The 144,179-nt window shown below is 39.0% G+C and overlaps 5 protein-coding genes across 9 annotated transcripts; 2 read left to right on the forward strand and 3 right to left on the reverse strand.

Annotated features, from left to right (window-relative positions):
- Nucleotides 1-5,779: 5,779 nt before the first annotated feature.
- On the reverse strand, nucleotides 5,780-12,877 carry LOC130558509 (endothelin-2). Of its 3 annotated transcripts, none has more exons than XM_057340957.1 (5): nucleotides 9,875-12,877; nucleotides 8,383-9,749; nucleotides 7,897-8,010; nucleotides 7,228-7,386; nucleotides 5,780-7,133 (listed from the first exon to the last, which is right to left on the reverse strand). In XM_057340957.1, the coding sequence occupies exons 2-5, from the start codon at nucleotides 8,622-8,624 to the stop codon at nucleotides 7,043-7,045; spliced, it is 606 nt and encodes a 201-aa protein (XP_057196940.1). In that variant the 5' UTR covers nucleotides 8,625-9,749; nucleotides 9,875-12,877; the 3' UTR covers nucleotides 5,780-7,042. The 3 variants fall into 3 exon arrangements, with proteins under 3 accessions (XP_057196940.1, XP_057196941.1, XP_057196939.1); XM_057340958.1 differs by having other exon boundaries at nucleotides 8,383-8,533; nucleotides 9,119-12,877; XM_057340956.1 differs by having other exon boundaries at nucleotides 8,383-12,877.
- Nucleotides 12,878-13,113: 236 nt separating this feature from the next.
- Nucleotides 13,114-70,966, reverse strand: LOC130558508 (transcription factor HIVEP3). 2 transcript variants are annotated; one of them, XM_057340954.1, is made up of 7 exons: nucleotides 70,694-70,966; nucleotides 20,925-25,490; nucleotides 20,476-20,621; nucleotides 17,821-17,996; nucleotides 17,640-17,729; nucleotides 15,860-16,470; nucleotides 13,114-15,778 (listed from the first exon to the last, which is right to left on the reverse strand). In XM_057340954.1, the coding sequence occupies exons 2-7, from the start codon at nucleotides 25,065-25,067 to the stop codon at nucleotides 15,110-15,112; spliced, it is 5,835 nt and encodes a 1,944-aa protein (XP_057196937.1). In that variant the 5' UTR covers nucleotides 25,068-25,490; nucleotides 70,694-70,966; the 3' UTR covers nucleotides 13,114-15,109. The 2 variants fall into 2 exon arrangements, with proteins under 2 accessions (XP_057196937.1, XP_057196938.1); XM_057340955.1 differs by lacking the exon at nucleotides 70,694-70,966 and adding an exon at nucleotides 35,795-36,218.
- Nucleotides 70,967-79,774: 8,808 nt separating this feature from the next.
- serinc2l (serine incorporator 2, like) lies at nucleotides 79,775-88,803 on the reverse strand. Its single transcript, XM_057340530.1, has 10 exons — nucleotides 88,660-88,803; nucleotides 86,978-87,139; nucleotides 86,714-86,901; nucleotides 86,112-86,191; nucleotides 84,812-84,949; nucleotides 84,530-84,699; nucleotides 83,722-83,812; nucleotides 83,200-83,350; nucleotides 82,722-82,931; nucleotides 79,775-82,178 (listed from the first exon to the last, which is right to left on the reverse strand). The coding sequence occupies exons 1-10, from the start codon at nucleotides 88,696-88,698 to the stop codon at nucleotides 82,040-82,042; spliced, it is 1,368 nt and encodes a 455-aa protein (XP_057196513.1). The 5' UTR covers nucleotides 88,699-88,803; the 3' UTR covers nucleotides 79,775-82,039.
- A 12,800-nt stretch (nucleotides 88,804-101,603) lies between these two features.
- Nucleotides 101,604-105,241, forward strand: stmn1b (stathmin 1b). The gene is made up of 5 exons (XM_057340980.1): nucleotides 101,604-101,691; nucleotides 103,308-103,353; nucleotides 103,447-103,619; nucleotides 103,732-103,923; nucleotides 104,017-105,241. The coding sequence occupies exons 2-5, from the start codon at nucleotides 103,338-103,340 to the stop codon at nucleotides 104,080-104,082; spliced, it is 447 nt and encodes a 148-aa protein (XP_057196963.1). The 5' UTR covers nucleotides 101,604-101,691; nucleotides 103,308-103,337; the 3' UTR covers nucleotides 104,083-105,241.
- Nucleotides 105,242-106,073: 832 nt separating this feature from the next.
- On the forward strand, nucleotides 106,074-111,756 carry paqr7b (progestin and adipoQ receptor family member VII, b). 2 transcript variants are annotated; one of them, XM_057340125.1, is made up of 3 exons: nucleotides 106,074-106,268; nucleotides 108,420-108,625; nucleotides 109,516-111,756. In XM_057340125.1, exon 3 carries the CDS (start codon nucleotides 109,552-109,554, stop codon nucleotides 110,614-110,616), a length of 1,065 nt encoding a protein of 354 aa, XP_057196108.1. In that variant the 5' UTR covers nucleotides 106,074-106,268; nucleotides 108,420-108,625; nucleotides 109,516-109,551; the 3' UTR covers nucleotides 110,617-111,756. The 2 variants fall into 2 exon arrangements, with proteins under 2 accessions (XP_057196108.1, XP_057196107.1); XM_057340124.1 differs by having other exon boundaries at nucleotides 108,518-108,625.
- The last annotated feature ends 32,423 nt before the right edge of the window (nucleotides 111,757-144,179 follow it).

Genomic DNA, 144,179 nt, shown 5'->3' on the forward strand with positions numbered 1-144,179 from the left:
AAAGAGGGTTTCTCCCTCTTTCACTTTGGATTCAATTTTTGGAGTCCAAAAGTGTAATTTAGTAATATTCTGTTTGAATTACCACACACATCTTGTGGATGTGTTATCAAGAACTGCAAGTAGATTGCAGGGGAGCCTCCTCCACCATCAGCTCTAATAATAGCCCAGTAATAAGACAGTGAGAAAGTTCAGCAGACATAATGTGCTGGAATGCTTGTATTTGGACAGCTTCTGAAAAAAACTAAACTCAGCACTGAGACACTTTACGTGGTATATCAGTGTGATATGAGCATAAAAACAAACCTTTAGGATGAAAACCAACATATTTAATGCTATGATGTAAGAATGTTGACAAATTATGTATATAAAATGGTTGAGATCAGTATTTCTGATCTCATTATACATGAACTGAGTGTATTTATAAAATACACTAAGAATGCAACTTTATGAACTTATAACCACAAATTTTCGTTCTTTAGAGGTTAGCATTCATCCTGAAGTCTGAAAATATGCTGTGGAGATAATAATCTCTAGGTTAGTTTCACACTTAAAGTATGACTTGATCCAAATTCCTCACCATGAAATGGATGAAACCAATGCCAGATGCTGTATCCCCCAGCACCTGCTGCCCCTCGTACTGCAAACCACAGGGTCGCTGCTCTAAATACCTCCGAACACACACAACGATGACACTTTAATACGGGGGAGAGGAATTCTTTGCATTCTTAACTTAATATTTTTATTGCCACAAACACTCTCTTCATCCAGTGCACCTCTCACTATCAAAACACTTAAGACAGTAAAGAACAATTATTAACAGCATTGCTTACATAAATGTAGTTTCATACCATAAAGAAATAAAGAGGTATGCATGAACAAAGATGTCAGAGGATACAAATAATGTGGAATAAACAGTTCTGGCTACAGCAGATTAGATTTATTGATAATATACACACCAGGGGGCACTAGTTTAGAATTTGAGTATTTATTCAAGACACTGCTGATCTAACTGTGTAGAAGAACCATAAATATTGGCTAGACTGGTAATAACAGACTGATCTGTGCTTAATTTCCCTTGAGGCTGATTCAGTATGTCTAAACATAATGAAATAAATCACCATTTGCACTGGTAAAATAATTCCAATGATTGCTCAGTGTGATTGTTCTATGCGATTAATAAAATATTGAATGGGAGGTAGATCATAAAAAGATCATTTGGATGAGAGTACATTTTGGTAATGGTATTATTGAAAAAAATTAAACAGCTGCTATAACATTGTTAAATAATTTTGTGTACACTAAAATATTATTTGCACTTATCATCATACCTACAAGCTGTGTTGATAAAACAGATTTCATATAACTGTGTAAAATGTGTATTGTTCGTTAAAAGTCTTCAAATATAGCTATCGACCATTTTGCACTTTTTAATTTGACACAGGTATTGATTTTGCAGATGTTGAGGCAGATTCAGTTCTAAATGTTCAGTTATAAGAATATTAGATTTTTACCATACATTGACAAAAAAATATTTTGATTAATAAGACACAAAATGCTAATGTTTGGTCAGTCCTTCAGGCACTACAGTAATTATTGATGGTCTGGAAAATATTTTATTTACTTTTATTTACTCTATATGTCATGGTCCTGCCTCTTCTTGTCATGATTTTCGAGTCTTGTGGCAGGATCATGACAGACCCACGTGTTTAATGTGGAGAGGAGCATGGCTTTGTTTTGACGTGTCATGCATTCCCTCCGGTGTCTCGTCTCTTGGCCCCGCCCCCTTGTTTCTCCGTTAGCTTTCCATTAGTGTTTCATTCCCCTCACCTGCCCCATGTAATTTTCCCGGTAATCTCCCCATTAGTGTTTCATTCTTGTCACCGTCCTTATGTCATTATCCCTCGTCAGTGTTCCCTTTATAAGTCCCTTGTATTCATTGTCCCGTGTCGGTTCATTGTCTATCCTGCCTTACCCTCCTTCATGTTGGATTACCCTTGTTCCTGTTCGGTGTGACCAGTCAAGTTTGTGGATTTATCATTTATATTTCTCTTGGACCTTGCTTATTTTTGCCCCCTTGTGGGAAGTTTTTAGTTTGAATTCTTGTTTTGTTTGTCGCGTTTTCCCCATGGTTAGTTTTTGTTTAATAAAGTTTTGTTTATCCTCTGTCTGCCTGCACTTGGGTTCTGTCCCAAACGGTGACACTATAGCGAAAGACTAAATCAATTGACCGATACTTCATCTACAGGCAGCAGAAAGAAAACAATGCACAGGTACTTATCAAAAAGGGAATTTAGATAGGAAAAGGTGTTTGTTTGGGTTTAAAAGGAAACCGACACTTCCTGTGGTGGAGACAAATAGAAGTCAGAAAGTGAAAGGGCTTGACTGAGGCCAGTGCCAGTTTTTACACACCGCCATTGCCAAATGTTCCAAATGCTGAAAAAAGCTGGGGAGACTGTTAAACACAGATCCAAGTACAGATATCTACTGCAACATCAGGACAATCAAAAGCTACAAGCAGAGGACTAAATGAACATTTCACCTCACCTGCCAGCTGGAAAATGTGGGTTTAAAAAGATTTTAAAAGATTAGCCTATGATACCTAATGCATACAGTAAGTCAAGCAAACAAATCAAAGCTTATGTCAATGTTACCAAAGTATTTTTATGAGAAAAGAAACCCTAGCAAAGGTCACTGCGTCGCTTGCATCACACACTTGGAAAACCCCCCAAAAATGTTAAGATTTGGTTCCTCATAGTTTCATTATGTTGACGTAACGCCAGGAATGTGTCACCACATGGAATTCTATAATTACATTTTTTTTGTGTGTGCTTCTGATAGTAAAAATATCAACTGCAGTAACAGTTGTTGGAAGACGTGCAACAGAAGGGCCATATGATGTGAGTTTATGCAATATGTGGTTTTTGTTTCAGTATTTTAAGAGGCATTTATCAAAAATATGACGTAAAGCTTTATTTCTCCTTAGGGTAGGTGATCTTGAGATGTGGTACTGAATATGGTTGAAAATATAAGTAGAGACAATATGTTCTGTGTCAACAACAAAGGCAACAGTGGATGAAAGCTGATTTTTAAAGGGGTCATATGAGACGGCTAAAACGAATATTATGGTTTGTTTTAGCTGTTATGCAATGTGTATACACGATTTAAGGTTCAAAAACGCTGTATTTTCCACATACCGTGCATGTTTGTATCTCCTCTTTGCTCCGCCTCTCTGAAACGTGTGGATTTTTTACAAAGCTCATCGCTCTGAAAAGCGAGGTGTGCTATGATTGGCCAGTTAACCAGTGCGTAGTGATTGGTCGAATACTGCAAGCGCGTGACCATATTTGGAACATCAGGTTCCAAAGCAATTGTACTGACAGGTACGCCCAACTTACTTGCGTATACATTTGGGCGGTCTTAGTCAAATCATACTACGAACTGATGTAGATTTGTGGGGGTGTGATTTAACAAACAGAATGTTGGTTGAAGTTGTAATTTTACTTTCTATTAGTGTACCTGCTCTTGATACTGAGCATTTTTTTTTTGGTTATTTAAGGTCTGTATGAAATTTTGCGGCATCTAGTGGTGAGGCTGCAAATTGCAACCAACGCCTCACTTCATCGCTCACCCCTCCCTTTCAAAGCACTACGGCGACTGACACAGGACTAAGATATCTTCATGTTTTCGCTTCTTTGCCGAAGGAGATAAGGTATTTACGAAACGCTCTCTAGAGCAGTTTGTCCGTTTAGGCCGGGCTACTGTAGAAACAACATGGTGAATTCCATGCATGGAGGCCCGCGGTGTATGTAAACAGAAATAGCTCATTCTAAGGTAATAAAATCATAACGCTTCATTATGTAACGTCTTTATACACCTCGACAGACACAGTTATCTATATTATATTGCATTTCTATCAATAGATCCTCCAAAAATTATACACAGCACCTTTAAGTGCACCATTCATCTATTTACAGATGCTTATTTCAATACTGACACACGGAAAACAGCTTGGGCATGTAACTGGGCATTGTTCCCTTGAAACAGTAATTAAATATGATCACCTTTCCGCATATTGTATAATCACGCTTTAACACAAACAACATACTTGATTACTTATCACCCTGTACAATAATTTGATATCAAAGTAGATAAACTATATCTCTATCAGTGATACACTGATACAGTAATACAAAACACAGCTGAAGTTAACTCTTACGGGGCAACCAGGTCAGGACCAAAAGCGTTTCTCACATGCCTTGCATTGAAACAGTTCATTAAGATGGTTGGCCTAATGGTTAGAGAGTCGGACTCGTGACCAGAAGGTTTTCCCAGGGCCGGCGGGTAACAACTGAGGTGCCCTTGAGCAAGGCACCGTACCCCTACTTGCTCCCCGGGCGCCGCAGTGATAGCTGCCCACTGCTCCGGGTGTACGTGTGGTCACCACTTGCTGTGCGTGTGTTCACTACTCTCTGGATGGGTTAAATGCAGAGGTCACATTTCGGGTATGGGTCACCATATCTGACAAATAGGTCACTTTCACTATTCATGCCTGCACCCGTGACTGAAGGGAAAAACGTGCCAGTGTTTTATGCTTTGCATTATCAACCGCCGTCTACTTTATTTCTCTTCCTTTCATTTACCTCTGATGGGCTTTCCTGTCATTCTCTTCACTCTCAATGTAGTGGCAATTGGGATGGAATGTGTACAGGCATCCTGTTTTCGATGTGGGACAAAGAGTTCAGTAGAGTTCAATAAAGATTTGGTGACACCAACAATCACCAAACGCAATGCGAAAATGATGGTTGTCAAATTGTTATTTCCTGTCTGCCATTGATCAACAAACAGAAAGTTGTGCACAAAACGTACATCATTGGTTGAGTTAATGTTGCTGTGTTGGGGTTGAAAGAATTGGCAACGTTAACTTGAAGCCTTAAATACAGACTTGCCTACAAACCCTCACAGCACCTAAAGTTCATTTACCTCAGCTTTATATTTGATCATTACGTAACTGTTTACCCAGAGGCGTGTTGACGTACATATTTTTCCTTGGTATTGTGACCATCAAAGATTTCTATCATATCATCAATCACTGCAATCCTGTCACATTTCATTGAGAAGAAATACTAAGATGGTTTAAGACATTAAAGGTTTTGCTTAATACAAATACCTGGATTTGTGTGACATACAGTAGTTGTGGAAAAAATGCATGCTAAATAAAAAAAAGGCCCTGTTCACATTTGACAAAAATTATCAATTCATTTACGGAAGATGTGGAATTTGGAAACTGGCCTTGTGTGCACTGTTGGCCTTTGTTGTCCGTCTCGACAGGAAAATGGAAAACATCAGGACTGTTGTTGTTCATTGCTATTGTCTACACTTTTTCTTTCCCATGCGACTGCAAGCTTCCTGCATAATTCACCTGCTCTACAAGAGTCACTCTTTCACATCACAACAACATGCCAGCGAGCTCAAAACAAATGACTTTTCAACCACGTACTGTACACACCCACACGATTTAAGTGCCAAGGTGCTTTGTCAATCGAGGAATAGGCAGCAATCCAGGGCATTTCATTTTATTTGCTTATGATATGGGCTTTCTTTGGAATTGTATTATCTTTTTAACCCTGTCTATGCAGGGCACAGACTGTAGGTTGCCCTGTGTTTCCGCTTGGACACAAAGATGTATAAAACGAATTCTATTTACACATTGCACATTATACAAAATATGATCATTATACAGTAAATAAATAAACGACAACAATAATCATTTTAGAATGGATTTATTAGTATATTATGACAGCTATTACAAATGTACTATTGCTTTTAATCTGTGCTCAATAATTCAGAAAGTAATATACAATAAATAGAACAAATATTGATGAAACTATGCTGCTGTCGCATGAAAGAAACAAACAGCATCTCATTTATCTATACAGATAGCAACTAATAACTTTCCCATTCAGATCTCTCATGCAACTCCCTTTGGCCTTTATCCACAGACATCAAATTGATGGTAATTATTAAGACATTTAGATGAGATTAAGAAAAGATTATAATCCGTTACCATTAAAATAATCTTGTGGCCATAACAACAGATTGCAACAACACAACAGCATTTATAAATTTATATAACAACAGTTAAAGGATAGATATTTAATGGACGTAAACAAAAGGGATTATCCTTGTGGGCTATTCCAAACCAAATGCCCATCCTTGTGCTCACACTGGCCACTTGGAAGGCATCACAAATAGTGCTTTGGACACTGGTCCATAGCATCGGATGCCAGTGTGCTGCTGACCCACCAGACTTCTTAACCAGCGTATCCAGCTTCATCTGAAAGACCATGTGTCAAACCAGATTCATCATCTTAGATTTGCCTAGTTATGCCTGCAGTACGGAAATTCATGCTGGTCATTTTTTTGCTCAAGAAGTAAAGAACACCTCCTCTTAAATGATTTGGGAAATGATTCATGATTTATACATTCAGTAAAAATGTTCCAAGATTAAATTCCTTTTGTTTTGACACTAAATGCAAAAATTGGTTTGCCTATTACTAGCACACGTAAATATTGAATTAACGAAAAATGCAGGCCTTTAAATTTGTCTGTCCTGAACATTGACTTTTTTGTCTCGCTTTTATTATCTTCCGTTTTCCATTTGAAATGAAATAATAAACAAATCAACTGACTATACAAGGTTGCCAAAATACTGACAACCATCACTCCTGTAGATGTCGACTCCAACAGTAGCCAGACATTGGATATCTGTGTCCTTTAAACCAACGTGTTTGTGAACAAACTCTAGCACTCAAGCAACTAACCATCTTTGCTCATACCTCCCCTATTTCGTACTGTCCCAACAGACAGAAACAGTTCAACTTGAACCTCCTTGGGCTCTTCAGTAAAAGGCCCTGTTTCCGTTACTAGCGATGTGCTGCTTCCCGCATGCAGCATCTCTTTGTTCTGCTGGCCCATGTTGCACAAGGGTCATTTCTTGTTCAAACGCTCGCTCTCCCGTCTCTCCTGCCGCAGGGTCGGGATTTCATCTGTAGCCAGGTTTACTAGCCCCGGATGCCCACTGTCTAGTGCGGGTGGCCTTTTCCATGGCCCTGACTCTAGCTTGAACCAGGTTCCTGAAACGACAGATGAATTTGCATGAGCAATGGCGCTAATAAGGGCACGATCACAGCTGAGTCAGTGAATTAGGTGTGCACAGTTTGACCTTACCTGAGGAAAGTCATGACGTCTGACCGAGCCCCAGGGGTGGTAGACTCCCCCAAAACCAGAACTCCTGGACTGGCATTTTCTGAGTCATTTTTGGGCTGATCCTCTTTTTCACGCATGGGTTCAGATGGGTTCACAAGCATTATGGCAGGATTCTCAGAACTTGGAAAGACCAAAATAATCAAAATGAGTCATTTGAATAAACACAGTATTGACTGTTCTAAGCAACATGTATCAATAGATTTATTATTCATTAGATCATGACGTCACAGAGATTGAACAACAACTGATTGTTATACCAAATACATACATTCATAACTTATGAATACAGCTGATAAAGCTGATAATAGACACGAATGTCACAGTGACTAAGCAACCCGTCCTGATGACAAAGGGTTTCTCTTTCTCGGAGAAATTGCATTCCTACCAGCCCGAGTTGTTCTTATGCGCTCTCAAACTCTGACTCATCAGATAAAACGCTTTCATCTAAGTATTTAAAACAATAAAAAATCCTCCTGCTTCTCTGGTATTACCTTACACCCTATTGATAACTCTGCAAGCCTTGAGTACGCCCTTCCTACGAACACTGGTATTCAAACGATATTCTGATAATGTCCGATTACTCCCTTAATGAGTAAGTAATGTCTGACGCAGATGAGAGATAATTCTCACCTATAGAGGCAGAAAGCATTGCAGGTCCGATCTGCAGGGTTGGTGCAGAAGCAGCGGCCAGTAGACCTTCGCCGGCGAGACAGTGGACTGCCCAATCCGTATATTGTAGTCTTACTGCACAGAAGACACCCAGGGAGTCATCGATTAACTTATGAGAAAGGGTATAGCATAAAGTATAGCACAACGAGACTTTGTACTGTTTAAAGCTTAAAGGATTACAGCCTGTGCCAAGACATTTCAAGATAAAAAGCAATAAATCTAGCACAAGACTCAATAGCGAGTCCTACTGAACTCAGATCACGAATAAGCACTTTCACTTAAAGACCCCGTTTAAATTTCTCTGCAATGATTTTCTAACTCTTGGAACGTGGACGGCTCTGCCATGATGCCGTTTCAATCTGGCGAGCTATCTGAAGAGTCTTCAGTATTGGCTGAACTTTTGTATTGTTGTTTACTTGCGTACAAATAACTCGGGTTAGCCCTCACCTTGGCGTGTTCACCCAGATAATATCCAGATGGCAGAAATAATGGCATTCTGAGTCCAGCTGGTTGTTGCAGGAGCAGCGTTTGGTCCTGACCCTATGGGCAGCCGGTGGGTCGCTCGGGTCAGTCTGGGGCCCTAGAGGCAACCCCCCTCCTGCAAAGAGAGAGGAGTGGAGATGGAACTCCGTAAACTGTCCCGTAAACAGCGAGGGCCACAAGATTCCAGAGAAAAGTTTATGAGACATGAAAAGCTTTGTGCATCAAATTATTATTATGTTTGTGTTCGCTTCATCCCCTCTTCTCGGTGCAAAATGCGTTATTTTATAATCTTATGTAATCGTGAACACGATCCAAGATGTTTGATCTTAATCTTTGTAGCGGGTGGCTTAGGTTTACAGTCATTTATACAAGCTTCTGTGGGAGCTGGCAATTTGGCGTTATAAAAGTGACACTGAATTGATCGATTATGAGCTCCTGACACGTATTGTTAGGCAGCTGAACTGGTGTTAACAAAATACTTCTAAAAAAACCTGAATTCACACTTACTTTTATGAAACTTGTGCAGACAAGTTTAAAGGATAAAAGAAATAAATGTACATAAAAAAACCACTTGAAAGAATCCTAGAAATCTTGCTTTGAAAATATGGGCCGTTTGAAGGAATCGTTTAAATTTGCCATGGAAAATAATAAAAATAATAGCACACACACACACACACACACACAAATAGAGGTTTTTTACCTTCCTGAGTTGTACACAAGATAAACATGAAGATCAGTGTAGTTCTTGATTCCATTGTTCGGAAGTCTTGATATACACAAGTCCAGATGTTCCCCTAAAGCAACAGTTCTCAGCTGCAGGTGCTCGTCTAATGTTGAAGCGTCCTGTTTGGCCTCACTTATAGCTCTGGAGATATGCACCACCCCCTGCTAGGGTGACTCTCATGGGTGGCACTTACACAACTTCAGCTTGCCTTCGCACCCTGTGACATCCCAAGAATCTCTGCCTTGGCAAAACAGAGGTCAGTGGATTGTTTGTGAGGAAGAGACCCAATACGATAAAGGTATAAAGTTTAGGGAAAACTACAACGTTAACCATAAACATGGATCGACTGGGAATGGAGGTCGTGGGGGTGGACATTTGGCATAAGGGATATCTACAGATTTGTGGTTTTGCATAGATCCCGTCGCAGCCACTTTGCAGGACAATCCAGTGTCCCATGGAAAGAATGATGACCATGGGAAACTTTCGATCTATGAGGGCCAGGTGTGGGTGGACAGTGTGGAAAGGAAGCGAGCGTTTGGGAGCTTCCTGTGCCCTCGGGTCAATATTTGATTCTGAATGCACAAAGTAATCACTGATAAAGAGTCTCCTAAGGGGACAGAAAAATGATCTGGTTTTATATGATTCCCTTGGATATTAGCGGTGGTAAGTGTGTCTTACACAATTTGCGGAAATCAGAAAATTTAATAAAGAAAATATATTTAAAAGCATCACCTCGAATTATTTCTAGAGCATTCCATTGGGTGTACGATGAGAAATGTGATGAGATGTTGACTTAGCTTGTCAAAGAAATCAAAATTTCCGCACTCTGTAAAAAAATGATACCGTCTTACATTTTTAACCACAACCGCAATGTTATAAGTACAGTCCAAATGTTTTTCGCATTCCTTCAGATTATCAAAACAGATATAAGAAAAAGGTACAACTGTTGCAAGTTGCAGCAACTCACCACTGGGCAAAATGTAAGTCGAAACAGTAAACGCCTATTTGTTTGTTCTTACATTTTTTTCAAATGAAAAAAAAAAAGGAACTGAGGACGTTCAGAACTCTTCATAATAAACATTACATTTTCGTAAGGGTTAGCCGTGACCTATGTCAACACGGGGCACAGCCTCGAGGTACCGAATTTGCAAATGCGGCCCCCTAGCGTGGGATGCGCACACAGTGTCCATTGAGCGCACACGTGTTTAGAGGTTCAGCAAGCAGCCATTGTGGGTGATGCAAATGCTATTGCGCTTACATGCAAATGCATGACATGATCTCTCCACATACTTTCATTAACGTGATTTTATCATTTGCGTCATTAAAACAGAGACGAGGTTTGTTGAATCTCTTACCGCTGCTTCGAAAAGTACCTCCGATAAGGAAATATGGGAATATGGAAATATTAGCAATAGTAATCGGACATACAGATGGCATACATCCTCCCACACTTAGATTTTGAATTGCAAAGGGCAGCATGGTCTTAATCACTTTCAGAGTTTAAGCCCCTTAGAATGCTCTTAAAACTTACGGAACTGTTTCGCACATAAATTGCAGCTCATTTGCATCCAGTCGAAATATTTTTGCCTCATAAACTCTATATAACGTCTCGTGCTATTTCTGAGCAAGAAATAAGCTTAGGTAGACGTTTGGCAGCGAGTTTTCTTCTCATTGCTGCCAAATCCTGTCTTCTGCAGATGGATAAAAGAATGTGTGACACGGTGGAGGAAGTCACTGCGGAGTGATGGAACACATTCCTCTGTGCATTCCAGAGACGCAGGAAACGTGTTTATCCCTCCAAAATCCACTCTTTTCCTTTAAACCCTGCTCATCACTGCTGCTCTGAGAAGAAGGAAGACCGTTGTTACATTTCAGATTCTTTGTTAGCCATGAAAACCTGAGCAATGAATGTTTGTTTTTCTTTGCAACTTTAGGCTTTCACTTACATGATGAACACATCCAACTATACCCATGTGGATACATAACGCTGTCGTCTAATGTGCGATATATACTGTATAACCTGTGGCTGCAAACCTTCAAGGAACAGTTCACCCAAAAACGAAAATTCGGTCATCGTTTACTCAAGTTGTTCCAAATCTGTTCAAATGTCTTTGTTCTGTTGAACACAGAGAAAGATATTTGGAAGAATGCTTGTAATCAAACAGTTCTTGGCCATCACTGACTAGTTGGAAAAATTGCTTTATTGATTTCTTTGTTCTGTTAAACACAGAAGAAGATATTTTGAAGAATGTAGGAAAGCAAACAGTTCTGGGGCACTTTTGACTACCATTGTCATTTTTCCAACTATGGGAGTCAATGGTGGCTAAGAACTGTTTGGTTACAAGCATTCTTCCAAATATCTTTCTCTGTGTTCAACAGAACAAAGAAACTTTTACAGATTTAGAACAGTAATGAGTAAGGAGTAAATGATAACAGAATTTTTATTTTTGGGTGAACTGTCCCTTTAAGAGCACTTAAATGGTTGCTTACAGGCTATGGCATTGTTACTATAAAAACAAAGTGGTAAAAATGGTTTATACGAACAAGGACAAAGCACAATCAAATGAATCTGAAGACTGCAGATACTCCCTCATTGTGTGCTCTGACTATAGGGAGGTATAATATTGACACTTAAATGCTGTCGTCCCCACCTCCCATAAAAATTCGACCCGTCCCATTCAGTTGGTGATGGTTCAACAACACGGTCTATTCTCAACCTCCGTCTGTCAAGCTGCACGAAGTCTATTCTAATGTGTCAGAATCTGTCACCTGTGAATCTGTTATCTGTGACAGAATTTGTTTACCCAAACATAAAGACTAACAAATTCTCTCCCTTTTTAGTCACCAATATTTAGGTTGGTAGTCACTGATAATTTTCTGCTCCAATGAGCTGTTAACTTAAACCTGGTAATCACGAAGTGAGTGAGTTCAGAAACAGTGAATAAATGTTCACAAAATTGATTTACTCATAAACCACATCTCATTTTCAGCTCTTAAGGTAACAGCTCACTGGAAAAGATTATCAGTATATAACGTCTTAAAACCCACTGAAGGGTCTTGAAATTTCGAAAGTTTTTGTTTGATGTGTTGACAGTTTCCACTTAAACCGGAAGTTAGGATGAGAAATATCGAGGGGCTCCTCCCCCTTTTAAATTAGCCAATAGCATTTAGTTTACCTTTTACGAGAAGCTGTGGTGCAGAATGACGTCATAAAAATCACCGACCCAATTGGAGGAAGTGCTGTCCCTGCGTCCCGTTTCCATATTATCAGTTTGGTCCCATGACTTCCATAGACGTATACAGCACAAAGTCTTAAGAACTTTGTCATCACATTTAAACATGACAATTCTTCAAAATATATTAAAATAAGTAATAGGCTAATGCTATACTGATTTAAAATCAATAGTACAAAATAACTTTATAGGTAAGAAAAGTATTAATGAAACTTTTGTCTCTTCTCTAGATATGAATGAGCACCATCACCTCATTACAAACGTTTTCCTCCCTGCAGATTCTAGAACGGAACTAAAGGAACATAGTTTTATGGTAGTACGCTTTATATCATCCTTCAAGTCGGCGTCGCGTCAGACACAGCCTGTAAATATAGACAAAATTGTAAAGGGAAGGTTAATATTTAGACCAGACTGAAGTCATGGGAAACGAATAGTGACAAGGCAAAAAGGGTCGGACCATATTTACAGTGGCTTGCAAAAGTGTTCAACCCCCTTCATTTTATTCACATTTTGTTATGCTGCTGCCTTATCTTAAACTACTTTAAATGATTATTTTTTTACATTAATCTACACTCCATGCACAATAATGTACTTATTTTTGTTTTTTATTTTTAATAAATTTGCAAAGCTGTCAAAAATCTGTTTTTTGTTTTGTCATTATTGTGCATGGAGTGTAGATTAATGTAAAAAAATAATCATTTAAAGTAGTTTAAGATAAGGCAGCAGCATAACAAAATGTGAATAAAATGAAGGGGGATGAACACTTTTGCAAGCCACTGAAAATTATATAGTCACTTGACCTATTTAACTTGGGAATTACCATGTATTCATCATTTTGCCATTGAACTTTTAGGGAGGACGAATGACAACTAGAAAACAGAATTTCAAGACTCACAGTGGGCAAGATTTTCATGGTGAGCCACATTTCTTGTCTAGATGCATACAGTACTGGCACCAAAATTTTATTTTAAACCGGTATTTTTAGAAACATTTAGAAAAACAATTTATAAACATGATACAAAGCAAAAATAGAAAACAGACAAGACGCTACCTAATTCATGGTTTTCTAAAGCACACATACAATGGCTTTTTCTTTTTTAGACAATTAATTCTGCCCCTAAACTCTAAATCCATTTCCATGTATAATTTAAATAGAAAAATGCTGGGAACTTCATTATTGTATCTTTCTACACATCAAGAGTTCATTTTGTTTGTGACAAAGGACTAAAAATAATCTTATAAGAGGCTATATAAAAATTTGTCATAATTAGTTTCATGATTTGACACGAAACAAATGATTTTCTTAAGAAGGAATGTGAAATGTTTCAACTTAACGACAAAAACAGATCTTGTAAAGTATTTCTGGTCACACACAGTTATAAAACTCTTAACAAGCTGTTAAAGTACAACAAAACATGTGACATCATTGATTCTCAAGAGAAATGGTCTACAACACTCATGAAATAGCCTTGAATAAACTGACTTTAGGAAGTGAACAGATGTTCTGCCACATCTCAAGCTCAACTGTTTTTCATTTGGGAATATAATGAGAATATAAATTCTTGTGGAAGCCCGGATAATTAAAGCCCAAGCTGTTATCATTTTCTCCAGAACTCATGAAACCTGTTTTGTAAAGACGATGAACGCACTTCCTCACAGCCCACAGAAGTCCACCTACTCAGCCATGGACGGTTGGAGAAAGTGAAAGAAGAGAAAAAGTGAGAGCGACAGACAGAGAGACTGAGAGGTTGTATGAATAAACCAACTGCACCACCTGCTGGTCGAAAAACAACAGACACCAATCAAAAGCGAGTTTAGTAATTTGCGGTGTACCTTTATTGGTTCAGAAATTCAAAATTTCTGTGACAAATTTGGAGGGCATCTGATCCACCCAGAAGCTCGTCTATCGACTCCACTGAAATCCTGTCCAGTTTCTTCATTTCAAGTCTTGAGATAACTAAAAAAACTATTAACAAAAAGTGTAAAGAATAAAAATGACAATAGAAATCCCTTTAAAAACCAAAGTAAACAAATGTTCTTATTTTCACATAACAATAAATATGGACCATAGACTTTCTATCTGTACAGAGACAATTTATCTAATCATTTCACTTGTATTATAAAAAATATGACTTCAGTGCAATTTCCCTGCGAGGCTCATCGTAAAGCCTTCATCTCAATCTTCTCGCCTCATTAACCCTGATGTAGAAAGTAAAAACATCTCCCAATTCTGTGAACACCGGCTCCAAACGCAAAAAAACGTATTTATATATAAAAAAAATTCACAGCCTTTTATCTTTGCCAACACTTCAAGCAGTAAATCTGGACAGAAAAGGCACACATCACTATAATTTGCGCAATACTGGACACGAGAGAAAATTTCGGAATTACTTGTGATTTAAATTTCCATCTTGGTCGTTACGAAAAGTATTCATAGCCATACTTAAGTGTTTTTGTACATAATTATACATATTCAAATAGATATATTAAGATTGCAATAAAGATACAGGAGGGACAGATACTACAATTGATTTACAGAAATATTTTTTACCAAGAAAAAAGTGCATCATATTACAATCGTATATATTGCAGAACAAACATTTACCAAGTTACCAATAGTATTGAAAATTTGTATATAAAAAATAAGCGCATTACAAAACAGAAAAACAATAGTAGTATTAGCAGTAGAAAGCAATTCATCATTGTGCACGGAGGGTTTTAAGTGCTGTCTGGATCACCTTCCCGAACATCCGTCCGAAGGAGAGCCACGTCCCCTAAGTGACGGTGCTACGGGCTTTCCCGTCTGTCTAGTTTCTCGAGATGAAATCCCTTCATGCGAGATCTTATCTTCTCTTTTATCTACTCTTCTAGATTTTTCTGAACCACATGTATGAGTAGCAGAGCTGGAGGCGCCATATTGCTTTCTGACCTTCGCAGTTTGTTGCTCTGCACACTGCTCTAGAGGGGACGGTTTGGGTAACGTCAAGCTTGTGCTAGGACAAGACGGGTCGCACAGGCTAGTTCCATCACCTCGGCTTTGCGCTCTTCGCGGAATCGTTTCCGGATGCGAGATCCATGGGAAATCTCTCCTGACCGGAGAAAATGGGGAGTCCTCTTTGGGAGAGGTGGGTGACGGGGTGGAAGATGACTGTCGTTCCAGTTTGGGTCGAGATCTGGGTCTGAGCTGCACCATTTGTATGCCCCCTATCGGAATCATGTGATAGGGCATGCGGGCTTGATCTTGGGAGTGTAACGGAAGGTGGCTGAACATGCGGTCCACTGTCCTTGGTGTCACAGGGGCGGGAGAGAAAGTCTCGCTTGGAGAGAATCGTAGGGCTGGGGAAAGCAAGCTGGGATCTGGGGGCGTACGCTCCTGCAGAACTGGTTGAGTTCCAGGTTTGTCCTGTAGGGGAAGATATGGTATAGTACCAAACATCTCTCAAAGCATCGGCAAGCATATATTCTTGAACATAATGTAACCTACCTGTTGACCCTCGGTAGCTGGTGTGCTCGTGTCCCAGTGAAGCCCTGCTGGTGAGCTGTGAGGTCGATGCTGGGGCTTAAGGAGTGTTGGAGAGGACAATCCTCTGGCGCTTCGGTACCGGGCAAGTGAAACAGGCCTCAGGGGTGAGAGGGGTCTTAATGGAGAAAGGGGCCTGATGGGTGATAGACCCCTCTCGGGGGAGGGAGAAAGATGTCGACTGGAAGAAGACAAATCAAGCCTGGGAGATAGACTTCTGAGAGGTGAGCCCTCGCTGTTAGGCGAGAAGGTCCTTGGGGACACCTCCCAGGCCTTGCGGGAGAACGACGCTCTCTTGCTGCCCGGAGAAGCAGCTCGTATTCCTGGCCAGGGTCTGCGGGGTGAGGAGTATCCTTCGATGGCTGTAGGGTCAGAAGGCTCCGTCTGGGACGCTTGGCCACTTTCCGATAAGTCTCCTACGGATTGCCGAGTGTCAGTGGAACAGGAGGATGGGTCATCGTGGGAGGAACATTCCTCTTCCTCATCATCGTCATCATCTGCTTCAGATTCTTCAACATCGGAGAACCGGTGCCCCTCGTGGTCTTCTGACTCGCATATGTGCTCCTCGCTGCCACCTGTTGGACAGAAATGGATATGCCGTTGACAATGTAGGAAGGCAAATAAACAAAAAAAGATGCTAATCTAAAATCGACAAACACAATCCTTATAGAATCAAGCATATAGCGTTATATAGCGTTCAAATACAAAGAAAGTGATGTGCTTCATTCATCAGCTACACTTAAAATTTTGTGAATGAAGGAATGAATGGGATGTCCTTGGAGCTTAGTTTGTCTTTCACATTTGTCATCCGTTTTGTGTTTCGGAGTACAAACTGAGAGACAGAGAGAGTGGGCGTGCATCACTGAGACAGCAAGAGAGAGAGACAGAATTTTCTGGCTTTATATAAACACAGTAAATGTAGGAGACTGAAGGTCAGTCTTGTTTCTCTTTACGGCATTCTTTCAACTTCTTTCAAATTTCAAGTCTAGAGCAAAAGCGATGTCTGCCTTGCAGTGTGCTTTCAACACAACACAACACAACACAACACAACACAACACAACACAACACAACACAACACAACACAACACAACACAACTCAACACAACACAACACAACACAACACAACAGGCATTTCGAAATGTCTGCATAAGGCAGAACAAGCATTTTGTCCAAAGAGAAAGGCATTTAAGTAACTTATTATGCACCGCTCCATATCGAAACAGTCCGAAATTTTTGTATGCGTTTTTTCGTATTTGTCTCTGGTTTGTACGGTGTCTCTGAATTGTTAAAAAAAGGCCACTCAAAATGCTTGCTGCGGATGCGAAAAACGCAGAAAATCGAACCCGGTCCGAATTTTCCGAAAACATCAGAGGCATTGTGTAAATGTGATTGACACAACGTGAGGTCGTATTTATTTTTTACCGTGCGGAAACTTCGGACGGAAATTTCGGATTCAATGTGCAATGGGCTTAAGTCTGATTATAGTGTGCGGTACATACAGTTCACGTTACATTTATGACTTGGACTTTCAAAGTATTTATGCAGTCCCTTGCACACAAACCCATGACCTTGGCATTGCAAGTGCCATGATCTATCAGTTTCTATTAGAGCGACTATAAAGAATAAGGACTTTTGCTAACTGGGCCAGGTTGATGAAATAATGACATTGCAAATACATACATATCTATACAATTCATTCCCATTCAAATAATCAATATCAACGAGTCCTCCTTGGCCACCTTACCTGCTTCCTCAGTTTCCAACTCATCCGACACACCCATCTCCAGACATTTCTTACCGTGGGCCTTGGACTTCATGTGCTTGGTAAGGTTCCCTTTGAGAAAGCAGATTTTCATTCTCAAAATGACATCTAGATACTACGCTTAAACGTTTGTGAAGAGACAAAGGAGATGGATGTAACCTACCTTTGGTTTTGAAGGCAAAGTTGCAGTGCTTACACACATAGGGACGGACGTCTGTATGAGTGCGAACGTGCTTTTTTAGCATGCTGGGCTTCTTGCAGCGAATCCCACACTCCCCACACACATATTTCCCTCTCCCTCGACCGCGAACATACACATAGTCCTCATTTGATTTATAACTGCAAAGGTAAGAGAGAGAGATAAAAACAGACAGGGAGGTTCATAAAAATAAATCATATCTCCTTGTTATTCCTTGAAACGTAATAATGTAATTCGATCACTTTCAATCTCTTAGGCAAGATTTCCAAAACCTGCTCTGCCTTCTACATTGTTGATGTTTTCGCTGGCAGGACCATTCCAATTTGAGACGTGGTTGGGAACACCTATTTGACCCAAAAGTGTGCAAATATAAAGAGACCAAAACGGTTTTGGTCTCGTACGCAACACCCAATGGACAGTGTATTTTAGTTAAGAAACAAATGACATCTTTTCAACAGCAAACATGTCTAAAGGGGAATGTCTAAAATGTTCCCTTCACACCAACAAGTGAAGTCACTAGACCACAGTACTAAGAATAGCTCTCCGCCAGAAAGTCATTTACTCAACCTCATGTAAACACGTACGCTGCTATTTTTAACACAAAGCAGACATTTTTGAAGAATGGTTAAGCGGCTCTTGACAGCTTGACGGACGTGACACTGTTCGAACGCTACTGCGAAATGATTTTGTGTTTCATAGAAAGAAACGGCATATGGGTTCAAAACAACGTGAGCGTGGGTAAATAATGACAGAATTGTCATTTCTGGATGAAATGCAGAGTTTCCTTAGTTTCTCCTGTCGAGAAGATCTAGACAGCCGTACATTCCTTTGCCTACATCTTTGTATATAACGGAGCAGTTTGCAATACAACAAACTATGAAAGTGCATAAACCTTCCAAAGGTGAAATTGTCTAGCCGATGATGCGAGCCCTGCAGTTGGAGAGATTACATTAATGTATAATTGCATTATTGACTGCTAGGGTATGAATCCTCATCTGCTTTATATGACATCTAAGCCTGATACCAACAGCATGAGATCTGCTGTTGAAAAATGTAAAAGCGTAAAAATGGCTGGTGTGTTTTCAAAATGTGTTACTAAACATCTGCTTCCAGGCAAAAGATGCCACATTACTTGTTTTGGATGCTATAAAAGTAATATTTCACCCTCCCAAAATTCTGTCACCATTTACTCACCCTCTTGTCATTTCAAACATGTATGACTTTCTTTTTTCTACAGAACACGAAAGCAGATATTTTGAAGAATGTCGTTAACCGGCACCCATTCACTTGCATTGGTTTTGCGTCCATACAATAGAAGTGAATGGGTGTAGGCGATGTTTGGTTACCAACTTTCTTCAAAATATCTATAGTTAGAAAAGATAAGAGAGTGAGTAAATGATGACAGAACGTTCATTTTTGGGTGAACTATCGCTTTAACTGAAATCAGAATTACATATACAAACACACATATTGAAAGGGACCAGACTACACAAAATACTGTGCGTGATGTATGGATAGTACACCTGGAGAGTGAAAAATAGGCGTTGGTGTCTTCTTTCAGGAGCATATTATCTCCAGCGAATAAAAAAGAGAGCAAGCTAGAAAAACAGTTGCGAGATGCAAGAGGAGCAAACACAAAGGGTGTTGATGGATGCGAGAAGTTTTGGAGACAAAATGGAGCGTGCCAGAGAGAAAGATTGATGTGATTAGGGAGCGTGTGGGTGTGCGAGGGAGAAGAACTGTATGAGCGCAATAAAGGCAGCGAGAGACAAAGGAAGCAGGAATAAAAATGCAGGCTGCGGTGAGTTGCTGCCGCAGTTTATGCTCTCAAACACAATAAGCCCGCACAAGCAGATGAATGAATGAGACTCGGCTAATAAATCCAAAGCTTTTGATGTCTACAGGTCAGCTTCTAAATCTCTGCCATTTATTATCCGCCCGTCCATCTGCTGTTTTTCTTTTTTATTTGGTCAATGCACCACAATAAATGCAAAAAAAGTAGCCAAGTAACAGCAATTAGTATATTCCTAAAAAAACAAATATCCTGTCAATCTTTGTTTGCAGCTAAAAGTGTTATTCTTCCGGTTTGTCCGCAGAAGGTGGAAACCTTGTTTCTATGCAAAAACACTTGGCACTAATGAGAAGCACCAGATAGGTATTTTCAGCATCCAAATTCATGCCTTTGAGCGAGGCGTGAAGTCTGCAGAGAACAGAATCAAGCACAAATGAAGTCCCTAATGGCTCATCGCTTCACCTGTACCACCTTGTCTTTGTCACTCACATACTGCAGCAAATAACAGCAAACATCTCAAGCTGAGTGGCTGTACTTAGCACTCAAAAAAGCTTTAGTGACGGAAAACACCAGACATGACCGGCAATGGTGGAAAAAGCTGAAAGTCACAGAGGGAACCTTTTTTATATTAAACCATGAATTCAGAAAATCCCACTACAGTATATTGATGTATGACACTCACATAGTGTTCAGAGGCTATTACATGGATAAAAGATTTTCATTTTGAACTGGCACTCCGTCCGCCCCTAAAATTCACTCCCTGGACTCAGACACTCAGCCTTAATGCAAAACTATAAACGCTAAGAATTTACAGTTTTTCTACTCACCCGCCCTCAAAAATGCCAATACGTGTTGCCTCGCTCTGTGTCGATGTTGTGGGCAGATCATCAGCACTCTTTATGTCTTTTTCCCCTCTTTCGTTTGGCAGTTCCTTCTTCACCTTGACGGGTGTGTTGGGCGGGGAGGCACGTACCTACTCCAGACACAAGTTAATTCACAAACACTGTAGTATCTACATCTACACTCAAATTCAAAATCTAGAAACTTTAAATAATGCGGCAGACAACAATACACGGTATAAATACAATACACTATAAAAAAGTAGTGCTGTCAACTCAATTATGTGCAGTTAATCGATTCCAAAATAAATGTTTGTGTTTATATAATATATGTGTGTCGCGTGTATATTTATATGCACAAAAACGCACGCACATACAGAACTTTTTTTAGTGTTTTTAGTGCTGTGTTAAAAATGGAAAATTCCAGTGATGGTTACCTCTGACTCACTGGTCTTCTTGCTGCCACTTTCTGTATGTTCCGACTTGTCAGTGCTTGGTGATGGAGCTGTAGCCATAGTGTATGTCTCAGCACTATGTTTCTGCTTGGAGTGCAGCAGAGACAGTAACGTTTTAGTGGATAAGCCGGGTAGATTGGGGTTATGCATGCTAATGCTCCATGAGGAATAAACAGAAGTCGAATCTCGGTGTGGAGATGGGTTAGGCTTGGTGTAGTTTAGATAGCACCAGCTGACAGATGTAGTGGTATGCAAAGTGGGATATGAGGGGTCCATGGCTCTTTTTGGACTTGTTACCCTTGAAACATACTTGTGTCCTACATCTTTCCTTTCATCCTTATTTAAAGGTTCTGTTTTGTGCTCGGTTACGTCCTGCTTGCCTATTTTTATAGTTACTCCTGTTTCTTGTCTTGCATCTTCTCCCTTGCCCACAGTCTCCACTGTCAACCTATGCATATTGGTTCCTCGATTCCCTTCCGGAGATTTCTCATCACATTTATTATCATTGTCTTCCTTGTCATCCTCCTCCTTTTCCTCCTCCTCTTTCACTCGCTTTTGTTGCCGCTGTGCCTCTAGACTAAGCTCTAGACTACCTGCAGGCGACAGCATTCGCTTACTTCCTCCAGCACCGAGCTGACCACAGCCGTCATCAGATGAAGTTCCTGCTCCATACTCAAGAGGCAGCGGCAGAGGAATATAGCTCTTCGGGTTAGGCGATGGCAGCCTAAGATAAGATCTTTGAAGCTTGTCTTCTTCCAGCTTACCCATAATGACCATGGCTGTGCAGCAGACTGGATGTTGTGTCGTGGCTAAAATTTGTGAGATGGTTGTATACATGGCACTAGCATAGGTAGGAATGTGAGTCTGTAAACGCACAGGCACTACAAGAGACACCACTGGTGCAAGCTGTTGAAAGCATGGAGCAATAATGGGACGGGGAGTGTGGGGAATGACTAGCTGCTGTTCTGAATGACTTGGACACTGCAAGGATGAAGGTGATGATATAGACTCCCTGAAAAGAGGTCCTGAAGGGACCTGAACAGTTAAACCACCTGGTACAGGAAAGCAAACAGCCGGAGTTACATCACTTGATTGTGTGGGGAATAAAGTGGACACTGACTGTAGGGAAAGGCCAAGGCGTTCTTCTACATACTCAAGGGGTCTTTGATGTATCTGAGGTGGTTTGTAAATAAAGTCTTGCTGAAACATCTGAGTGGAAAGTATCTCAGATATTGCTGTAGTGACAGGGGGATATCGGGTGAGTTGACTATGGGAACAAATGTCAGGGCTTGTCTGCGGGAGGGGAAAAACTGTTGCCGGGAGGGAAAGAGGGGATTGGACAAGCTGCATGGTCTTCCCGACATGCTCTGAGCTAAGCCTAGCGGTCTTGCTTCCCATTCTATACTCTGTGATTGTGAATGGAGGATGACCAAGGAAGGACTGACACACAGCGGGTTTAAAAGTAGAAGATGACTCCTCCTGGTCAGGTTCACCAAGTGTTGCATGCTTCACCAAGAGACATTTCCTCCTTTCCTTCCATGTTGCAGAAGTGCGCTCCACAGAGAGGGAACCATAGTCAAAAGATTTACTCCTTGTTTCTTCTACATGTGCAGGGTGTTGAGGACTCACAGGTGCCTGTTCAGAAGTCGAGCGGCGCATTTCCCTATGTGAATGATGTTGTTGGTGATGACTTGGCGGAACAGTTAGCATGTGAGACCCTTGGGAGCTCCAGGTGCCCGTCGGCATCTCAGAGTCTGGCTTTCCTGTTTCCTCGAAAGATGCAGAACGACTAGATGCGTGGGAAATGTTACTCTCTTGGCTTGGGCTGTGTGGTAGAGAAACTGACTCAAAGCTAGATTCACCCGATGACTGAGCTGCCTCGGCCAAACGAAGACGCTTCTTCTTTGGTGGTAGCTTCTCTGCAGGGAGCTGAGCCAAACTTTGGCTGCGCTGAGGCCATTGGAATTCCTCTACCTTCTCTGGCTCTTTGGAGATCGCTGGAGGTGAGATCATTTCAGCATCTGGCTCTTCTGTGACTAAGATTTCTGGCACTTGAATATTGGGTTGACGTATTAACCTAGATGTTGGTTTTGGCTCCTGTGCTGGCTCATGTTCTAGTTCTGCTTCCTGGTTTGCCATAGAGATACTTTCCTGCTTTTCAAAAGATCTAGTATGTTGGATAACAGAAATCTCTTTCCAGGAACCCCTTCTTTCTAGCTCACTGTGTGTGCCCTGATTATCAATACTGCCTAACACTGATGGGAGGTGGCTGCTGAAAGACACAGCTGCTGGACCTGGACTGGGAGGATCTTCCTCAAGACTCTCTTCTTTCTTTTTCCTTTTGCGCACTGCCATGGCCATGGCTTTAAACTTGTAGCTCATAATTTGCGGATGATCTTCAAAAGAACCGCTTTCTTCATTTCTAGCACCAAGCTGAGACTTGCTCATACACACAAGTCTGTGTGCTGCATAAGCATCTGGCTTTTTTAAATGAGTCCCACACATTTCACACTCGTATAGGTGCAGTTCTTTTTCTTGCTTCCTTCCTGACTCTAATTGTTTTAATCTGGAAGAAGGGCCTGCATCCTCTATAATGAGCTCTGTTCCAACTGGCACCTCAATAGCAGGTTGGCGTCGTAACATTCGTTGGTGTGAGCTAACCCTCACCGTCTGCTGCTCATCAAAAGAATGACTGAGACGAAAGCGACGTGAAGCTGGATCAGAAGCATCTCCAGAGGATGGCACTGACTGACTCCTGTAAAGAACAGCACTGGAGCTTTGACTAGCTAGTGTCTCTGTTTCAGCTAAGTATGAACCTGACAATTCACCTGGAAAACTACCAGGAATAAGTTGAACAGCAGAACCACGAGAACCTGTGATGTCCCCCTTGGGTTCAAAAACAAAGGGTTCTTTTGGTGAAGATAACTTAACAGACTCATTGCTACTTCTCCTGGAGAGTGAGGAACGTCTTGGTTTGACACTATCGATTTCGCTTGTATCTACTACGGCTTCGTTTATAGTAATTAGCTTGGTTATATGCTCGATGACTTGCGTCTTGGGAACACTGAAAGGGATTGATTTTTCATGTTGACCTAAAGAAGATAACTGCAGCTGCTGCTGAGGAAGCCTTTGCTGTTGTCCTAGTCGTCCATACTTTCCTAAAATGATCTCGGCATACGTTTTAGCACTAGCATTTGGTGGGCTCACTTGCGAGAGCTCTGCACTTCCAGACCGAGAAAAATAGCCAGATTCTGTGCTGCCCTTACTGCCTGGACCTAGTGAAGAACGGGTTTCATCTGAAGACGTCCTGGGAGTTCGCTTTCTCTCACTTAGCCTCATTGCTAACCTCTGCTTGACCGCCTGTGAATCCTCAGCTTGGGGACCTTCCTCTATGAATGACAATTCTACCTTGCAACCTTTCTTCAGAGTTGGCCTGCTCTGTGAGGTAGATGGTTGGTGTTGCCCAGTCTCATCTTCTGAACCTGTACTTTCTCCTTCCGTGCCTTCTTGCTCATCTCCCAAGGCTCCACCCTCAGGCCCACTAAAACTGGGCTCCTCACGACTCGAGGCCATTCCTGCTTTAATTCGATGTGCATGGGATTTGCGGTGCTTGTACAGATTGCTTTTGGTCTTGAAGGAGAAGCCGCATGGGACACAAGGGTAGGGTCTCTCTCCCGTGTGGGATCGGATGTGTTTTTGGAGGACGCTGGGCTTTGCACAAGGACGGCCGCAGTATGTGCACACATATTTTCCTGGCTTTTGCGGTTTGCGTTCTCGCCTACTTGGGGTGCCTTCCTGTACTTCCAGACTGGGCAGAGATTGAGTTTGAGAAACATTAGGAATTTGAGAAGATGGATCTCCTGGGACAGAACAGCTGCCTCTTGAAGGACCAGGAACATCTGAAAGCTGCCAAGATGGCCCACTCGCCTGTGACTGTTGCTGCTGTTTCTGCCTTTTGAGCATTTCAGAGCGTTTTGACTGCTTGTGTTGATGGCGGCCATGTGATTCATGTATAGTTCGCGAGGTAGCTTGTTGCTGTAATGGAGGCCGCTGTGCCCCCAACGAAGCCTGCTGCTGACCACTGGACTGCTCCTCATCAGCCGACCTGTACTCCTCTGCCTCCATAGAATGCGGGGAGGAGGCTTCACGGATGCAGGAATGCTTCTGTGAGCACCAAACTGTTGAACGTCATTGCATCAAATACTCCTTTGATAGGAAATAGGCTTTATTCTCACTTTAGATGGGAGGCTAATCATATTATGCCATAAATAATGTAACAGATAACAGATGTCTTAACTGAAAAAGACATAGTTAAACAGTGTCAGTGTGATTCCGCCATATATGCGAGTGCTGGTTGTGCGTTAAATGCCTCCTCTCCTTTTCAAAAACTGCCTTGGCAAAATTCATCATTGTTTCACTTTTGGGCTGATGCCTTGCAAAAAAGATTGACAAAAAATGTCTTCGAGATGCTGTTGAGAAACATTCTCTGTGTAAAGTCCTATTTTGTCTGTCGTCCTCAGCTAGTCACACTTTAGAACTTCACTGATCCTGAAAAGAAACAAAAAACAGTCAAAATGATGTTTATGATCAGTAATGGCCAAAACCACACAAAAAAATGCATGACGAAATGAACTGAAGTCTACATGACAAAAGCAGCCTTGTATAAAATCCAAACATTATGAAATATTAAAATGAGTAAGCTTGAATTATTGTAATACAAACTTTGTAGAAAACAAATAACATCTTGAGGTATAATAAAAACATTATACTTCCAGTTGTTGTGTGTGTGGGCAGGGATGCGTCTTATCGAGAAGAATTAAACAAGACATCATATTATATTAAGTCACATTACCTAACTTTACCCTACTTTAGGGTGCTTAACTGTTGACAGTGTTCATTTATTATAGTATTAAAACCGTACACGGTTAACCAAGAGTAACAAAATATGCAAAAAATTAGGATTGAATAACTTAGCAATTTGGTGAGTCATTCACAATTCAGTGAATGAACTGTCTGTCAGATTCAACTGATGACTCACAATTCAGATTTAGGCCAGATTTAACAATTTAAGATCTTCACTTTTACTACGATTATGCTTGCCATGTTTATGAGCCCAATTGCATTATTTTGATTTAAGTATTGCGTTTAGTTTAACAGCACTTTTGCCTCAATTTAATTGTAATTACATTATAAGGGTGCATGTAAAAATAGTCAACTGCATGTCAACTCATACATGAAGCTGTGGAAATAACCTGACATGTCATATAATGCAGCTTTAATTATATAGAAACATTTGTGACTATTAATCCAAATAACATCCAAAACATTTTGGGGGCTAATTTATTAGAGCATGTACACATTTACTTTGTGAACAGAACATGGTACTGAATAAGCGTTTCAGCAAAGAAAAAGTAAAAACACAAAATGCAAGCTAACAATGAAAAATGCTTTAAATGCTCCGAAATAAATATTTGGCCTGGACATACTGTACAGCCTGAGAATTGAAAAATGATCCAAGCTGGTGTGGATCCATTGGGTTCAAAGTAATCCTCTAACTATAAACAAAAAGAAATTGCCTCATTTCGCTGACTACGGTATTTCTTTTTTAAACTCACAAGCTGTTTTATGCACAGAGTCAGACAATATGCCAGTGGACAGTCTGGACACCTAACCTAAACTTTGTAAAAAGATGCTTTCAGCATAAAAAACAAACAAACAAAAAATAACACAACAAAGGAACACAGCTCAGAAGCTGAGATTTCATTTCATTCAGTACATTATGTCAAAACATGAAAGTGGTGAAAGAAAGGCTGCTCTTAAGTACTTCTAAAGTACACAAAACTGCGGAAACTTAAGCACTCAAGTAAACTTGAGCAAAACATATGCTGCATCCCAATTCGCCTACTTATACTATGCCCTTAAAGTATGTACTGCTTTTGTTATTGAAAAGCATATACATTTTAGTGCGAAGCAAAACTGTATGCGCGCACTAATGCGAAACGGAAGTGGCCGTTGTTGCCTAGACGACACTGCGATCCAACATCACCAACATCAAAATACAGCTCTTCCTTGCATTTATGTATTCATTCATGCATTATTTCGTATGTAATGTTTACTGTTTACTTACATTTATTGATTTAGCAAAGCATCTTTTATTTAATTTTATTAATGCAGTGTAGCGCCACTAAACTCCGCCCTCTCGTGGTGAGTTGTGGGTAATATCAGCCGTTAAGTGTCCGTGGATTCACACTTCGAATTTTCACCGGAAATGGTAGACCATCCGGGTATACTTTGAGAATATTCATTTCAGCATACTATGATTTGGGACATACTAATTCTATTTCGAATACTATTTAGGACGGAGAGTATGCGAATTGGGACGCATATTTCAGTGGTGCCTTAAAACACAAAAATCTGCAAATCCGCAAAAGGGACTTCATTCAACAACCCCCGTCTTCAAGTGTCCTGAGATGACGGTCAAATTCTCAAACTGCTGTTCAGTGAATAATTCAGTGTTCCAGGTGCCCGATTATTTTCTGTCGTGTTTGTCTGGTGGACAGATTGTACGGTAAGACCTCACTGAGATTTTGACTAAAAGCCAAAGGCAGACTGTGTGATGTCAAGCCTGGAACACTGACTGGAAGTCTAAGGTCACAATTCTGACATTTATCTACATGAAAATACGAACACTTAATTTCGCTTTGTGTCATTCATTATTCTGTATTTAATTTGATTCTTTGCCTCGTGTAAATTTAGCATATTATCATATTTTCACCCACCACTACATTTCTGTGTTTTGGTGATGTGACAATAAAGGCGAGATACATTTTTAAAAGTGTCAAATAAACATGTCTCTGAATAAATACGTCTACTTGTTTTAAAAACAGAGCAGTGTTAGCACTTTAAACTAACTTCTCTATTACAGAGACATAAATTGCCATGCTCCTTTTGGTTGTGCATTAGCAGTGTTGGGTGTAACTAGTTACTAAGTAATTAGTTACTGTAATTTAATTACTTTTCCCTTGAAAAAGTAAAATAAGGGATTACTCTTATTTTGTCTGTAATTTAATTACAGTTACTTCTGATGTAATTAAACAAAATACTTTGTTTAATATATGTGTGTGCAATAGTGGAATTAACATCAAAATTCAAAGTCTAACTTTAAAATCTGTGCTTTAATATATAATTCACACATTTGTAATACTTTGGTCAGTTAATAAAAATACTTTATGTAGTTTTATATTAATTATTTGAATGAATTAAAAGAGCCGTTTTATGTCTATCCTTGAATCACTTAACTAATCAAGGTTGATAGGATATAGAAAGTAATTAGTAATAAGTAATTAAATACTTTTTGGAGAGAGTAACTTGTACAGTAATCTAATTACACTAATGAATATGTAATTAGTAACTAGTAATTAATTTTTCAGAGTAACTTACCCAACACTGTGCATTAGATACATACGTTGTACTGTACATGTCTGACAGAGAACCGGATCACCTCAGATGTTCACAATCACTAAGCAATACAAGACTGCCTTGAAAATCCCTGAAAATCATATCTGAACTTCACGAATGGCAAAATCTTGGCAATAAAATACACAGCGCGCCTCAGCGTTAGATTTCATTAAGTGGTGTTCAACAAGGAAACAGTGAGGAGAAAAAAAACTTGAAACTTGAAATAACTTGACAGATTCTTGACCGAGTTTGCTTCCCAAACATCTGCTGCGGGCCGAGTGATGCGCAACAATTTAATGAGCTTTCTCAGAGCAGAGGTAAGCATTGCTTACAGACTGCTTTATTTTTTATCAACAGCAAGCAATTATCTAAGCTATAACAACACTTACAGCTACATCGTTATTCATGACATTGGTATATATTTTCCTTCGTCAAATGACAGAAGCACACATTTATAATAAATCAATTTGATCTGCAGGTTATTACTTTGTAGGGGGTTGTTGGCATTTACATTTGTATTATTATTACAGATATAAACTAGCCGACACAAAGCCATTAATAAAGAGAGAGCGAGAGAGAAATCTAGACAGGAGACAATGTTGTTGTCTCCCTGCAATGGATGTCTGTTCATACGTCCAAGATCAGTACGATGCAGCTTAATGATCTCCGACACGCTATTGATGTGCCTCTTAAACAGGCCGAATAAGAGAGTTCGGATGGGGAGAGCGCAGTGAATTATTCATGACTGTCTATGTGCGATCCGTTGGACTGGGGGACTACCATTACGACATTTATAACCAGACTACAGTAAGTCTTCACACGTTCAAACACACAGTACGCACAGACAAACCCTACCGTTCAAGTTTAACATTCCTTATTAAAAGAATCTACTGTGTAGCATAATAACAGACTAGCAAAACAATAATGCGATGATGAGAATGTTGCGACTAAATCAAAGTTACATTTACATTTATTCATTTGGTAGACGCTTTTATCCAAAGCGACTTGCGAGTAGGAGAGCATATAAACATTTTGTCAACACGCTAAACCGTACCGTTAGTTTACAAGGCCATTCTACTATAGTAGGATTACAGCTGGAGTAAGCAAGGGAGAGAATGAACAACAAGATTTTTCTTTTCTTTTAGACACAAGACATAGACAGTTATTGGTTAGTCAAATAAATGCGGAACAGGTATGTTTTGAGCTGTTTTTTGAAAGTTGTGAAGGATGCTGCAGTTCGTGTGGAGGCTGGCAGTTCATTCAACCATAGGGGAACCGAATGAGTAAAGGTTTTTGCAAGCGATTTGGTGCCTCGCTGTGATGGAACAACCAGGTGTCGCTCATTTTCAGACCGAAGATGACGGGAGGGGATGTAGACCTGGAGCAGTGAGTTAAGGTAAAGGGGCGAAATTTGGGGGCCTTGGCACCGTGGAAAGCCAACCAATCGGATCGGAGCTCAGGGTTTCAGGAAATTGCCTGGCGGGTGTCAAAAGACAGAAGCCCCATCCCTCCCTTTCCCCTCGCGAAGACACTGATGCCAGCCTAAAGCAAGAGAGAGGGTGGGTTACGGAAGGGACGATGTTCTGGGGGACCAAGTTTGGGACATTAAAGCGTTTACACCCATTTCAAAAGGTGAATGAAGTCTGCATCAGTCAGATTTTGGTGGGATCCATCGGAAGAGACAAAGTAAGGATGTGCCTGGTTGCAAATCATAATGCATCGTTAAAAAAAGAGACTTGTAAAACAAATGGAGATTTATTTTCATGGACGTTTGTTTAGAGATGGCTTTGCTGTCAGTGCCATACTGATTACCAAATGATTGGTCACAAGCTGCAAGAGTCTGCAGGACATTTCAAAGGGAGAATCCCAGTCGAGTTGGCGTCACCTTTGACCTTTTTAAAGTTGGCTGGAGTTTTATTCGTACAGGTTATGCTGTAAAATACAGAGTGGACTGGCAGATGCTTTCATTTCGTGAACGAAATGAAAGAGGAGGTCTCTCGTTCAACAAGTACAGAAATGGACACAATGAAAAGACACTTACGAAAATTAACCTTGGTTTTAATATAGTAAAGGTAGTAACCATCTTTTTGGTGTACTTTGTCTTCTTACATTGCCAATACAAATGGCTGTACTGTAAATATCATGCTTAAACGATAGTTACAATTTAAAAACCTAAATGTACTATTTTACAAACATGATGATTTAACAGGGATTTGTAGAAAAAAAGTTGTTTTTCCTAATGAAAGTATAGCATTGTTTGTTATAAGCATGTACTTATATAATCATATTTACAATAATACAAGTGAATGACACATTCATGACACTCAAACATGCTAACGCATGCAAATAGTTTGTTGTTGCTAATACTGCTGTTGTTTACGTGTTGCTTTAATTAAATATGAGAAATCAGTCACGTCAGGCACTTTTAATCTGCACCCGATTCTGGGATCCCTGTCCTTCTGGGAAAGACTGACTGAGCATGAGCCAATAGTCCCTGAGTGCGGGATGTTTAAACGCTATCATTGGTCTGAGCTACTGAACGAATACGCCTCTTCACTGAACTAGTCAGTCATCTGACATACAAATCAGACATCTCGTTGGTGAACGAGGTAATGTGAGTCACTCTCGTTCGCAACAACAACAAAATATGATATATTGTAGCATAATATACATTACAATTATACAAACACGTTATTAAAATTACTTGTACTACATATAAGACACTACTTTTCGCCACCTCCTGGCGTGCGTATGTACAGTATGTAATATATGACGAAATGGTCACTGAACGAATCGGTGAACGAGTCTGAACGAATCATTTTGGTAAAAGAACGAATCACTCAAATTGAATCAAAATTCCCATCACTACAAACAGCTGCTTCTTCTTCGGCGCTTGTCTTGGTTACACAAGCAACACACGCGTGGACACTGACGCCTAGTGGTCATTGCCTGTCGACGCACAAGTATAAAGGAAAACCGGCACGTTGCCTATGGCGTAGAGGTCCTATGGTCCTATGCACGACCTTAACTTGCCCTTTACTGCTACACTTACAGTTTATGTGCATTTTAAATGAGGAAAACAATCCTATAGTGTCTATATAATAGTTTTGATACCATTTGTGCCATAGTACGTCTAAAAAAAATCATATCTGATTTTTTTATTTCATATCCAAAAAAATCTGTAGTGCTCCGTAACAAACTGTGTTACACTGACTACAAATCTAAATGAAGAAAAGCTTGCTCCTACTATTGCTCACACTTGCTGTGGGACGGCTTTGTTCAAATCCCTAACCCTGTTTAGTCATTTAGGTTTGATTTCAAGATTTACTGGCACAGTAATCTGATCTGGATCATGAATCACTACAGTAACTCGGTGACCTACCATTGGATGTTGAATACTTCACAAAACATACATTTGCTTGACTGCATGTAATAACACATTCAAAAACCGTCAAGCATTTCTCCTTTTTCACTGAAGCTTCCAGACAAGGCAAAACAACTTTTTTTCTCTGCTTCCCACTGTCCTGGTTGACAACCCGGCTGATCTGATCACAGAAATGTAGTCGTGTTAATCATACGTTAATTGCAAGATGAACGCGGATGGCTCTTTCTCGAAGTTTCCAGCTGAGCAAACCCTATTGGTGTAGAACGTGGGTTCTACAGAAGTAAATGGAAGGTTGTTGACAGCAGATTCAAGAGGCGACGTGACTGCTTGTTGAGAACGTTGTAAATAAGAAGACCACCTTGAATCAAGGGTCTTATTTTGTCTAACGCTTGCTTGTATAATAATGAACAATACTTGCAAAATGACTGACCACAGGGCTCTTACATAATCGTAATAATCCAAAATTACTGCATATAAAAAACTATTAATTGTCTTTATCACGTAAACTGATGGATCCATTAGAATTGTGCAAATGTTTTATTTTTAGTTGAGCAGAATGATGGATAAACGCTCGGTAAGAACTAGTGCCTCTCGTTCCAGCTCTTACACTTGGCAACCTGGCTCCGGTTCCCATGGAGACAGGCCCACAGCTAGCCGCGGCAGATGGAGGGTGAGCTGGAGGTCTAAATTTGTCCCCCAGCATCCTCTCTGAGTGTAGTGGCACGCCGGCAAGAGGAAGTAGATAAACAGGCTGACCTCCGTCTGCCAGTGGTAGCATCTCGTGACCCCTCATGTTCACTTGCTGGGACCTCAACATGTTCAAACTGAGGAGGCGGTGCCGTCGGCCCACGCCACCAGCAGGCCCCTCCTGAATGTCACGCGGCAGGAGTGAGAGGCGCACCTCACCATCCCACCTGTGCTAGCAAAAACATCAACACTCATTGAAGATCATGGGGGGAAAGATGTCACGACCCCTCTGAACCGTGCTGGTTACCATCCCTGTGCAACATCCTCCTGTTTTGATGGAATAATCACTTGTTCAACATGCATGCAGGCTACAAAATCAACCCCCCGGCGAGCATAAAACAAATTTTCACTTCGACTTGAATACACAGTCAAACTGTAACACTAGCCAAACAAAAAAATTCAAACTATATATAAAAAGCAACATGCATATGCATGACATGATATGAAACTTTCTTCTGTAGAACACAAAAGAAAATATTTTGAAGAATGTTGGTAACCAAACAACGACGGTACCTATTGACTTCTATTGTATAGACACATGCAAGTCAATGGGTACCGCCGTTGTTCAGTTACCAACATTCTTCTTTTGTGTTCTGCGGAAGAAAGAATGTCAAAAAGGTTTGAAATGTCAAGAGGGTGAGTAAATGATCACAGGATTTTCAGTTTTGGGTGAACTTTCTCTTTAAAGTAAAACATCTTGGCTATTTTGTCAAATAATAAATGGGACTGGGGCTACCAAGCTCCAAAACCTATTCATATGCTATATACTGTGCTAAGTCTTCTCAAGTGTTTGCCTGAAGAAAAATTAAACCTAGGCCTAATGGTTAGAGAGTCGGACTCATGACCAGAAGGTTGCCGGTTCGATTCCCAGGGCCGGCGGGTAACGACTGAGGTGCCCTTGAGCAAGGCACCTTACCCCTACTTGCTCCCCGGGCGCTGCAGTGATAGCTGCCCACTGCTCCGGGTGTACGTGTGGTCACCACTTGCTGTGCGTGTGTTCACTACTCTCTGGATGGGTTAAATGCAGAGGTCACATTTCGTTGCCTTGTACTTGTACATGTGCAATGACAATAAATTGAATCTGAATCTGAATAAACACGGTGTTGCAGTTATCTGGGGCTAATCTCAACATGCATGTTTCAAGAAACAGCACCACAAACTTTTTAACTTCACAAACTGTTCGGTTTACCTCAACAACCTTCAGACTACAGTCATGAAGGCACGACGGCTTAAGTCTTATATCTGCAAGCAAGTTTGCTTTAAATAAAGTTCAGCACGGAAAGATGAGGTCAGCAGGTTTTTAGTTTTAGCAGCCCAAGGTGCTAAGCAGGTATGCATGTCACAAAAACTAACAAAATTTTATGGGCGTTTTATTCGTTTAGCATTTTTACAGAAAGGAATACTTGAATGGAGACTATAGTAACAGTATGTGGGTAAGTCTAATCATCACCGAAAACATGAAGCACTGAATAAGACTGATTTTAGGTTTACCTGATCAGATGCCTTCACACAAAATGCCTTCTGTTAAAAACAGCTAGACGGAGCACATTGGAATGGATCACAACGCTGGCGTTTTTAAGCGTTTACCTATGTTTAACTTAATACTCTCCTGAAATCCCAAGCGCTCATGGGACAAGACATGCAAAAAACAAGCAAACTGAAAAAAATCAGCTTTCGAGACATAAATTTAAAGATGCAACTTTTCAACAAAGATTTCACCATGCAAAATGTTGAACAGCTAAAACACACCACACTGTCATTGAGACTGAAACAGCAAATCTCCCAAATCAACTAACTAGTTATTGGACAAATAGTGATTTCCTTAAAGCGAGCTGCTGAATTTCACCACTCAGGACTTCCGTAGTAACCTTACACAAAGAAAGACGAGAGTTTCATTCATTGACATTCACAGAAGAACAAGTGGAACGGCTCCCTCTTCCAAACCACCCACAGCATCGCGCTCACGGGGCCGTCAATCACGTCACCCTCTGGCTCTCAGAGCACAGGGCTGATAGGAAAAATCCGCCCACATCAGGAAGTGAATCGCAGTGCCTCTAACGGCGAGCGACGGTGAATCAAGATGCCCTGCAGAACTCTAATGAGCGTACAGGCCAACCCACACAGCCGTCTCCGAGCGCTCTGATATGATTAGTCATTCTCCAGCAGCATTTCTCAGCTTCCTTAGTTTCTCGTTACTGTCACCTCTGAGGTCTCTCCTGCCTTTAACCTTCTGAAAACAAAGCAGCGTTAATGAGGAAGCATTTTCAATGCTTTTTTCAAGTGCACTTTACCTGCATTTCACATCTTCATTCTGTTGGAAAGATTCTAAGATGTGTATAACAGTATAAGACGACTCAGCAAAGAGGTCTGGCGCATCAGATTGGACACACGGGCATAGGAAGTACAGGTGTTTAAGATCATATAGACGGCTTCATCAGATGCACACGCGTGCCGAAGTTAAAGCAACACTTTGTAGTTTTTTTGACCCTAATATAACGTCTCTAAAATTATTTCAGTGGTAGAACAACACTTAACTGGATGAATTCTACTCCCACTGCTACCTGAGCAGCCTCATAGCAGCTACAAACACACTCTGTAAGTTCTGTGTTCGGGTCGGTACACACAGCCCCGCCAATCCCCTGCCTGCGGAAGAGTGCGAAAACGTTTCTGCATATGACAGTTCCGTCAGCTTAGTAAACAAATTCACGTGTATTGCGCTGCCCACGGGGAAGCTTATACAGCGACATTATTTACGAAAATGGTAACAGACAATTGCGCTTTTCAACCACATAGGGGACCCGTGTGCAAAAGTTCTATAGTGTTGCTTTAACTTCCGTTCTGTGGTTATAATTTAACAATTAATTTTACATTTCATTTATATTCATATCAATTTGTATTAATTTTGAATATTAATTGTATTGAATTAAATTAATACTACTTAACAGTTATTGATTCTTTGCGGAGGTCCAGCGGAAGTTAAGTTTGGGGCACATAACGTCACATAACGTATGTGCCCCAAATTTTGTATTTATAAGCTGTTTTCGCTCATGGGGACCTAAAAAATTTCCCCACAAGGTCAAAATCTCCTGGTATTACTATCTTTGTGGGGACCCCACACAGTGATGAATACCTGTACACACACACAAATATATATATAACAAGAAGGGATGTCCTCCGCACAAAAACACCCACAATCACTCTTGTGTAACATGACTCGGAAGTCACTCACTCAAAATACTGTAAAAATGATTCAAATACTCACTCTACAAGCTGATCTCCTCATTTTCAAATGTCTAGTAATTCCAGTTAGCTCTCGTCCTCCAAACAGAACAGAACAGCACGTACAGTCAGAGGGGGAGGCAGCACCGCGGCCGTTACCTGAGGAGGTCTGTCACCTCACACAGCTAAAGCATGAATGAAAGCCACCGAACGACACGACGGATACCAGTGTTTGCGTTTGAGTGGGTGTACTTCTTTGAAGTGTGTGAGAGGGGAGAGAGAATGGAGGGGGACTGAGAAAGAGTAAGAAATCGAGGGGGCGTGAGAGTGACGTGGAGACACACGGCAGGAATGAGGTGGAGTAAAAGGGAGTGTGAATGAAAACGGTCACAGAGATTGAGTAACAGAGATCTGCTTCATGCAAGACAAGACAACAAGAAGGGGATTTATAGCTGCGATCACCAACTGATGCATCATTAGCAACGTACTACAGCTACAGAGACTGTAACCAACCTATGTGTAAAACAAGAAAAAATATATGTTATGTAATTCAATATATAAAATAATATATAAATGTGTACACTTGCATGTTTAACTTTATGTATATTGAATGTCCCATTTTTGCCGTCTTCTGCTATTCCAAATAAAAGCACAGCTCCATGTTCGGTTGATGACATCATGATGATCTGGGTGTGGCTCTACTAATTAAGCGAGTGAGTAAAGATATATGTGTGTGAATGTATACAAATATCTTCCCCACTATGAAAAAATCAAGACACTGATAAAAAATACTTGGTTCATTGTTGCTGGATAGAGGCAAAAATGAAAGTGAGGAACTTTGGAAAGGGGGGTTGACCATCTGATTTGATGCAAGCTATATATCCCTACTATCAAGTTTCAAGTTTAATTTATTTCTAAAGCACATTTAAAACAACAGCAGCTAGTTTTAAACACAGACAAGGTTGGGGCCATCCTCACGGACACTGGTAATGCATTCCACCGTTTAGGGGCAGCTACAGCAAAGGCACGCTCTACCCTGCGCTTCAGTCTTACTCTAGGGACTGCCAACAACATAAGGTCAGCAGACCTCAGAGACCTGGATGGAACATGGGGTTTTATTAAATCAGATAGATAAAATGGGACTAGGCCGTTTAAGGATTTATAAGCAAGCACTTAAACCTTAAAATCAATTCTAAAATGGACCGGAAGCCATGTAAGGAAGTGTACAAGTTAAAAGTCGAGCTGCAGCATTCTACACTAACTGCACACGTGAGAGAGAGGCCTGGTTGACACCAACATAGAGGGCATTACAGTAATCTAGGCGAGATGAAATAAAAACTTGTATAAGCCTTTCAAAATCATGACAAAAAGTCTTAGTTTTAGATAAAAGCCTTAACTGATAAAAACTTGACTTTACTACCGAGTTTATCTGTTTGTCAATTTTAAAATCCATGTCCAATATTATACCAAGATTTTTAATTGTGGAATTCACATATGGAAGCAAAGGGCCCAGCTCAATGTCAGAGATCTTGTTTGTAAGTTTTGGGCCAAATATCATAATTTCAGTCTTACTCTCATTAAAATGTAAAAAGATACAAGCCATCAAATCTTTGTTGTCTCTGAGGCAATCAAAGAGAAGAACTGGCATTTTCCCATTTAAGTGGCAGATAAATTTGTGTGTCGTCTGCGTAACAATGGAATGAAATATTATATTTCCTGAGAATAGACCCTAACGGGAGCATATACAGAGAAAACAGCATAGGGCCGAGAATAGAGCCTTGAGATATACCCCATGGGAGGGGAGCAGGTGAGGAATGAAAAACGTTAAAGTGGACAGAAAGAGTCCTGTCAGTTAGATAAGACCTGAACCACTCCAAAGGAGTACCCTTAATGCCAACAACATGTTTCAACCGGGAGAGCAGGATATTATGATCAATGGTGTCAAATGCTGATGTCAGATCTAAAAGCATAAGAATGGCTGAATCTCCTAAGTCAGTGGACAATAAAATGGCAAACTGCCATTAATAATTCTTTGAACTATATGCCCAATGGTATCAAAAACCTCCTTTAAAAAAACTAGGAGCAACCACATCTTTGGGACAAAAGTGCTTTAGGTTTGTGAGAGTGATTAAGAATGACATTTGATAAATATTTTGTTTTCAGATTTTGGGTATCTATTCCAGGTCTCCTTTAACATTTCAAGACACCTGCAGCTTGTCTTTCTTCCACTGACGTTCAGCTCTCCTGCACTCGCATCTGACAGCGCGTGATATCATTTAACCAGGGCTCTGTTTTTGGCTTAGGACGCTTTTATAAGGTGCCACAATATCCAAAGCACTTGGACAGGAGGAATTAAACATCTCAATATTAAGATATGATGGAGATATAAAATATGTTTCAGACAAGCTGAAAAGACCTTTAGACAAAGAAATTATATTTTCCCATACATGTATATTTCCCCTTGTATATTAAACTACGTAATATATTTAACAAATTAAAATGACATAATATATTTAACAATATAAGCACTTGGTTCCAATACATGGAAATGATTTAAAGTAACAGTTCACCAAAAAATAGTTTTTGCCATCATTTATTCACCCTAAAGTTGTTTCAAACCTGTGTAAATTTTGTTGTTCTGCTCAATACAAAGAAAGATATTTGGAAGAATGTTTGTAAGCAAACAGTTCTGGGGCCCTATTGACTTAGGAAAGAAAACTACTATGGTAGTCAACATTGCCCCAAAACGGTTTAGTTTCCCACATTCTTCAAGATATCTTCTTTTTTGTTCAACAGAACAAAGAATTTTATACAGTGTTAGAACAACTTGAGGGTGAGTAAATGACAGAATTTTTTGGATGAACTATGCCTTTAATATATAGCATTACATTTTGGAGTATATTCCCATATATTTATGTTTCGTAAGGGCACACCTTTTCTGATCTTATCTTATCTTTTCAACCTGTCTGTTGTTCATTTTCTCCTTGCTTCAGCTTTAGTCCTACACATTTTGTTAGCTCTATGACAAAATGCTCTTTCATTTGTAAGCTGCTTTGGATAAAAGCATCTGCTAACTGAATAAATATAAATGTATACTTTCAAATTAAATCTATATTCTACAAACAAAAACTAATGAACTCCTAGTAGTCTATACAACTTCATGCACACACAGTATATGCTGGAATGCATCACAAGAGCGTCTCTGTATGAATGGAGGTCAGAATTATGGGAAATTTCTCCAGGGCTTCGTCTCACAAACGTTCCTGCTACACAAACAGTAACTGTGATGCTGATGAATAAACACATTCCAAATGGGGCTTTCCCAGTGAACGGAAGACATGGGCACAGAGAATTCTGAGGAACTTGTGCTTCTTGTCTTTTTATTTCCTCATGACGTCACCAGCTTTAAAAAAAACACCCTAGGGGTTTCATCAGTACAATTTTTGGAAAAAGTGAAACATTTTCCAACAAACAGTTTCCAATGACTCTTTCAGCTCCAGTAGAAAGCAAAGTTATTTTCCTAAAAAGAGCTAACTAAAGGCTAAAAACATTCTGAACCAGACTTAGGCTTTTAAAAGTCCAGTGTCCTCCCCTCCCTTTCGATGCACTACGGAGGCTGACGTAGATATAACATTTTCGGTTTCGATTCTTTGTCGAAGGAGAAAATGTATTTACAAAACACGCTCTGTGGAGCAGTTTGTCCTTTTAGGGCTACTGTAGAAACAACATGGCGAATTTCATGTAAGGGGTAGAAATAGCTCATTCTGAGGTAATAAAAGCATAAGGCTTCATTACACGTTAAGGCCAGCAAACAGTTGAAAGAAAAGCTAAAACCCACAGGGCATCTACACACTCTTCAATCCCCTCCTTCCATTCTTACACACTTCCAATGCTTTACAACTATTGAACTTGTAAGTGGTCTCTGGATCTTATTGACTCTCTTCTCTCAGATATACACATTTGGCATACGCTTTAATCTAAACTTACGCTGCATTCAAGGTATACATTACCCACTCCATGCATTTCCTTGGGAATCAAACCCATGACCTTCTTAGTTCTCCTCTGTATCTCTATTTTATCAATCATCCCAAATGATTTTGTGACCTTCAGCATTATGTGTGCCGGCCCTGAGGGTGCGAGCGTATTGTGTCTGGCTGAATGTGATCTTTGTGGTGATGGTCTTCAGGCATTGCCCATACTGTAGCGATCTGTGAGGGGAACTCGCATTTCCGTCATCTCTTTGTCTTCTGTTTTTCCAACAAGACAACAGAAGCTCTGTGAATCTGATCCACGGGCAGAATGCAGAACAAAAACAGCCATGACAGATTGCCGTGTTAGAAAGAAGTCTCAATTGCATCAGCATTTGATGAGAGCACCATCCTTTTATCCGATTAGACCGGACAAATGAACATTAAATACTTAAAAAAGGTATGATTGATTCAGGCTAGACCAATCAAAACTATTTCAAAAAGCTAAATATATTATGATTTTATGTCAATTAATAAGGTCAGTATTCTTTATAAAAGGGATCATTCATCATCAATTGAAAATCCTGTTATCATTTACTCACCCTCTTGTCATTTCAAACCTGTTTGACTCTCTTTCTTCTGCAGAACACAAAAGGAGATATTTTGAAGAATGTTGGTAACCGAACAACTGTGGAACCCATTGACTTGCACTGGTTTTGTGTCTATACAATAGAAGTCAATGGGTACCGCCATTGTTGGGTTACCGCCATTCTTCAAAATATCTTTTGTGTTGTTCTTTTGTGCAAAAGAAAGAGAGTGAGTGAATGATGAGTACATTTTCATGTTTGGGTGAACTAACACTTAAAGTATTGCACTTTGTTTTATGTTATTCTCAATCAGACACTTCTGCATCCAATACTTCATCTTCATGAAACAGCAGCGTAAACAAGTGAGGTCACAGGACACGTCGCATCACCTTGACCCAAACCCTGAGAGACAACAGTGCCACATTTCAAGCAGATGAGATCAGCCTCAGTGTAACCCATTCAAACCTTTTAAATTTCCCACTTCACTTAAAGTGGGTCCTTTACAGGACCTGAATCCTCCTTACATTGGTGTCATTAGACAGTTACTCATTTGAAGAGTTTTTAAAGGGCTGAAAATTCTTGAACTAAAAATGTCAGCGCCATGGCAAAAGTTCTGCTGTAGTGGGAGTGATGAGGGCTTGTTTGTAGAGCCAGAGCGATATACAGTAGAAGGCCTATTTCTCCTCTCCTGTCACCTCCCAGTTTCTCACCAGAGGAGGCATGGTTGAAGGTGGGGGACAGATAGTCAAAAATAGCCCGAACCCAAACGAAATAAAACACCCACACATGGAAAAAATGAACGCCACTCCCTCACACCCATGATGGCAAATAAAAACAAAAATGGTACAGTAGTCTGCTTCATAACAAGCATCCACAGAGGCCCTTGTTGTGCTCATACACTTACTTCTTTTGTCCTTCATAACAGCTTACCTATCAGGGTTACAGACATGAATGTAAAATAAGTTCTTACCAGATGGGCAAGAAACAGTGTATACATAACAAACTTTATGAGGCACATTTATGTTGTTTGGCATAATCCTGGACTGTATTTAAACCAAATTAGCGGTTTCGGACTTTGCAGACAGACAGTGTATTTTTGCATGGCCGCCCACAAAATGAGGACCTATAAAAAGGGCGAAGGTAAAAATGGATATGCTTGTGAAAATATTTGCATAGGGAATTGTCAAACAACAAACAGGGTTTATGAGGATTCCATTTTTAGGGCATGTGCAGATATTTTTCAAGATCATTTAAATGATGAGCCAGACATCACGAAACATGACAAGCTGCCTTTGATTTGGTATGAATTGTTTTTACGATCCACACTTTCTTACCCAACAATGAAAAATCTTACATCATTTACTCACTTTAAAGAACGTTGGTAACCAAAAACCATTGCTACCCATTGACTTCTATTGTATGTACACAAAACCAACGACAAGTCAATGAGTACCAACGTTTTTTGTTACCGACATTCTTCAAACATCTTTTTTTTGTGTTACAAAACTTACATATCGTCGCTGTCGAGCGGAATCCTCGTATCTCCAAAACCATTCTTTTTCAGGAAGTTAAAAAAACTGCATATTTTTTGAGTTATTAAACATTGTATCGTTAAAGTTGGTATTATACCTTATATTGCTATCATATACTGTTGTGTACCAACATTAACACAACATTTCCCCCAAACCATGTTTAATCGGAGATACAAGGTTTATGACTTGGGAGCAGGGAGATACAAGATTACGCTGTCATTGATAAGAATGGTACGGACACAGACGTCGCTGCTGCCAGCAGTGTTCATCAAAGTCTGCGGTCGCTTTGAGCCTTTTGACAAGAGACGAGGCTTTAAGAGCTAATGAAAGCTAACGATTGTGGTTACATACATCTTCCTAAACTCTATTTTAAACAGAGCTATGAGTGATGCAATACCAAAATAAAACGTTAAACAGGCTGTCTAATATAGGCGGAAATTAATCTGCACGCAAATAAAGTCAGCGGTCGCGTTGAGCCTCTTGACAAGAGAAAAGGCTTCAATCGTTAACCAAAGCTAACGACTGTGGTTACATACATCTTCCTAAACTCTATTTTAAAGGTTTAAGAACTATAAGTGATGTAATACAAAAAACGATGAGCTGACTAGGCTGTCTAATAGGCGGAAATTAGCCAAATCTGCTCGCAAACTTATGCACCGAAGCATTACAGCTATCGATTTTTAACAAAACATACCTACTCAAATGTATCTAACCTAACTATTTTCACTCGTTATTGTCTAAAAAAACTTTCAATCAGGAGACGTAATGCCGAGAAGCTCCCGCAAAGTGAAGTGTCCAATGGAGTTAAGAGATTTGCTCTCAAGCTATTTTCAACACTTTAGATTGGTTAATAATTTGTAAAAATAACAGACCCACATGGGGATTGACCAATAGCATCGATTTGTGAAAAAATATGAAATTGACCAAATTTGGACATAGGAGGTTTCCGCCCGACAGCGACGATATGTGTAAATGTAAAATAGTATTAGCAAAGTACATAATCATAAGATATGGGGCCAGTTGCATAAACATACCCGCTAAGTTAAGACTGTGTCAACTACAACTAGTCTCACTGACTGGCAATTGGTTAGGACTGATCAGTCTTACTTTTCAGATTTTAATAAGACCAATCTACCTTTTTATGTAAATGACTTAAAGAAGTTATGACCAGTCTTGAAGAGAAAAAAATGGATGACTAACTTGTAAGACTAGTCTAAGCAGTTTATGCAACTGGCCCCAGGTGTTGCCCATTATAATAGCAGAAGACAGATCTTATTTTTAACCCAGTGGAAGCTAGACCATTTTTTGTTCTTTCCGACTTCATGACCATTTTTTTCAACCTCACTTCCTGCCTCCGTAACCACTTTCTGCTCTTGTTGGTCATGTCTCGGCAAGTTAAAGAGTTGCTGAGGAGTGTAGAACAATGTGTATTGTGGTTTCCAGATGCTCGCTGTCTCGTCACCCACGCAATGACGAGTGAAACTTGTCAGCCTTCAAATGAGTGGGTGGCTTCTAAAAGTGTGACTTCCTCTTTCTAATTTTATCACTTGTATTCTCTTCCCATGACATGTCATGCTCATTGCTTTCAATCTCTTACCCTCTCTCTCGTCACTCGTTTTTATTTTCTGCCAAGAAAATTGAGATTCTGATTGTTGCCATGGCATCTAGACCTTTCAGTCAGAACAGGCCTCTTAACATCAACAGAAACTTTAAGGTTGTTACCGAAATATGACATTGTTCTTTGCATGTTCATTTGGTAAAGACTTCCAGGGAAGCCACACACTGATCAAACTTGCATGTCAAATGCATGATTGATAGTACTTTCAAGTCCTCTGTGCGGATGCCAAATGCAAAAATGTAATGTAAATGATAGGGGCGGATGTACGAGTGCTGCATTACACAAGATAACACACGAGAGGTTTCCTCCTACACGGCATGCTTCTTCTGAGAGGTTCAGACAGTAGCACTGGCCTGTGTCATTTAAACAGCCTGGACTCATTTGTAAAATCTTTAACTTGAAAAATGTAAGCATTTTTCTGTATACACTAGAATGGCCTTTCTTCTAGCGCGTACAGTTAATCAGTTGTACAGTTGTAGCCCATTCACAGAATCAGCACTGCTCTGGTCATACATAATCAGACCACATCCCAAGCCAGAGAGCCGGCTTATTGATCGCTCGTAAAGCAGAAAGGACTAACATGAAGCAGTTCATCAGATTCTCATTCACATCAGGCCAAGAGCGTGGGAGGACGTGTGCTGTACAGTATGAGCGCTCATCGATGCGTCCACAAAACTTCTGTAAGACATTAACGATATCACCCTTGTCCGTGTTTCAAGACGTGATGCGTCACCGGAAAGCAAAACAAAAGCATTTTGCGGGACTGCTTTGGAACCACTTTCTAACTTGGCAGAGGACACATCGAAAAACTTTGGAACACACACACAGCCAAGGACAAGGCATATGCGCTCACTTTTTGACAGCAACACACACACACTTCTGATGACATGTCACCAAGTTCTTTAACCAGGACAAGCAGATGATCAACAAATTATGCCCCATTATATGCAAGCCCTAGAAAAGCAGAGCTTCATCACAAACACGTTGTGTAATGCTGCTATAGCAAGATTACAGGAGCTTAACACAATTGACCGAAGTAGGATATGTTGCCGGATCAATATCCTTGTTGCTCCTGTAATAACATACGCAACTAATCAGATTGTAGGGTTACGTTTTGGTTAATCTTAGAGCTGGAGATAGGAGCTTGAGCAAAAGTCAAGAGTCAAAAGTGCTTCACCAATATGAGTTTTTCAATGGCTAATACATAGGGCTGTCTCAATGTACCGATACGGCCATTAACCATGATTTTAAAAACCATGACTATAGATACCGTGTTTATTCTACGCACATGATAATATCATAAATATTTCAACACCTGTTTAAAGTTTGGCCATAAGAACCATAATGGTAACAAACTGCCGCTCTAATCCGTACACTCGAATGATTTGTTGGCAAAAAAAGAAGAAAATATATTGTGACAGTATCGTCACTGCAGTCTTTTAGCCACGATAATCGTGAAGTGAAAATCTGATGTTGTGACATGCAGCTATATACAGATATATCAAAAGAACAGGGGCCAAATACAATATATGTGTATTCACATATCTAGAGTCAATGATTTAAAGGTGCTGTGTAGTTTTTGTACTCGCTGCTTACGTAAAAGTTTGCCGGATTACAATAAACGATGTTCGTCGGCATTGTGAGACTGTCAGCTGCCCCCGTTTAGTAAAATGGAAAAGCACTTTAAACTATACGCTTAATAACTAGTCTTAAGCACTGTACGGGAAACCACCCCTAGGTGTTTTACACAGCATTGTAGTGGTTATTATAAATGATTTATCCATGCACACCATGTTTTTTTTTAATTCACTTGTAATCTTTAATCAAAAATTTTAAGCTCCTCTCCCCCTCTCAACAGAACAAGCTCTTGCAGAACAAGAGCTAGCTGTGTTTCACGGCTGTTTGTTTTGCATTTAATTTCTTGAAATTTCTTAAATGAACATGACGTCCATCATTGTAATGTCTTTAGCTGTGCAGTTGGATCGTTGAATCAGTTTAAACTGTACACTGTACTGTTCGCCAGTATGAACGCACATTGCGTTCAGAACGACTCGCACACGAATGACTCATTTGAACAGATTCATTTAAACTATTGAACTTTTCAGTCACTAGCGAATATAAGAGATCATTGAATCATTTAAAGTGAACCACAGAAAATGCAAGATGTGAAGTTAAGTAAGACTGGTCAATTCGGTTGGCTATTGTGGGCTGAAAAGTTAGTTGAAAATATTTGATTAAAAACATTTCTGTTTGGTTAAATAAAAGTAATGTTTTATATAACGTAATAATTGTCATTTTCATCTCATTTTATTAGAACTCTTAATATGTCAAAGTCACTTTGGTTAAGCCACTTAAAGGTACGATAGGCCTTCGTGTGTACAAGAATGAAATCTCTGAAGCCTCAAAGCGGGGCACAGCCATGCCTGGAGAAACCACAGCCACATGTGTATTTAAACACTGCAGGTCATGACTAAACTAAAGTTTTGTATTATAGCACTGTGACATGTTTAAGATATAATATTTTACCAATAAGATGAATTTGACTAATCTACTGTATATGTCTCGTAATTTCCCCCAAAAATGACCGCTGGTAAAGCACATTTGCTATGGGTGAATACAACCCGGAAGAGCTTTAGCACTCCGAGATTTAACCGGAACTACTGCGCTCCGTGCATAGAGTCTATTGGAGCGTTATGTTTTTAGCATCTTAGAACGAGCTATTTCTATCTACATACACCGCGGGTCCCCTTGCATTGAATTCATCATGTTGTTTCTAGCCCTAAACGGACAAACTGCTCTACAAAGCACTTTCCTAAAAACGTTATCCCCTTCGGAAAAGACGTGAAAACGTGACGACATCTTAGTTATGTGTAAGCCACCGTAGTGCTTCGAAAGGGAGGCCCATTGGTTGCAATTCGCAACCTCGCCACAGGATACTGCTACAATTTCCACATTGCTCCTATAATAATTTTAAAAGGGGACACATGCAAAATAAGTGAAAATTAGTTTTGCTACTGGTGGTCCTGGTAACCAGTCAAATCTAAAAAACAGTTGTTTCTGATCGAAGCAAATCAAAAGCTTCAACGACCTCATTGCCGTATTAAGGGCTCACTCGTTCATACGGTCTCTTTCATTCATCTAGTAGTGGATATATATGCATGGCCTAAGTATTCAGGATTAGAAACAGAGATTGTTACCATTGTGGCCAAACTTTAAACAGGTGTTTAATCATTTACGAAATGATCATATGTGTAGTAGAATTAACACGATATCAATAATCATGTTTTTTAATACCACATCTTTTTATCAATACCTGTGTATTGTGACACCCCTGTATCAGTTTCTACATTGACCATTGAAAAACTCATACTGGTCAACCACTCCTGACTTTGTTCAAGCCCTTCATCATCTTGCCCGCGCAACTGTTTGTTCACATCGTGAACGGTCTAACCATATTTCCCATAAGGCTGTCATTCCTAGAGGGTCATTTATGTGTTCTTGTTTATCAGGCACACATTAACAGTCTGCAAGATAGCAGCTATCATCTTGTCAAGCCTACCTCATCAGCAGACATCTACTGTTGTGCACCATCTGTTCTCTCTTTAAGTGACGCTCAGGATTCTCATTGGACTCTGAGATAAAGACACTGCAAATCACATACGGTACGGCGATAATATTAGAGACAAAACCCCGCCCCACTTCGTTCCTGCTGCTATGTCCGACAAGCTTTCGGTATCAGCCATGCGCACCCATTGTAAATTTGTGCACTCCCTGGGGAAATAGTGAAGAATTTCTGGTTTGTTTGTCGGACAAAATGGCGGTCAGTCACGGGGGCACATAATATCGGCGTTATGATTTGTCAGATGTCAATCAAACTGCTTGCGAAGGGTCAATTGAATTTAGTTTCATCGATGAAGCCCCACTGCAGGTTGATCACTGCATCCCACCCCATCATTGCAAAAAATGATTTGTAATTTTATTTAAAAGTAAATACACTAAGTTAAAGGAATAGTTCACCCAAAATTTTAATTCTGTCATGAATTACTTACTTTCTAGTTGTTCCAAACCTGTACAAATTTCTTTGTTTTGGTTGAACACAAAGAAAGATATTTGGACGTATACTTGTAACCAAACAGTTCTTGGACCTCATTGAGCACCATAAATTACAATGGTAGTCAAAAGTGCCCCAGAACTGTTTGCCGTCCTACATTCTTCAAAATATCTTCTTTTGTGTTCTACAGAACGAAAATAAATAAAGTAATTTTTCCTACAACGGTAGTCAACGGGGTCCAAAAACTGTTTGGTTATAAGCATTCTTCCAAATACCTTTCTCTGTGTTCATCAGAACATAGACATTTTAACAGATTTGGAACAACTCGAAGGTGAGAAAATGACAGAATTTTTGTTTTGGGGTGAACCCTTGAAGAAATGACTGAAAAACAACTTGCAAGTAAACTGCACATTTATGCCCAAGAATGTAAAAGCACGGAAGAACCACAGACATTAACAAGTTAAATGGAGGGAAAACACTCATTTGCCCATTGGAAACGCTTAATTAGTTTTCAATAAGGGCGCGATGCTCGGGAGTCTGTGACTTGTTGGTAATTTCTCTTATACAAACGGGCTAAATGTAATGGGGCTTAATTCACAGTTAGCCGTTTCTCAGACACATATTAAGCCAGAATGGGTGACTTTGCATTCTGCGGTTTATGTTTCTGTATGCGGGTTGTCCTCAGGACTCTCCCCTGACATTAAGGCTCTATTTCTATCCTCTCTCACTCAGGTCTCCTGGCTCGCTATACGAGCCCTCTGAGGGAGAAACACAGGAGATTCACTGTTCAAGATCTCGGTAGGGAGCATACGGCTGGCACACAAACACATACACCTGCACACGCAAACAAACAAGTTCTATTTTAAAAAGATAAGAGGTCCGGTGGTGTGTGGCTGCGGTACGGAAAAATAAGGTAAGCAGATTCATTTACTAGCAGTAATAGAATCTAATCCTTTATTTTAGAAGAAAAACATGATAAACAGGACATCTCAGTTAGGCCAATCACCTATGGTAGTAAGAGTATGCCATTTTTTCCGTTTTCGTGAAATATAAACCATAATAAAAGGGACGTATCATTTATTCACCCTCATGTCATTCAAAACCTGACTCTTTCTGGAACACGAAAGAAGATAATCGAGAAACGTCTCCAAGGCATTTTAACCCCCCAAATAATATACTTTATATTGATGCATCTGGCTGGCACTTTTCTAAATCTAATAAAATCTCAACAAAATGTCAACCTGATAACACAAACCACTCTCTCGTATTACTTCTGTTTGGGGTCTCAGAAACCCCAGATCTAAAACATAAATAAATGTCGCATGGTAAGACTGCTAATGTGCAAGTACAGTTCTGTCAGTGAGTTGTTTATATAGATGTGTAAAATAGCATTGTTTCTAACTGGGACATTTCTTAAAGTCCCACTGCAATCCATAATTATACCACTTAAAACTCATCTTTAAGCATTAAAATAGTTAAATAGCAGTTTTTTCCTATGATAATTTCTTGCCTTAAAATGACTTGAATGTAACTCCACACCTTTGCTTTATTTAGTATATGCAGATTCATGAATATGCAAATTAGTCCCCGCCTCCATTCAATCGTGTGAACTCGGACCACTGATTATAGGTACATAAATGCCTCAATTGAGGTGGACTTTAAAGTCACCATGAAATTTAGTTGGGGGGGTTTACTATGAATATGTTAGCCTTGAAGATATGTCTTTTTTAAATGTCTGAAATGTAACATTTTTGGAGCACAATAGTTTATATATTAGCAAACAAAACCTTACGTCTGCCAAAACAGATGAAAGATTTTTATGATGTCATTCAGTACTTCAGCTTCTTATTAGATTGAGGGCTGTGAGGTCATGTCCTGCCACAACCTTCTGTTTCAGTGGAAAATATAGTTATTACATAGTTCCACAAAAACAAAGAAAAACCCCAAAAACATAACGAACGTATTGTCAATCAACTGTAATACTATATAAGAAAGAAACAGATTAGATATCATTTCTGAAAAAAGAAAAGGGTCTTAATGGCCAACCAGTGCGAATAAAAGACACTGGTGTGATACATGTGCATGTGGCATTAGAAAGAAACCGGTCCAGTTTACCTCCACCTACAAAGATACATGTCTAGTCGTACAGAGTCAGGTCTAGATGGACTATTGGGATGTGGTCACGCCCAACATTGCCTACCGGTTAAAGAGGGTCTTTGTAGGCAGACTGCTGTGGCTTGTACAAACAGGAGGACGATCCCTCTTACAGTCATTTACGCATGAAATTTATACATCACCCCGCAAGCGTCATCCACTGCACAACCAATGCCTCAGATATGGTCTTTCAAATAATCGCTGACAAAGAAACTCTAGCCTGCATTAGCATACCGTGCCACATGTGTCATAGAGAAGCTGAGGGTTGAGACAGAGGTCACATGACTCCCGTCAAGGGGATTGGCACCACGCCGCCAGCTGTCACCAACTCATAAAAATCTGTTGGGGGGAAATCCGACCTCGTTTCCACCGCGGCCTCCCGCTCCCAGCAGCTCTCAAACAAAACCCCCAGGATCTCATCTTCCCTCTCACTTTAACTTGGAGCTTGTGGAGGGGGCATATATGAGTCTCTCTGGTTGATGGCTCAGAGCGGAGTTGTGTATTGATTTTGTTCTCTCTCGCTCTTTTTTCCTGCGAGTCTATGTGTGTCAACCAATACCAACCAATGCAGGAAGAAGAGACTTGAGTAGATATTCTCAGGTCTGCTCTTGGAGATCTATCTTCTCACAGGGTTGAGTTTTCCAACACAAGTTTACATATTCACATTCGTCTGAACACGTTTCTTATCAGCACCCAGATTACAGCTCTGTTTACATCGTTTCAGGTCGTCAATAAGCGATGTGGACAACATTTCCATGTATTTTAGGCTACTGTTTAACAATCATTTAAGATACACAGCTACAGGACATTACAAGGTTAAAACCAAATGCAAAATGGAATGATTTCTGGGCCAAATGTAAGAATAAACGAATATCAATCAATGGCCCGCTTGAAAGTCAATGCGGGGGACCCCTGATCAGGCTTACATCAACTTTTCAGACACAGACACATCAACCAACACAGGTCTCAACAAAAACACCTGGGAATCGTGATACACCATCTGTGGATGAATGACTAAGCGCCGAGTACAGTCAGACGTGGACTCGTGTGACCCTGGACCACAAAACCAGTCGAGCCACTTTTTAAGTCTAGGTTTCTAGTATGTGCAAGTCTAAATCGAAATACTACAGACCATCTATAGTTTGACCGCTAGCAACAGTATCATCAGAGTGCTAACTAGAAAACAAAATTCATTCCAAGCATGGGCAGATACTTGTGTCCACTGCCAAAACATTTTTAAGTAGTTCTATCCATCCCTCACCTTCGGGCCAATGATGATGTCATGTAAAAAAGGCCTGGAGGAAATTAGATGAAAATACGACGGTAAAAGTAGCACCATTTCCAAACTATATGATGCAATAAAGCAAGTGATGAATAACATCTCCACCGTGGTAATCGGAGTTTGTTGTCCTAGCCAAACACAAATGTCAACAGCGCATCAAGATCTTCTGACGCATACCTGGTTTCTATTTTTGACGCATCTCGGTGGATAATCCCACCCACAGCCAGGTGTCACACCTAGTTAGGAGGAAGAGCTGTCACAATTACAGACAAAAACATCTTGGGCTTTTACACAGCACAAACATCTTGAAGATCACAAGATAATAATTTAGCAAGACACAGATTTACAATGAAGCACCTAAACACAAGTACTATGGTGCTATTATATACAGGATTGTACAAAAATGTATTGACTTTTCATTGTATCGACACAAAACCACAGACATTTCTCAAAATATCTTCTTTTGTGTGCCTAAGAAGAAAGAATCTTTGAAACTTTGTGGGAGGATAAATGATGACAGAATATTTGGCTGCACTATCCCTTTAAGGAACAATGCCTATAAGAACTAGATTGTGTGTGTGTGTGTGTGCGTGTGTGTGTGTGTGTGTGGAGAAAGTGTACTGAGAAACATCTCTGAGCCACTGAGCGCACATCCCTTCTTGATTATTCTCTAAATGTGCTGTACAATGAAATCCTGCTGTTTTAGAGCCAAGAGTGACATAGTCGGAGTATTCTGTCTAAAAGCTGACATAATGCTTCATTAATCTCTCCTGATGGTCTGAGGGCACGCTTAAATGTTTCTTATGGGCTCCACATGAGCACCAACATCAGTTATTTAAAGGTAGAGAAGAGTGGGGTAAGACAGCGGGCAAACTGCGTCGGCCACTGGCAAACGGCAAACAACTGTTCACGACTAAAAAAAATGAAGAGTCCATTTGAATATTATTTATTATTTTTCTGAATTGACTATTTAAAGGCATGGTTCTTTTATTTTGTGGACTACTACAATATTTCTCCCAAATTTCAAATAAAACCTTTGCAGAAAATGAAAACTGAAGAAACAGAAAAGATTCAACAAACCTTGGACTGGACTAAATGACCATTTGGAATGGTTAAGAACAATGAAAGTGAAAGTGACCTATTAGTCAGATATGGTGACCCATACCCGAAATGTGACCTCTGCATTTAACCCATCCAGAGAGTAGTGAACACACGCACAGCAAGTGGTGACCACACGTACACCCGGAGCAGTGGGCAGCTATCACTGCAGCGCCCGGGGAGCAAGTAGGGGTACGGTGCCTTGCTCAAGGGCACCTCAGTCGTTACCCGCCGGCCATGGGAATCGAACCGGCTGCCCCTAAATGTGACCCGAAACTAACAATTTGGTTTGACGCTTTTATCATTCACACTTATAACCCTTTTCATCTCAACCCCAAAACCTTCTTCGAAAACATTTCAAACTTGCCAACGATTGTGTACCTTGAAGAGTTTGGTTACAAAATGAGATAAATGAGATTGATACAAATTTCAAAAGTCATGTTTTTTTATTATGTTATTATTTTGTTTTATTGTGTTAGTTAGCTGTATTTTTTAGTTAAATCAAAACAAACCAACTGCAGTTTGATTGATATTAATTGGAATGCACAATAAAAAACATGATTTTTTTAAAAAACAGAGTTATCTCATTTTGGAACCAAACTCTTCATATACAACCCCTCTTCTCTCTGGTCAGTTTAAATAGCCTGAACATTTTCTGAGAAAAGTGAGAGAACCAATATACGCAATCCAAACCACAATATCTGATATCCCAGGGCCTCTATCTCTGGATCCCACCCAATGACCTCAGCAGCTCCGAGTAAGAACCAATAAAACAAAGAAAAGCCATTCTCTCCCTCTCTCGAGTTCTTCTCGCACTACCACAGAATGGGAACAAGCCAAGGCCTTCAAGCTCCGCGCTGCACTTAGAAATCAATATACGGTGTGTATTGAGTTTGGAGAGCACAAAGTGGAAAAAGATCAGAACTGTTTTATCAAGCGCACTAATCTTGGGCATACGCCAGATTCTTTTTATTCCAAAGAACAACTTAAACTAAAGCTCAGAGAGTTTCAGGCAGCCTAATTTAAAAAGTGCTACACAATGAAAAGCGCAGGGTAAAAAGAAAGGAAAAAATAAATGAGGTGATGAAAGGTAAAAGCTGAATGAGAGTGAATACAGGCCAATGTTTAAGATGTATAGCTCAATTTAAATGACATGCATTGTTTTCAAAACGGCAAACTAAAAATTACATAAAAGACAGAACAAGCATTAAAAAGCTACACTGTAAAACTTTGCTGTAGTTTTGCAGCAGGTTTGCCAGTAACTTACTGTAGATTTAACTACTACTTTTCTATTAGTACTGTTTTCACTTCAAATGAAATCAAAATGAAAAAACGTTGACTTTTAAGATTCAAAATGAGCAAGAAGAGACTGGTCTCGTTACAGACATCAGCACAGCAACACTGCAAAAAAAGACATTCTTCCAAAGCATTTTTGTCTTGTTTTCTAGTAAAACTATTTAAAACGTCTTAAATTGCGATACATTTACATAACAAGAAAAGTGAAGATTTTTAGTCTTATTTTATGAAAGAAAATATAAGAACTAGGTAAGTTTATGTTTAAAACAAAATTGCAAATTACATCTGCAGTACATTACTGGCAAACCTGCTGCAAAACTACAGCAAAGTTTTACAGTGTATACAAAAACCAAGATGATTATGCTAAACTCTAAAATATTTTGTTGGGGAGTAATTGTGAGTGACAAATGTTGTTATGGAGGGTCTTGAAATAAAAAAGACTGAGAAAGCACGTAATCCCCCACTGTGTGCACGAGACACAGAACGCGGTCCTGCACTGTGTCCACCAGGCCCTCATCCAGTTACACATACACAGTCACTCTTGGGAACACACACATACTGTCCTTAATCTTATTTACTGGTAAGCTGACGTGTCCGTTTTGTGCTGTAAAGGGTAGAGGTGGGGAGGTCTCCTCCAGGCAGATTGAGGGGCTGAGTCAGCGCTGTGGTACAGGCTGACATGATGGATAGATCCAGTCACACCCGGCACATCAGGATCATAGAGGCTCCTGGGTCAGGCTGAACCGGTCGACATACCACAGGTCTACATCAAAGCTGCTTTGGGGCTAAATGTCAGCCTGCTTAGAATTTTTGAATACTTAAAAATGATTTAAAGATATTTGGAATTTGGTTGGGACGCATGAAATCCAAATGAAATATTTGTTAGAAACTGTATGTTCTTCTTGGCACTAAAAATGTGGGTATGTAACTAATAATGATTGAGCTGACTGCTCAAATCACAGCTATTTATGTATTTTTGTACGCACGCAAAAAAATGTTTTTGATATAATTTCAATGTTGAATCCAGATTATTCTGCTGTAAATGGAAAATCACATGTGTGGTGTATATGGGAAGTCGACAAATAAACTGTAATATGTGTATGGTGTGACAGAAAAAATATTATTGTATATTATTTATATTTATAATAGAAAATAGCATAAAACAGATTTATATTCTTAGGTTTTTTTTCAAATTTTTGCTATGTCACACCATAGGACACGTGTGGTTTATTTGTCAACTACACATATACAGGTTTATACTGTATATAGATTTTCTGCATCACCTCTATACTGTAAACTGCAGTATCATACGTTTTAGATTGATAAAGCTGACTCACCACCGACCAATCAAATGATCTCTTCGTAAAGAAAAGCCAGCGTGCCCCAGCTGGCATAGAGGGCAGTGCTAGTACTCAACATTCAAAAATATCTTGATTAAAAGGCATAGAAAAACAAAATTCAAGACATTCAAACTTTACAGTGACTAAGCACAGACGTTCCGGTACGGTCTTCCACAGACTACTGGCACAGCCCAGCTGCTCCAAGTTGAGGAAAACGGATGGCGTGAAGGAAAATAATGGATGTACACATCCACCCGGCTCCCTCCTGCTGTTTGCTGAGAGGAGCTGTCACAGCCTGGCAGGCTTTTGGAACTTCAGATGAGAGGAAACTGCATGATGTGTTTGCAGTATATACGCCTGTACATCCTAATGCAAACGCGCAGACAAAGACAGACACTGTCAGACACACACAAAGTGATTGTGATACACCGGGAAATTGCAGCCCAATGGGTAGAGCATGGCACTAGTAACCCCAAGGTCATGGGTTTGATTCCCAGGGAACTGCTAAAATGTATAGCTTAGTTTGAATGCAAACAATTGAATCAAGAGCATTACTTGTCTGTTGATGAATCCATTTACCTTATACAATCCAACCTACAATTGGTTTTCTAGCAAATGCAATAAAGGCTTTTTGAACGTTTCAGGAATACAAGAAATTTGAATACAAGAAATACAAGTATGCAGCAAGAAATTTGCTTAAACAGCTGTTTATGAGCACCGTTTACTCATATTGCACATTTAAAGCAACAACGAGCCGTTTTGGTGTATGGTTACCCCATGTGGTTGATAAGCGAAATTGTCTGATATCATACGTGTGTCGTAAATACTGTCACAAAGTTTCCCCGTTGTCAGCTCAATACACGTGAATTTGTTTACGAAGCTGATGTAACGGCGTACCCAGATACGTCGTTTTGAAACAATGTCCACCGATCAGTTAAAGTAGCCCGCGTTACCATATGTTCTTCAGATATCATTACAAAGTTTTATGTATTGTTACTCCATAATTTGCTACTATACTGACATCAACTCGCGACCAGGCGTTGTGTTTTGTGTAATAACTACACTCAACTCGCTATGAAAACAGCATATAATTATACATAACGATAACATTAGCCTACTCAACGACTGAACTGTTCAACAATTACGTGCATAACTGGTCTGAACTACGGAATCTGCACATTTTTACCACAAAACGTTTATTGGTAGTCTTCGTTTACATGCATTACACAAATTCGTGACGAGAAACAACATGCTAGCTATCGACACCGGGGCAACAAAATATTATCTCTCAGCTACCTTACCTAACAAGTAAGCTCAAAAGTACAGGAGTGTAAGAAAAATGTAACATATAAACATATAACACTTACAAATCCAGTAGCAGGGCCGCTAGGTCTCCATCAGTTTTGCAACCCGTTGCCTCTTTCAGCTCGCGCCACCGAGTGTAAGCCCGTCCGATACCGATTCGTGATCGGGCTAGTGTCCGATCACTCTCTCTCTTTCTTTCCTTCGCTTCCTCCGACAAAACCCTCTTTGGTTTTTTGCAGGCTCTGCCATGGTGATGGTTTGGAGACTTGCGTTGAACTAGATGGTCTCGTCTTATCGTTAGATGTTGGCTAACTTCACCCAGGCTGTGAGTAAAACGTGACGTATGCCGTAAAGCAGGTGATGGGCGGGTCTTGGGATCCTACCCGCAAACCAAAGTTACAAGTGTGATTTCAGCCGATAGAGGGCTGCTTGGGTAGAAGCGGCAGTAAAATTCGTCCAGTTAAGAGTCGTCCTACCACTAAAATAATTTTAGAGAGATTATTTTAAGGTCGAAAAACGGCTCGTTGTTGCTTTAAGCGAAACATGTATTAACTCAAACTATACACTACAGTCACCAGGCTCACGGAATCTCTGACATCAATATTTGAATTAATTATTAAAAATAAATGGCTGACTGGCCATGTGGGATTGCGTTATGAAGATAAAGGATAAGATCACGGTTTTCCGATCGTTTTACAGCATCGCCATGAGCGTATATTAGCATTTTTTGTTGTTTGCCTATAGCATCTTATTGAGCGTTTGGACCTGGAAACAGTATATGACCTTCCATATCTGGTGGTGCGTGACGTCAGGCTTAACAAGCCCATACTGCATCCTGTGAGCTCTGCCGGGCAGGTGTGGGCTGGAAGGACTTAAAGGAACCCGTTCATCTTCATGTAAGGAGGGAATTCCTTCGAAAAACACAATGCTTTTACAAACGGCCTACTAGGGTGATCACCAGGCCAAGAAGGTGAAATGTGTTTGAGTCCCCTGCCCATACCTAAATCTCATTCATTGAATCTCTACTTGATATGGACACATATAAAACATCAGATATGGTCTCTTTGTGTCACAAAGCATCTTAACTTATCGAAACCTATTGCATCACACCTGGTTACGACACAGTGTAACATTACATTGAAAAAAAATCTCAAAAATAAATTCCGGTATTCTTACTTGGAAACTTATAAGAATGCATTTAAAAACGCTTTGACAAAAGCTTAATTTTGGGTTATCTGTGACTTAAAAAATGGTAGCGTTGGGTTTGCAGTAAGAGTCTGAAACGAGTGCTCGGCCAATCCAAAGTCAGCGATCGCTGCCAAAACATTAAACTGGGTACTTTACTGACCTTCCAAAGCAGTGTATTTTTCACAAGTGGGAACAGTTGGGACCCGAGCCAGAGCTATCCGAGACTTTCAGTGTGTTTCCATGGTTACCGGTTTAGCAAGTGTGTCTGGTTTTTCCATTTCATTTTTAGGTTGCTCAGTTTGATATCCGCACAGAAAGGTAAAGATAAAGCCTAGATTAAGCTCGCTTGCTAAAGCATGACATTTGTTTAACACTTCTCTGTGTGATTTCATTTGCACCATATTTAAGTGAGATTATTAAAGCCAAAATGAGCACATAAGAGGTAGAGAAGACATGGTTGCATGTCTCCCGTTTTGTTGCAAAAAGAGAGCGAGAAAAACAGACAATGGTGATTTGGTGGTCTAAACCGTTTTGACGGGATAGGGACACCTGAAAATAAAAAATCCGATTTACTCATCCAAGATGTTCTTTTTGTACAATAAATACATTTTTAGGAAGAGCAATTTACATTTAAATCTACATAAACTTTATTTCCGATCAAATCAAAGTCTCTGTCATGATGACCAAAACACTGGGCAAGTTTTTTAAAAAGTGCTTAATGTCTCAATTTCTTTCATTTTTCATAAAGTGCACTATAAAAGTATTCCAGTCTTCTAAAGTCACATATAAAACATAAAAGTATATTCTGTGAAGTATAGATATTCTGTGATAATCTTTCATTCCACTGCACCTTGAGAGCAGCTCTCCAAAAATGATGGCAAGGTTAGACCTCACGGGACGCTAACTTCTCTCGAGCTGCTGTGGAGGCGAAGATAAAAGCGTATCATAATCTTACTCATTACTTAACATTTGGTCTGCTCCTCGCACAACACTTTTGTGTGGCTTCAGAATCCTTGGAATGCATTACTGCTTGGCTGTTGTTTGCAGCATTTCGGGTTAATATCAAATCCAGCCCTCTTCCTTCTGGCCTGAGGGAATAGCAACACATTTGACGTTAATGGCGGGCGGTTTAGAAGCGAACATCCGTTGCATAAGCTCACGCCATCCAAAGCGATATTACGGCAGTGCTGAAAATAGCTGCTGTTGTAGAAAGACGAACTGTGAGAGAAGCAGAACAGAGACACGAGTAGGCGTTCGTTTGTCAGAATATTTCTCTCCATTGAAACAACACACAGGCATTGCGTAAGTCAGTGCAGGCCATTATTGGATCTTGGATTGAGAGAAACCGTTTTACACAACAGTTCATGCAAATTCTTCTTCGAAGAATGAACGTTAGGTTTTAGGCTTTTAGCCACAGTGCAAGCAAACACATCGTAAGCGACATTATTATAGTTCTACATGTATAATACGGTGAAAGCACAGTCAATAGAATTGTGATCGAGAAAATGGTCAGTCAAGAAATCTGTATCAGCTTTGTTTGGCAGGCGTGTAGAGTTTGGATTCAAGACAGATTATACTTGAAGTCCGGCACATGTGTGTATGTGTGAATGAGCGGGTGAGTTAGCAGGGTATTTTATAACTTGTTCATGCCGTTCCTCTCGCTCTCACGATCTCGCACGATCTCACAAAAAACCTACAGCCGAGAACAGACCGTGCTTTATTAAGAGGCAGGTAGCGCTCACTTAAAGAAGCTCACAGTGCTCATACTGCAGTTTATCTCGACGCATTGCCTGAATTGTGTTTACAGAGGGTTGTTGCACATGGGCAAAACCAACATAACATGAACAAACTGACACTTGATTCTTCAGCACAGTAAAAGCACATGCTAGTGTAACCACCCAGACAAATATATGTCAACATAAGTGATATGTCTGTGGTAGGGCTGTCATGATTATGAAATTTGGCTGACGATTAATTGTCTAATAAATCATTGCGATTATGACGATTAATTGTCTGTTTTACAGCTTTGACTTTTAATTCTCATACATTTTGTATTCAGCTTTGAAACGACCATATTGTTCTGAATATAAAGACTAGTTATTTTTCTTGGAAATGCATAGGAAAAAATTGGGTCATCATACTTGAGGTTTAGGCTTTTACCTGTCAATAATACAACCGCCAAATACTTGTAAATGAAGCAAATTGATCAGGAGTGAATTGAAGCCACCATTGATATGCTATCAGTCATAGAAATGCTTCTAGTCTGTTTTTTTCTCACTTGCGAGACTACAAGAAAAGTTGACTTCTATGTTAATGAGATTTTGGTAGACTGGTTTTCACACTGAAATAATATTAAATTGTACTGCAGGTTATTTTTATGGCATATGCTTTAGTTTTTTTTTAAAGTGATTGTGTTGTGGTGGTACATTTTACAAGTATTACCACGCTTTAGTTACAATATAAACAATAAAATATGCAATATGGAGATGCACTACAGCTCCCCCTAGTGTCTTCTATAGAGATGTGCAATAATTGCGATGATCCAAAACCATCACGATGAGGTCAAACAATCGCGATGAGACGATTATTTAATAATCGTGACAGCCCTAGTCTGTGGTGCCTATATAACCAGGAAATGTTAAATAATGCATATTATGCAAAACGCCATAAATAAAAAGCCACAAATGAAAGAGTTCAAAGCTGGTTACAAGGCTGAATTTGAGTTTGTGACGTTTAGAAAAACAAAACAAAACAAAACAAAAAGAGTACAACTGTCTAATAAGACACCATTGATAGTCTGCAGTAACTGCAGTGCTGGAATGCAATTACAATTATCCAAGTATACAGCTCAGGCTTATGACCGAAATCCTTCTATTTGTAGAATCATTCGCCCTGTTAGTGTTCACTGTGCCAAGTGGATTAAGATGTGTAGAACAAAACCGAACGCAGCTTTAAAAGCTCAGGGCACAGTGGGAGACACGGTACTGCCCTTTTAAAGGAACACTTCACAAAGAAACACCAATTCTGTCATCATTTCCTGCTCATCGTTTACTCAACCCCTTCTCATTTCAAACCTGTACGAATTTCTTTCTTCTGCAGAACACAAAAGGCGATATAGGGAAGAACGTTGTTAGGCGGCAGCCATACACTTGCATTGGTTTTGTGTCCATACAGTAGAAGTGAATGGGTGCCGGCGCTGTTCGGTTTGGGCGAACTATTCCTTCAAGTAAAATCAGCCAACCCCGAGTTACGTTTAAAGGAACATTTATGAGCAGGTAAATGGCAGCTCATACACACCAACTATTTATGAATCAACGACACATTAAAACAAGGCATGAGATTGCACTGAACTGTAAAATCAAGTCTGGCACAGAGTCAGCGGCGAAAGCTCCTTGTGTGATAGTCAGCTTGTCTTGGACTGCGAAGAGGTGCGATCTCTGTGTTTGGCAGCTCTCCGACTGCTGGCAGCTGGGAAGACAGCTGCAGCAACGAGTGACTCGTTGAACGTGCGGTTATGCAACCATCAACATAGGATTCATACATGCAGTTTAACTAGAGCGGCTCTACAATCAGGACTTCTGATCACCGATGTCTGATATATACGCGAACCACACCCAAAGCCATTATATCAATCAAACACTACATGATGAAAACAACAACTCATTTGTCATTTTGCAGGACCAAGCTGGATCACGGCTCGAGCACCCTTGAGTCTTAGACGAGACTCACAATCGCATGTGCGAGAGATCGCATCTAGATCACACTAAGCCACGTCAACGATTTGGGGAATTCAAGCATCTCATGCTAATGACAGCGCTGGTGCCAGGGATGCTTTGCTGGAGCTGAGCCCGGTGCCGTTGATCCCCTCTGCGGCTGGGGATTTACCAGCCAAAGCCCCCTAAACCCCTCTTTCCATCTGAGCAAAGAGAAAAGAGGCAGCTTCAGTCACAAGGACGAGGGCCAGGACCACACAGAACCCCGCACACCCAGAGCTCTGGAAAAACCTCTGCGGATTTCCACGGTTTCCATCGAAACGTCGTTCTAATAGGGATGTAACGACTCACTGATCTCACAACGCGATTTTTTTACAAAAAGAGATTTGAGGCAAATTAGAAATTAACAAGTGCCGTTTTATTATTTCTCTGTAAAATAAAATATATTTTATGTCAAACTAAAACTTTCAAAGCAAATTCCAAATCAAATAAAAAAATGAATAATACAAAAGTCTCTTTAAAGACCCAGTGAAATCAAAACGAAAGTTTTTGTCCTTTTATTAAAAATGAATGCGCTTTAAGGACGTCAATAAACTGATATGCAATTAAGCGCTGACAAAATTCGCATTTAGGAGATATAACCGTTCAAATCTGACAGTCTGGCACGTGCGCTCAAACAAATCTAGAAATTCCATGACATCACGCTACACTTCAGCCTCTCGTCAAAGTTCTTGTCCAATCAAATCCGCTTTAGAATCCGAAGAGTTCCGCCCCCTTAACCAGCAGCGCTACCGAAGTAGCACCTCATATCAGCCACTTGCTCGCACATTTATTATGTCCTATGGTGAATGACGCATAATGCACTAGATGGGAGACGATCCAGACACTGAAGGCGATTCAGTGCGTCTTTAATATAAACAAACTAAGACTTTGTCTGTGCTTCTCCTAACTTGGAATTATCAGCATATCCACGTTTGTTTAATAAATATTCTGGCGAATCCGATTATGATTTCAGTAAGAATATGCAACTGGCATTATGCTACCACCACATATCAAAGTCAAAACCATACATTGGAATATTATGTTTAACATCTTTTGTTTTGCTTACAGTATTCACAGCTTCTAATTTGCATTAAGTTTTCGCAACATTGTAGTGTCGGCGTACGCACCCACATAGAATTTCCAACTCTCATAGACTCTCATTGCAAATGAATGACTTCAGGTCACTTTGTCGCAACACATCACGGTCAGCGAGATAGAATGTGTGTGTGTGGGAGGGAGGGAAAGCAGACAGTCCATGTCTGTATCCGACTGCTGAGACCAGGCGTGTGTCTGGCACACAGACCTCTCTGATATTCAAGGAAGAAGTTGAGCCAGGCCAAGCGTGAAGATGCATGCAGATACACATGTTCTCAGGGAAGAAAGAAAGAAAGAGCGGATGAGAAGTCTGGCATCTGAGGAAAGATTTTCCTTGAGATGGGGAATCTCCTTTCTCGGTGACGTTGGTGGCTTTTAATGGTCGCCGCTCACATTCAGAGAAATTGTATACATTTGACCCTGGGTGGAGCGAGATAAGACAAAAGCATCGACTTGGAATGTGCCGAGTGTTGTCCTACCGCTCAATACGATACCTTTCATGCAGATCAATAATTATGTGAGTTAACCACAAACATACCTGCATTTGCTGCCACGTGTCTACTGTACAAATGTCTTCGTGAACCAACGAATCGCACAGCTGCAGCTAATCTAAATAACTCAGTTATTTTTAAATACTTATACACAACCATAAACCAAATGAGACCTTTTTGAGTAGAACGGGACAGAAATCTCTTTCTTAGTGCGTTAAAGAAAATTGAATGAAAAATCGGAAAAAAAGCTTATTGTAAAAAAAGAAAATTGTATTTTTGTCAATTTTCTGTGGGATCAATTGTACCTTTACTTCATTTTTGGGTGAATTATTCCTTGTACTGCTCAGCTGTGACAAAGGTCTTGGCTGAGGGTTGAAAGTATGTTCAGAGGTCATGTATATTTTATCTGTGAAGGAGATTCTTGCCTTTCATCCAGAAACCCTGAAAACTTCTGAGCTGTTGCTGCAAGTTGCAACAACATGATAACAGACTGTGGTTGGTGATGCACAGAATAAACACACTTCCTCAAACTTACACAACTCAGATCACAGGACAAACACGTTTCATACTTTGTTTGGAATGGAAAGAAGCCAAGAGTTCAATATACACCAGACTTGAACAGCAAAAGGGAACACTTCTCTGTAGACTTTACCACTTAAACTAGACAGCAAGTGTGAAAGAAGCACAAAAGTACAAAGACAAGGCTACGCTGAACTACACTACAACATTAATGAACTGTAATTTTCAATAAAACTTATTTTAAAGGGACAGTTCACCCAAAAATGGAAGAATTTCTTTGTTTGGTTGAATACAAAGAAAGATATTTGGAAGAATGTTAGCAACTGACATCTCTGGGGGACCATTGAGTACCATAGTAGGAAAAATGAAAATGGTGCCCCAGAACTGTTTGCTTTCCTAAATTCCACAAAATACCTTCTTTGGTGATAAACGGAACAAAAAATATTGGCCCTATACAATTATTTTTCCAACTATGGTAGTCAAAGATGCCCAGAACTAGCTAACATTCTTCCAAATATCTTTCTTTTTGTTCAACCGAACAAAGAAATTTGGAACAACTTGAGGGTGGGTATGACAGAATTTTCATTTTTGGGTGAACTATACCTTTAATATCTATATGGCCAGACTTGACCCTGCTGCCTAAGCACCACCACTGAACCTCTCTGAGATATATCCACTATCCATAGACTGATTTCACTCCGCTGCCATGCTGAAATTGGAAACGAGTCAGAGGTGGGAAGAAGACCGGAAGGACAGATAGACTACAATGGTTTGGTCTACCATCGGGTGTCTGTGACATGAATAAACAAATGATGCGTTTAAAAATAATGTTAGATTGGCTGTGTGTGCGCAAATGAAACCCGCCTTATGGCAGTTTTAACAGTCAGTAATGTGTGATGGTACAGCTTAAGTTGTCAAGTATAACAGCTCGTGTGACATGCATCCTATGCTTATATTGTCACATTTAAGAGCATAAATCGTTTTAATAACTCCAGGTTGGTTGTCCAAGCCATTGCAGTCTATCCGTCTTTGCGGTTTTCTTCCCACCTCTGCCTTGCTTTCGATTTCAACATGGCGGCAGCGTGAAATCAGTCTATAGGCCGTGACTCCCACGAGTCGTTTCATTCAGTTTTGAGACAAAATACATAATTCCTCATACTTCTGGCATATAAGGGTGAGCAAATAATGAGTTCCTTTCTTGAGTATAATATAAATATAATTATGAATTAAAATGTTGGCATGTTATCTTATACAGCCGCGGAAAAAATTAAGAGACCATTTCAGAGGCTGTTTTTCTGATTTTAAAATGTCCTATTTATAGGGTAAGTGTTTAGGTAAAAAAAAATTTTTTGTCATTTTGAGAACTATTAACGATATTTCTCCCAAATTTCAAATAAAATTTAAGTTTCTATTTGAATTTATTTGCAGCAGAGCCATTGAGAGAGAGAGAGAGAGAGAGAGAGAGAGAGCGAGAGAGAGAGAGAGAGAGAGAGAGAGAGAGAGTTGCGTCAACTCCGTCATGGAGGCTCTCAATAGTTCCCGGAAGTTACTAGTAACGCATGGAGCTGCGGCTAAACAGACCGATTGTGACGAACTTTTAACCCATTTAAAGATGCAAGTCATTTAAAGAATAAAAAAATGAAAGGAATAAAGCATTTAAAGAGAAAACATAACTTCCTGGAACCATCTAAAGGCTCCATGAATTTGAACTTCCGTTGTCGCGACTCGCTCTCTCAATGGCTCTGATTTGCAGAAAATGAACACTGGAGAAACACGTCAAAATAACAGGAAAGATGCTGTGTATTTTTTCAGACCTCAAATATAGCAAGGAAAACAAGTTCATATTTACTTTTAAGCAATACAACAGTAATATTTTGTACACTTTTTCTGGAAATCAGGAGTATTTTTTCAGGAGTTTTCATGCGTCTTGTCGTGCTGTCAGTCTTTCACGTTGATGTTGGATGACTTACAATACATCTAGAAATACTTATCTGAAAACATATTAACTTCAAAATATAATTTCTTAAGTACTTAGTTCTTAGTTACTACTTAGGGGTGGGATTCGTTTGGTCCCTCACGATTCGATTCAGAATCGATTCTTAGAGTCACGTTTCGAGTAGAATAGATTCTTGATGTACTAGAATCTGTCATCGTGTCACGTTTGCGCTCCGAGTCAGACTAGTGTTGGTACTTTGGCTTCTACTCTTAGAACCAGAGGTCGTGTTAACTGAAAATTCTCCGCCAGAGAGGTAATGCTATACACATCAGCAGCAGTAGCCAACAACCACCAACAAGTCCAAGCCAGACGATGTTCAACACGACTGCACAGCAAATACTCCTGACCCAAATTTTGCACGGTAAAATGAGAAGACTACAAGATACCGCTTGATACAATTTAAAACTAACTTTCAATCAGTGCTGTTAAAGATGTAACAAAAACATATTCAAAACGAATCGAGAAGAAATATTGCACACGCACACAGACATTATCTTAAAAAAATCCTCCTCACCCCTAACGGTGACCCATCTCTCTACAGGCTGCAAGGTCTCAAATGACCAAGCAGGTTTGTTCTCCACAGAAAAGCTGCAGAGGAGAAACTGCTCTTGAGCTCACAGATTAAGATCAAGGCTGGCTTGGAAGGGAGCAATGGCGAGGTAAGACTAAGAAAGTAATCCTCAATTTACATGCGTTACTGCAGCATCACAAAAAGTCATTATTAATAATTATGGCTTTTCAAATGCATAAGAAATGTGCAGCCTCATTGATGACATCACATTTTTATAGAAGTGTTAAGGTGCATCTACAATACAAACTCCAAAACTCACAAAAATGATTTATAATAGTTTTACCAACACCAACAATATGAGCTATATTTACAAAACTCTCATACAAGCTTAATGTCTGGGAACTAGTCCGAGAAGTCTGATCACTGATGAGGTAACTGTACTCAAATCCCATTCTGTTTTGACAAGGAATCCGTTTTCTAGCTGCTACAAACGTTCTGGAGGGGGAAGTGTTTGTAAACTGCAAAAAAGCATATCATGAGCAAGATGAATGATTATCAGTGCATGAATCAAATTCGCTTAAAATGGCAATGATTTCTGTCACCATTTTCCACGCGTCACTAATCTTAATAATATCCCAGTACGTGGGAAAAGACAAATCATATGGAACACAAAAAACGCTCGCAGTTAACTTTTTTTGTTTTGCCTGCAGCATCTCAAAGGAAATGGATCTTTCGCTCCAGCATCTTCACTCCTACTGGCAGCTGCCGCATCGCTTCTGATTTGCATTAAAGTGAAATTTCTCAATTTTTGGCCTTGTAAATGATAAATGTACTGATACACACTAAATACTAAATAGAAGCTTAACACAGGTGCTAAGAAATGAACCAGAAAAAGACCAAATTTGCCAACACACTCTAATGTGACACCTATTGTAAATGCATGTGGTGTGATGCTGTACATCACTGAAGATCAACAAAAGATCTGATTCATTGCGACTCTGTTTGTGTGGCTGGAGTGTGGGTAGTAAACTACTATGTGACCACACACTGGTATGTGGAACTGCTGTTATTTTACAAATGATTAACCCAATACGGCTCATGGCACGGTTCTTATTCACAGCAAACCGTGAAATAATTGTGTGCAAAAGGGATCTTTGGAGATAAGACATTTCTAGACTGGCCAAAAGTGGAACACATCCATAGAGGTAACAGAACCGGCTAAACGTGGAAGCTGGCGAATACTGTATATTGGCTATCCTGAGAGTGACTTAACTAGGGCTGTGCAAAAATATCGATACTTGTAACTATCGCAATAATTGTTTTCCCGATAGTCTATCGCTTGGTGATTACCCTACTATCTATACATTTTTATAAGTCATGTCATGAGCATGGCAAAAAATATAACGCACCGAGCTTTCAGAGCTGACGTGTAGATGTGCTTTGGTTTTAAAAATAAGTCAGGGAGTAATGAGTTGTATAAAACAAATGCAGTTGGTACGCTTCGCAAGTCATGAACCACCAAGTCACTTGGCTATTGCGGTGAATTAGACAAACAGTTTATTTCAAAAAGAAACAATGACATTTATTGTGCTTTCACGGATGTGACACCAGCGAGTTTACAGCATGGATGAACCAGGGGTGTCATACTGCCCACATTCATTGTTTTAAGTGTAATGCACCACAACAGCCAAGCGACTTGCGTGACCCACCTTATTCCCCTGTGCTACCCACTTGAGGGGCGCGACCCACAGTTTAGGAACTCCTGATCTAAAGGTCCATGCATCGCACATCATGGCCACTCTGCAGAGGTAAATGATGTGTTTACACTTATCCTTACAGACATGCACATCATGTTGTATTTCTAGCTCTAATTTTTTATTTAAAGTATTGCAATATATCGCAAATGTATATCGTATTTAAATATATAGCAATGTATTGTATTGTGACCCATCTATCGTGATATGTATCGTATCGTGAGGCACTTGTCAATACACAGCCTTACTTTTAACAGGTTTAAAGTAGCAATAGGGAGCAAAAATGGGTATTTTAAATCAACTTGGGTATAATGGGTTGACTGGTTACCCATTTAAAACCTTTTTCATGAAATACATACATTTCTATTTTAGCACCTGCTGTCCTTTCCAGCCATTTTTCCTTGAGTCACAGATTTCCATACAATGCTGGAGGACCCTTGGTAGGAAGCAACATGGCCGTATAGAGGGTATGCATTGACGTCACTTTCCCACGTGAACATGTCGGGACACGCCCCCCTGGGTGGCAAAACACCCAGCAAAATGGCTGAGGAGAATAGGAGAAACAAAGAAACCGGGACTAAAACACGCAATTATTTGATGAAATTACAAGCAGCTGGACTCGACGGTGATCCTTACGACTTCCCTACGACTTAAAAAAGAATCAGGTGTTCCTGGACACTGCAATATTGCGCGGAATTGCGTTTTCTGATATTGTAAGCAGTCATTTTGCTGAGTGTTTTGCCACCCACGGGGTGTGCTCGCGTGGTGTTCACGTGGTAAAGTGGACACGTCCACCTCTATATATTGAGGAGTGGTGATGGGGTATTTCATTTATTTGCGCGGTTTAGGATAACACTAACTTTTTATCTCCAGGCAACAACATTCCTGACAGGACGATGATGATGTTTCTGTTTTCTACTGTGCTGGCGTTGTGGTTGCAGATATTTGGAACATTTTAATCATATAAACTGTAACAAACCACCCAGCGGTTCAAGTATTTAGTTTATATATTAAACATATAAAGTCCATATTAGGAGCAGATACTTTCCACTTCCTAGTTCCTCCTAGTTTGCTAACCTTCAACTTGTACCTAGAAAAATTACAATGCAAACTACAAACAGCAAATAGAGTTACGTTAGCAGTAAGACAATAACATAAGATCTAGATCGAGCTGAGCACACTACATTCTTATTAGCACCAAAGTATTGTAAAACCCTCCAAAATAATTAATACGAGAACGTGCAAGGGTGGGAGGCCGGGTAGGACTCTTATTATTTAAACATTAGCAGGCCCATCATTCACAGAGTCAACCCCCTAATAGGTTTTTATTGGCTAGGTAATATTGCTCTTTCTGTATTCAAATAACTTTGTAAAAGTGTGGATTGCAAGTACACTTAAGCCCAAATAAGTCTGATCTCTGCTATGAGACAAAAACATCGTTCAAAGCGGAGAACCATGAAGGATTTCATATGATGTCAAACTGGAGTGTGAATATGCTTGAGAATGAGGGGAGATGAAATGAAGAAAAGAGACGTGTTGATGGTAATGGCAGTTTCATAAGGACACAGCACTGGTCACACACTGTGATAATGGGCAGTGAGTTATCCCTCAGCTCTACAACACCACACCTTCAACCACTGATGGTGCCCGTGCTACACGCCGAAACAAAGTCATTAGCACTAGCAGAGAACTTCTTTCCACACTTATTTCAATGGCTCAGAATGGCATTGTTTTACGAGTCCAATCTTTCATGTGCTCCATTTTGCATGCAAAAAGAAACGTAAATGGAGCAGTTAAAAGCAGGCTAAACTTCAAGACAATTTTCTGCCAGCAGCTCATTAGTCTGATGGTTATGGCGCGCCACAGGTGCAGCGGTTTTCTGGCTAACAAGGTAAGCAACGGCCATTAAAGATTCTCTCACACTTACTGGCAGAACACAGCGTTGACCTTGCCAACCTCAGTGAATATCTAAAGAGTTCGAGTAAGAAAGTTACAAGTGTTTTTTTGACCGTGTCATGCTCTTTTCTAATGAAACGAGGAACAGACAAAATCAGACTTCAGTTTCCAACAAAACACTGTTTACTTAAACGTAATCTAAATAATGACAAACAGTTACTCAAATAATACCTTCTTATATGACGGCTAAAAATTGACACGCGCGCTCGCTTCCAAAAAAACGACATAGGCCACATTTTAATTAAAGCATCAAATTTGTTTTCTGGTCATTGTTTGACAACGGCCACCTATAATTTAAATTCCAAATTGCAAACAAATATTCATCATAAAAATGAGGCTAAAAATAAAACATGATACTAATGTACTGAACATAATGCCCTATATAAACAATGCCTAATTATTAGTCCATGAAGACAAGTTTTTTTTCAACATCACACCCTGTCAATTACACAAAAGCTTTGCTTGTAAAGTGCAAACAAGAAAAAGACCAGCATCATTTCTCCTTTCAAATTCTGTTTCATCTTGCCCGGTTCAAGCAACAACAAGTCGCTGATTTCTCCGCTTTGTGCTGATACACTAAAAATAATATCATTAAGGTCTCCCTCCTCACACTGCATTAAAACAAAGTAGCTCTAGCCAACTATGTCTGGGCCAAGCAAACCCCTACGTTCCTCGTGCGATCTGTTATAATGGAATCTCTGAGCGGACTCCTAGCGAAATCAGTCGTATCTGTCTGTCCATATTAAACTACAAAATACCTGTAATAACAAGACGGACACAGAAACCATCCCCTGCATCACGTAATCCATCAAAAAAATGACACACTATTGTTAAGTGGTGATCACTGTAAACAATAAAGGGATGTTTTGTCCTGAAACGCCCTTGATGTGGCACCGTACAGTACACAAAGCAACCTAACGTAATTGTAGGAACGTACCGGCGTAATTGCGCCGCTTATTTTTGCGTGTGATCATTAAGCGCTGTATCATTTCTCTATGGTCAAATCTCCAGTGATTCTCGCAAAGCCCCAACTCGGGGGAATCCGTCTATCATTTCCAAGAATTACGAAACAGCATCAGATTCCTGTGGCGTGCGGTTTACCATGTTACATGTAACAAAGCGTTATTCTTGGCTGACCGTCGGGACAAAACCATGCGCTGAAAACGCAAGCGTCCATCACATTTCTCAACAATGCAGCAACTTGTTTGAACAATCAACACAGCTGATTTGACTCGTCTCGCCGCATCGTTTGCAGGAAGTAGATTATCATATTGCATGTATGTAGTAAGAATTTTACTTCATATACGCATTTTAGCGCCGTGTTTAAGTTTTGCGAAGGTTGTGCCAGCATGCAATAAATATGCTCACTGATGCATCAAAAATCAATCTCCACTATTGACATATGTGGATAAAAATCAAGAAAACATTGTTTCCTCGAGATAGTACCTGACACACACAGCTGTGACGCCGTAGCCATTGACTCTCTATAGCAGCGTGGCGCGCGCTCTGCATCCCATCTCTTGTCAAACGGTACGGTCGCGTACGCCTCTCTCGCCGATATTTGGACGTTTGTGAGGCAAAGGGGCTTCCCCTCCCGCTTGTCAAACTGGAAGCGCGATCATGCGTTCAGCTGATCGGCGCAACAACAACAGACGCTGTCGCGCAACGCATACATTTTACACCGCACCGCCCAGCACGCGACGCCAGGGGGCCCCGCCCCCTTTCATGCTCTCGGCGTGATTAATAATCATAAGGTAGTATCTTTCCGCGACGCCTATTGGTCGAGGAAGTATCTTAATTTTGAGCTTCCTCCTCGCTGTCAGACACTGCGAGGTGACGTCATGGAACATTCCAAAAATTCCACGTCCCGGTATTCTTTATTTCAATGGGACCCTGAAAAATACGTGTTGTGCATGATATCAAATATTCAGCGCTATTGCAAATTCTCTTTATTTTATCCCTAGGTAGGCTACATGTGAATGATCATATCACGTTCGACGTCTTGAACGTTGAAATTTGATTAAATTGACCTTAACAGACATCATAAGCAAAACCATATATTGATGTTAGTATAAACACGCCTTAATACATACAGAGCAAGTGTTTCATGAGAATGCCTGTCTGGGGCAATGCGTAGGTTGCTGATGTCAGCAGAATTCCCAGAATTCCCTGACTCAGTTGTACTCTTTAGCAAGACTAAAGCTTCTGAGTTGCACTAATGGTACAGTAGCATGGCCCACATGGGGACTATTAGTGGGGTTAACCATCAGCACGGACTGTAATTCATTTAACCCTTTCCCATGGGGGGTAAAGGAGGTAGCAGAACATACTGGAAGAACATTACTAAACTTTTAGTTTCTCAGGAATTTTTTTTATGCCAAAATATATCATAAAATAAACTTGAGAGTATTTTGGCCTTTTAGTGCAATTTAGCTGTGATTCTCAACTAGGGTGCGTATTGAATTTATTGAAGTTTGCATTGTTAAATCTGTAAAACGGAAATAGGACTTTTGTTTATTGTTTATTTGAAAGTATGACATGTGTGTCGATACTGTGATTATTGAGATTAATTCATTCAGTTACTATTTAAGGACAGTATAACCAACAGTTATATATACATTGTCTTTAAAGGCATAGTTCGCCCAAACATTTACATTTTGTCATCATTTATCCACCCTCGTGTCACTCGAAATCTGTATGCGACTCTTTCTTCTGTGGAACACAAAAGAAGATATTTTGAGAAATGCCTCAGTCGTTCTCACTCATCAATGTCCATATAATGGAAGTCAATGCGTCCAATTGTTTTGTGTTCTGCAGAAAAAGAAAGAGTTGTACATGTTTGGAATGACATGAGGGTGAGTAAATTATTACAGAATTTTCATTTTTGGGTGAACTATCCCTTTAAAGACTATACTGTATATAATAATGTATATAAAAAGTATGTGTATACATATTATAGTGCCTTAATAATATGTTAAAGTTACAATGGAAAGTTCCCAAAGTATTTAAGAAACCCTGAACATTTATCAAATCAAATCAAATTCTTAGAAAAAAGGAGTCGACTCTGAATCACGCGAACGAGTCGTCTGTCGTTCTTATTTCAGTTATGTGTCGGATTTGCGTCACTCGGTGCAATGCCTGCCTACACTGTACAGCGTGTACGCGATAGACCAATCACAGCAGACGAGACCATCTGACCAATCAGATCAGAGTGGGCTGACAGAAAGGAGGGCATTAGACAGATGAATCGCCAAACGAATCATTTGACAGTCAGTCAAGAACTATGGTAATAATAACTACCTATTATTCGTAAAAGAAAATGTTTTTACACCTTGTATGAACGTAAACTTTTTGTCGGACACTCCACAAACCAAAGTAGGACCTTAACAATCACAAAATATTTACTCTTTAACACAGTCCTTGGGCCTGAATTGCACAAAGAAAACTGAAACAATACAACAAAGTTTGCGTAAAGTATTCTGTTACCTGTTTCTAAAGATACTCACATGTTAGAATCTAAACACAGTCACCCTGACAACCATATGATGAAACGGTTGACAAAAGAAATCCAACGTTTAGTCGATACCCCCTGGACAGTTTAATAACTAGGCATATAAGTAAATATAGCTGCTAGACCTATAACCTATTATTATGCCTTTTTAGATTCATTTCACAGGGGTAGAATTACTTTTAAGGAAGCAAAATACTACAGTAAGGTTAACAAGGTGTGTTTGAGCCATAAGTAAATAAGCAAAAACAAACCACACCTGACGCCTAAGAATTAGAACAACCTTGCGTGATAAAAACTGTGCTTTTCTGCTTGTTTCCCACAAGCCAGAGACCTTGTAATGCCTTATGATGTCACAAAAATTTAGAGAGGGTGTTTTGTCGTTGAATAGGTCAATGGCCTGCAGAATTAGAGAGAAGGTGAGTCTCTCATCATCTCTGTGGGGCCAGCGCTGTATATTTCGAGGTTTAGACGGACTCCCGGAGACTCTTCAGTGTCCAGTAAAGTTCACCTGGCATTCAGGTGATGACTCATAGCCCCCGCGTGCCTGATTCTGTCACTGCCATTCGGACTTCCTGCAGAGAATGAGAGGGCTGCTGGCTCCATCGTCATGACAGCTGCCATAGTCGAACGGGACACCTGACTGAGCGTGTGGCTGTGAAGTGCGTGATGGCTTTGGGGGCGTTGGGGGTCATGCAGAGAGGTGACACAGTGTGTTTTGATTGATTGAGTTTTGTCACTTGCTCACACCTAAACTGATTGTTAATTTTGAAGTGTATGCTCTTTGGACTGCATTTGACCGATCTTCATTCTTTGAAGAAAAAATGAACCAGAAAAAAGACAATGGTGACAGTGCAGCAGCAAGGACGCTTCTTTGTAGATGCTTCACAGTGTGACAATATGATCCAAACAGGCTTATGTAAGAGGGATGCCTGCATGCTCATCTTCCAGCAGACAACGGCTGCACCGAATGTTATATAACTAGATCAGCCTTCCCACAGAGCCGGACTGTGCCTGTACGTGGCACACAGCAGTCTGCTAGAGAGAGCGAGAGAGAGAAACGGTCCTGCGTGCTGCAGGAACAAAGAGTCAAGATAATGCAGAAGTCATGCAAAACATTTTGAAAATGATGCTGTTAAAGGAATGGTTCACCCAAAAATGAAAATTCTGTCAGCATTTACTCACCCTCATGTGGTTTCAAATCTGTATCAATTCCTTTGTTCTGTTGAACACAAAAGAAGATATTTAGAATAATGTAGGAAACCAAACCGCTCTGGGGCACTATTGACTATACCATGGTAGTTTTGTTTTCTCCTATGGAAGTCAATACTGCCCCAGAACTATTTTGTTACATTCATTCTTACAAATATTTTCTTTTGTGTTCAGTGAAACAATTAAGTAAATTGAGTAAGTGAGTAGATTGACAGAATTTTCATTTTTGGGTGAACTATCCCTTTAATGTGCTATATACTATAAACCCCAGTAAGATGCATTAAAAAACAATCCAATCCAAAAAACAAAATAATCATGATGGCATATACCACCTAGCAAGTTTGTGCAACTGTGCAAACAATGTTGATGACCAAACAATTTGGGTCCCACATTGACCTCCATTTTTATGGACACAAAACCATTTCTCAAAATATTCTTTTGTGTATCACAGAAGCGTCAAATACAGGTTTTGAACTACACGAGGGTGAATAAATGATGACAGAATTTTTATTTCTGGGAAAACTATCCCTTTAATGGAAGCTATGAAAAACGGTTGTTAGAAAATCAGATGTTCCTTGATAAATTGCCTAGAAATTATGAAAAATATTGAACTCTAGAATATTTTTTATTCCATGTGGTGAAGTTACTTTTTTAGATTTTTTGAAATCGTTAACATGTTATTATCTTATTATTTTGGTGGCACATGCAATGTAATAGTAAAGAATAAAATCAATAGGGTGTAATACATCTCACTTTGTTGGAAACATTGTTGTAATATCTGATTTTTCATTATCCAGATCTGAGCCTCTTCTTGTTAAATGGGGGACCTATTTCATACAACACTATCAGAACTCGCTAAATGTTGAAGAGGTCCAGAGGTCATAAGTCTGCAGACTTATGTCACATTTTCTGTACTACTGGAAATCTCTTTAAAATGGATTTAAACATGCTAACTACAGTAGATTCAAACAAGTCAAAATACAGAATTAATTAGTAAGCACGAGGGAGGCAATGTCACATGCCAATGCGTTTCATTAATGTTATATTTTTGTACAGTGCAGCAAAAGATCCTTCTGGGTTTCATTGAAGCTTCACTCGCAGAAAGACATGAAAACTCTCTGCTGCCAGGCTCCAGGTCAAGTCTAATGGGGTGGTAATGTTGGGTAAATGTTTCCAACACACATGTGCCAGCAGGGCCGAAACTCAATTTTGTTTGCTCCATGCTGCAGCGTAATCCAATGTGTTTGGGTTTTACACTTACAATGCAATTACACAATCTGACAGCCTCATTCAGTTATTTCAGTGCCGTTCCATCCAAATGATCCTTTTCTCTTGATATAAAAAACAGTTACACACTCTAAAAAATACGCAATGAGTCAAAAAGAGAAAATCCAGCCACTGGGTCCTGTGCTTGGTTGTTTTAACCCATTGTTAGATCAAATATAAACATTTTCTGGATTAATCTAACCCAGTGGCTGGGTTTGTCCATTTTGACCCAACTCTGGGTTGAAAATAACCCAGCATTTTTAGAGTGTATACAATATATAGCATAGACAACCTCAAAGAGTACCTTTTTGCATCGCAAACCCAAAAGATGCTGAAGTGTAGTAGTTTCGTTTTTTTGTTACAATGTAATTCCCATACATGTCAATGGTATAAAAAAATTGGTATCACGACGGGACAAACCCAACCTTTGGGTTAAATTAATTTAAAATGTTCATTTTTGACACAAAAAATGTTTTGGGTTAAAACAACCCAGCATACGTTAATTTAAAACCCAACAGTTGGGTTTGTCCCCTTTTGACCCAACACTGGGTTGAAAATAACCCAGGGTTTTTAAAGTGTACACAGTAAAATCGCCAGTGTTAAAATGTCAAATTAACACTCACAGTGTATATATGATCCACACTCTCAAACTCTCAAAGTGTGGATTATATACACACTGTGAGAGTTCATTTGACCTTTTTTAACACTGGTGATTTTGCTGTGTTAGTTATATTTATGTTACTTCATAGTTTTAGAATGAGAATAGAATGAGCTTTATTGGCCAAGTATGTTTCCACGTACGAGGAATTTGTTATAGTGACAGAAGCACAGTGCAACAGAAAGACAGCAACAGGACAGAACACAGATGATAAAAAAAATAAAAATAATATACAATAATATAGAATGAGTTAATAATAAATTCATAAATGAGTAAAATCAATAATACATTTTAATGAGTTTATTATTATTCTGAAATGTGGAAACAATATAAAGTGTCCCCAAACTTGTACAGTATCTGTATGGCGGAAAATGGTAATATACATACACTGTGAAGAAAATACCAGTACATTTTCCCTTTATTTTACAGACATTTCTGTTAATGCTAAAATGTAATTTAATGCAGTGCAAAATGTAAAATACAAACAGTAAAACCACCAGTGTTAAAAAATGTCAAATTAACACTCACAGTGTATATATAATCCACACTCTCAAAGTGTGGATAATACTGTATATACACTGTGAGTGTTAATTTGACCTTTATTAACACCAGCGATTTTGCTGTGCAGGTAAAACCACTGTAAAAAATGAATACGTTAAATTCCTTCATATTAATACAGTATATTGTGCCCTGTTTTTACAGATTTGTTTTTAAGTGTACAGTCTTTTAAATCAGTGGTCCACATCTAGCGCAGTCTACTTTGCAGTCCTTAGAGCATCTGTTAGCAATCCACCTAAGACACGGAATACAACAACAAATTTTGACATTGTTTCACAAAAAAGCCACAGCACCTTTAGTTATTCAGCCGTAAATTGTCTGAAATCAATAAAATGCTGCTCAGCACAAACAAGTTTCTAGCCTATGAAAACTTGATGACAGTTACTAATGGTTGAAAGATCGGTGTTGAAGTACAGAACACTTGAATCTCCATTTCTGTGATGAATTAAGGGCCCCGATGCAAAAATTGTTCAGCAAAACTGTCACAGTTGCAATGCATGACTGCGCATCACTTCCATCGACAGCGAGCTAAGTATCGCTATTGTGATTTCTTCATCGGGTTAAAGGGTTCCCTGGAGATACACTGACTGTACCAGTGTGGCTTTAGGAACTCGGGGACAAAGCCTGCAGAAACAGAACATTCTGCAGCCCTGCTGAGTCAGTGTGTGTGTGCCGGCGCTGGGAGAGTGAGATCATTTTGTTGATGCACGTCTCTCCCTTGTTCATTGTTAGGCGAGCCTGCCAGGGGAGAGGGAGAGTTTCCAGACAGGAGTAAATAGTTTATATGAATTGATGAGGAGAGTTATTTTTCTTTAATGCTTCTTCCAAAGTGTCTCATACTGCAATAAGAATAATGTGGATGTGAGAGAATAAACCAAGCTTTTAGATGAAGTGTAAGATTGGAAAAGATACATTGAGAACACTTGAGAGAAACTGTTCTCGTAGACTGGACGAGCTGATGTTTAGCTGGATTACCGATCTCCCAAATCTCCTTCTAAAAAGTGCTGAAAAACTCTTGAAAATATTCTTTAAAACAATGCATGCGAAATCCACGAATGAAAATCCAAAAATGAATATTCTGTAATCATTTTACTTACCTTCTTGTCATTTCAAACCTGTATGCGTTTCTTTCTTTTGCAGAACACGAAATAACATATTTTGAAGAATGTTGGTAACCAAACAATGGCGGTACCCATTCACTTCTATTGTACGGATACAAAACCAATGCGTCAATGGTTGTTCGGTTCCCGACATTCTTCAAAATAGCTTTTGTGTTCTGCAGAAGAAAGTCAGTCAGTCAGGTTTAAAATGACAAAAGAATGAGGAAATTATGACAGAATTTTCATTTTTTGGGTACTGTTTAGCGTGTTGACAAAATGTTTATATGCTCTCCTACTTGTAAGTCGCTTTGCATGAAAGCGTCTGCCAAATGAATAAATGTGTGAATGTATGAAATATCCCTTTAAATGTACTGAAATAAACCTAATACCATGTTCTGTTTTCTACAGAAAGAATCTTCCAGCACTGGACAGCTGCAAATCAAATCCCTTTATTGTCACTCAACCATATACACAAGTGCAACAGAAGGTGAAAAACTTGCAAAAGTTTGCAAAACTTGCAAAAAGGCCCGTTTGAAAAGAAAGTCATCTATTGTCCTCTGCCCTCCAGCCTTGCTGTCTTGCGGTTCTGGGTTGGCACTGAGTTCATAGTTTTAGGAACCTCTGTTCCACATAGGCAGAGTCCCAAGATGCCAAACTCTAACAAGAAGAATCCAAAGGTTCCTGGCATCAGCTATGAGACAGACCTGATTAAAAATGAGGACACAGACAAATGTGAAATATTCAACTCTGCGACATGAGCCAGAATCAACAACTGCACCATCCAGTAGCTGAAGACAGAGCTCTGTGCCACAGCAGTTATGTGGATCAAGAGTAATGTCCTGCGGTGCATTCAGTCAATATCTCAACACTAATTGGGAAGCTTTATCTCTGCAAGCACACATTAGCTTTCTGCCTTTATTAATCAGCAATAATTACCGTCTCTCTTCATTAGATGCTAACGTCGTTCAAATACAGCCATTGATAGGTGCTTTTACGAAGACTTTTTAAATTCATGCATCCTCTTTAAATTCAACATGAAGTGGTATTCAGAACGATTTGGACTTCTGTAATGTGAATGAGCGAATTGCACATTTTATTGTTTGCAAAAACCAGACCGAAGTGGAAGTCTACAGTCGATTAGAATTAGCTACATACACACACAGCCTTACTAGAAAGTGCATTAAATATCAATAGGTAACTGTGATTAATGTTTCACAGTACATGATTCTATATTTAAATCATACACCCTCACGTAACATCCCATAGCACGTCTGTCCTCTTTATGCAAACTCATTGGTTTGTAATACACCCGCCTGGCCGTAAACGAAAACCACAAAGGTACATCATGAGAATTGTAGAACCCTTCCCTACAGATACAGACCTCAGCTCTCCTCGAGTAATGTTACACGAGCGTGCAAAAACATATCAACACTATTAGCAAAACACCATTGCATAAGCAAGCATTATAGGCTTAGCCAAGCTGCCAACTGATAAACCGCACATCTGAGGAGAGGGGTTTGATTTGAAGGCCCAAAAGCACTTAATGTGCAATACCTTCCTTGTCAACCGTCCACTCCAAACATCTCCAGCGTTGAGAGGGACTTACAGAACACTTTTAAAGCAACTCTTTCCAAGTCTCTTTTCTTAGTTTGCTCTGGCAAGTGTGATAATTGTTTGTAAGTAGAAGAGGGGTTTGTGGTCAGCGGGGCCAGTTTGGGGAGTGACAACCACAAGTCGCTTTAGATAAAAGCATCCGCTAAATGACTAAATGTAAATGTAAACCACAAGAAAGAATCAAGTTGTGTTGGTGGGGCATAAACAATATCTCAAGAAGTCAGTCAATAAATGAAGTCAGTAATTGATGGCATAGACTTTTTAAACCATGATAACCGCTGATATGAAATTGCATAACTGGGGGTTTTATCAAATACTTAAAGGCTACATAAGCAGTGATGGTCATCAATGCAAAGCAATGAATAGAGATAAAATCAGTAGCTCGTTAGTTCCACCTGCTGGGCGGATGGCAAAATAGTCCAACATCATTCTTTTGTCTCATTATAGTTTAGATTTAATTGACTAAAAATACAAGGTTCAACCTTGAGCAGTAGTTAAGAACATCAAGCAAACAACAATCATTGATCTGACAAATTCCAATAATCACGTGCACAACAGGCTTGTCAGATCAATACAGGTGCTTTGTAAAGACTCAATGCCAAATACCCAAATCTCACTATACAAGTTTATTGAAATATACACAGCATAAGCACAGATCAAACACCAGATCGCTGAAATATTACTTACACATACTGTAGGCAATGTCAATGGTATGAAGAAAATGAATCGTTACAAAACAGCAAAGGCACTTTTTCACAGGTCTGAATAAACCTGGTTACTTTTCATAAGACAAGCTCTCAAAGAAAGGCACATGAAGAATTTTACACAGGATGAACAATCGTGTTGCTTCTAATAATAGATTACAAATGACTTGTCATGCTTGTGTAAAACTGTTACGGTGTGAAAAGTGTGAAAACATCTACAATACCTATATAGTGTCAACTTCATGTTTTCAAAATTGAACAGGTTTTCAGCAATATTCAAAAATGTAAACGTTCAGAAACGTTTCTTTGACACTTTGAAAATCAGGTCCACAAAACTGAACAACATTTCACTCCAGCATGTGCTTACAAGGAAAATAAATTCTGGGTTATAAAACAGAAATAAAAGGAAAAAGAAACTACTGAAAGTCATCACAAATGGAAAGATTAACGCGATTAATTCAGAAAGGACATCTACCAATTAAACACATCAATGATCCACATACTCTCCAGCCCTAAACTATAAATCTATGTGTAATAATTCTATAAAGAACGTTTTTCCAGCCACACGTTTTGTACGCACACATTTCTGCTGAACGACAAGCACAACAGGTAAACATCTGCCTCTGATGGACTGACAGCACCATATTCATTGTATTATTTTGGATACGTGATCAATATTAAAGCACAATCTGTGTGTTCATGGCAGTAAGAGACTCCGTGTGAACCAAAAGTGCTGTGTGGTGAACTCGTTTTCAGTGTGTCGGGTGTGTCGTTTTGGGCTTATCTTCCGCATGCACAAGCTCTATGGGGCTCTACGGAGGGCTCGGAGCAAAAAAAGCCCCCTGCTCAAGCCCCTCACCACCTCTGACACTGCTTCAGAACAAAGTGTGCAATCGCAGTGAAATGTAATAGAACTGTAATCTACGATAGAGTATTATACAGAATATTGAAGAAGACCCTGATGTTGAAATGCTATATAAAGCATTTCCTCTTCAGGTAGTGTAGGTTTCTAGCAGCAGTAACATGCATATTCGTTTTCGTGGCTATGACCACTAAGTTGATGGTCTGTCGGGCAGTTATTAAGTGTACTTGCATTGAAATGTGTGGCTTCGGGTTCGAGAATCTTACCCCTTTTAAACATAAAAGCAGTGACGTCACTTTAAAGTAATCAAAATTAAACAAGCAATATTGACTTTATATATATAAAAGCAAACTCTTAAGAGCCACATGGGGATAAATTAATCTGTATCGACAGCACAGTAGCTACATATTGATCTAACCTATTTCATTCATTTACCCCATTTATGCATGATGTGGAGTCAGCCGGAGTCACACTACATTAAGAGATAGGAAAGAGGACACAGCACGCATGTACAGAGATCAGCGATGTGAACATTATTCATACACAGAAGGGATTGTACTTAAAGAGATAGTTCACCCAAAAATAAAAATTCTGTCATCAATTACTTACCCTCAGGTTGTTTCAAACCTATATAAAGTTCTTTGTTCTGTTAAACACCAAGAAAGATATTTGTAAGAATGTTAGCAATTTTCAGTTCTGTGACATCATCCACTACTATAGTAGAAAAAGAATATTGTATATTTTGTTGTTCTGTTGAGATATTTTGAAGAATTTAGGAACACAAACAGTTCTGGGGCACCTTTGACTACCATTTCATTTTTCCTACTATGGTAGTCAATGATGTCACAGAATTGAAAATGGCTAACATTCTTCCAAATATCTTTCTCTGTGTTCATCAAAACAAAGTAATTTACACAGGTATGAAATGACATGAGGGCGAGTAAATGATGAATTTTTGGGTGAACTACCACTTTACGAACATGCGCAAGAAGGTGTCCGATAATCTAAAGTGTGCAATTTACAGAACAACAGTTCAGGATTTATTTTTGGATTAAAATACTTACCACGGTATATACACTTGTTGTTTTCCATGCAGTTTTAAACCTATTAGCCCTTCAATCTTAATAACCAAGAGTAAAACGAACATCTCATATACGTAAAGGAAATTTTTAAGATTTTATCTTGAGGTTAGTTAAATCACTTTTGATATTGAATTGCTTTCCTTAGTTTAGTTCCGTAGTTTTTGGAGTTTTGTAATATACTCAACACAGACAGTTATGAATGGGTGAGAGAGTGTCAGCCACGCCAGCTTAGCTGAATTCTCGATCAGGGAAGATGAGAGGAGCCACAAGGGTCCACATGTAGACGGCCAGACCTAGCCAGCTGGAGCAGATCTTCACCCACACTGCAGGCATGGTGCTTTGCATGGCCTGAGTGCTGGTGTCAGGTCTGAAGGTGGATGAGAGGAGAGAACAGAAGAAATAAGATTTAGACTTGAGCCAGTGTATAAAGGTAATCTATTAAACCCAGAATGGAAAAATCTTGTTTAAACATTTTGGGGCGGTGTCCCGGAAGGGGGCAGTTTGAAAGCAAATCGCGCCGGAGCGCTGAACTGAAAACATGACGGAAATTATGCGACTGTTTAAATTCCTCCCTGAGATTCAGCAGTCACTGTAAAAACTGATACACAGCGCAACTGGGACAATCGCTCTCGGGCATGGTTGAGAGCAACCGGGCTAAATGTGAATACGCCCTAACATTTATGTTACACACAATATTATTATAGTGCACAAAAACAAAACAAATTTAAGTTAAATACGCCTTCAAAAACCAAAAGGTTTGTGCCTGTCTGAAAAAAGGTTGTCTCTGCATTCTGAAATTAAACCAGCATCATCCAATGCATTTCAATCTACCTTTAAAAAAGGAAAAGCTTCATTTGTCTGAATATTAAACATCACTCCAAAACCCAAAAGCATAAGAATGATCACTTACTTGTACCAGTTAGTGAGCGTCATCATGATGTAGAGAGAGGCCAGGAAAAGGTGGAAGTGGAAAAAGGAGTAGCTGTATGTGACGGCGTCTTCCTCGTTGTCCACGGCACGCCGCACGCCATCCTCACCCACCTCCTCACACCCCTCAGAGCCCTTCCCTTCCTCTGTCTGCATCAGCCTGTTCACCTGAGCGTTGCTGGATGAACGGATGCTAGACAAACAAAAACAGTCATTCAGAACTATATAGGCCTCAGACACACAGATTCCCTTTAGTCTGAAGACTTTGCAAGTATGCAAAATGCAGTACGTCTAAAGAGTAGGATGTCAACATACTAGTAGGCAAATACACAGTGAAAAAAAAAAAATTGTGTAAAATCAGCAGACGAAGAAGCCATCACATATACATGCCTACAAAATGATCAACAGTTGAGAATGATCACATTTAGTGCATACTGTAACTCTAGAATGGCTTCATGTACCTTGCATAAAATGTGCAAAATAGGAAGATGACCAATCCCACAATGCCTTGAGCATCCCACCACTGCACTGTCCCTGGGGAGCTTGTGGGCGTGGCCCCGGCTGTGCTAACATTGGACACCAGGCTGAGTAGACTGGGGTTACATTCTCGATCTACAGGTAGGGTCAGACAAAAAGTTACAGAGTGAAGTGAAGCTTACGAACATGTGTTATGAAATAAAACAGCCCACATATCAGTACATAACGTCACGTCAAAACTACTTATATATATATATTTCTACTAATATCCAACAAATATCTAGTGCTCATCTTATCATATTTTTGGACCATAACAAAGATTTTGGGTAAACCAGATTCTAGTAGCTAGTCTGGTTTTATACAGGAGACGACAAGATTGAGCACTGGGGGTTGCATACCACAAAACTCACCAACAATCACATCAACCTAAATTGGGGCAAAATGAAAGCTCATGAAATGATAAGAGACAGAAGTCAGTAAATATTGTAAGAGATTTTTTTACTTACTAGGATTGTTAGTCATGGCAGACCAGGTGACGTACATAGTGTACAGAGTAATAATAGACGACTGAAGCAGACCAGACTGAGGTGCAGCATCCTGCAAACACACAACAACAAAAAGCGTATACAACATAAACACATTTTTGGAAAAGCACACATCAGATTTAGTTTCTAGTCTAGGAATGCATATAAATCTACTGTATGAGTCTAGTTTTTGAATGGAAAGCACAATGAAAATATCAATATTCAGTTGATATGCAGAAAATATGGACAAAATCTGAAGACTAATGCAGAAAGGAAGAACAGGTGCCCTTCAATACAAGAGTGAGGTTGTTTTATTATGTACATTATAAATTGGCGTTCAAGTCTGTTTTGTCAGTTCCTGTTTGCTGCTTCCTGTGTGAAAGGACATCCTAATGTGATGTTTAAAATCAATACACTTTCAAACCAATTTTTTAGGAAGCGGATCTCCTCTATACTGACAGTAAACGTGAAACAGGAAATTATTGGCGAGAGCGAGATGGTGGGATTCAAGGTGCTAACCGCTAGAGCAAAATCAATATGCTTGCTTGTTTTCCTTTTGAGAGCAAATTATCAGTGCCCAACATGTCCTAATGCATTCACTTCCGATTTAAGGCAAGAAAATAAGTTTGTGAACGACACTTGTAATGGAACATATGTCCCCAAACAGGAAGACATCGGGCAGAACGTCGATTTCTGCAAAAGTGCTCTATATTCATCATGACTGCCTCCATTTCAGTCATCTCTGAGGTTGGCATAACCCTCGATCAGGGCAGTGGTTTACCAGACTTACCTGCACTTTGGGCAGAATAGAAACCACAGATACGATGACGCAGAGAATAAGGTTGAAGCTGATGAAGAACTTGTGTTCGGTGCAGTTGTCGGGTTTCGTGTAGTACAGATAAAACAGCACGATAGCAGTAAACGCCAGGGCGTAATGTAGGATCGTGAAGAACAACAGACCTGTAAGCATAGGTAATAGTCTCGTGATTCTTCCTTTGAAATGGCTGGACTGAGACACACCCCTTTTAAAGGCTATTGCGGTGAACAGGATATGCAACTGCCCTCATCGTACCTGAGAACCAACACTTTGTGTTGCCCTCCTCGGCATTCCTCACCCACACTTCGTTCCAGGAGTGGGCAAAGTCAATCAGGAGGATGAGCTGGATCAGGATGAAAATGAAGGAGCCCACAATACCAAAGTAGAACCAAACTGTAAAGAAAAAGATCAGCATATGATGTGAATGGCACTAGTGAGCAGCAACATTAAATCAAAACGGTTTCATATCATGTCATAGATTTTTATAATTATCCAATCAGAAATGAATACCTTTCTCTGGATCTGGAACAATTTATCATTTTGCGTGAAGTAACCCATAATATTTTAAGCGATTCAAATAATGAATTTTAATGACTTTTAAGTCACTTCTGATAAAAAAAGTGACAAGTAACCAATAAAGATTAAAATGATAAACATTCAAAGCACTGTATGTAACCAAGTTACTTTATGACTCAAATCTGTCAAAAGGTTTTGTAGATTTTTTTTGTAGATCCTATATAAATATAAACATGTATTTAATACCACATTTAGTTTAACCGTTCTTCTCTTAAGAAGAATATTAATACTAAACGAAATATAAAAACATCATGGTCTTGTTTTGTCTAAACACAATGTTCTGCATCTTTAACTCTCATGCCATGAGAATTCCGACAAGGCAGTAACAACAAGTTTTCATTGCTAATGTAATATACTATGAAGAAACAATAAGGTCTTTCCCCATGCATCTCATAACATTCAAAACAGTCATTAAGGTGTAATTGAGTTCTTCCCTGTGCATTTCTTGCATTCCATGAAATTTAGCCCCGAATTTGTATAATGGCTTCTGGAAATAACATCATCATGACTATTGCTACATTTGGAGCTTAATGTCATTGTCATGTTCTCATTGTGCATCTCCTTATGCAAATATACACTATTGTCTATTATGTACCATTGAAAAGAAAGGTTAAAGGGACAGTTCACACTAAAATTATTATTTTATGACTATACTACTCTCATCTCGTTCCAAAACCGTATGACTTAATATTTTTAGTAATAATGAAAACATGTTCAACAAATTGTTCCTGGTTGTTCTTTTCCATACAATCAATAGAAAATACTCATATTTAAAACATAGGCTACAACAAACAATGGCATTTGGCATTAACGACGGCAAACACAACGCATAACACATCTTAGCAAACCACAACAGAATTGAAAGCTAGAAAACTATTGTACGGCGTCATAAAACTGGAAGTGGATCACAGTTAATGTTTTAGTTCAAAACTGCTGTACAAATGTATCCTTAAGTGGTTTTGATCTATATATGATGTACCATTATGAAATGTTCCATCTGGGATGAAAAAGGCTCCAACTGTGATACCAACAAGGATCAGAAACTTGAAGAACCAAAACCTGTTGACAAAAAACCCCTGGTCAATTCATGTTAATTCTGTAGATCTTAAAGTGATACTTGACCCAAAAATGAAAATTCTGTCATCATTTACTCACCTTCGTGTTGGACCAATTGTGCATACATTTCTTTGTTCTGATGAACAAAGAGAAAGATATTTGGATTATAATAATGCTTATAACCAAACAGATCTCGACACCCATTGACTCCCATAGTAGGAAAAAATTACTTTATCATTTTTTTTGTTCTGTTGAACACAAAAGAAGACATTTTGAAGAATGTAGGACAGCAAACAGTTCTGGGGCACTTTTGACTACCATTGTTTTTTTCCTACTATGGTAGTCAATGGGTGTCGAGATCCGGTTGGTTATAAGCATTATTCCAAATTTCTTTCTCTGTCTTCATCCGAACAAAGAAATGTATACACATTTGGAGCAACTCGAAGGCGAGTAAACGATGACAGATGTTTCATTTTTGGGCCAAGTATCCCTTTAAATGTACGTATATATTACTTAATGACTTACCCGTTCTGAACGGCAGCACGAGGGTCTTTGCTGCTCCGTACGCGGATCATAATAGCAGAGAACAGGAAAAAGAAGCAAGCCATAGCAAAGCACATGCGGTAGACTGATTTGTATCCCACAATGACATCGCAGTTAACATGGTTCTCTATTCCTGGTATCGTGGTTCCTCCTTGACAAAAGCCAGGAATCTAAAGGGCGAAAATGTTAAAAATTAAGATCATTCACACATTACAGTATTGAATGATGGTTCAGAGTGGGCCCAACCTTGCTAAGCTGTGTCTCCATGCCAGGTAAGATCATTATTACAGACACCAGTGTTCCCAGCAGGAGGAAGAAAGAGAAGACCAGCCGAGTGACAGTGGAGTTGTTGGAAGAGGGACAGCAGCCACACAGCAGACATGGAGCGGAGCCACACAAACATGAGGCCTGTAAAACAGAAGGAATAAAAAAAGACAGAATAGAGGAATTAAACATTATAAAAACAATCGATGCAGTTGCAGCCTCCAACTGTGTACAAAATATGTTAAACATCCATAAAGTACATGGAATGAAGAGTGAGCTAAGCTTTATCAAAAACATGCAATACCGTAATATAGGCTATTTTTTTATTTTGACCGAACACAGATGATGTGAGAGTAATATGAGTGAAATGCATGGAAAATGCATGCAAGTGTAAAATATTTTATGCAATAACTGAACATTTGACTTACAACCTTGGAGTATATTCTCCATGGCACAGATTTAAATTAAATTCTAGAAAATCACTGCTTAAGACTTTGACTTCCATAAATCTACAGTTAACTGCAGTGCTTATAAATGATTGAAATGTTGTTATTCATTATGGGAGTTGTTGTTCAACTACGCCCACTTTAAAGTGATATTTCACCCAAAAATTCTGTCATCATTTACTCACTTTTGAGTTGTTCCAAATCTGTATACATTTCTTAGTTCTGATAAACACAGAGAAAGATATTTGGAAGAATGCTTATAACCGAACATATCTCGACACCCATTGACTCCCATAGTAGGAAAAATTACTTTATCATTGTTTTTGTTCTGTTGAACACAAAAGAAGACATTTTGAAGAATGTAGAACAGCAAACAGTTCTGGGGCACTTTTGACTACCATTGTTTTTTCCTACTATGGGAGTCAATAGGTGACAGAATTTTCATTTTTGGGTGAAGTATCCCATTAAGAGCATAAAAAGTGTGAGTGTAAAAGACACACAAATCACAACAAAAAGCAGTGTAGGAGGGTGTATCATGTAAGTTACTATGAACTGATGAGGAAAACTAAAATATGGTAGAAATGACAATGGTTCTCCAAAAAAAAAAACATCCAAACACAAGACGCTCACCCTAACCATCATGTGGTACAACAATAACCACAGTTCAAGTCAAACTATTTAGGGAAAAGAATACAGCCTTTTTTATTATTCGTATGATAAATTATTTACGGTCTTTGAAGAAAATAATGGGCGGAGCCACTTCACTAACTTACACGAAACCAAACTCATTTAGTAGTTACGTAAACCCGTATAACCTGACGGATTATGAGGACATCAGTCATTTTATAAAATGATATAAATGAACACGAACTGCTTCATACATCATTCAAATATGTAAAATATATAGCCATAATTGCTGTATCATTTCAATGCGTCAATTGACAAGAACATCGCCTTGTTCCGTTGTAGTAAAACTGTATCCCAATGCTAATATGAACACTTCCGTGTAATTTATATCCGTGAATATCTCGTTGGAATAAACTTCGGTTTATACATTATATGAACGTGAATCATATAACTCTCTGATTCATGTAAAACAATTCAATGTAGTTAATTACGTATGTAACGTTACGCAGTTTTGTATGTTGTCACATTTTCTTTGGCAATTTAGTAAGCTTAAACAATATGTCAATAATTAATATAACTGTTATCACTTACACAGCTCGCAATAGAGCACAACGCCATACAGGCCCCCATCTCCTATAAAAATATAAATGATCCCAAACCGTGAAAATATTGGCCTGATGCGGTGGAAGCTTTCAGTCTTTTTCCGTGACTTCCTCTAACTGCTTCAGACGTTTGAAGCTATCTGCTGTTAAATGCAACTTATGATGTTTCATAATAAAGGTCTGACTTTTATTTTATTATTATACTTCCTAGATCAAAATGAAAGGTTATTGTTGTTTGTATCAAAGTTCCTATGCTTCAATGTATGAAGTTGGTCAGTGCAGTCTGAATGTAATACGACTGCAATCCTTTATTTCAATACATGTATGAACGTAGTAATGCACGAAACGTCACATACCTATATAAATTAAAACAATAAATATTAATTTACTTTACAATATAAATTAAATTAATTAATGTTATAACAGATTTTAACAGATAACAGCTCTAAAAGATATTGCGGAATTAGATCAGTCAGTAAACCATTGATGAACTACGTCAGGTATTGTAAACACAATTAACCTATTTGTGCATTATTGCTGTAGGCATTTCCCGGCAAATTGTATTGACTTTTTTAATAACTGGAGTTTACTGTAGATCGTTTATTATGGCTTTTCTGTTAATGTGAGTGTTGTGTCTGGTGCAGTAAGTCGATTAATTAAATATATTTTATTGCGGTAGAGTGCGTGTCTGCAAGAGGGGCCCAAAACCTCCTCGAAACCTCCTCTTGGACTTGTTGAATCTACATATTACATCTACTTATATTTACCTCAACATTATATCCAATACATTTTTCAAATCGAAATGTAAACGTTGTGTTAACTCAATTCTAACGATTTAGACTATTCTGTCTCCCTTCATTGAGCCCTCTCCCCTACGAATCTTTATTGGTATCGTCCTCTGTGCGCCTGTCAGTTATTCCGCTGAAATCACGGTCGTCAACGGGAGCCGAGATGGTGTCAAGCCTCAGGACTGGGGCAGGTGCTTTCAAAACACACTGCCTCCCGTAAAAAGGTGCAGTAGTTTATCCGTATCGTGATACAATCTGCGTAAATCAGGACCGTGGATATCTCTCTAACCCGCTGGTAAGTTGTCGTTTCTTCCTTGTGCTACAGAGGACTGAACGATGTTAATCTTTCATTCATCATCTGACACGTTGTAACATTCGTGTTAAAGCACTGACAGGTTTTAACGCCTTTTTCTTGAACGAACATTTGAAGTGAAAAACATACGATATAAATATGGGATTGATGTCAGATATAGATTTAAGCAATACAATAAAACAATAACACACAGGCTGCTGGGATTATTCACAGCAAGAATGTGAATTGCGATATATGTTAAGAATAGAGCAGAAATGCAGGGGATGTGTGAGTAAAATAAGCGTTTTTACATGTACACCCGTGGGCTTGTGCTGCTGTCATCGCAACTTGCACACAGCTTTAACATTACACATCATATGCACCAACTTTGCTTTGAGTCACGTGCTTACTTTGTTCAGGTTGAGCTATTTTAAGTGTAGGACCGAATCTAAAATATGAAAATAAAAAAGCTCAGTACCGTTGTATAACATCTGAGAGACAGTTTGAGGCCAAATCCAAACTGTGGCCGTAGTTGTCCAGTCGGAGTGCTTGGCAAATGCGGCCTTGGCTTGTTTATGTAGCCTGTCACACAGAATCTGTCCCATCTCTCAGATCTTATGCAACGCTCTCGTTAGACCTTTCTCGGACCGACACTAACAGTGATGGACAGCTTGATATTTCGTGCACAGTGTGTATATAAGACCATCACAAATCTATATACACATATTGCAATACAAATAAGAAAGATTGTATTATTAATACTGTGGGCACACCATGTTTTAATGAAGCTGTCAATGTGAAGGTTGTTGCTGTGGGCCTCCTGTCATTATGTGACCAATCACGTGAGTCTAATGTCGAAAAACAAGTCAAAGGGCATACCGTAATCTACGCCACATGTATTGTAGAGCAGGCTAGATCTTGTTTTTCAAATGCACATTGTGTCTAAGCCTTTATTTAGCTCCATGTGTGGGAAACAAGACCCAAAGGTACACATGGTATAATTTTGTTTAAGCTAAACCATTATTTTCTTTTCAGGGTTGTGTGCAGTTCCACGATTGAACGCCCTATACAACCAAACTCAGTTTATTAGAGATAAAGTGACTAAACATGAATAAACTGGCCATCAGAGTTGATCATGTTCATGTACATTTGTTCACTTCACATCATGAATTGCTCTAGTTAACTCTTTAATATGACAAAACCAAGTTCACAATGCTTGTCTTGAATAATCTTTAATAATAAAGCTTAAATAGTCTCCTCCAGTTACAGTACAGTCCCATGTTTACAGTACCAACAGATCTTGACAAAGACATTTGCAAGTTGTTTAAATTCAAAGGTGTTGTTCTGTAATCTGCATGGCATACAGAGTCTACTGTATTTAAGGAAAATGTAAGCAAAGTTTGAAGGAGGTTTAAATAAATAATGAAAAATAACAAAGCGTGGCTTGGGGTGCAGCAGATCCACTCCAATGCTGCCAACGCTTCATACAATATGGATTATAAACCTAAAAGAGCTAGACCTAGCCAGACATCTTGTCAGAAGAGAGAATGAGCGAGAATCTTTGGTTTGTGTAGCTGTGCTGTGGTGGTGTGTAGTGTTTATCAGCGATGAGATCACTGGCTGGGAGAGCTTTAAATAACCCTTTTTAATTGCTAAGCTGTACTTATCAAATGATTCCTGCTCCTGCCCATTAAATATAAACTGCAAGTTTAAGGGTGGTAGAGAGGTGCAGAGATATTTTTGTGCAAGCACAAAACTTTTTTTAATAAAAACTCAGCAATGATGCAGACTGTTGTATTCAGAATGGTTGTTAGGGCGTTGCTGGGTGGTTGGTCTATGGCCAAAAAATGCCAATCCCAGGTCCACAGATGTGGCTCAAGTCCCTCTTTCAATGTAAAAGTATTAGATTTTTTTGGTGCTTAATGGTCTACAATGCATTCACATATTCAAATAATAGCACACCCCTCACTGCCTTTCCAAGCATCACTACTGGAATCATACTGCATTTAAAGTGCAATAAAAACTCCAGTCACACCGTCAAAATATAAAATGTGTAATTTATGTCTGTTATCATAAAGTCATTAAAATCATATAAAATATGCTGTCTTATTGCTAGCTACAGTATAACCAAATGTACGGAGGGGGTGAATAAAATGTTCCATTGAATCACTGCAATAAAGACTGCAATTTTGAGCCATTTCAGTTCCTGTTTGCTATGACCTTGGGTGTCAATGATTTATGTACTTTGGTTTTTGGAAGTCGTTTTGACCGTTTGAGAATACAGACCAGATATTGAAAACCATTTGAGCTGGCCTTGATTTTATCATGATGTGATGCTTCCCATAAAGCGATGCTGCAGGGGTCCAATAAGTCACTCATTTGAATGTTTATACTGTATATATTTATGTGCAGACATATGTCATGCTAAGTCTGTTCATGTGCGCAGACATTGTGATTCACACACGGAAACATGAGCATGTGCTTATGCCCACTCAAATTCGCATGCATGTTAATGCTCATACACACACGCAGAGATGGGACTCGTGTCGGGAAAAATAGCTCACTTGTGTTTTGCAACAGCTGTCTAAAAGGAAAACAGAGCAAAAGTGCATCTCAACACTCTTTGTCAGAAAAGATTACCTGTTGCTATGCAATATAGGGATCTCTTGTTGCCACGGCAACCGCTTACTGACCGAGAGAGAGAATGCGGGCCCATTCGGAAGTTTTGGTAGATTGGCCTATTTGTGTTTGTCAAAGACAAGCCTCGGGCCGCAGTGGAACCATGGAGATGGGTCAAGCATAAAAATGCATGCTTATATAATGAGGTGTTTCCTCCTGTGGGCAAGAGGCAATTTCTGGGAAGCCACTTCCACCTAGTGGTCAGAAAAGACATTGAATGTGATCAAATGTTTTGAGCGTTATATTGATACATTGACATCGCTCTCTTTTCTTTAGAGATGACAGAAGTGGAGCCGGTGCTGGATTTCGCCTCATCGGGCCGCTCTGGCCGTCGCAACGCACTGCCTGACATCCTGGGCTCTCCTGTTGGAGTCCCACCAGACCTGCCCCTGAAACTGGCCGAGCTGTCCCTCACAGGTGAAGTAACACTTACTTAAAACATGAAGAAAACTGAAATAATAGGGATTTATTAAAAATGAGTCATATTTATCTGGGACATGAATTTCCGTAGTCTCTCTTAATTTTCTTCTGTCTCTGTCTGCTTTCAGACGGTCCAGGTGATGCTCAGTCCCCAACTGCAGAGGAACCCTCCACTCCTACAGAGAGCCCAGAGGTAAAGGAGGGCTCTTAGGTGCCTGAGCCCAAGCCTGGAACGCAGAGATGGGCCCTCGACTGCCCAGCCTTTCCCCTGGAGCTCAACCTCTACCGACTGTTCCTGATGCCTGTCAGACTGCATTATGGGTAGCAGAAGAGCGCAGCTAAAATGTAAAATGAAGGACAAGGCCTTCAAAGGGTCAGTGCAATGAAATGAAAACAGACAGAATGTCCAAAAAACGGGAAATGAAGAGGAATTTGGAAAGAGGATATCAAAGAGCCATCCTCACTTTTTTTAAACGCAGACAAGCCAAAATACGGGTGGACCTGCTTAGGGACGCTAAATAGAATTTTACGCATTCGTTTGACACAACGCTGGTCTTTTTATGAGCTTTCTAATGACAAATGTTGTGAGTTGTGTATACATCCAGTTGTGATTTGATATCGTGTTGTTAGTAAAGTGTCTTTCAGAATCGCCTCTTTGGCAGTGAGTGATCAAAAAGTGAGGCGTGCAAATATTCAAGCATTATGTAGCGTTGACTTTCAAAACACGGAAAATCAAAAACGTATTGATAAAATATTTATTGTGTGCAATGTAATCATAACTGCCAATCGTGAAAACAGAAAACAAAACTCTAAATCATAAGTCTATTGGATACCATTCTGTTTCAAAGTGGAAGTGAAGCATATTCTTAAATTTAAGAGTATACAAAAAAAAGAGCTGTTTTACAATAATCTGAATGCCCACATGCATCACACTGATTTCTAAACATAGAACAGTAAAAAAATATAATAAAATGAAGGAAAACAATGACATAATCTTGTCTCGGTGTGCAGGGTGTTTTCTGAAAATATGTCCACTTTGTATTCTCTATGAACTTTTTTTACTGTATACGATATACAGTACATTTCCAGGTGTCAGTTGAAAACACTTCACAATGAGAGACAAACTTGTTTGAGCTAAAAATCCAAAATATACAGAATACATTTTCTCTCTAATCCTGTGGTGCGGAGGTGTTTAAGAGCCATAGCCTTGTTAAGGTCATTCTAACCTAATGCAAATTCAAGTAAGGGATATATGACTGTAATGTTCGACAAGTCTGGAGAGATGTTTTTTTTATATCGTCTGTGTCATCAAATGTGTGCAACTTTAGTGACATTACAGTATTAAGTGTGGGAGATATTTGGGATGTCATCCATTCTCGTCCATTTTAAAACTCTCTATTTATTTTACAGTACTGTCAATAATGCTCTACACTGATAACTGCTAGTGTATTAGTGTAAATCGTAATTGCCAAACTGGGATAAAATTGCCTTTGTTTGTTTTTACGCTGCTGTGCTGTTTAAAAACACATCGAGAAAGTCACACAATGTGTGTATTGTACACTATCTAATATTACAAAGACAGTCAGTGATTCTGTGGTACTCTTTATGTTTATATACAAACATGAAATATGTATGGTACTAAATGAAAATCGCAAACCTGCTGTACCTCAAAACCCAATAAATTGTGTGCAGTCTGTTCACCAGCAGGTGGAGACACTTTTCACACGTTGACATTGCCAAAGCAGCCATTTGTTGTCAAAACAGTAAATAGTAAATGGGTGGCAATGTGTTTCTCTGCAATAAAAGTCTAATGTCGTGCAAACATATATTTAGCTCTTCACAGGAAATCTACTCTAAAGCACATGTTAACTATGGACTACCTTAGCAGTGAATGCTGTCAAAAGAAATGTGCTGGATAATACATTTAAAGTGGATCTAAACGTAGCAATTCAGAATACGATTTTATGTGATGCTGAGACACTCTGGCAGTGACTCTGAGTGTTGTGTGAGCACTGGCAGTCAAAGTTAATATCCTAGATTTGTAGTAACAAGTCATGACGGCGCAGCGTCTGAGAATCATCTTGTAGCGAATAGGTCATTTCAATCTTTACTAAAACCTGCATACTGTGTGATCCTTGAGGATATTTTGCAACTCAAAGAGAGAAAGCTTTTTATTATTTACTGCACAAAAATTTTAGTTTTGTGCATAATTTTGATTTATGTAATGCATACTACAGTACACACACATATTGGGTTTACGTGTTCTATGGAGACTCTACAGAGGAATATACAGTATATTCTCTCCACTAACCCTTGCATAAAACTTCCGCTTAAAAAACATTACTTAGTGTGATTTATAAGCTAGGTTTGTTTAAAATTTAAAAAAATAACTGACTTTAAAAATCTAGTTGCATGCTATATAACTTGAAAAAAATCTAGTTTAGTCAATTTCAACTTCATTTTAGGTAAGTTGAATCAAACGTACATTCCATGTGATTTCATTTTAACACTTAAAGTGATAGTTCACCCAAAAAAGAAAATTCTCTCATCATCGCTTACTCACCCTCTTGTCATTTCAAACCTTTACGACGTTCTTTCTTCTGCAGAACACAGAAGAAGATATTTTGAAGAACGTTCAAGAGGGTGAGTAAATGATGACAGAATTTGTATTTTTGGGCGAACTATCACTTTAAGGCAGCTTTAAACTGCCTAGAATACACATACTGATGAAAATGTATAGCTTGAATGCACTGTACAGTACATAAGCATGTCAAATGCGTAAATGTAAATATATCCCCTACTGACTTCCTAGTACAGAGTGTGTCCCAACAAAACAGTGTGAAGATTATAAAAGCTTTAGATCTTAAACATCTGCCAATCTGTGTCACTCTGACAACGACATCTGTGATTCCTTTTCAAATCAGTAATGAAAAGGACACATGGATTTTCTGTTTGTCTATTAAACACAACGTTACAGATGACACAACTTCTGTATTTGGGTAAACTAACCCTTTAAGCAAAGATTCTGATAATGTGTCTTAATAAGTATCTGCTTCCATTGTTTTCCACAACAATGTGCTGAAGTAATACTTCCTCTCGGGATATGAGATGCAGTTACAGTTACTATAATGTCATTTCTATCTGCATAGGCTTTTGCCTATATCTCATTGCTGATGCATTGTTTTACAGCAGAAATTTCACTGATATAGTGTTTCTAGCTAGATACCACATTTCTGATTTGACAGATGCTTTTATCCAAATCGACTTACGCATTAGAGATTATACATTTGATCAGTTTGTGTGTTGGGAATGTAATTGTTCACTGTTATCGCATGATGACTTTACTGTACAACAACTAATTGATAACAGGACATTATATAACACTTACAATACAGTAACAAATCATGTGATACTATATTATATATTATCAATGAAATGGAAATTTTAATTAAACATATTTTTGAATGCATTATAATGTGTTTTAATGTACATAATGTTAATGCCATAATATTGTTTATGTAAGGGACATATTATTCATTGAGCTTTGTTGTGACAGCTTCCTCTCTTGATACATCAAGATACTGAGCATGGTGTTAGCTTGCATGTAGCCACCCAAATATGCGGTTTAGGCCCACCCGCTGCCTTACACTTGTATAACAAACCCTCGAAGGATGCAGCCTGTGCCGTCGCTATGGTAGCACGTTGCCTAGGAAACCTCCTCTGCTAAAAATGCAGCATATTACAAAAAACCGATCAAACAGATGTGTATATTAAGAAACATGCTCAAAACTATCTATTTGATGCACTTTCTAATCTTGGAGAGAACGGCAACTGCAGCCTGCTTGTATCAACAGCACGTGATTCTGTTCATATTTACAAAAGAACAACACACGGAGAGAACGGTGAGATTAGAGGAGTAGGAAAGTTGAAGTCTGAACCAAGGCGGTAGTTAAGACGATGCCTTTGTCTTCACAGCAGTGAGATGCTATCACATCGGCCCACATGCAGCGCAGACAGGAGGCCAACGCTTCATTTGATAATAATTACATGTCAAATGAAAGCACAGCTATTGGTGAGAACCCCAGGCAGTCGACATCATCCACACCACCCTTAGATCTTCTGTTAACATCACTACACTGAAGACGGTGATGCGAAAAGACCCTTAACCAAAGGGGTGACCTTTTCTTTATAATGTTTTGGATTACAGCTCTGAGCCTGGCTCTGCTGGGGCACAGGGATTTGTTGTGTTGTCACACGCTATGATGTGTCGATTTGAGCCAATGAAAAATAAACGGTGGGCCAGGAGGCGTTTTTGGGGATCAGGGGTGTGGAATGGCAGTACCCACTCAGACGCACTGCACATGCCACTTAACGTGCCAGTCTGCCTGCCTCAGAGAGAGAGAGAGAGAGAGAGTTTGTACTTTTTGCTATGAATGTCAACGTAAGAGAAACCTCAATATTTACAATGATCCGATTCAGATGGTCAGTTTTTATTTGGTATAACAGCCCATTCGGCCCAGCTATGGAAATGAATGTCAATAGCTAATTTAAATGTAAATTGAGTTCCCAATTGATGCTAGATGCCATAAGCAACACCAAGGTCAAACCCACATACTCATAAAAAATCTATACCCTGAACAGAACCCTGAAGTTCCTTTGAATAAAAGCATCTTCTGCATGAAGTGTTAAAAGGATAGTTCACACAAAAATACAAATTCTGGCATCATTTATTCACCCTCATATGGAGCAAACCCTTTCTATGACTGTTTTTTCTGTTAAACACAAAAGAAGATATTTTGAGAAATGTCTCGTGGTTTGTGTCCATACAGTGAAAGTTGTTGTTTGGTTAGCAACATTCTCCAAAATATCTTCTTTTGTGTTTTGCAGAATGATGAAAGAATTTTCATTTTTGGGTGAACTATTCCTTCAATTTCAAGCAGCAGTGTAGCACTATGAGCTTATGAGTACAATTACAGCCTCTCTAAACAAACACAAACACTGACAATCAGATGGATGCATCTGTCAATAAAGCTTTACCCTTGTACAAAGAAAATAATTGAATGTTGTCACAAATGTTGTCATATTGTGTTTATGAGCCTATTTGCAAGCATCCAGCCATTTAAGAGTAGTTCATTCTGCCCAATAAGCATCAAATTCCAACACTTGTTTGGTTTTAAAAACAGATTTAACCGAATTACCACCTCCCTTGTGACCGACTGGGTGGGTATTCAGCGCACCCTCTTTCTGACTGTTATAATCGGATCTTTTGTTTAAATGTTGGCATGCCGTTCTGGTCCAGAGACGACCGAGTAGCTGATATCTGCCTCTCCATTGTGCAGTTTGAACGTAACGGCCACCAGGATTACAACTTTATACTGGAGCAACCGTCAGACAGTTCTCTGGTATTTTTCCACTTGGGCACCACTGGGAGAAACACAAAAGGAAAAGTGCCAAAGAGATTGGCAGTCGAGTTTAGACTACGGTCTCATTGTTGGGGTCAGTGATGTCGTTCTTTAGGCTGATCTCAGAGCAACATGAATGGATGATAAAAAATCCCCTGGATCATGCTGAAGGAGACATTTTGTTCAGTTTATGATACACTAGTCATAAGAAAAACCTCAAAAACCAAACAGCTAATTCAGACTGCATTAAGCCAGTCATAAAACAGTTATGTAGACAAATAGCTTTAATAGAAGCCATGGGCAGTGGTCTGAATTGAATATCAATATTGACATTTTCTGGCCTTCATAACCATAATAAGAATTTTGTGTGCAATTTCCTTACAAACGTTTCATCGAAATATTTAGTTTATTTGTAGAGAAAATGTATGAACACAAAGTTACCTATTAAAACGAGAGAAAAGGGTAGACTGACATGTGAAAGTTCAAAGATTCACGAATAGCTATTTTTACGCCTAGGGCTGAGACAGTCTAAGTTGTGTCTTTTGTTTGATATAAAGACTATAAAAAGGTACCAGTAAGGGAACAGAAAACATTTTAAATGCGTTATGAAAGCAAATGTTCAATAGCATTTATCTATTGGAATGTTGACCATTGGGCCATCATGCATGTACTGTATTACATAAGCAGAAAATTGCGACCGTGTCTTAACCTGTGATCTAACATGTTTTCATGCAAAAATTGCTTAAGTATTTCAGCTCATGTTAGTTTAGGTCAAAGGGGCAAAAAGAGTCCTGAGAGCAAGAGCCCATCATAGAAAAGGGCTTTATTCATCTATAATTTATCATCAGTTCATTCAGCTCCTAATGGAGGCTGAACAGCGCACATGTTAAACTTACATCTCAGGCTGTAATGGCAACCTAATGCTTTACACTGCATTAACCTCTTAATACATTTGTGACAGATGAACACGAGACAGCCATTCAACTCGCATGCCTACACAACTCATTTGTGGGGACGTGTTTGGTAAAAGAGCGGGGAGGGGGGCTTCTTGTACAGTAACGCATTTCATATATGCATGTCATCCTTTTGCGCCCCTTCGCCAAAACATATGAATTATTTAAAACATGAAATCACAATTGGACTTTTAGTTATTGACTATTAGCTTTAAAGCCATCTAGTGTACTTTTAATTCAATCTAATTCACATTTATTAGTATAGCGCCGCTATTCACAACACTTATGTTCACTAGTTCACCCAAAAATAAAATTCAAGCATCATTTACTCACCCTCTTGTCATTTCAAACCTGTGTGACTTTCTTTGTTCCGCAGAACACGAGGGAAGATATTTTGAAGAATGATGTTTTATTTTTATGTTTAAATTGTTTTTATTAGATAATGGTTATGTATAGGTATGTCTTCCCCCAGGTCAGTGAAGGAAAGACAAAAAAGAAAACTATTGAAAGGGAATGTGTTTGTGTGTAAAACACGTGCATGCAGTATGTTATTTTTGTGAGTGTGGGGGAGGGGCATAGCCCTTATGGGACCATAACAGACGAAGAGGAACGTTACATAACACCATGACATTACGCTTCATGACATCATCCATGGAAAAAAGATGACTTCAGTCTACGCAATGAAAAAATCTATGTCCCAAACAAAGGAAACCTTAACATTACAAGCATTACCCATCAGAAGCACATCAGCATTTAAGATGATGTATTTTTATGTATCTGTACAGGCTGGCAGAAATTCAGACAAGTGTTAAGAGATTTTTTCTGTCGCCCAGTGGTTCTGTAAACTGGGTCACTCTCAGCGAGGGAAATGAAATACACAGCGTCTGTCCTACTGTCTGCAGGCAATGTATCCAAAAGATCCCACACACTTAGCTAAAAAATAGATGCATTTGGGCATTACGTCTATCTTACATTGAGTACATCTGGTAAATGGGTCACATTTGGCTGTGGACAAATTGGCTTTGAAAAAGGACCAAACTGAAATATCACACACACACACACACACAAAAATCAATAATGTACAATTTTGCATGGCAAATTGACATTGGCATCATATACTCAATATGATTTTTTCTTCACAAACAATTCACAAATTAAACAAAGTTTGAGTACAATATTAAATTAAATTCACACAACAATGTACTTTATAGTTATGAAAGTTATGTTTATGTACTCTATTTATACTATTTATTCTGCCCCCAGTAATAACAACAAAAATTGTACTTGGCAGGGGGTTTCTGAATTCCCTATATTTCCTTTGTGTCTTTGTGTTAGACACCAGAGACCCTAGACAGGGCGAGGCATCTTTCACCATCTGCTCCCCCTTCCCTTTCTTACCACCATCTGCCCCCCCCCCAAACCGGATGAGATCCAGGGTGGGGCAGGAGGAGACTGGCAGAGGATGATACAAGCACATTTAGGGATGAGCAGGGACGAGGCCTAAGAAAAATATCATAACTGAGGCCTGATTCATTGAATTGAATTTAATAAAGTCATTGATAACTGCTTGAATATGCATATTTTTGTCAAGCCTTTGGATAAGAATATATGCTAAATAAACATATGTAATGTTCTATAACTGCATTAATAGCCTCAAATTTAAGGTAAAACAATATAAGGGAACTGACTCAAAGATACAGAGTTGCTTTCAACAGCATTCAGTGAAACAGATACAAACACCAGCCAGAGGACAGTAAAACTCAGCCAGCTTGAAACTCAGCACAATACATTCTTCCAGCCTGAGTGCTGACACCATCAGCTCTAGCATTTAGCCAAGGTTTATGTCTCACAGTTACACAGTATTCACTGGGGCATCAGAATGAATTGAAGCAAAACAATTATCACTAAAGCCAAGTGAACTGTTAAGTAGCATAATGCTTCACGCCAAACAATTTGTTACAAGCATACTGTTGCTTTGCTCTAAGAACACTGTTTGACTGTAAACAGCTTTGTATGACTGCAGATGCAAGTTCCTTTATTATTGATGAAGAAATCTAACGTAGCTTGTACGTTACTTTTTATGATATACAACAAATCAAAAAGCTATGAAATACCATGGTAGACATCGTGGTTAAGATCGTTTTTAATGGTAAGGGTGCAGTTTAACAAGAGATATGAAGATGGTCCATGTCTGCAATTTATTCATGCAAAATGCACTATGAAAAAAATGACCTCTCCAAAAACAGCAACGTTTATAAATCTACTATGAGCCTATCAGGAGCGAGAGAGAACCCACAGATGAACCTGCACAGTACAAAGAAACGAATGCGAAACTACACATCCCATAATGCTCAGCTCGACGATGATTGGCCACATTCGAATGTGACGCAGCAGATTTTGGTCCTCTTTTGCGCGAACGCTTGATGCCGAGGCGGAGAGTCATCTGCGCGCGGTTGCATCCAGCTCTCATATCTAGTGCATCTAAAGGTAAGCGGCTTTCGTTGTTGTCAAAAATGAATATTGTGCATTGCATCGCAAACGTTTTTGTGTGACAGGCATTAAAAGTGTCAAGCGCATACTTTCAAGTGTTCACATTTGAAAATTTCATTGAGACGCATTTTCCCCCTTTTGGGGAGGGGGCGTCTAGATAATAGATTCGGACGTCTGAGCTATTCTGTTAGGTTATTAACAGAATATCTCACTATTTAATATACGCAATTCGAAAGTACATCAATAGCCATCGAAATTCACGTCGCTGAAGCGCCCGAAATTCGTTGAAATGTGGTTTTCGTCGTAGGCTAAAGGTGCACGAGGAGTCTCGTTCAGTTGAGTTTGGTATAGATCTTGCTGGTGCAAATGCTGTTACTACGTTATTGTTATTAGCAGGCTAAAAAAAGATGGCCTTTATTTGACCTAAAATCTCAAAACAGTCCACCTTTTCACCATTTATGAAATAAAATATGAGTTTACCTGGTCGGGTATGGACGTCTTTTGTCTTCGTTATATGTGCACGCGCTGAACCTGCTGTCACATTGTATTACCTTCATGTGCATCAGTGGCATTTGTTAATACACATTTAGCAATATGCATTTTGCATGTAGACACCGAGATTATTATATAAAAATGATAACGTCGATGCAGTAGAGTCTGGCGTGCAAACGGAGAGATTTGGGTGTGATCTGGTGTGCTAGAAACGGGTGACACGCTGATCCATAACGTCGTTTTTTCGATTGCGTTTCGCAGTAGCATGATTTTCTAACTTAGTCTTATGCAATATAGTATACAGTAGTTTGTGGCATTATTTATTTCATGTCATAATAATCTGTTATTAAGAGGGTTCAGGGTGTATCTCAGCCATCTATTGTCTCCAGATGAGATTCGTAATCCCACCGGACAGACACTAGGGCTGAATGCTTATTTTCATCCATCGAGTGATCGAGTTTTCCCTGTTGACAGGTTTTAATGAAGGTGACTTGTTTTCCTAATGCTTAATATCTGACTGTACACCGAAAGAGCCGAAGGATGGCTGCTTTTGTTGTCTTTGTTCGGTTCTTACGCAACAACCCCTTTGTTTTCTCAATTTCTCAATGGCCGTTTGGATCACCCTACACAAGAGATTGTTTGTCTCTAAGATGAGATGTTTTCTCTAAATTTCATCCCAGCTTTCATGGACATCCAATATTGTACATTGTAATTGAACGATTATCGTTTAATTGGCTGATGGCAGCATCGTCTGATAGATGGCTGGCAGGGATTTGATTTTTTCTTGGCTTTCAGTATAAAGAATATATTGCTTATTGGCAATGCAATACGCCATCGTTTTTGCTTTATACTCTCATTTTCTTGCCTTGATTCCAAAATATATTATTTACAAATTAATTATACATGACTATTGTGAAGCCACTCCCAAAACCCTAGTAGTAGTTTCTCAGCACATGTCTCAGTATGAATGTATAAAGAAAAAGCTGATGTTTGTTAACAGTGGGATTTAGGGATCCACTTATGGTTAAAAGAAAGCACCGTTGAAGCATGAGTTGTTTTCATGATCACACAAGTGCCAACATTGTCGATTTCTTATATTATCTTGTGCTTTTATTTGGCAGGTGTGCGAAACCGTCAAGGTTTGAAGTGCAATGGCGTCCTCTGGAGGTGGGCTGGAGATTACATCTGTAATCTAGATGAAGTCATTCTGCAAAGATGAATGAACATGGTTTATTAAACGGAATGCCATTTCGTTTACAGATATTCAGGTTAAGGAACTAGACAAGCGTGCCTCAGGACAGGCTTTTGAAGTCATCCTGAGTCCATCGGCCCCAGATGCCAAGGGTGAATTTCCCCTGTCCACTCCCAAGAAGAAGGAGGTATCTCTGGACGAGATTCAGAAAAAACTGGAAGCGGCAGAGGAGAGACGCAAGGTAAACATTAACACGCACACAGTACCTGTGCAAGCATCAGAGGTTTAATGTTTGGTTATTTAATAATGAATCGCATGTAGGTCATGCATTCTCCCTCTTTGACTCCTATTAGAACCACGAGGCAGAGGTCCTGAAGCACTTGGCTGAGAAACGAGAGCATGAGAAAGAGGTCCTTCAGAAAGCAATGGAAGAGAACAACAACTTCAGCAAGATGGCAGAGGAAAAGCTTAACCAGAAAATGGAAGCCAACAAGGAAAACCGCACAGCACGCATGGCAGCTATGAATGAGAAATTCAAGGAGAAGGTATGTATAAATGTCTGCATATATATAATATACATTGCAATTCGTTAATTCTGTTTTGAATCAGATATCGCATAATGAATGTTTGTTTTTTAGGACAAGAAGCTCGAGGAGGTACGGAAGAACAAAGAAACGAAAGATGAGGCCGAGGGTGACAACTAAGGGCCCGCTTTCATTTTCCTTTTCGTTTAGGGTATAGTATTGGGTTTTTTAATGTATCCAAAGATTTATTTTTTGTTCCATTACATGGCCAGTTTCCCGTGTTTGGATTCATGTACTTGCCACTTTTTTATTAAGGGGTTTCGATGAAAAGCTGGTGCACAACATACTTTTCATCAGTTTGTGTGTATTCAGATGTCTTTCATCATCCCTTCCAACCTGTAGATTTGTCCAGCTGCAGCTCTATAGCCTTTAAAAGAGCCGTGTTTTACTGATAGGGAAGCATGCCTGTGTTATGCATAGGTCTAATATATACTTGGTATATTGCATTGTGCAAGTCTACCTGTTTCCTTGTATGTCAATTTGAGCTTAATAAAGTTGCACAGTTGTTTGTTATTGTGTCAGTTTTGCCGCTGCCTCTTTGTTAAGCAGCCAGTCAGTGTAATATGAAGTAAAGTAACTTCATGAAATGTGGGCACTATGGAGTTTAATAGCAGTTCATTCTATATGGAAATAGGTTTTTGGAAACTTTTTGATATGCTCTTTGTAGTCTTAGAGTTAACACTAAACATTTTGGCATCCACAGTTATTTCTTATTCATACATTTGTAGTGATTTACGCCGAACAAAACCATCTGTTGTGCTCCTGTGAGAAATTTGATGTTATTTAAAAGATTTGAAAGTATACAAAAATCTTTATTATGTGTTCAACAGTCATACAGAAAGTCTGCTATGTTGCAACTGTTTCATTGCTGTAGCACTGAGCAAAAAGAGACTGTATGTGAACTGTACTGACATCTAGTGGTTATAAGTTTGTCGACACGGTATTAGAAAAAACGTTTCCAAAAGCATCTCTCCAAACGACTTTAGTAATGCTAAAATGGTGTTTGTTTGTTAAAAACAGTGTAAAAACCTGCATGCAAATGTATGGCAGTTGTAAAACAGCTTTGCAATCCACTGTGATCAATGGCTTGTTGTTCACATGCTGTCACATGCGTTCTGAAATAGTGCATCGATCTGTTCTAAGATGAATTATACCATATTTCCAAATTCTTAACTCCCTTAGTAGAAGCAATTACATGCATCCAAAAAAGTACATCATGTCTAGTAACATGTTGTATGAATACATGTTTTTCTAAGTGAATAAAATCAAAATCGAATCACTTGCTTGTCTGTGTGGTAGAAATCAAGAAATCATTCATCAAAAACAAATCACCAGCCACTGTTATTGCTATTCCTGGATATAGTTATGACATATTTAATCACTCAAAATATTGTAGATAGAAATGCCATTTCATTGGGTAGTTTGCTGAAAACTCGCCTCGAGAACTCTTTACCACTGGAAAGGAAGCAGGAGCTACAACAAACTGAAGATGACATTTTTTGGTCTGTCTTGTTCGACAAAGTGGATGGGAATGTGCTACTGTTAACCGAGAAAGTACTATTTTGTTTTACTGTGTCTAGATTTACAAAGAAAAACATTGTTCCTCTGTTACCACTGACTTAATTGACAAACACTCATTGTCAGCCAGAGAGCTTGTGTGGGCGATGAAATAAGCACGAGAAATAAACAACAATGCACTCTCAATATGTTGACAATAGCTAGGCGAATGATAACAAAATTGCATTTGCGGTCAAGAGGGGACTTTGGGGGAAGTCTGGTTATTAAAATGACCAACAATGATATTAAAATGCATATACACCTCCCCAGTATGCCATTCACTGTACTCCTGTGGCTTTTGTCCCAAAACTAGTCAAAAATATAACACACACGAGCACAATTGTAGTTACCTCATTGTGAGGTCTCGTTGCTTGCCACAGCCCTGAATCGCCTTTTAATGAAGAGCTATGGAGGCGGTATTAAAAGAAGAAACTAGATGCAGACGTCACAGGGCGTTGCTACATCAGGGAGTGTCTCCTATTGGCTAGTCACGGTGATCAACGACGATGACGCTACTATCTATAGCCTTTCTGATTGTACGATTTTCCTGTCAATCTACAATCTTTGCATAACGCCCATCTGACTGACAGCGGTACTGCAGAGCTTGAAGGAGCCTCTTGCTCTCAACAAATTCTATTGCGATTTTTTCCCATCATGATATTTCATTTGTTTAAGTTTGTTTCCCAGAGACGCATATGAAGGCGCGGATAAATGCACAGCAGTGGCTGAGGGGATTATCCTCTTTAAAGGTAAACCAGTTCATTTACCGATTTTGTGTTCACGGAAAGAATAAACGTAACGTTACAAATAAACCATCAACATGCACCACATCTGAGTTTTTAAAATCATAGCTTGGCAAAACGGGGTTTTTTTGACACGCGCCGAATTTGTGTAGAAACGGGGATAGGCTAATAACCGTCTACAGCGGTGATAAAATTACGTCTATTATTTTCGACAGCTGTGTAAACATCTGAACCGCTTAAGCTAGTAAACGTTTTTGATTAATGCGGGCACCTGTAGATGTATATTTTTCTGTAAACGTTTTATTGTTGCGCTTCCGGCGTCTCACGTTTCTATTCGAGATTTTACGCAAGGAACGGCGTGAGGGTGTGGGGGGTTCATTTGCCTTTCGGGATGCCATCACTAAATTATTCACAATATTTTGCCGACCACCTCATCATAAAATCGTGTTTTTATTCCTAGGTATATTTTTTTCTGCTATACATTGTGGTCCAACTGAGGTTTTTCTGTTCTGTTTAATGTGTGTAACGTTACACGAGGATGTTCATCCAGAAACTGATGTTACGCAAGCGATGATGTCATTTCTGTGTCAAGATCTCACTGCTTAACATTACGTGCAGTCATTTTCAGGTTTTACAGGTTTTTTGTCCTTTACATTCGTGTCATTCCGTGTAAATTTTTTTTTTTTAAAGAAAACATACACAGTGATGCAAGCCAAAGCATTACACGCAATGTACGGTATAAATATTTACTGATCAGTATATTTACTAAAAATACGATATTATTTCTACATCGACATTGATGGATTTTTTTTGATTTAGCATTCCTCGTTGCAGTATGCCAGTGCTGTCTGTTTAAAAGTTGATAAAAGCACTTTTATTTCCTTTTTCAAAGTGCAAAAGATGTGTTAAACATTTCGGGTTCTTAACAAGCTTGACTTTTGGTGTCTGCAATAAAGCCCTAACATTTAGGTATTTCTTTCACCTGGGAAAAAAACACAAAAATGAAAATTCTTAGCTCGGAGACCTCTGTTTAAGTTGACACAGAAATGACTTGTGAACGATGAGCATTCATAATGAACCATGATCATTTAGTTACATTGCTTTCATAAAAGAAATGACATTGAAACACACTGTTTAAATGAAATAACAATGAGCAATATAGTATTTTAGCATTTATTGATTTTTGTTGATGTTACTGTAGCTAATGCCAATACAATTGTTCATGTTAGTTCAATGTTTGCATTTACCCATGTTAACAGTTTCACCTTTTGATTTTAAATATGTATTAGCAGGGTTTTGTCCTGGCTCAAAATGAGGCGGAGGTGGTGCCATCCTGATCTTGTACACACACACGTAGGCCTACCGTACCTTTAAGTGGCTTAACCAAAGTGACTTTGAGTTTGACATATTAAAAGTTCTAATAAAATTAGATAAAAATGACAATTATTAAGTTATATAAAACATTACTTTTATTCAACCAAACAGATTTTTTTTTAAATCAAATAAAGCTTTTTATCATTTTCAACTAACTTTCAGCCCACAATAGCCAACTGAATTAACCAGTCTTACTTAATGAGCAAAGCTCATTCACATCTTGCGTTCTCTGTGGTTCACTTTAAATGATTCAAGGATCTCTTATATTCGTTAGTGACTGAAAAGTTCAATAGTTTAAATGAATCGTTTCGAATGAGTCATTCGTGTGCGAGTCGTTCTGAACGCAATGTGCGTTCATACTGGCGAACTCGCTGTGTACAGTATACGCTGATTCAACGATCCAACTGCACAGCTAAAGACATTACAATGATGTACGTAATGTTAATTTAAGAAATTTCAAGAAATTAAAAGTAGTTAGATGCAAAACAAACAGCCGTGAAACACGGGCTGACTCTTGTTCTGCAACTCTTTTTAGCGCCTCAGTGTGCTGATAACGAAACAGCCTCCACTGTGGCGTAACTAGTGATGGATCGTTCTTGAACGATTCGTTCATTTTGAACGAATCTTTAATTGTGACTCGGGAAGAACGAGTCGTCTCGGGGAGTGATTCGTCCAGTCGCGCATGCGCATTGCGCAACATTCTATGGGTCCTTTGACAAAAGAACGAACGACTCGAACCCGAAGACTCGAGAGGTGAACTAATCAATTCTCTTTCCGGCTCAGACGGCATTGGTAAAGCATAGGGGGCTGTCACGTGATGAACGAACGACTCGAACCCGAAGACTCGAGAGGTGAACTAATCAATTCTCTTTCCGGCTCAGACTGCATTGGTTTAGCTTACGAAGCTGTCACGTCGTGAACGAACGAGTCAAACCCGAGGACTTGTCAGATAAGAGGTGTGGTGAGCTGATCATAGACTAAAGACCCAGGTAAACAATGAATTAATCTTTTCTGTTTCTTACAGCATTATAGTTTTGTATTGTTTGTAATGTGATCAACGTTTGCATAAGTAGTAGATGTGTTAGGAAAGTAACATGTAACATTTGAATTATATTTTGCTAAAATGAACGAAATGAACGATATGACTCGAAAAAAGATTCGTTCATTTTGCTGAACGAGACTCAAAGGTCCGAGTCAGTAAAATGATCCGAACTTCCCATCACTAAATGTAACTGCAATTACAAATGACAGTCTGTTAAATGCACGCAGCATTTCTTGTGAAGACTCACAACATAGTTTTGGCGAGAGCCTGAGGCGGAACGACATATTTGGCGGAGGCGGCCGCCTCCAATTTCTCTATGCAGGAAAAACCCTGATTAGTAATGAATTAACACATGCTCTAAACGTTTTGTTTCTTGTTAGTTCATGTTAGCTAATACATTATTGTTAACAAATACACATTATTGTGAATGTTAGCAGCATTAGAAGATTACTGTAATTTATACATTTTTATGCATAAAATATGTCTGTGAAAACCAGGCTCGAGTCCCCTAATCTAATCCATCAAATTAGATTTCAATCTTTCACATGGCCTTACTGAGTCGATACTAAACATATCAAGGTTATATTTTCACAGTACATTTTTTACATTATGATTTTATAAAGATAAAAATAACTTTACCTGGGTTATTAACTACAGACTGGGACACATATATGAATATAAATAAGCTAACCACCCTAAATAGTTAGATAAGGAAACGTCATATATTTACAAACTGTTAAATTCAGATTTCTTTTTTATGAATGCAATATGTTTGAAGCCGTTAAAATGCACAACAATAGTTATATTTAACTGTTCTTGAACACTTTTCCCAAACAGATCTCAAAATAGACTGCTGCTTGCTTAGTTCCCACCATGGCGACGGTTGTGATGGAGCAGATTGGGCGGCTGTTTATCAACGCGCAGCAACTTCGTCAGATCCCACGTTTCCTGGAGTCAGCCTTCCCTACTTTGCCTTGTACTGTTAGGATCACCGATGTGCCGTGGGTTTTCCGTGAGTCACACATATTTACGGGCTACAGGCTGCCTGACCAGAGTTGGCGCTACTACTTCCTTACTCTGTTCCAGAGGCATAATGAGTCTGTAAATGTGTGGACACACCTGCTGGCCTCCCTCATCATCTTAGTCAAGTTTCAAGAGCTTTCCGAAACGGTGGACTTTCTGCGAGACCCTCACGCCCAGCCGCTTTTCATCTTGCTCCTAGCCGCGTTCACCTACCTGGCCTGCAGCGCTCTGGCCCACCTGCTCTCGGCCAAGTCTGAGCTGTCCCACTACACATTTTATTTTTTGGACTACGTGGGCGTAGCTGTATATCAATACGGCAGCGCCCTGGCCCATTTCTACTACGTAGTCGAAGAAGATTGGCACGGCAAAGTGCGAAGCTTTTTCCTGCCAGCTGCAGCCCTTCTGGCCTGGCTGTCGTGCACAGGGTGCTGCTACGGAAAGTACGCCAGCCCGAGCTTGCCTAAATTCGCTCATAAGCTATTTCAGGTGGTGCCCTCTGGCCTGGCCTACTGTTTAGATATCAGTCCAGTGTTGCATCGCATTTATAAATGCTATAGCTCTGAACAGGGCTGTGCCGATCAGGCAGTGATTTACCACTGCCATCAGGTCCTCTTCTTTTTGATTAGCGCCTACTTCTTCTCGTACCCTGATCCCGAGCGCTGGTTCCCAGGATGCTGCGACTTCATCGGACAGGGCCATCAGATCTTCCACGTGTTCCTTGTGCTCTGCACCCTAGTGCAAATTGAAGCGGTACGACTGGATTACAGCGAGAGGAAAACTCTCTATGAACGTCTCCATGGTGACTTGGCTCACGATGCGGTGGCTCTCTTCATCTTCACGGCTTGTTGCAGTGCACTCACTGCCTTCTATGTGCGCAAACGTGTCAAGGCGTATCTAGAAGAAAAGCAGGAGTAGATAGAGGGATGAGATAACATTGCTTGCACATGTATAAGAGATTGCACTGGTCTTCGACAACTAACCTAATGAGAACAAATCCATTTTTCAGTGCATCTTATATTTGTCGTGAGTGGTTTTGTTCTTGGTCTGCAATGCATTTTGAATCAGCTGCTCTCTGTTTACCAAACTGGTGACATGCTTTAAAACTGCATTACAATTCCAAAGTGGCACATAAACAAGATTCCAAAACCTAGTGAGCTGCCTACATAGACAAAGGCTGATACAAAAGGTAGCCAAGTTAAAGATGAAATCTGTCATTTTTTTGTTGGATAAAAACAACAATTATTTATTGAGCAAGTACATTAAAGCAGAGGTTTCTGCCAATCGTATATTAATCTGGAGTACCTATAGAGAACGTGAAGCTGATGTCACGCCTTATGTTGCAGTGGCGCCGCCATCTTGGGAGGATAATACTCCACTGCTATTATTGTTTTGATATGTACCGTATCTTGTTTTGTTTGACATATGGAGAAATGGAAAGTGAAAGAACCATGGGCTTTTCCTGAACGACTCTGCGTAATGCTATTGCAGTTTTTAAAACAGCAAGACCGACCTACCATAGTTATATTTCCTAATCAAACAAGAAAAACAAAACACTGCATTGAGCGCACTACCAGCCATCCTCCCAAGATGGCGCAACATTCAACACGGCGCGACGTCGATTGACAAGCTCTATAGAGTACTAGCCTACTGCATATTTCTAATCTTCGAAGAGTATTTAGTTTGATCAAATATATCAAACCCAAACGAGGCCTAGGGGGGTGGTTCGAGCACAGAAATACTACGTGATACGTCCAACTCGTTTTTTCACAAGTTGACCATGTTAAGCATGAGAAGCCAGCATGTTTAACATTGTAAAGAAGTCAGAATGCATGAAACACTGTTGCACCACCCCTTTAAAGAATCAGTGTTCAAAATGGTCTCTATATCTTATCATGATTTCCAACGGTAAGCTTATAATAATGATTCACAGTGTGCGCTGTTGGGTCTGATTTCACAAGGTATATCAGGTTTGACGTCATTCAACTTCGATCTACATAAAAATAAGTACATAAAGTAAACTGCAAAATTTGAAATATCCTTTACAGAGAATATAATCCCAGAATGCATTGTGGTAAGGGCAGTAAAAAAATCCTTCAAAATGTAATGGCTGAGGTGAAAGAAATGTTCACATTACTACTGAAAAGTATATAATTGAACTTCAAAATATGCTTATTTTTCACAGTGTTTGTGCGCTCTGTATTTTTTACGTTTAGAGTATTCTGCCATTTTCTTAATAACTGTACATCAAACTCAGTTAAAAATTAATTGCAAGTCTCTGCATGCTTTATGTAGTGCGTACTTATGAGTTTCCATGCCTTAAAAGGCAGCTGCTGATGAAAGCAATATGGCAGCCCATTGGGTTTTGGAACTGAGCTATAGTCTAATCAAAATAGATGAAAAGGTTTGGACTTTAAACTCTTAAACTGAACTGTTTGACAAGCGCCGTTAATCCTTTTTATACCTGTCATTTATGTGTGGTCTGTGAGAGATATCAGCATTTTTGTTGAGAGATTAGTAGATACATACAGTAGTGTAGGACTGGCACTATGGTACTTGCATTATGTCTCTTAATGCAACCTTCACCTATGTGCATAGATCCACAGGCGCAGCGTGCTGCTCGGACTTAAGTTATAAAACAATCTGTTGTGTTTGACACGATTCTTTTGTATTTTCAGCTTCACTTCATGCCTCAACACAACAGAATGCAAATCAGTGTCAAAATGACTTCTGACTTGCCTTACGGCGTGTCCTAGCTGTTCAGAGCTTCATTTATAATGACCTGCGAAAAGCAATCGATTAGTGTTTTGTACGTCATGCACTGCCTGTCTTTGAGTTCAGAGAGAGCTAAAATATGGAGGACCATGTTATTTAAACTCTGACGGAATTATCAGATATTTGTGTCATTAATTTGAGACAAAATTCACAATTGCCGATATAGGCACTATTGTGGATCTTATGAGACGAGTCAAGAAGTCCCATCCATATTTCTCTACAAAATCAAAGAAACTTACCTTAAAGATTGCGGTAATTAAGATTTAGCTGATAAACACAACTTAAAAATGATGGGAATAATAAAACATCACATTTTGCTAATTTGTCCTGAATATAATTTCACAAAATAGCCTGTTTTGATTTTGCGGTGAAATATAACTGGGGCATTTCTGAACAGGCTTTGGAGGGTTCACGCGCCTATCTCACATCTTTATGATTTTCAGATACAATAGAAAATTGCTCAAGACCTTTTTTCGAAAAACAACGAATGACGCCCTTCATCGTTTTGTTGCTCCTTTTGCACACAAGGGCTATAACTTCGGCCTTTCCTCATAATACCCTGATGTGAATGCCTATGCATAAGCAGACTTTTCTATTAGACGTTCAGCACTTTATTTCAAAATAACAGTCTGAGCGTCAAAATTAATGTGTTAAATGTGTATTCTAATGTGCCTGGCTACCTGCATGCGTCATTGTGTGTCAGTATGCATTCAGGTGCTCGTGTGCGCATTGTTGAATGTACGGTATACGTGTACCTATGAGAGATGGCTACTTATAGAAAGGATATGAAGGCTCCGTCTGACCCTGTCTGGCCTTTTATGAAATTCACCCAGCCATGTACCACATGCCGTTTGTAGTTTCTCCTATTAAACTAACATACAAACCAAGAAGCATGTAAATGGAGTCGTGATAAACTGTATTTCCTCATCCGATAACACGTGGGGCAGCAGGCCAGTTTTAACAGCACCAGCAGACAACAATGATGTCACAGATGACCGACACTAATGATGTGATTGACATGTTTGCTTGTCAGTTGACTGAAAATAAATGAGAATATTCTGGGTAAATATGTTGGAAAATGATCTCACAGCGGGTGCAAAGACTATAGAATTTCTGATGCGTTTAGTCTAGTGGTCAGGGGTCTGTGATTTGATCAGATAATGATATTCGGTAGCTATTCATTTCTGTTGTACCAGCCTATGTACGATCCAACACAACGTACCACAAACCCTCTGAAATCTCAATGGGCCACTCTGACGTCGCCAAGAAAAACAACAGATGAGATCATCTCCTGGCACGACCAGAATATGACCTAAGCTTTAGTTTCCGTAATGCTCACGTGGTAATGTGGGGAATTTACTTTGCAAATGACTTTAAACTGTTTATTTCTTGAATTCTGTACTAATCTACTCACCCTGAAGACACTTTCAGAGTCTGAACAGACTTAACATGACCACGACTAGAGTTAGCTTTAGAGAATGTTTCTTTTGTATTGTAATTAACGGAAAGGATTGATTGACTTTCTTGACTTATAGCAATGATTTTGTTCAGTACTCAACCACGAGCATTTATAGCACTGAACGAACGGTCACGTTTCTGCTACGGTGCAGAACAGGAACAATAAAGACTGATGTTAACCTAAACTTTACTGTTGTGTGTGGAAACGACTGTGTTGATGTATGGTATTTAAGGAAATAAACTATAATTCACACATTCTGCATTGTGTTTCTTGTTTGGGCAAAAAAACAAAGTCTAGACTTTTCTGGTGAATGTACACAGTAAGAAATATGAATTAGACAGAAATATCAAATCACAATTTTGGCCAACAAAAAACTGCACATTTATTTTTGCAAACGTCAACTTGATGAAAATGTAATGAATACAAATGACAGCGAGCTAACATTCAAAAGAAAAAAAAACACCATGGCCCGGTTTCACAGACATGGCTTAGCTTAAACCAGGACTTTACCTTATTTAAATTAGGATAGTTGCTTTTATTAAAATGCCTTATAAAAACATTACTGGTGTGCATCTTGAGACAAAACAACGGCAATGACACATTTTAAGATGTGTCCGAGCAATTTATTTTCAGTTTAGACAGCTCAAACTTTCATTTTAGTCTGGGACTATAGTCTTAAGCCTTGTTTTAAACCGGGCAAAATATTCTTGTGCTATAAGCCTGAATATACTAGAGTGGTTTGTTTGCGTGCCCAAAAGCTCGGCCTATTGCAAAAACATTACTGCAAACTATATTTTTAGTGTTATAAATAGAGCTAAACCTAAAAATGGTTTTAAAATTATGCAGTTAAACTCTCATAATATTCATTTTACTTCTGCATTTATGAGGATTGTGTAAACTATAAATTGACATGTAGATTTTTTTCTAAATGACTGAAATGACTAAGTGCTTTTTAAAATGATTACAATAATTGCAAACACTCAAAACAAGAGGCATGTAACATTGATAATTTTGCAAAGTTTTACGTAATTGTGATATGAATGTAATACAATTAAAACTAGACATTTTGCATCATATGCATGTTTCTAAAGCTTATCTGGTTCATGGATTGTCATCTTTCATCAACAATGTGTTCATCACACATCATCATTTTCTAGTGAATTATTTTTGATCATATTCATTACTAATTCTAATAATGCTCTCAAATTGGTTGAATGAATTTGACAATAAAAGCTTCTAACGCTAAAGGTGCCATATATACATCTACCACACGATGGCAGTCTTGTCAACGACAAAACATATTGCACAACCTAAGGCAAACGCAAACGTTTTGTGCATAATCTTTTGAAGCCATTTGTAATCACATCATACTTATTTAAAGCAGAATCTCTATATTATAATACAAAAGCTTTTCGTACGTGACATATTTTATGTACAAACCGGAGTACACCCAGTTCTCACTATAGAGTGGTTTGTTATTCTCTTTCTTGTGGAAACGTTGGAAGCATGGGACTTTGTCGCGGACCTCTCAGGAGGAGGTCATGGCTGGACACATAACATTCAACTTCAGATCACATTCATCTGAGCTGCAAGGTCCATTTCAAGGCCAGTTAGTCATTCTTGTGTTGTTCATGATACACAGTAGCACCGAGCACTATAACTCACACTGACATCTTTTCTGGATTTAATATATGCTCCTGTTCCTCTCCAGCCACTCACTTGTTTTTCTTTCTCTCTTGCCTTCTGTATACAACCCTTTTATTAAACAACATTTTTTTGTCTACACACTTTGATATTCTGGTCCTGGAATGAAGATGTTGCTCTGGGCCTCTTTCATTTACCACGTTAATGTATTTTAATAATTGACCTTTTTATCAGAATTGTTCTATGCACTCTACACAATATATTGTATATATTAATATTAACATGTATGATGTGCATTATAGCTTGATAGAATAATCTAGATTCACTAACAGAAGTTTTACATCTCTCTGTATTTTGGAAATTCGTCTGAAACAGTCATGTCATTTCATTTGAACATGCCATTCTTGCATCAGAATTATGGTGGACAGGGAGGGCTTTCATATCTAAGGTTCAATATCTTTCTCAGATGTGATTTCCGAACGCCGTGAATCTCTACAGATTAGGGGTGCATTTCATTCCAAAGTTACCATCCTATTCCTTACGATGACTTTATTTTGAACACTTTCTACGTTTTATTTGGAACATGAATGGGGCATCATTTACTGTATGTCTTTTCTAAAGTGTGTAAAGGAGTCATTCTCGTAATGAATTGTGAGAAAACTTGAAGACAGCGTGATGTTTAGAGGTCAGTCAGAACAGACTGGCTTCCCATGACTTTGGTTCTCTAACTGTTTGTGAAAATAGCTCTTAAGCACTCAGGGGAACCCGGATTGTGCATCATGCTCCAACTATTATTATCAAATAATGAGGTGACCGGAAGAGCAAAACAAAGTATGAGTAATATCATTTTTTACAACATCATTAAAACAAGGCTTTACTTTATGGTCTTGCCATCTGGGTGGTTCGGACTGAATGAACTATACAATCATTTTTCTTTTGTTAAATGGGTCATCATGCATGCACAAAGGTTTGGAACAGCTACCAAAATAAATGAAATCCTTAAAATATTGCGTTTACTGTATAGGTACAACAGTGCTAAAGATTCTCTAAAGTAACTAACAACTTTTTATATGCATTGCAAAATTGTTCTGATCTGAGAGGTTGATTTCAAGGTCATTTGATTAAACACGAAATCATTTTTAAATGAATTTGACGATCTCTGAAAGGACATGTCTTCCGTTTTACTCTTAAATGACTGTGCTTTAGTAACTGTAGAATAAATGAAAATGCACTGTATTTGGAGTAAGAAGCCCTGTTGTTGCAGCTGAAGGCCCCACATGAAAAGACCAAATCAAGGCCAAAAAGACTATTAGGCTGGCAAAGGTGGAAGATGCAGAAAACCTGTAATGCAACAAATTAGTATGCAAAACCGGGAGGTACTGAGGACGTGCAAAGTGACCCCCATTAACCGCTTCAATCTTGATGGAAATTCATTTGTTTTGTAGCTCCATACCGAACTAAAAGCAAAATAATACAGGAGTTCTTTCAAAACACCCAAGAGGTTATGAAAAGCCAAGGTAAAATTGTAACACCATTTTGTTACACAAGTTATTTTGAACAAGCATGCACTTTAATAAAAAATATTTTTTTGGCCATCAAACGCGGTGTGAACAGAAATAAACACTTTCTGTTTTCCTGCCCCGTTGTACCTTAGAAGAACAAATAATACATTCAAACACTGAAGTGCGGACAGGACTGCATGTGCTCACAAAACACATTGCCGGAAGAGAAGATAAATGTAAGAGTTAATGAAAAGGTGAAAATTAAAGGGATAGTTTACCCTTAAATGAAAATCCGTTCATCAGGCCATTTCAAACCTGTATGACTTTAGAAGATATTTTGAAGAAAGTCGGTAACCAAACAGCATGCACCCCATTGATTTCCATTGTATGGACACGAAACCATTGAGACATTTCTCAAAATATCTCTTTTAAGCTCCACAGAAGAAAAAGTCGTATACACAGCATGAACTATCCCTTTAAGAGCAATCACATCATTGTTATATCTTTCCACGCACGCACGCACGCACGCACGCACACACACACACACAAAAAGGCAATTTATTGGACCAGGACCGCTGACAAACATGAAATCTATGAAGTCTGATGTTTATTGTACTCTCATTCAGTGTGTTTCCATAAACAAGTGATCTCTTCCTTTCACTCACTGTAAATGATGTATATCAAATCATGTAAGTCACGGAGTGCATTCACAGAAAGCTCTATTTTCCGCTATATCCAGCCAAAAATCATTGCATCTAAAAGTGTAAATTGGCTCCGGACATATATATATGCGCGCTGATGAATTCGCGCTGATGCATTATATGGTTAGAGGGTTCTAAATCATACAGGCGAGATGGGCGTAATCACCTTGCCGGCTGCTTCCTGTCTTCTAACTATCAATTCCCTCTCTTGTCTCCATCAATTTTCCTCTCCAAATGTCTCCTTAACTCTCTCTCTCCGTTTTATTCCTCCCTCCGTCCAGGAGCCTCACCCATCTCCACGTTCGAAGCTCCCTTTTCTAAATGTTCCATTTGGTCTGTCACACAATGATTTGTATCAAGGTTGGCGAGGTAATATCAAGAGAATGTAATTAAAGATCTCAGCAGCCGGAGAGATCTCTTTGTTGAAAGTTATTAAATCGCTCGCCCCTTTCATGGCGAAAGCCACCTCTTCGCTGCCTTTTCTGCCAAACGGTCCGTCTCCTGTCCGAGATTGGCCCTCTTCCTTCTTTTGTTGTTTCTGCATTTCTATCGTGTTCTACCTTTTCATTATCTTGGCGAGAAAGCCCACGGGCAGAAATCAATATATTCTTCTATTTATTAATCCCTTCAAGCATGGAGATTCAACGTATGTGCAAGCCTGCACACGTCTGCCTCAACGTGATACAAAACTTCTGCTTTTCTAACACTTAAATGTGCCTGAGGCTAGCGGCTAATCCACAGGGCATTATGTAATTCAGGAGGATAATGTGTGAGAGGTCTGAGAAGTTTCAATGGTCGAAAGCTTTTGGTCAGCTTACATTGCTAGGGCATGGAAGGGCTTAACAGTACATTGAATGTGGAGCAGTGCTGAAATAAACCCTTAAGGTGTCACCATGAACAACTATTCAATGGTACAGAATTAACTACAAAAAAAAGCTGTTAAATGTATAGTTCACCCAACACTGAAACTTGAGTAAAAGACCTTTAAGAAGATTTACTCATGCAGTACAAGTTAGCATATGATAGAAGTAGTAAAGTAATATTAAATGTACTTGTGTATCAAAATTACACATAAATACAGATCAAAGTGGTCAGAGGAACGCTTTCAATATTTAAAAATGACTGTAGCTAACATTTATTTAGATCACCTTCTTACAAAGTTGTTCCAGGCTTGATGATGAAAATAATAAAGATATTTTTATTTCTTTTGATGCCACATTGCCTACAATTGTTAGTAAATTGATCAGAATGAATATTTAAATAAAGTAACATGATTTGCTTCCATCAAAAAGCACTGATGCGTAATTTCTAAAAGCAATGAGCTCCCATTTTTTCACTGAAGAAAAACGGCCATTAGGACTTTAGCCAACTTGGCTAAAACTAGAAATGAAATGATTAAAGGACCCCAAAGCTTGTGTAGGTACGGTATGTTGTGTTTTTACGAAAATGCTATTGATTATGTTCTTGTTATGCAAACGGTGAGTAAAAAGAATATGTTTATACATTATTGTATCATAGTCTGTCATTTGTTCTAAAGATTTGATTAAAATCTAAATATTATTATTACGTCAACTAAACGAAAATGATTAATGCTACCTTGCAGAAACAAACTGCAATAAATTTAAGTAAAAATGATGAATTAAGCACGAATAAAAACTAAAAGAATCTCAAAATAAATGAGCAGTGTAAATAATAAACAAAGCACAATAAAATGACAAAAGCACAAAATAAAAAACATAAAAACAAAAAAATAGTCAAAATATGAATAAATATTTGACAAATAACACAAAATATGAATATAACTACAACTGAAAACAAAACTATAACTAATCAATATTCATTTACAGCTCAGCCTCTTCATCAGCCATCAATGGCACAGCATTGACTGTCGGTGAGTAAATGAAGGCAGAATTGAAGATTTCCAGTGAATTATTGCTTTAAGCCTCAAGACTTGAGGGACCAGTGCAATACTGCTTTCACCCATTTAACAGCTGGAGGAGCTTTAAATTCAATGGGAGAATCAATGCAGAGAGGATAAAGTGCTTTCGTTGTCCACACAGCGTGAAGATCAGTGTAAACATTACAGGCATTTAGTCGTCTAATGATTGTACGAAAGGGCCGTATTTTAGCTCGGCAGGGAGAGGTGCTCTGTCTAGCTTGACTTAAATGACATGGATGGTCTCATTAAGATGGAGTAATGGCTTCATGGCACAGGCCATGTGCGAAGATGTTATTCTTTCCAATTATTGCTTTCAGTAACCCAAGATTTAAAAACCATCATTACTGGCTGAAAACAGGGACAGGTTAGAGATGGCTTTTCCCTCTCCTTTTTATTTCTGGAGGTAATCAAAGTGCCTTTGTGTAGCAGGGAGTGGATATGATCAATCCCTGAATTTCTCTCCCCTGTACTAATGACGTATTAGCACATACTCTGTTCTCTGTTGTAGATTGCTGGGGAAATGTAAAGCAAATGTTGCAAAGAAAGCAAATGTTGAAGGCTTATATTTGATTAGTGATTGAAAAAATGATACAATAATATACATTATAAATCGCCAGTGTTAAAAAGGGTCAAATTAACTCTTACAGTGTTTATATAATCCACACTTTGAGAGTGTGGATTATATATACACTGTGAGTGTTAATTTGACTTTTTTTTAACACTGGCGATTTTACTGTGTGCAGACACATAAAAAGCTCTGCATGCAGAAAGAGAGTAAAGGATATAAACGCCAGACATTTACAGGTCAAATCCTACAATGAAAATCACTAATAAATTCTTTAAAAACATCCTGAAAGGCTCCATTGACTTCTTCTGAAACAAGTTAAATGATTAAAGAAAAACAATATCTTGCCAGGCCATAAACGCAAAGAAATGCTCTATCGAATTTATGTGACGGCCCTTTTGCCCATCTTCCTGCTGGTCTGTTTATGTGTGTGTCTGTGTGCAGGTGGCTGCTGGGCTTATTGGCCAATTGGGTAACCATGGCACCCAGGTGTCCCAGTGTGTAAAAGCAGGCTCCTTTCTAATGGTCTCTTCCTGCATGGCCACTGATTCATTTACTCGCTTGACCAAAATATTTCCATTACCGACCGCTTCTAATGCTTTAATTTCATGCCTATACAAATGTGAATTATTAATGTTTTTAATAGACTTTTTTAATATTTACACAAGCAGAATTGCATAAGATAAAGTATATAATTGAATTAAATGATAATTTGTTAAATTATTCACTTAAATGTGTTAAATTAGCTTAAAACAAGAAAAATGGCAGTAGTGAGAAAGGGAAAATGGATTTAGGAGATATTTTCTGTAAACAGAAAACTAAACATCTTATGCAATTTTGCTTCTCATATAAATGTATCTTGTATCTGCAAATGCGTTTAAACAACGTTACTGGGCACAGCGATACCGTTTAAGATTGAATTTAGCAGTTAATTACACATTATTAGTCAAAAAGCAGGTGCAATGTCCTAAAATGTTTGAGACAACGAGATTAATGGGGTGATGGGAGCCTGCTAAGCAAATATCCCAGACCTCAAGAGAGCCTCGGAGAGGTTTTTGCAAAATATCAGATTTAAAGAAAATAAGAAATTGGGCCCCCTCTCTCTGCCCACCCCAAAGCCAGCGGATGTTGTCTTACCTTTAACTCAAGACTAATTAAAGCACTTAGAAAATAGGACACTGGCCACTGAAGATAAATGTGGCCATTTTAAAGGCAACATTAAAATACACTGGAATAAGTTTGAAGGGTAAACGTAAATGAAATAGATTAGAAAAGAGGATTGCAAAAGGATTTAAAGAATGACCATACTAAACAGAACCTCAGGCTGCCTGCGCTCCCAGGTCACTGTTATTCATGCATGGCCTGCTGTAATCACCCTCATCTGAGGTAAATTCACAGAAGCGCGCTTTAAGATATGCTAAGAAAGGGGGTGATATCTGTTTTAAGGCCTGTGGCATGTCGCAGGGACTTTCATCTGTGTTTACATGGCTCGCATATCAACAAGATCCAGTTTGTTCTGACAAGACTGCAAGAAAGCTCTTGAAAATGCTCTTGAGAATGATGCTTCCTAAGTAAGGGGGAAATCGGAGGAGAAATCGATTTGCATCTTCGTTTCTGTTATGAGTTCTTCATCCCCTTTTTGGATTGGCTTACCCGCACAGATGCTCCGCCTCGTGAACCGATGAGCAGCAAAATACCTAATATAAGGATAAATGTTTTGTCTCTGTATGCTGAAACAAATACATTTTTAAAACCACGTAACAACTGCAACGTGTGAAAATATGTTTTTCCAGTCGTCACGTTTGTGCGTTGAGATTTCGTTCAAACTGTCATTTATTGTGGTTTTGTGAGTAAGTGCTCGCATGCTTCTATGAGGTTACGGTCTTATGATGCACATAAAATATGACGGTTGAATCAAACATTTGGAACAGAGCTCAAAGGCAGTTACGTAAAGATGGTTTAAACGGTTGTTGAATCTCTCAACAAAAACACTAAAACACGTCAGACAGAGTTCATTTGTTTACAAATGGATATCTTGTTGTTTTTTGAATAGTCTGGACTAATTTGTCTTTCACCTTAAAGCATTTTACACAACATGACACGTCGTTTTCATAACATTTGTATTATAATTGAATGCGAGATGTTTGCCTTTCTGTGGCTTCAGAGTCTCACAGCCTTGAAAGCGATTCATTACCATTTCAATAGTTTGTAAATTGGACTGTTATATAATCTTTTTAAAGAGGTTAATGGCAGTAACAACATATATTTATGTAGGTTTCATATAGGCTAGAGGTTTTCATTTGTGTACTCACAGACGGTTTCATAGGACGCACGCGCCTGCAGGGCCCGAAGTTAACTTCCGTTCCGTGTTTAATTATCAGCTAGTAACTATGTAATTTATAAATGATTCATATTAATATTAAAATTAATTAATATGAATGTTTTATTGCATATGAATTGTATTACATTTAATTAAAACTTCTCAACAGTTATTGATTCTTTGCGGAGGTGTACCGGAAGTTAAGTCTGGGCCACATGTTTGTTTGTGCCACTAAATGTTTCCGTTATCTGATATTCTCACACAAAAAGATGCAAAGAATTCTGCAATCTCCACGAAACAATGCACAACATGTGCACAATGTATCTTGACAAAATCTAAATGAAAGTGTCTAAGGGAAAACAAGGAAGCTTAGGAGTCAAGAGGCTGAAGTTTGAGATGGGCTCTGTGGATTGACAGAAGGAGAGATAGGTCCAGACGGACTTGACACTTCACACAAATCATTGAGAGAGGCACGACTGGAAGAAGTTGATAACATTGGAGTTGAACGGTTAAATGGGCTAATTTAAGGGTTGTTTCCTCGCGGATGGTCTACAAACGCATTTCTTTTCTCTTATCATCCAATTTTGTTGCAAATAAAATGACAACTTAAACATAACACATTTAAACCAACACTTTTTGTTATTGCAATCGGGCACTACACTGAAGGTTTGAGCAAGATCTGCTCTTTGATCTTTGGAATGACAGACCTTGAATAAGATATAATAAAAAACAAATAAAAAAACTGACGTTTATTGAAATGGAACAACAAAAACAGTACAGCCACATTCTTGATTTAAAACCAACACGACGTGCTGTTTATTTATTTGATGTACTTTCCCAGTCAATAGCTTTAATAGTCATTTTCTTAAAGTTTCTTAAAGGTTAAACGGCCCTATCCTCAAGACATCTCAAGTGTTTCCCCGGGCTTAAAGCAAAAACACACATCTTTCATTTTTACGATTTCTGTCTCTCAAGGGCCCTTCTGAATCTCCTTTGATGCAATTAGCCGACTACTTCTTCCTCTGTGCTTCTCTATGCTAAAAGCCACTTTCCATTCATTCCCTTTGGATGAAAGTGTAGTACACAACCTCTTCCCAAGCTCCGCCCACTGGTGTGATTCACTTTCACTCAAACCAAAGTAAACTCATTAAAAGGAGATGCAGAATGTGCTTGAGGGAATATTTGTAGTATTAATCAGTGTCGTGTTGAAGCACAGCTTGACGGCTCACTACACACTCCTCCCATGCTGTTTAAAGGTCCTTGGCTTTGTGTTAGTATTCCTCGAGTCCAGCGAGCCCAGCTGTAAATATTTACGGAGAAGACTGGAAGAGGGCGATAAGACGTTGGGTCCTACTGATGATAACGGCAAGGAATTTCAGACAGGGTATTTAATAGAATGCCATGCGTATCTGGGATTATGAAAGTTACAGAATGTATAAAGCGACTATGCTTTACGCTGACATGAAAACAAATTTATCATATCTGATTGTCAAAAAAAGAAATTGTGACAGAAAAATATATCAACCTCAAACTCTATATTACATAAAAATGAGGTAATATAATACAATATTTTTCATAGATGCGTGTCTGGATTTAACCAAGTTATCATTTATAAAGAGAAGAATTCTCACACTGGTTTTGTCATGTTTTTTATGTGCTGATAGCATATTGTTATTTTAATAAATAAACAAAATGACAAAAACAACGGAAAAAGTATAGAAACAACATGTCACAGGATTCAATCGTGATTTTTTTCACCTACACCAACTGTTATTTTTAGATGTTTTGACGTATAAATGAAAAGCCTGTAATTTAACAGATTTTTCTTGTATTTTTGAAATATCGCAAAAATGTCAAATTACAGGAAAATACAAGAAAAACATGTAATTTTACACAAAAACCTGTTATTTTACAGAACTATTTTATTCTTTTCTATTATTTTCCAGTAAATAACCATTTTTACAGGATTTTTTTACAGTGTACTGTATGTAAAACTGTAATCTGAAAATAATGTCACAACTTCTACAGTGTAATGTTTTAGAAACACTGACTTCGACTAAATTTGATAATTTGATAGATCGATACAGTAAATTTCATCACCAATGAACTTTGGAGACCTGCATATTGCAGTACCCTTGAAGTAGCTGGCAACACAAAGAGAGCACCCTCACATACACTGCAAGTTATATTTTTAGCCTCTTTGCCTCCTTTTGGGCGAAACAGTAGAGTAGAGACAAAAGCCACAGGATCAAGAAAGGACTCCAAGTTGAGATTTATACTCTGAAACTCATCACACAACCTGTCGGCACACTGCCCACAAGGCAACGGCTCTCACTAATGATCCTACTTTATTGCAGTAATTAAACAATGTCTTTCCAACGGTGTCCTTGCCTTGGTGTCTCTGAGAATATCAGAAGAACAATCTCAGCAGCAAAGACTTTTTGCTGTGTGACCTAACTTCTCACTGCCTATCCATGTTCGAAGAAAACCGAGGGAACAGCTTGTCTCCGCTCGCCCCCTGACGTACTCTGTCTTACTCATCCTCCCATGGCAGTTTCTCAGCCCTGCAAATCAGACATATGGAATGGGGAAAAACTTGCCAAGAGGCACCAGCAGAGAGCGACGGGCCTTAAGACTCCTGACAGGCATCGCCAGGGAAATGGGGTCCTCGCTGCCTCTCTGGCAGATGGCTGGAGGAAGTGGAAAAGGCGCGAGAGAGATAGACGGAGAGCTTGAAAGGACAGATCCAAAGCCAGGTATGTAGGAGAGCCTCCTTACCAACTCCTCATCACGATTAAACTCTTTACCCGGAGAAGAAATATGAAACATTGTCTCCTTTGATTTCTTATTTTAATGGGTGAATGACAAAATGTTGAATATAAATTTAGTATACAGTACAGCACGTAATCGCATTTTCCCAAGCACTTGAAACACTATGGCTGCGTCCGAAATCGCATACTGTGACAGTCCCGACCTATCGGCCGATAAAACAGTGCGTTCTATATAGTACGAGTGGGAGTAGTATGAATACATTTCGGACATACTGCGTCCGCCATGTTTTATGGTCATGTGACCCGTATGTCCTTTGACCTATGACGTATTAACAACAACCTACACGTGAGCATTGATAAAACGTAATTTAGTCACAAGAAATTCATTTATTGGCACTTACATTAAAAACGGACGTCCGCCTTAAAGTTTTCTGCTATATTTATTGGATTTACTTTTGAAATTTGACCGTTGCTCAGCTCCCGTGGCACCACGGGATAGAGAAGTGTCGGCGGATGTAGTAGACCTCGCATACTGTACTCACTTTCGCCTACTATATAGTATGGATGTAGGCGATTTCGGACGCAGCAAAAGAAATATAAAAACAAATCTTGTGATGATATTAGTTCTATCGTGTTGCTATAGGGATCATCATGTTGTGCGAGATCATACATATAAAATGTTTCAAAAGTGACAGGTTGGAATTGCTAATCGTTGCAATCTTGTATCCACAGCATTCATCTCGGTTGTGGAGAAATCAATGTAATCTTGTTTCATGGCATAGATGTGTCACATGTATCTTGATGTAATGGCTTTTATTGATTGTCATTTCACTGATTTTTTTCTCCATTGAGGACAAACGCACAGGACAGACCTCAAAGGTGTTGACAAAGCAATCAAACGGTTACAACACACACCATTGAGTCCACTGGACAAACCAGTGCTTTTACGTTCAGACGCCTCTGGTTACCAATACCCATTCAAAATAAGGTGTTGGTGGAGCTGATCAGTTGTGCAAACAAGGTTTAATATCGCTTATCCATGTGTTTACTTGCTCCTGAGGGAGGTAATTAGTCTTAATGACAGTGTTAGATAATAGCCTTTACCAAGCTTGGTTTAAAGGGCTTTTGAGGGTCATAAACTATCTTTAGACCTCTCATTCGTTATATAGAAAATCATTTGTCAGTGAGTTGGAATAAACACCCTTTAAACCCAGAAAGTGGTGTTACCGTAGTTCACCATGCCGTAGGGTGGTATGCCTGACGGACCCCTTTTCAATGCTAGCCTGCAAGGATATTCATATATTCACACATCAAGTAACCATCCTTGAGGCTATAAGAATGTTATCTGCTTAATTGCCCATAAAATATAGGACAGTAAAAATGTGGGCTAAACAGGAATGAAGTAGTAGAATTGAGTCAGAACTACAAGCAGACTAATTTATTCAAAGTGCACCAGACGAATGTTAAAGTACTATTTGATTGCTTACAGGTATGTAAGTCTGTCTGTCTAAAATGTTTAAACAAAGACTGCAATTAAATTTTTTAGGGTCACTTATTGTTTAATTAAACATATTTTTTTGATTTTAGGATAGCAAACTCATCAAAACTATGCAATAACACAAACATAACTATGGAATTTAAAGGCATAGTTCACCCAAAAATGAATATGATGTTATCATTTACTCACACTCCTGTCATTTCAAACCTGTATGGCTTTCTTTCTTCTGCAGAAGACAAAAGAAGATATTTTGAAGAACGTTGGTAACCGGACAACGCAGGTACCCTATTGCCTTCTATTGTATTGACACAAAACCAATGCAAGTCAATGGGTACCACTGTTGTTCGGTTACCAACGTTCTTCAAAACAACATCTTTTGTGTGTAAATATCCTTTAAAGTTTGCGACCCAAAATAAAATAAAAAACCCAAAATAAATCAAAACTATATTTTAAAGGGGTCATATGACACGGCTAAAATGAATATTATCGTTTGTTTTAGATGTAATGCTGTAATGCTTAAAGTTTAAAAACGCTGTATTTTCCACATACCGTGCATGTTTGTATCTTCTCTTTGCTCCGCCTCTCTGAAAGGCGCTTATTTTTTACAAAGCTCATGGCTCTGAAAAGCGAGGTGTGCTATGATTGGCCAATTAACCAGTGCGTAGTGATTGGTCGAATACTACAAGCGTGTGAGGGAAATGTAACGCCTCTTATCATATTTGGAACATCAGGTTCCTCTTCAATTGTACTGACAGGTACGCCCACCTTACTTGCGTATACATTTGGGCGGTCTTAGTCAAATCATACCACCAACTGATGTAGATTTGTGGGGGTGTGGCTACACGAGGCGTTTCAGGCAGGTCTGGGTGAGCATTCGCTTTTACATAGAATGACTCTTTTGTTCCCACACTTTCATTTGTGCAATTTTACGTGTCTAAAACATGCATGGGCACCTTATAACACACCAAAGACACAGAAAAGCACGTATTTGCGCCATATGACCCCTTTAACATCTTCACTGTAGCCACCATTTGTCTAGAATTTGAAAAAACGTCCTCTTGGCATTTAATAAACCATCTATCTTTTTGAGGTCTCACCCTTGGATGCTTTTTAAACAAAAAAGAGTTTCCTTATATAAGTCACCAATTTCAATATATCATTTTTTTTATTATTTAATTTAAATAAATTGTGTTTGCATTATATGCAAATATGCATAAACAGAAATATACTTTTTTAGAAGAAAAATATACATTTAGACTGAATGGCATTAAAATCATCAAGTCTGTACCTCAAACCACCTCAGGGAAATCCTGTCCTGTCCGAGCAGGGGTTAAAGGGATAGTTCACCAAAAAATGAAAATTCTGTCATCGTGTACTCACCCTCTTGTCATTTGAAACCTGTATACATTTTTTTTGTTCTGCTTAACACAAAGGAAGATATTTGGTAGAATGTCAGTAACCAAACAGATCTCATCCCCCAGTGACTCCCAGAGTATTTATTTTCCCTACTATGGCAGTAAATGGGGGATGACATCTGTTTGGTTTCTGACATTCTTCCAAAATGTTCCTTTGTGTTCAGCATAACAAAGAAATGTATACAGGTTTAGAACAAGCTAAGGGTGAGTTAATGATGACCGAGTTTTCATTGTTAGGTGAACTATCCCTTTAAGAGAGATTTTCCCAAGTCATTTAACCATTTCTCAAGTGTTTTGTTCTTATACAACCATCGAGTATGACTGATGACAATGCAACAGATATTAAGATGTACTTGACATTTGTTTGGACTCATCTCCGGCCACTCCTCATTTTTGGCAGTACACCTCGCTTGTGTATCAGCAGAGGATGCTATTAAATGTTGACAAATGCTCTTGTCGACAAGCAGCATAGGTTAAGCTGTCCCATAACATCCAACAGGAATAATGAGGCAGGTGCCACGGACAGAGACAAATCACTAGCGTAGAACTTATCTGAAGCAGCAGAGGAAAGATTGACCCGCTTGGACAGAGAATGAGAAGTGAGAGAGGAAGAGTTAGAGAGATTTCATCTGTCCTTTAAAACCCGTAAATCAGTTCACGTGCTGCTTCAGCAGCCATAAAAAAATGTAACAGTCCCCTCACAGTTTTCAAAAACACTCGCAGAGGTGTCAACAAACTTTTTTCACCGTTTCTGCAGTACACGCTCGGGTGTTTTGGAAGCTTAAAGGGATAGTTCACCCAAAAATGAAAATGATGTCATGATTTACTCAACCACAAGTTTGTAGTATCAAACTGTTGAACACAAAAGAAGACATTTTGACGAATGTGGAAAACCAAACAGGTCTGGGGCACCATTGACTACCATAGTAGTTTCTTTTCCTTTAATAGTCAATAGTGACCCAGACCTGTTTGGTTACAAACGTTCTTCCAGATATCTATATTTGTGTTCAGCATAATAAAAAAATTATACAGGTTTGAAAGAACTTCAATTTTCATTTTTGGGTGAACTGTCCCTTTAAACTGGCTAAGAACCGCCTACTTTCACAACCATATGACTGCCATGTCAAGCATTCTATCACAATAGGCTTGTTCGACTTGATGCGGCGCCTCAAGACCAGACAGGCGGATGACATCAAAGTACCGCGAGAGCGATTCGAAAGCAAACTTTTTATCGTTTTTGGAATCGCTCTCGCTGTACTTTGATGTCATCCGCCTGTCGGGTCTTGCGGCGCCGCATCAAGTCGAACAAGCCTAATGTGTTTACATGTGTCACAACTTGAGTTGAATAGTGTGTCTGATGACCTTGAGGTCTGTGACAATATCTACATAACAGTTTTTCATAAACAATTTTGATATCGTCAGAACAAAATCAGGTTCATCCAACATTTCAAACAACATCTCATATTTGAGGTGGGTAGTAACGCGCTACATTTACTTCGTTACATTTACTTGAGTAACATTTTGGAAAAAATGTACTTTTTAAGTAAAATTAAAAGTGTGTACTTTTACTCTTACTTGAGTAAATTTCTAATAGAAAATCTGTACTTTTACTTCGTTACATAACTTACATTGCGTGACGTTCCTTCGTTCCTTCATTTTAAAATATGCTTTTTAAAACGCGTTGTTTATTTCAAGGTCGTCGTCTCTTTTTACGGGCATTCCCGAGTGATCGATTCTTTTGAGTCGATTCTTTTGAAAGCTTTAATTGAACAATGGGCAAAACCACTTGAATAGGCTAATGAATCAGTTCAAATGATTTGTTCAGTTCGCAGCACGATCTGAATCATCTGAAGCAGGATTACGCACTCCTCGTAGCGCGAAATTTAAGAACACGCAGAACACAAAGAGCGTTGGATGAAGTGGATATTAATCTATATCTATACAATCAAAACTGCAAATGTGTCATATTGTTTGCCAGCGGTGATATATGCCCGCCATATGCGCGCACCCGCGCGACCTGTTCGTCAGACACCGCAACATGCGCGTTACCTGTCAGACACAGAGACATGGGCTTGCAGAAATATACATTTGAAGAACAGAAGGAAGAAAACTTGTTGATGGGCGTGTGGTTCACTGTTTACTGTTTGTTTACAAGTAAGAGCGTTTCACAACACACACGTGACACAACACGAGAAAACACGAGCTTTGATCAAAAATGTGTATTTCATGTAAGAGAGCACTGCAGATGGTCTAGATCATCTTAGGAAATGCTCTGAGTAAACTACATTGACATCAGGGGGCAGTTGTGGCCTAATGGTTAGCGAGTCGGACTCATGACCAGAAGGTTGCCGGTTCGATTCCCAGGGCCGGCGGGTAACAACTGAGGTGCCCTTGAGCAAGGCACCTTACCCCTACTTGCTCCCCGGGCGCTGTAGTGATAGCTGCCCACTGCTCCGGGGGTACGTGTGTGTTCACTACTCTCTGGATGGGTTAAATGCAGAGGTCACATTTCGTTGCCTTGTACATGTGCAATGACAATAAATTGAATCTAAATCTAAATCTAAAAAATCAGGACTAGATTAAATTTACAGAAATGCTTGTCTCTTCTGTGTCTGTCTATTCTTTAGTCTCTCTAGTATATTGCAAAGGTAACTGCTTATGATAATTAAAAATATTGATTAAAATGTCATATTAAAATATTGGCGTTAATATTAATTTTATGTAGTAGGCCTATATAATCAGATACAAAGTAACTAAGTAACTAGCTACTTGAGTAGTTTTTTCATTGCATACTTTTTTACTTTTACTCAAGTAAATTTCAAAATAGTGACTTTTACTTTTACGTGAGTAACAATTTCTCTAGTTACTTGTACTTTTACTTGAGTAAAGATTTTGGCTACTCTACCCACCTCTGCCTTTGTACAGTATGAACATATTTTTTGTCTTCCGTGTGTTTACAGAGGTCAACTTTTTCTCTGAAGGTTGCTTTGTACACAGTTTCTGTCTACAACTTCTGCTGTTGTATACATTTTTCTTTTAATGCTTCAAAGCACCGGCACCGCAAAGTCAAACGAAAAAGGAGTCTCTAACATGCGTCATATTTCTGATTTCTAATGCTTTATCTCAGCAGCCATATCCCCCTGTAGCCCAAGACTGGTTACCCACCGGAGCTAAGCAGGGTTGAGCCTGGTCAGTACCTGGATGGTGCTGCTGGAAGACGGGTTAGTGAGGCCAGCAGGGGGCGCTCACCCTGTGGTCTGTGTGGGTCCTGATGCCCCAGTACAGTGACGGGGACACTATATAATAAGCACCGTCCTTCCGATGAGACATTAAAGGAGGTCCTGACTCTCTGTGGTCATTAAAAATCCCAGGATGTCCTTCGAATAAGAGTCCTGGCCAAAGTTGCACATTCGCCTCTATACATCATGGCCTCCTAATCATCCCCATATGTACTAATTGGCTTCGTAACTCTGTCTCCTCTCCACCAATAAGCTGGTGTGTGGTGGGCGTTCTGGCGCAATATGGCTGCCGTCGCATCATCCAGGTGGATGCTGCACATTGATGGTGCTTGAGGAGATTTCCCCTTCCATGTAAAGCGCATTAAGTACCCAGAAAGCGCTATATAAATATAACAAATTATTATTATTAATGTTTACCAGTTCAAATGAGCTAGATGTTTGTCTGAGGCAACATATACGCTCAGCAGGTACATATGTTTTCCACTTGTTTTAAAGCTTTTTGTTTATTCTTGATTTTTGTGTTTTAATGTAATTTATTTAACATATCGTCACTGTTTTTCCAAAACCTTGGATGTCCAAATTCACTGTTTTTTAGAAATGGAAAAAACACTGTCCTTTTTAAAAGATGAAATACTGTGTTGTTAAGGTTGACAAGCACTTTTTAGTACTTATTGGTTCGAGTTTTGCAAAACCCAGTGACAAACAAAAAGGGTGACCAATACGTAAGGAAGAATTGACTCCGGTCCGTTCAATTAACGGAAGTTAATGCACACCCCGAGGTGGTAATGCGGCCACAACGTGAAGCGGAGTAACTTTCGATAATTGAACGGACCGGAGTCAATTATTCCGCTTATACCCCGGTTACCACATCACAAGTCAATTTTCAGGTGTTTTATTTCAAGAGATTTGTTATGTTTGCCGTTCTTATAATGCTACTGTGGGTGGGGGACTATTTTCTCATCCGAAGCTGCCGGTAATTCCAAGACGTCATTTTAAAGGCTTGAGAGAGAGCGCGCATGCACATGTGATTGTAGTAATGACAAAACCCTGTGAACAAGTAGGCTTGTCAAAATTTATAAATGACTTTGTTGGTATTTTATAGTTATAAGCATGATGTAGAAAAACGGAACAAGTATTCAATCGATGTTTATTTATTCATTTAGTGCCAGCTGCAGTTCTCACAGCTGCATAGAAAGCTCGCAGGTGGTTGTTTAAAGCGTTCACCCCCTCTCTTTCTACCTCTTCAGCAAAGGTATTTTTTGTTTTAAGCCAATCGTTGAACACATTTACCGCCCAAGCTGTTGTCTTTTTGGAGTTTTCTTCACGTCTAGTTGATCTTCAGTGGCCGTTTTATGACGTTTGCTAATGCTGGCTGCCTTTGATGTTCGCTTTCTTTTTTTTCATATTCTTGACTGTCAAGTACAGCTTTCGCCCAATTGTCGAAATTTTCGTACTTTCCATAATTATTAAAAGTTATTTCTGGAAATTTAGCTACAGTATATATCCGTTATAACGGTAAAACTTGGCGCAGTGATATCGAACTGTAATTCGGTCGACAGATCTGGAACTACTTCATAGGTGTGCGTTTGACTGAAAAATAATGCACACCTGTAGAACCTTCGGCAGCCAATCAGAATCAGGCATTCCACAGCCCGTGGTATAATCAAAAATAAAAATCACGAAATATGGAGATACAAGGTTTTAGAAGGATTTCACACTATCCTATAAATTGAACATAACTATTTGGATCATGAATAGGATTATATACATACTGTACATTATACTCTACATCCCTTCATTTGCTCTCATTATAACCTACTGTATACATTACACCATTTCAAGTCATGATGTTGTTTTTATTGTGGCATAGTGTTTTTATTGATGTGTTGTGTCTTGATTTAAAAATGATCTCAAGTGTGAAAGTTGTAAAGAACACAGTAAAATGAATGTGACGCATGATTTCCTCATTTCATGCCAACCTAACTGAACATCAGAATATATTCCATTCAGTCAGGCACTGTTTGCTAATAAAGCTTTACTTCTGTTCAGAAACCCTATTTGGAGGCTTTCATTATGAAGAAACAAGATCAGTCTGTGCGTTAGACCAGCACTTTCTTTTTAATTGAACTTTAATCAAGAGTAACTGAAAACAACAGTCCATTAGCATATTCATACTACATGAGTGTCCCACATCACCATCTCAAAAAGATATTAGTTCTGGTAAGGATCAGGTGAAAAGACACTTCAGATTTGACTCTTTAATTCTGTGTAAACATATATGTACTTGTGCCTGCTATACTGTCATACACAATCTGGATTTGCTGAACATTATCTCACCTTTTTTTCAGATTGCACAAAACGATATTTGCATGTCACACTAAATAACCCACTTTAAAGTATGATAAATCAATATTTAAAAGAGAGAGAAGTAATTAAATATTGTACAGCCAAATAATACATTCAGGGCATACGGTTAAGGAAAAAAAGTAAAAATTACAACTGATTCTGTGGGCGGGTTTGTACCCTCATTCACAATCTCCAAAAATTCTTTGGCTAAACCAATGCAGGCCTTAAAGGGATACTTCACCCAAAAATGAAAATTCTGTCATCATTTACTCACCTTCGAGTTGTTCCAAATCTGTATAAATGTCTTTGTTCTGGTGAACACAGAGAAAGATATTTGGAAGAATGCTTGTAACCAAACCGATTTTGCCCCCCATTGACTCCCATAGTAGGAAAAATGACTTTTTTTGTTCCGTTTTTATACAGAATTTATACAGATTTTGAACAACTCGAAGGTGAGCAAATGTTTGGGTGAAGTATCCCTTTAAATAAACACAGGGATGCTCAAGTTTTTTTTAAAGTGTCATTATTAATTAGAATAAAGAAGTTGGACTCACACAGACCCCTTTCAATGTCCAATTACGTTCTCTTGCTGAGATCCTCGAAGTGCATAAACACAGCAGATGTCTCAAACAAACTCTGACACATTTACGCAGCAAAGCAATGATAAACAAAGCAGGCGGTAGAAGATACGTAAGTATGGCATGCTGTTAGAAACCCTGACAAACTCTGCATTCTTCTGCGTTGTGGTCAATTAAATATGAATGATTTTAATCCAAGTAATCACGCATTCGTGTGCAGTAACATTTGTTTTGTTGCTTCAAGGCACTGGCAATATTTTACATTTTATAGCTAAAAAGGAATCGGAATGGATGACACGTACAAGGTCACGGCAAAGGGGAAAAAATAATTTTCCTACGTTTCGTGCTTGTAAGATATTTCCCAAAGGAGAGTGTGCGTAATGTGCCTGGATGTAAATGCCAATTACAAGTCGTTTAATTATAATTAGCCTTCCCTTTTGCCCAATAATTCTTGGAAGTAAAAGTCTTGCTTTCCTCTCAATGATTGATATGTAGTACTATAAAAAGGCAACGCAAAGTGACTTCCTAATGATACACCAGGAACACAAAATGTATTTCTGAAGCGCTCGCATGAGCACACGCATATTCACACATGCATGAATGTGCTGCTTTTACAAGCGTCTGAACTCACGCAGGTATTTCATCCTGTCTCGTCCAATCATGAACAATAATGGGAACAGAAATTTCTCTCTCCCCCCTACCGAAACCCAGTGCAACATCTAATTTATGTCATATTCTTCAGCAAGCCTGGTGTTTCATCTAATCCAGTAATAACAACAACCTGGCTTTCCACAGCCCTGTTTTATGTAGAATTTCACGGGACATATTATACAGTATCTATCCTCCGAGATATCTACCCACTCTTGGTGTGTAATGCAGAGCCTGCATTTCCATAATGAAGTCCTCTGTTTATTATAAACGTATGCATTCATTCCACGGAAGACCATTAAACAAGCGCAAAATAGGAAAGAACAGAAAATTCTCAGCGCCGGATAGCGTATTAAAATGCAAATGTGACTTAATCTTGATGCGTGGCTCTCCATGGGCCAGTGTAACATGAGCCAAACAGGTAATGCATCCTCCATCTCCAGCCTCCCTCCACAGCGAAATGCAGAGACGAGGTATGAGATGGAGATGATAACTTCTGTTATTGTGCTGTTGGCTGAGGCTTTTGTGTGTTCTAGGGGTTGTTTGGGAATTGTGAATGTGGTACAAAGGGCACATGAACAGAATAAACACTGTGTTGTTAGACATTTTGTTCCATAAAAGGTAATCATAAACAGAGACAAAACAAGCCTTGTTTGATTTCAGAGTGAATTGCGGCTGTGTTCCCTCCGTTTGCTGTCATGTGCATCATAAACAGGAATTATTATTAGTTTAGGGGCTGTTTTGAAGAAATCATTACTGAACATCTTTGTTTAATAAGGTCTTGCATTAAAACCATAGCCGCTCTTAAAGGAACAGTTCACCCCCCCAAAAAAAATTGCCTATATTTTACTCACCCCCAAGCCGTCCCAGGTGTATATGACTGTCTTCTTTTAGCGGATCACAATCAGAGTTATATTGAATAATATCCTGGCTCTTCCCAGCTTGGTAATAGCAATGGATAGACAGTTTTTGAAGCTCTCAAAAGCGCATATATCCATCATAAAAGTAATACATGGGCAATTCCGTGAAAATGTCAACCTTACCATGAAAAAATAAAGTTTTTACCAACGGTTTTTACTTTGGTAACAGCACAGATATTAACATCAGGTGGTTCAAATACCCATGTGAGATCTCTCTTCAAATTTGTAAAGCATTTGTTTTATTTTTAGTGCATGATTTCTCATAGTCAGGTAAGTGCCATTTTCAGGATTGTCACATCCATAACACTACATATTCCTCATAAATGGACACATTAAAATAAAATAACTATTTTATGTTCTATAAAGAGGCATCCCTTCTCCATTAATTGGGTATAATTGCTTTAGGATTGTGCATTTTATTTCACAGAAATACTACAAAGTTTGTCGTCTAACAAAAAACGTGTCCTTTTTTTGTCACATCCATAACGCATGTTTATTTCCCTTTTTTAAAATATAAAATTTGTTCATAGACTGACATTTTTTTATGTTTAGACTCTACCAACAAGGGTGTAGTAGTAAAATATAAACAGATGGTTCAATATATTTGTAACAAATTCATTTTCTGAGCATTTTTATGTCACGTCCATAACGCAAAATGTCACATCCATAACGTTGGAATTGCCCACATGCGACTCCAGGGTTGCATGTCCAGGGTTAATACATGACTCATGCAGAGGTGGGTAGTAACGCGCTGCATTTACTTCGTTACATTTACTTAAGTAACATTTTGGAAAATATGTACTTTTAAAGTCAAATTAAAAGTGGGTACTTTTACTTGAGTATATTTCTAATAGAAAATCTGTACTTTTACTTCGTTACACTGCATTTTAAAATATGCTTTATAAAATGAGTCGTTTATTTCAAGGTTGTCGTCTCTTTTTACTGGGGTATTCCCGAGCGATTGATTTTTTTGAGTCGATTTTTTTAAAGCATTAATTGAACAATGGGCAAAACCGTCTGAATTTGGTTCACGAATCAGTTCAAAAGATTTGTTAGGGCTGTTCGATTCTGAATTTTTTGGAGTCTATTCCGATTACAATTCCTGGTTTGGGAATCGAAAGAATCGATTCCTAGGTGCTGTTTTCGATCCTGCTCAATTCCCTGTTTTACTACATATCTTTATCTATTATAAAAAAGTACACATTTTTAATGCAATACGATTTTCTAAGCTGTCACTTTTTACATTTATTAATTGTCTAATGTTTCTATAACAAAAACCTTAACCAAATATGTCGATCTTGTCCTGCAATTCCAATGTGTAATTAATAATCTAATTTACTAGCTGTTTCAAAATAAAGCACAGGTCAAATTACTATTAACAATTTTTTAGTTATTTAGGAGTGTACACAAAAATACTTGAGGAATATACAGTAGAAAGACAGATCGATAATCAGCAAATTGTATTAAAAATAAGTAAGAATACTGTGCATATTCTGTAAGTGTAAATGACAGACAGATCTCTTGAGATCAGGTACTAAGTAGCTCTATTTCTCTTTACCGCTAATAGACTCAGACATGTTTTTTGCTATTGCTCTTTCTAATCTTCTCATTTAATGTGTTGAAAAAGTTTTGTCCAACTTTAATCTGGTGTGAGACTGTGCTTTATGCATGTAATTCTCTTCACGTACATACTGAGCTCATGGGTAGAGAGTAAGAGAAGACGGTCCCTTTAAAGTCCGTCTAAAAAGACAAGCGTACTTATATGATTTGTTAAATGTGTGGACAGGGGCACAGATGGGATTTTTTAACTGAGGGGACCAAGCTGTCAGCAAATGATTTCAACTCAGTTAGTTATTTTGCGTAATTTGGGCTTTAACTAGGGCTCCAGTAGTTACTTTGCGTAATACGGAGGCTCAGAGATGACGTATTTTTACATGCAAAACCCCGAAGCGAGTTAGCATTATAGGACTTCCAGTTCCATCGCTCCAAAGTCTATGGGTTTTTTTGAATGGGTTTTTGGTAAATCACCGTCTTCTGTGGTAAACAAAACCTCTAAATATTTTCACGTTTTATTCTATGACATAGAACACACCAATTATAACCCGCTTGTGATTTTTTAAAAGCCTTATTGTGTCTTAAAAATGGCGGTTGCTAACAAGTTGCTAAAAGTGACTACTTCCTTTGGCGGGGATGTTAGACGTCATCGTGCATATGAGGCTAACAAATACTGCAACATGGGCACAAATCTCTAAAAACATAGATGCGGATTCATTTTTTAAAAAGTTTGAAAGAGTTGTCGGAGGCTTGGTGGTGGTGACATTGATATCGAGCGACCTTAAGTTTAGTCTGTTTATAGCATCATGTTAGCTTTTTACTTCTGCCGATTGTATTTCGGCTTCAAAAGTAACAAATGTGATGTTCATTTGTAAAGATTATCTTGATAGACAAAACTTGTAAACATCATAAACTGTTGTTAATCACAGATCTTATTTTTTGCGATCTTCCAAAGGTCTATAGGAAAAATGCATAGGCTTTCTGTCGAGGGAACCAGCGCGGCGCTTACTTCCGGGTTAGCCTACAAAAATATGTCATCTCTGAGGTACTGGATTTGGGCTAACGGTTTGCACTAAAAAGCCTTTGAAGGATTTTTATTTGAAATAATGGATAAATAACAACGAACAAAGGCCTACCTGATCAACACTAGCAAACTGTTATTTGTCTAGTATGTCAATCACCCACCCAAACTTCATGTCTTCTGCAAAATATGTTTTATTTAAACATTTAAACATAAATCTGTCAATTTACCTCAGTCAACTTATACAGTGGTTAGATGATAATGTTATGCCAGGACCCTAATTAAGTCTTGCGAGTCCGGATAAAACATTATTTCCTGACGATAAATTGTTTGATTTATCCAACCATTCTTTTTGTGTTAATTCGCTATTTGCCTCTGTCCACTCACCAAATTGCATAGTCACGCTCTCCATATTTTGCTGTTTGCAAAGTGCAAAAGACTAGCTATACAAATAAATAACAACACTAATCTGCCACATCTGGGAAAAGTCAACAGGCATAGGAGAAAAAACGAGGTGATTGTCCCTTCATTGCCTTTATGTGGCAGTTATGCCGTCCATTTCTTTTTCGGTAGTGTAAACACCTGGGACGGCTTGAGGGAGAACATAGGCTAATTTTATTTTTTTGGGGTGAACTGTTCCTTTAAAAACCAACTAATTTGCAATGGAGAGCCCCCGCTTTCTAACGCAAGATGCCAAACAGGACTTTACGGACCCCCTTATCACAAAACTTTATTGCTTGTTCTCCCTATTTTTACTTCCAACTGACAAGGTCACATTTAAACACGTTTATTAAAAGAAACTCATTAAAGGAAAGTAAGAGCAAGATAACGCACCTTTTCTCAGGTGTTGTTTTTCTTAAGCGTGCCAACTTAACCACAGTTAGTCTTTAGAATTGTATTTCCCAGTCCCTTCACCTTGCTTTCAACATGAAAACTAAGGGCTGAGATGAATGTGAAATTAGTGCTGACAGCTGCTGACTCGGCTGCTTGTGGACGGATGCAAAAGTAAACTCTGAAATGGCAATTACATTACGGGCCTCAGGAGAACGCTTTCTATTCTTCTGGATTTGTTGCGCGCTGGGCATGCAGCCATATCTGTCGTTTGGCTGTGCAGGAGGAGATACTGTATGTGTAGTCAACATGGCAACAAAACACTTTCGTGTCTTCAATATGCAGACAAAACAGGGAGATGGAACATGAACAAAAGCTTGGCTGCAACAATTGTCTCGTGGCTGTAGTTATGTCGCCTTGTTAATATCAACCATGATAACACTTTAAAAATAGCATGAATGATAAAATATGTCGTGCTAAGTATTTTTGCCTTTAAAAATAACACCGTGTTTACACCGGACGAGACACGACACACGTTAATTAAAAATATCAATTTTTTTATACAGCAGTGGTGGGTGTGGAATGGTTAGAGAGAGTATGCATGCTGTGCTCCTTCAGGATACGACTGACACAGGATCATGAGCTGTTGTTCTTATCTTCCTGAAGGAGTCATTCCTTTATCCCTGTCCTCTATATTTTATGAGCTGAGATCCTCACATGCAACGAGAGTTTCTCATTTCCTGCGAAGGGTGCAGGCTAAAGCTAAAACTTGTAATAATGAAAGCCAAAATTGTGCTGACCATTTCTGAGACATTAACAGAAACCAGTCTCCAAAGGGCTTAGAAAATAACTCTTAGGTTTATGGAGTGAAAAGGGGACATGGCTATACGTTGTAAGTGCTAACAAAAAATACAGACCTGGGATCTTCTATTGACTCAGCAAAACAAGTGAAAGGGTAACTGATCAATGCTTAAAATCCCTTTAAATCAGACCTCTTCGTTCCGCAACGACTTTTCATTTCAGTGCAATAGTATGCAGTTCAATGTACAGCTATATATTGCAAACAACAGATTCTCAGTGGACCACTTTGCTCAGTCACTATCTGGAACTCATCACACAGCACATTAGAGCATTAAAATATGCTGTCAAACTAAAGAGTCTTGTGGGAAGAAAACACTAGTAGGGTGGGGATGGAGAGAGATACCATCGCTGGTTTAATGGAGCAAGCATCTCCTGCTCCCCAGATTCATTTTCTGCTGCAGGCCAGAAGAAAAGAATGAGGTAGAGGTACTAGTCATATGAGTATTTTTCTCATTACTCTATTTTAGATGTTTTATGATTTTTCCTTTGTTTATTTACACACAGCCACATACAGCCAAAAATTAAGAGACCATTTCAAAATTATTTTCAGTTTTCGTGAATTTACAAGGGGTTTTATAGGTGAAATTATCTTTTTGTTTTATTCTGTAAACTACAGGACTAATATTATTTCTCCCAAATTTCAAATAAAAATATTGTTATTTCCAGAAAATGAAAATTTGAAAGGTCAAAACAACAGAAAAGATGCTCTGTGTTTTTTTTTTTCAGATCTCAAATACTGCAAAGAAAACAAGTTCATATTTACTTAAAGGGGTGATTTAACGCTGTTTCGTGCATTCTGACTTCTTAACAATGCTGTCTTCTCATGCTTAACATGGTCAACTTGTCAAAAAACGAGTTGGACGTATTACGTAGTATTTCTGTGCTCGATACACTCCCCCAAGGTTCGTAGGTTTAGGATAGTTTTTTTCAAACATGAAAAACCGCTACGTACATAACTTTTCTTAGTCCCTTATTGGGCAATTCTCCCGGAAAAGCAAGTCCATGGCAAGGCGAAAGAAATAGCCCGCCCACGCGTCAACCGACGAGCGATAGGAAGACCGCTTACCATCAAGATGTGGGCCTGCAGCTGCAGCTCATTACTCTTGCGATAGTGAGACAAGTTGAGATGTGTTATGTTTGTTCATAGCATTTCAGTGATGGATGTTATATAAACGGTGGATATAACGCTGGATTTGGAGATCTTTTGAAACTGATAGATGGAGCGGTCCCAGCACTAAAAGTCATATGTCTGTGTTTTGCATGCAATCTGCGCGAATGTGCATAATGTAAACCACACAAACTTATAGTGAATCAACAGTTATGCAGGGATAATGCGATGATGTATTGTGTGCTCGTGATTAAGTTCCCCTGCACACCCCCAGGAGATCGTCTGTTTTCGGAAATAATCGTACAGCTGTATCTATCTTTTACAAATATGATTAAACGAAATACTCTTCGAAGATACGAAGTATGCAATACTACTCTATGGGTACTCAAGATTAATATGAGATTGGCAGATACTCACAATAAACTTACAATAAAAATCAAATGAATTTCAGATTTCACAGTCAATTTTGACTCGAGTTGGCTTTGACTGGTCCAATATGGCAGACGACTAAAGCGGCTCATAGAAACAGCCACTAATGAGGCATCTATGTATGTACATGCACGCACGCACCCACAGTACATATACTGTATTTATACATATATATATATGTATACTGTATATACAGTATAAATGACAAAAATCACACGATTTGACATTACAATATTGACGTATGTGTATCCTTCTCAAAAGGGCGATCATGAAACGTTGAATAAAGATCTCCACAAGCTTAGCACCAATCATCTTCTCCTTCAAGAGCCTTTCTTTTCTTTTACCTTCCCGCTATCTCACTCGCTCTCCGTTCTTACCTTTCTTCTGTCGCTATCACTCTGTGAGCATACCGGCTCAGCTCCAGCGTAAGCTCATTGCAGTGAAAGTCATGCCGCCATACAAAGAGACAAAGCGTGTAGCGCTGCCAAGCCATGCACCCACACATTGAACAATAGCCTCAACACTCACTTCCCCCAGCATGTGGCCTGTAAAGCCGAGAATTTTACCAACGCCGATTGTGTGGTGGGCACACACAAAGCAACGTCATCGTAAGTAGGTGATACTTATGCTGTTAAAATGGTTTCATCTCTGTAGGAAGACAAGAGAGGTAACATGCGTATGTCGTAGCGGAGGAGGCACAGGAGAACCGCAACAGGTGGAGGGAATGTTCCGGGAATTCGAGCGGTCGGCCTCTGACGACAGCCTATGAAAAGGAGTTTTTCAAACATGGTGTTTATTTTAAAAAGGGAGATCCAAGACAAAGCAGTGCTGGAGAAGGAGAGGTCGTGACTTGGATCATTTGACAGGAGAATGGGAAGTGACTGCTGCCCTATCAGCATCAGCATCTGTTTTTTTTTAAAGAAATAATGGTTCCTTTCTCTGTGGTTTGTAGGACATATGCATGTTTAAAGTCTTTTATTCATTGATAAATAATTAGATTGTATTTGAAATCAATCAAAGAAGTCTTTTTAAATGCATCAAGCCTTTATCTGTCGTTTTTGCTACCATGCGAGTTCCCATATTTCTAGCAACTTAACTTTCGGCAACATTTTCTATCATACCTGCAAGAGAACTTCTCTCAATTGGCCACTTTGTCTTGCATTAATGATAATAGCTTCTTTTATGGCCGCCATCAAGTCATATACTGAATTTAAATCCTTTCTTGTCAAGAGCAATTGTGAGCCAGTGACAGTAGGGGGAGCAAGAGAGCCATAAATCAAGTTGAATGAAATGCAGAGATTCGGTGGGGTACATTTCAACCCCACTATTCCCCAGGGCATTGATGAAAGATCTATCCACTCCGTCATACCATTCATGGTGATGTTTTGGAGCTGATGCCCTTTAAAAGGGCCGCAGTCAAGTGACACAGATAAATCCTGGAGCAAGTTAAAACAATGAGGTAGTGTCTGTACCGGCCATTCTGAATATAAAACAGGTTTCCAGAAACAACCAAATGTTCAACTGCACTGTACGTAGTAGAAATTTTAGCACAGCCTAATCAAAGACTAAACTCATCACGTGACCAAGCAAAGCAACTACAAAGCAGTCAATTCTGTTTGGAATCACAATTACCGCCTCATCCATGAATTCCACGATTCATTCAGTCACTGAAGAAATAAAGGTTCACAATTACTTTTACAATAAACCTCTCTATATAATAAACATATGAGATGTGTTCTTCTCAGCTAAATCAGATCAAATCTGCTGAAGACACCCTGTCATCAATCTATATATATTCCTGTGAATATATATTTCCACATTACTGTCATATAATTCAATCTCATTAACATAACAATGACTTCTGATTGTGAGTATTGCATAAAAAGGTGATTCAATCACAGACTCCTTTGAACAGTCTGAGTACCTTTGTTGGCTATAATTAAACACCATACCAGAGACTCCAAGAGCAGGACTGATGGAAAGTCTGTCTTCTGAGCAATATTGTAAAGACACCTCGACTTACCTCGACGTAAGAATCTTGAAGACAGAAAACTTCTGGGAGTGAAAGGATTAAAGAACCTCGGACAGGTTGTTGGAAATGCAGTTCACAACTATGTAAACATCTGATATCCCACATATATGTTAAAGAAGAAGACACATGTAAACATGGCAAAGTTTACAGAGCTTTATATGTTACTGTTATGAACGGTTCGAACAAACAACGAAATGAAACTGTGCATCTAAAACAGGGAGGATTTAGAGCTCTAAGTTCTTGTCTTGTTTTTGTAAATCGGTCCCTAAGATGGTTGCTGAATGATCAAGTGCGGTAGTAAAAATTAATTCAAGGTTTTTGATAA

The sequence above is a fragment of the Triplophysa rosa genome, linkage group LG8 (assembly GCF_024868665.1).
Source record: "Triplophysa rosa linkage group LG8, Trosa_1v2, whole genome shotgun sequence".
NCBI lineage: Eukaryota > Metazoa > Chordata > Actinopteri > Cypriniformes > Nemacheilidae > Triplophysa > Triplophysa rosa.

Bases quoted from the DNA above. Each gene is read 5' to 3' on its own strand.
- LOC130558509 (XM_057340957.1), bottom strand. From the start codon at position 8,624: ATGTCTCATAAACTTTTCTCTGGAATCTTGTGGCCCTCGCTGTTTACG. The intron at 8,011-8,382 runs GTGAGGGCTAAC...TCTTCTGTGCAG, and splicing joins ATCTGGGTGAACACGCCAAG to TAAGACTACAATATACGGAT. The intron at 7,134-7,227 runs GTAAGGTCAAAC...CTGTCGTTTCAG, and splicing joins GACGTCATGACTTTCCTCAG to GAACCTGGTTCAAGCTAGAG.
- LOC130558508 (XM_057340954.1), bottom strand. From the start codon at position 25,067: ATGGAGGCAGAGGAGTACAGGTCGGCTGATGAGGAGCAGTCCAGTGGT. The intron at 20,622-20,924 runs GTAACCATCACT...TGTCTGGAGTAG, and splicing joins AGAAGACCAGTGAGTCAGAG to GTACGTGCCTCCCCGCCCAA. The intron at 17,730-17,820 runs GTAGGTTACATC...GCTTTCTCAAAG, and splicing joins CTTTGCCTTCAAAACCAAAG to GGAACCTTACCAAGCACATG.
- serinc2l (XM_057340530.1), bottom strand. From the start codon at position 88,698: ATGGGGGCCTGTATGGCGTTGTGCTCTATTGCGAGCTGT. The intron at 86,192-86,713 runs GTAAGTCATTAA...TTTTGTCAACAG, and splicing joins CGTGCTGCCGTTCAGAACGG to GTTTTGGTTCTTCAAGTTTC. The intron at 82,932-83,199 runs GTACATGAAGCC...TTGTTTGTCTAG, and splicing joins TTTTGCACATTTTATGCAAG to CATCCGTTCATCCAGCAACG.
- stmn1b (XM_057340980.1), top strand. The intron at 103,620-103,731 runs GTAAACATTAAC...GACTCCTATTAG, and splicing joins CGGCAGAGGAGAGACGCAAG to AACCACGAGGCAGAGGTCCT. The intron at 103,924-104,016 runs GTATGTATAAAT...TTTGTTTTTTAG, and splicing joins ATGAGAAATTCAAGGAGAAG to GACAAGAAGCTCGAGGAGGT.
- paqr7b (XM_057340125.1), top strand. From the start codon at position 109,552: ATGGCGACGGTTGTGATGGAGCAGATTGGGCGGCTGTTTATCAACGCG.